General features: G+C 39.0%; 1 protein-coding gene across 1 annotated transcript; it reads left to right on the plus strand.

The window, feature by feature from the left end:
- Positions 1–25172: 25172 nt before the first annotated feature.
- Positions 25173–98672, plus strand: ADGRL4 (adhesion G protein-coupled receptor L4). Its single transcript, XM_032118166.1, has 16 exons — positions 25173–25785; positions 27206–27355; positions 62838–62990; positions 68952–69107; positions 69613–69683; positions 71354–71521; positions 71611–71794; positions 74041–74157; positions 75252–75445; positions 76707–76874; positions 78389–78592; positions 79597–79817; positions 79912–79978; positions 94684–94775; positions 96345–96513; positions 96957–98672. Exons 1-16 carry the CDS (start codon positions 25665–25667, stop codon positions 97017–97019), a joined length of 2298 nt encoding a protein of 765 aa, XP_031974057.1. The 5' UTR covers positions 25173–25664; the 3' UTR covers positions 97020–98672.
- Positions 98673–129450: the final 30778 nt, after the last annotated feature.

Raw genomic sequence — 129450 nt, forward strand, 5'->3', positions numbered from 1 at the left:
GTTTTCTAAAGAATTAGTACATCAAAAGCTTAGAAAATATATACAAATTGCTTTTTTTGATTTTGGGGGTTGTTTTAAAAAGGACTCTTGCAAAGTGTCAATCAAGATCTGTATTTGATCTCTCTATTTTTCTAAAGGCATGGTTAATTCTTTGGTAGAGTGGTTTGAAAGGTTTGACATTTAAACTTCTAACAGTCTGGCAGGTGATTGTGTAAAGAGGCAGCTGAATTTGGTGCTGAATTTTGTGCATGATCTGTACTGGTACAGGGAGGGGAGGAGAGGCTGCACCTCCTTCCTTCCACCGCTCCTGTGGGCAAAGCTCATTGCAGTCACATAGCAATCCACCACACCGCGCTGTAGCTCTGGGGAGAATTGGCCCGGAACCTCAAACCATTATTTGCAACTTGACTATTCACAGCTGGAATAGCTATGGGTTTGTTATTTGTAAAACATCCATGAATTTCACCACAAGCCTTTCTAGCAATACAGAAGCATCTGTGAGTCAAACTGTTCCCCAGCTGTTCGCTCCCTACGCGCGGCTGCTCCGGCTCTGCAGCCGGTTCATGCCGATGGTTCCACCGCGCTCCCGGAGCGCTCCTGCCGCACGCCCCCGCTCGCTCCGCAAATTCCCAGCGGGAAGGAGACTCTTGCTTCTTCCAATAAAAAATTCTTGCCAATGGTTTGACTCCTTGCCGGTGTTTGCTGGCAGCTATTGATGTTTAAGTGTCAGCCATTGTCTCAGTCTAGTCTTTGCAAGCCACTCAGAAGCACACAAGGTGATTTTCTGTCTTAAAAAGAAGAAGAAAAAGAAAAAAAAAAACCTGTTTCCATTAGGAAAGAGGGAAATGAAAAGAGGCTGTGGAGAATTGAATGAATATCCAACAAATGTTTTTCGAAGCTTATCTTCAAATGAGCAAATCAGCTCTGAAGTCCTTAATAAATGGTGTTATCAATAAACCTCAGAAATTACAATTTCTTTTTACAATGTGGATATATTTTAGTTTTTATTTAAAAGCTTTTACTGATAACTAAATCATAGTAATCGGTTACTTATTTTTAAGAAACACATCACAATTACAGATTGGTGAAAACTGTTTGAAGCTTTATTTAGTTGGTTCACTGTTAGACAAGGGCAATGGAAAAAAAGATCAGAGACAAACCAGTGACTTCACACTTGAAGAGAATTCCTTGACTTTTCAAGAGTACCTATTGTTATTTTAAATTACTAGCACAGGATATCTGAAGACTGTCATGTTCAGATAGACTTAAGAACTTTTCTAGCTTTCATTGGAGTCTGCCTAAGATCAAATCTGACCATGAATGTTTTAGGTTTCATCCTGCAAGACACAGGGAAGTGCTTTTATTTAGAAAACTTAAACAAAATTAATTAGTCTGTTCTGTTGATCAGAGAAATATGTGGTCTTCCTCTTTGTGATGGAGAAGTTCTAGTTCCTCCATGCACTGGAACAGAAACCTGTAATTTTATGATGAGAACTGCCAGGCCTGAAGTGTAATAGGTTCTTACTGGCTTTAAGGGATTTTATATTTGATGATGTCATCATTTCCTTTACTCGCAAGAGATCTGCAGATTTTTTCCAAGGCAGGAAGTCACATCCTAAATGTTAGTTCATGATTTAAAATACATTAAACTTCTCAGGTGGCAGTGACAGTGTAAAAGCAATTAGTGAATTAAAAGCTGGGATTGTTCTTTCATATTTTTTTAATCTTGTTTTTTTAGAGGTAATTTTGTCATGGGAGGTAGCAGAATTCTCTTGCTATTCTTCTGTCTCCCTGGGCAGGAGGTAGAAAGCTGAGATAACACATACACCATGTCTGACACAGCCTTTGAAAAGAGCCATCAAATGCTGGCAACATGCACCCTCTGTGAGACATATTTGCCTGGAAACTGAAGTAAAATGGATTGATATTTGCCCAAACACTTAGCTAGGAAAGAGCTTTTTGCTCTGTTGTACAGAGAAACTGTGCCACTGATGTGAAGAGTTAGAATTTCCCGCATTAACATGTGTGACTTTCTTCTCTTTTCATACGTGACCAAACGTATAATTTTTTTTTTTACTAATAGTAGTAGTAGTATTATGTTCTTATTTGGGGGGGACAAGTTTACAAAAATACTATGTTATTCACTTTACTGTGGGCAGTGATCATCAAGTTCTCATTGAGGGAGCCTTCACACAGTCTTCAGTGATTACACTGCATGTATTGGTTCTCTACTTCTTAAGATACATACTAAGTATCTTTTCTGTGAATGTTTGGTATCAGCAGGAAGCACCACTGCTTTAAAAAAAAATTAAAATCCACTGTGTCACAGTTTTGGAACTCTGTTCTTGGTGATAGCATATGACCCAAGAAAAGGCTTTAGTCCTTAAAATTCAGAGAGAAGAAAATGACCAGCTGAGTAAACCTGCCATGGTTTCATTTTAGTTTTAAATTTAAAAACAAACAAATAAGTCAAACAGAAACCCTCAGTCAGTGTTTGTTGTTTTATTCTAGTTTTGCTGTAATTTGTCTTTGGTATTAGGATACCTAGATTGATTAGATCATCTCAGATCATTTAACAGTGAAGGGGATCTATTTATTTATTTTGAAGTGGTCATTTACTTCCTTTTTTTTCTGTTCTTCAGATTTGTGTTCTGACCTTCCTCAGCTAAAGGTGTTGGATGCTTTCTCTTAAGTTCTCTGAGGAATTTTTTTATATTAGTTTTTGTATCAAAGGCAATGCCAGAGAATTCAAATCACTTTTATTTCAAAGACTTTTAACCTAACTAAAACATTACATTAGGTACATGAGAACACATGGCATTCATGTGTTTGTCCCTCCCCTCCTCCCTCCCCAGGTAATATTTCTGTTATACTGATATAAATGAAGATACACTGTAAACATATAAAGATATATTTTTTGTACCATTGTCTCACAATGCACTTTAATGTATAGATTTAGCAGAGAAAATGGGAACAAAATAGCTGGGTGGTCATCATTCTTTCTGCCATTAGCAGAGTACCTTTGCACAGGTCTCAAACACAACTGCCTCACCCCCCAGCTTGGGTGCTGCAGCCCCATGCACACCCTGCTGCTGGACCAGCTCCGAGTGCTGCAATGGTTTTCCCAGGGCAAAGCCCTCTCCAGGCTCAGCTAACAACCATTAATGACTGTGCACAGCTGTGTGACTGCAGCTCTTGTCTTAAGAAAATGTCTGGGAAAAGTTTTTCATTTTTCTCAATGAATCAGTGATCATTTTTGTTCCCTCCATTTAGAAAATGAGGATTAAGAGGAACATCATACCACAGTAATTATTAGACAAAAACAATGGATATTAAGCCATTGTTTGTGCATTAGCAAATTTTCCCCAGGTAGGCTCTATCATTTCAAGACATTTTGTTTTGTGTTGTTCTTCTTTTTTTTATCTAATCACCTCTAAAATTATGAACACTCCAAGAATAAAACATCCTGAATAGTAAAGCAGTTTGAAATATTCATAACTAAGAATGCAACTGGTAATGCTCATAAACAAAGTTGTTTGGAGACCCCTTTATTAATTTTTAATTTATTTTCAGTCAATTCCTTATTACTTCCAAATTCCTGTAGGGGATTCTGTTAATTAGTCATGTGTAAAATATTCATTAAAAACAGCTTCCTATTTTCTTCTTTTATTGCAAATTTACATTTCTAATCTTATAACCAAAATAAATGCCATTGGGTAGAGAGACCACATTAATTTTGATCAAACCGTTGAAACAGAAACCCAGAGAACAAAAGATATGGTAATAAAATCATAGTTATATTGTGCTTTCAACTCACTAGAACAGGTATGCATATTTTAAACTGGTGTCTTCTTCAGATGTAAACAACAGATATTTTAGATTATTTTAGGAATTCTTGTTAGGGGAGAAAAAAACATCAAAAAGCAAATGGGAAATCACAGTCTTCCACTGGCACTTTCCATGGGCACTTACCTTTCTGAATTTGATAAAGGTACTGTTTTTGAAATCTGGCCTCAAAATGGAAGGAAAAACATTTTCAAACAAATTGAAGTTTTTCTTCAATCTCACTTTTTATCTAATGATTAAATAGAGGAAATGTGCTCTTGTAATTTAGTTGGATCTCAGAGGTCTGAAATCAATTTTTCTTCTGATATATAGTCACTGCCTGGCAACTGCATCCCTCTGGACCTCAATTCTCTCCATGTAAACCCTGACTCATATTTCTGGCCTTGTGAGTTCTTAGGTCTTATACTCAACTTTAAATATGTGATGAGTGGAAAGGTTTGATTACTGTTAGCAGTAGGAGTTAAACCTGTGCACAAATGTTTCTGGGTCTTTGTGCTCTGTTCCAATGGGTAGGAAAAGGAGATGTTTGTCTTTAAACTGTATCAAGAAATGTGAACTCCACCGTGTTTGAACCATGATCTTGTAATATTGTGTTTCTATTACATTATTGCATTTACATTATGGTATGCTATGATATAGATCCCTTTTGTGGAAGTAAGGCTAAACCAATATTTCTTCTTTTTCCCATCTACTTTGGTGTCTGTCAGCATAAGCATAGAGGAATAATTCCAACAAACCTGTGAGCATCGATAAATGTTCTGTGTGCAGATCAGAAGCCAAGCCCATAGCCTGGCATAGATGTCCATAAAATCAGGGACTATTATTTCCTCTCAATGGGGCACATCTCCCACTGATATAAGGCATATGGTTAATTTACTAAAATAAAGCCAACTTGGTTTCTTTCTCTTTTGTTGTCAGGATGTCTGACATTCCAAAAAAAATGTTAGTATTTTTCTTCATTTTCCTGGCAAACAGACACTAAAAAAGCAGGGAAAAATACTCTGGAAACAGTACCTACTGTTGAGAAGAAAACTCTGTGAGATAAATAATGGCAAAATATTGTCCAAAGTCACTGTCTTGACTCTTTAATCTCTTTTCTACACTAAACACAGAGAGGCTGATGCAGTTTCCTGCCAGGAAGTGGACTCAGGAAAAAGTAAAAACACATCCTGCTAGAGGTGTGGGAATACAAAATTTTGTATATATAAAGGAAAAATCAAGAAAACATTGAACAACAAAGATTATTATTCCAGTTCCAGCAGATCTGGACTGGAACTGAAATGACTGATTTCTGAATGAGCATACTGAGGCAAATCAGCATAACTGCTACTGCCAGCATTTCTGGGTTTGAAATCTTTCTTCCCCCATGAAACCAATCCAGTGGTAAGAAAGTAGGGCTGATACAGAGCGTTCATAAGGTGATCAGTGTCTCTCGAGCTGTTATCCATTCTTCTACAAGTATCCTGAACACCTGAAAGGTGACTAGTGTGGGAAATAGAAAGACAAATAGTCCAGAGGCTGTTCCCTCCCTGTGGAGAAGCAGCTAAGTCTCAGTGCAGCACTAAATATGCCAGGGCTGTTGAACCTTCCCCCTACCCAACTACAAATTAATTATTTCAATCTCCAAGTAGTAATGTACTTTCCTCTTCGCTAAATCCTAGCCTGGGCAATAAAGTGGAGGACAAAGAATAAGGCTGTGTGGAATGGTGCTGCTGGCATGCAAAGTGGAGCCTTTGTAAGACTGTTGTGGAGAAGGAGGCTCAATGGCATCTGGACTAGGGAAATCTGCATTTCATGTTAAATTTCCATTTCATGAACCACTTCTCCCATGTGATGTCATTCACAAAAAATCTACTGGACATAGAATGCATATTTTGTGGTATTCTAAATGTAATTGAGGCCATTTAGAATTGCTTTGAAGCTTCTTTCTGAATTGGGAATGCTGCTGACCTGAATTCTCTGCTCAGTACCACACACAGTCTGTCACACTCCTGGAAGCAGTGAGGAACTGCAAGCGCTTCTGCTTGGTGGTGTTTTGTACTCAGCTCAAGCTGAGAACACATTACTATGCAAGAAGCATAGCTTATGTCCTTCTGTACTGATCCCAGGAGGAAACTGGCTTTTCAATGGCCATTTCATGTGTATTCTTTCCCTTCTTTATTCACTGCTTTTCCCCCATCACTATATTTGTAATCATTTTCTAAGTAACACTTAAAAAATTGTTTTATAAACTGTGACTCACCATCTCTTCCATTCCTTGACATAACAGTTCATAACTGCTGCTCCATCAATACCCAGGGTCCCTCTCAGATGCTTTTAATGTATAAAACAGTAACTCTAAGGAAATATTTATTGCTGCTCCCAATTCCAGCAATAGATTTGACCAAGACCAAATTAATCACTGCTTTAAAATCACTAGAGATTATGTAGTACGTTGCTGGCTGAGCTGAACCATGACTCCACCTGATAATACTCTATCTGAAAACTAATCACTATCCACCATATCATCATCTTGAGCCAGAAATTCATCTCCATTATCTCAGTGGCTCTTCTGATTGCAACTAGATCAAAACATCTTGCTGCAGTCCAGATTAATTTTACCTCATTCTTTTTTGCTCAATTCAGTATGTGGAAAAAGTCGATCTGTAATGTTAGCCTGAGTTCAGCAAACACAAGCTGATTCTGCTGAGATGCTTTCCACTCCATCAGTTCTCATAAATTAATTCCTCTGTGATCCTTTCAAGTTCTTCACCTGGAACAAAAGCCAGGTTAAAAGTTTACATGTCCCGGTCACTCATTATTTCCTCTCTGTTTAAACTCAAGAGCTACATTTTGTTTCACTTTTGGGTGGTGGAGCCTGATCTGCCCCCTGCTATCGTCTCTGCTAGTTGCTTGTCCCCAAGTAGCAAACCCCTTCAGATCCTGAAATCTCCTTTGGTTAACTTAAATATATGTTTACATTCCCTTCACTGAAGATCAGTTTTATCTTTTTCCTTTGTTTTCTTCGATTTTGCATCCAATACTTCTTTGCTTCTGATTAATTCCTATTATAAGTGTGAAGAGAAGTGTTTACACAGTAGTTTTGCCATGCCTAAGTCCTTGGTGATAGTTTCTCCTTCTCTGTTATCCAAAAATCTTACCCAGTCTTTTGTTTTTCTTTCCCCTGAACATTTTTGAAAATTCTGTTCTTTTTTCTTTAATATTAGAGCACAGGAGTTCATCATATTTTGAAGCATGTCATTTTCCTCCTTCAGTTCTTGACTGCTAGCAGGTATTTTAGGCGTTGTGGGGGCATTTTTAATCATGCTCTCTCTCTAAGAAGTCTTATGCAAATCTGTTCTGTACTTAATACTCTTCTGTTCTGAAGGAGAAGCTTTTTAATGTTTCAGTTGAAATTCTTCAAATACAAAATCTACAATACAAAAATGTTAAATAATAAAAAGTGTGACTTTACATCTCAGCAAAAGTTTTAACAAGGGACTTCCATAGGTCTAAATGAAATAATTAAGAAAGGAGCCATGAAGTATATTATTCCTTTGGCAAAGTTGCAAAGTACATCTCTTTGGAGACATTGTGTACGTATTTGCACAGAAACCGAGACAAGTTCCAATTAGGCTCACATTTTGATTCCTTTGCCCTTTTAATCTGGTCAGCCAGTACAGGGAAAATTTGGTAGGGTTGAGAGCAAGAATGGCTGTTTTAATTCTCTGTTTGGGGTTTGGTGAAGATTTTCTATTTTTCAGTGTTTTCTCTGTATTGATGTTTCCTTTTACCTACCTCTTTATTTATTCTTGATTTCATACTAGTGTGCTAGGAGGATAATTGTGCTGGGAATTTTATACAAAACACATGTTAATTTTTTCAAGGATATTGTGCATATGCTGTAGGCTATAATTGTTTTGGAAGATTGCACTGAATTAGAAAGAGTACTTCGATTCAAAATGAGACAATATTGTGCCCTCTAGGACTCTCAAGATGTATATTTAGATCCTGCCTTGACAAAGACTTTGTACATAACCTTGGCATGTCCCCTCATCTCTCTGTTCTTCATGTTTCCAGCTACCCAGCCAAGACAGAAACACCCCCCACCTCTCATATCTTTGGGATAGACTGTAGCATGCTTTGGTGTTTTGCACAATTTTTTCCCCAGAACAATCATTTTGATTTTAGTGGGATATCTTCAGTGCATGAAAGCTCTGCCAAGGGCATTTTTTTTTTTCTAGCACTGGGCCTCATCAGATGCTTAAGAGGTTTATAAAGCTTTATCCAAAATAATTTTAGTGCTATATGACATATGCTCTCTCCAAGAAAACATTAAATAAATTTGTAACTAATGTGTCTTAATTAAAAGCTTTAATTTAATGATGTTACACTCTGAAATGAAAACTATCCAACAATTTTCTTATGAAAAGGCATAAATTTTGAGCTTTTCCCGTGTAAGCTTGAATCCTTTCCCTTAGCTCATAACATCACTGTCCAGTTGTTTTCTTTCACAAGTGTATATCCCTGTCATGAGAAGGCATGTTATTTCTATCCAAAGTGCTTAATATACCATATTGTAAAAACTTTCCCAAAAGAATCAATCTTCAGCCTTAAAGGTTATTTCACTTTAGTGTGCAATATACCCCAATTTCTGCTGTTTGATCTGTTTGAGCCAGGGAGTTGGTAAGATTATACATGGTTTGTACTGCATGGATTTTTAATGTTTCACACATTAGCTTTTAAAAATTGCCTTCATATTCCCTGTATTGATTTTTGTGGCTCCCAACATACAGCACCCGCTGAGTGGCTTTGCCAAACTCTCCTGATGAAAAGATGATATAGGAATCCTCAGCAGGGGCAAAGACAACCATAGATTAAAAAACCTAGCATCCAGTTGACCATTTTTCTTAAGCCTCATTGTAAGTTTTTTCTATTTTTTTTTCTTCTTTTTAGATGGCATGCACACTATAACTGCCTAAGGGCACACTTATTATAGACTGTATTTTAAAGCTGATTAAAAATAAATTCTCCATGCCTGTCTGAAACTTATTCCACAGAGAATCTTGTTTCATATCGGACGAGTAAAAGGATCTGTTGCTTATGTTCACCTTTTACCTCAGCCCACATTTAAAAACTGATATCAAGTTTCCATTACACTTTATTATCCAGTCTTTCTACTTTTATCAGAGAAAGCATTATAATGACTGTGACTTTGAAAACTTTTATAATTAATGTGCGCATATGTACATATATATTTATATATTATTATATTTTATTTATACTCCATACAAAAATTAGGCTATCAAGTCTGACAGAAAGATCTCGGTACCATAATAAACAGACCTCTCTTCACAATCATTCTGCAGCACACAGGACTTGGCAAACTGTCAGATGGCAGGATGAAGAGGTAAAGCGCAGAATCTGCAAATTCTGGCTGTGCACATGGGAATAGGTTCTGGGCTTTCCAAGAACTTGTGGAGAAAATGAAACTTGGCAGGATCAATTCGGAAATTCATTTCATCTGTTTTCATTTTACACTGTCCGTCATCTAGTTTTTGATCACTAAATGAAAAAGAAAAATGAAGTTCTGCCATATGCATTCTATAAATTTCAATTTAGCTATCAGGTGTCACACCTGCCACAATTTTGCTTTTTGCTGCGTTTCAGACAACAGACATAATCATTTGTTTGTGTTACCGATGTTGGTTCAGGAAAGTTTATTTATGGTGGTATTTGCAGTAAATCTGCTCATTTCCAACCATTGCTGTATAAAACTACCACTTGAAATATAGACAGTTATGTCAGCCTGTATAGGAAACATATTGTACAGTGTTAATTAAAGGGCATGATTTGTGATCTCTGCTCCTCCACTGAAATGCCCTGAACCCTGAAACTGGCTGCTATGACATTTTGAACAAAGCCACACTCTACAAGTTTCAGGCCCATTTCCTCTGCACGGGGAGGAGTGGTTCACATCTCCTGCGTCTGGTCTGTCTGTCTGCACCAAGCATGCATTGCCCTGCAAGGACAGGCGGCAGCCAGGTTTGCTGCCCTCCAGGGGACTCCTTTTCCCTGACCCCACAGGGTTTGTTTGGGTGAGGTCAGTGATGGGCTCTTGGGTGCGGCCATTCCAAATTTCATGTTGCTGCAGTTGCTCTGCAGAAACGTTGGCTGGAGCCTTCCCCACATCATCCCTCTCAGGTGCCACAGCCCCACCATGGCTTCAGGCTCTGCTCCCTGTGATGCTGCCCACACCCACCCCACACCCACAAAGCCTCAATGCACCTGCATTGTAGCAAGTCACTCACTTTTTATTTAATATATCCAAACTTGACTGTTCATACCTTAGAAGGAGGACTCTGTGCAGGGTAAATTTATTCTGTTATTAGCCAGCAGGATTAATAGCAGCAAGTTATCTCTGCATGAGCTGTCTAATATATTTGTGCTGGAACTTCTTGACCAGTTGTGGTTGCTTTTTTTCTATAGAAAAACATAAAAACTAAAGTTGAAAAATTCATAAATAAATTAATCTCCTTGCCAAGTATCAGGAGAAAGCTAGGGGCAGGTCAAATTTTGTTGGAAAACACTGATTGGGTGGCAATGAATTTTTCCTTGGCTCCATTTCAATTTCTCTGAATTGTTAGGGTCAAGAAGAGATTGATGGAAATTTAAATAAAAACTGAAATAGAAGTTAAAGTGCTTTGCTCTGATTCAATATCTTGATATTCCAGTATTCCAAATTGAAAGGATTTTCTACTTGAAGATTTTTTTCTTTACCATTTTAATTTTTAAACTGCTATCTTATGTTTTCAGGTAGTTCATGCTTTCTCATTCTGACTCAGGTGGTTTGGAATTGTTTCGGGCTTTTTGGAATTGCTGGAAAATCAGAAAAGGTTCAAATGGTTCTACACAGAGTAGAAACATAAGCCTATTGATTTAACTTTTTTATTTCCTCTTTTCATATTCTCTTCTTTAAAGAATAAATATATGAGCCATAATGTGAGATCAGGTATGCAATGCAAAATGCAAGATCTATTAAATATTATTCCAGTAATAAAACACGAGCCATATAGCTGTCTTATTAATGAAACAGTGTGTTACCATGTGTCATGATGTACACTTGAGTATTGTTATGTTGGACTGTAGGACCATGAAGTTTTTGTTTTTTGGGTTTTTTTTTAAGTTTGGGTATAGGAGGGAAGATTAACAAAAGCATTCTAGTTCAGCTTTAATTTATACCATAATTTTTAATGACATTTCACTGCAGGGTTTTATACTTTCCCTTGGATAGGTAAGGAATATAAAAACCCTCAGTTAACTACAGTAATTTTGCAAAGTTCCAATTTATGTTCTGATAAATTTTGATCCAGGATTTCAGAAAAATAGAATGCACATTGAGGAAATAAGACAGAGGATTCATAGGGTGACAGTGAATATCTGTAGGGTGACTTACTGGATATATAATTTTGAAACTAACCTACTTGAGTTATAATGAGAAAGCAGCTGTGGGGGAAGTTGGCACATTAAGCTTGAGCATACTGATAAGCAGAGGGGACGACACCCTCCTCACACACATACACCCATACATTCTGTCATACTCATCAAAAGGGGAGCACACCTCTCAGTGCAGGATTTATAAATCTGTTAGCTTCTTAGAGCAGAAATTCGGGAAAATGGCGATGAAATTAAAACAGCAATTAGCCTAAGGGAGTGGCATTTTTTTTCTTATTCCTTCTCTAATTTCCTGGTATTTTACAGCCTGTGTTTATTACAATTTATTGTAATTTCTTTCATAGAGCAATGGCAGACCTCTACATGTCGCTGGTATTGAGTGACTGTCAGGCCCAGTGCTGCTGCTGCCCAGCTCTGCAGCCTTGGCAGCTCAGCTGTGCCGGCAGCGCCAGCGCCCCACAGACAGGCACATTCCTGCTCACCTTGTGAGTCACAGGAAATCTGCTCAAGTGTAAAAATATACAGTGTGTTATACCTGCACCTCTAAGGAAGCTGGGGCACCATATAGCTATTAATAAAACTGTTGGGAGTCAAGTATATCAGAGCATGTTTCTCTGGCTTTTTTAGAAACTGACAGATTTAATCAATTAAACTCCAATGCTCTATTCATAGCTCAGGTTTTTTATGGTACAAAGATTTGCATTCCAATTAGTGCTTGCAAGAAGTTTTCATGTTAACCTGATCAGTAGTATTTTCCCCTCCCTGGTGTCTATCTTATTCCATTGAGACTGCAGCGATGTGTCAGACAGAGCATCTCTGTTACCTTCTGATTGAACAAAACTCTCTTAGGGTTCCTTTGAAATCTTGAGGGCTTGTCACTTGAGGCATTATTTTTTTAAGCATGAACAAATCTTGTCAGCCTAAGCTGAGAAATCAGCTGTATTTTATCAGTACTTTGGGATCAAACTTCATGTTCAGTATTCAGCACTGGGTGCTGTGTGTGAGACAAAACTAGAGGTTACACTATGCTTTAGAAAGACCACCTCTGGTGACAGGGGGATCAGTTTATTACTGTTTCCAGAACACGTTTACAAAAAAAATAACTCAGGTACTTTTGCTAGTGTGCTCTATAATGTGCTTAATATCTTTCAACACTTGCTTATTTATGTAGGCATATTATGTTGAATTAGCTACAGCTTCTTTGACTTAAAGTGCCTTGAATCTACACACAACTTTTTAAAGAGAATTAATTGGCATCATAGGTCTCTTGTAATTAATCCTCCTTAAGACTGAGGTAATGCTGCTTTGCAGCAGGTCTATCACTTACCCAATTACTCACTGATTGCTGTGCACTCTAGTCTTCCATCTGGACATCTGGAGAGCTCTGGGACTCAAATAGATGCTTGTTCAGTCCCATCTGGAAGGGTGTCACAAAAGCAAATATCTACAAGATGTTGTTGGAGTAAATAAAACTGAGATGGTAATTCCTGCTCCTAGTCCATGTGCCAAGTCAAAGGAAAAATATTCTGTGGTAGTGACTGAAGACAAGATAGGACCAAGCCTCAGTCAGTGCTCCAACACCTTCCTGTGATCTTGGAAAACAGAGAGCACTTTGGCAAGGTGTTCTATCACTGTACACTTCCAGTGTGCTTACCAACATGCTGGAAAGTTTCTCAAAAATTGTTGTAGCCAAACAGGAACCCAAGAAAAGGTGACCAATTCCCAAGATACCATAATGAGAGAGAAGCATCCTTTCTACATAAATGCTGAGATCTGACCAGGAGGAAACTTTCCACAGTGATCATAAGCTATATGACCTTGCAGACAAGTGAGAGCTCTTCATGCACATCATTTCTGTGTCTGTGTTGTGATGTTTGTAAATGTCAGGGCTGGAATTTCACTTCCAAGACTGAGCTGTGAATCAGTGCTATAGTGCAGAGAGAGAGCACTGGGGCTGAAACTCTGCATTGATGGGCTAGTGTTTGAAGTAGGAGCACTTCTTGAGAAATTGTAATAATTTTAAAACATTCTTTATACTGAGGGTGCAAAGTGAGATGTGTAGGAGTAGGTGTCACGAAGGACAGCTCATGGCAAAACAGAGAGTCTGTTTTAGCATACTCATTTCAAGACAGGTGTTGTGCATTGTCCAGGTCTTCCTCCATTTCTGAGGAAGTCATTTCTCACCCAGGGGCAGCACAACATATTACAGACCTAGGCAAATGTCCTTAATGTCTGTAGGGGACATCCATGATACCCAGTACATTCCCCAGTTGTTGCTGCTGCTTTTCAAGCTTTTCCTTTTTCAGTATTTTAGGCAAGAAGGGTATTAAACTATAAGGAGATAAAGGTTTTCATGTGGATATTCTGTACCTTCTAATGAGCAACAAACAGCTTAGTGGGATCATCACCTTCTCCAGCATAAAATTCTTCAGCGGTGCTTTTCCTCCCAGGAATTCATCTTACTAGACATTGACAGCTTGCCAAGGAAAGCAGCAACGTTGCAGTTTCTGAAGGTACTTGCAGAGAGAGGCCTCCAAAGAAAAAATGAAAAAACAAAAGACAAAAAACAAAAGCAAAAACAAAAACACAAACAAACAAAACCCAAACCCAAAACTACCAAAAACACAACAAACCGCGCATTGCTTTTTAGTTCATCCTCCAGAGCTCTTCCTTCTGAAATCACAATGTTGCTCCTCCAAAGCTACAAAGCCAAATCCATCTGACTGCATGAGTGCCAGTACAAGACATTATCTTGTTTATATTAAAGACTGCTGTAAGTGAGCAGTGTGTCTTCCAGGCTGCTCTCATGGCAGTTTAAAAATGGAGCTGGCAAAACACAGCTGAGTTATGGGAAAAGCATCATGGCAGTTTAACACAGTCAGTCTCAGGCCTACTGCCAGTTGTAGGAGGCATCTCATAAAGCACGGTGAGAAAAATCACAAAGCTGACATGCAAAAGTTTGCACTGGGTTCCTAGCCAAAATTGCCAGCTATGAAGTCAAAAAAACAGTATCTGTAAATGAAATGGTTAACATGGGAATTTCTGTAAATCAGCTCTAGGAAGTGGAGTGGAAGCCCCACTTCCATTTAACATAGTCTAGCACTGACTTCTTTGCCTCGTTCTAAAATTCCCATGTAGGCAAACCCAACATGCTAAAAAAATACCAAGATAGCTTAAAGTTTAGAAGGCATTATTTTTATGTAGAGTAGCTTAAATCAGTTTCTTTTGGCCTTCTATACCTTACACCAGAGGGCAAGAAATAACAAAAAATTGTTATTTCATCTAGTGTCTTGAACACACAGATAAATATATATTTTAAATATATGCTTAAAACATTTTTTTCTTACAATGTAGATCATTGTGAGAACCCTGAGAAAAGAATAAATTACAAGCATGCATAACAACCACATGTCAGTTTAAAAACCATGCAATAGTCAAGCATGAAGGGGGGAATTAAAGGATTATATGTAGAAGAAGTAACTCTAAAATTGACATTATTCTAGGTTTAAGTCCCACCATTATAATTGTTTTTAGTGGTGTTTTTATATGCCATTGAGTAATAGTTTGTCCACACCCTGGCTTTTATCTAAGGAACTGCTTGCACAGCGATTGTGCTGATAATAACCTCTAATACAGCTGTGGTCACTTAATTAAACGATTTGGAAGCTTATTTTAGGTGACATTTAAAATTGAAATTTCAAGTACGTTATTCTATCATGTTCTCTCTTGGTATTGTTCAGTAAAATACTGTATTCAAGGAAATCCATGAAATTACAATTCAAAGACTGTGATAAGAGTGGATTATTTTTGTACCATTTTTAGCTCTCATTACAATTTTTGTTGCAAGACTAAGTCTACAGATCGAGTATAAAGTATATCAAGCTTTAAATTCAGTGATAAGTCATTGTTAGGACAGAGAATTTTGTGATAACACAGGCAGTAGATTAATCCACTCTGATGACAGGCTTGCTAGTCTATGAGGAACGGAACACAGAGCAAGATTTATCCATTGCATTGACAAGGACAGTGAGGGGAATGGGAAATGGAACAAAATTAGTCCATTTGCATGACAGCCTAAGACTATAATCATATGGTTCCACTCAAATCCTACAGTAATGGAACATAAAGAAAAAAGCATGAACAAGGCACATCATTTTAAACTATATTGTACTCATCAACCTTTCCAGTGTCTGCAGAAAACATAATCAGGGAAGAAAAATTAATTTCATTCTGCTAAATTGCACTGTAAATACAGATGGGATACAACAGAATTGTTCAAACTTATTCATGTGGCTTTCATACGTTTGGATAAATGCTTTCTGCTCTGTATTCACTAAGATGAGACTATCAGACTAAATCCCCAGCTTGCATAAAGCAGCATAGTTCCCTTGACTTCAGTGAACTCAAAATCTCAAAATCTCCAAGGAAACCCTCTTCTTGATAGGGAGGCTTCAAAAATACTGAAATAAAAGATAGTTCAAGATACCTAGGGGAGAATTTTTTAAAATGAAGATTGACAAACAATGTGAAATATAGAATAGCAAATGTATATGTTCATCTTCCACAACCCTGTAGCTCTCTGAAACACACTGAAACTTCTCACGGTCATCTATTTATGCAACCAGATGTTTCTAGGATCATGGCTTTGAGGCTGTAGGAAAGGGCTTTGTGAGCTGAAGTCCAGCATATCATCATTTGAACTAATTAAAGCAACTGTGACGAGTGTAAGGGTTATAACATATCTACTATATAATGCATGTAGCATAAATCTATAGTTGGTTTATTCTTTAAGAAATTAAACTGCAAACTAAAGCATAGGCACCAAGTAATTATGATGTCATTACTGGAAAGCTCTTAAATGCTTTGGCTGAAGGTCAAAGTCACAATTACATTAATTTAGTCATGAACCTTTGCACTTTCTCATCTAAACAATGGAATCTCATTTTAATTTCCTTTCTTTTTCCACTTTAAATACAGGCATTTCTGTGAAGGAAGTTGCATATGACTATCTGCACGTCTCCTTTCCTGCAATCTTATGAAAAAAGCTGTATCATATGGTGGAATCAGCACTGACTGTGCCACATACATACAGCAGCAGTGTGTTTTGAAAATATTTTAAATATTTAATCTGAAAACATCTGATTTAGTAAGCAAAGACTTCAGTGTATTGGTGAAAGCAGTTCATGAATAGACTTATCGTATTCCAGTTCTTTTAAAGAACAACTCCTATAGCCATGCATGAGCAAAATTTCCACTAAATTTAGCTTGCAGGCAGGAGTTTATTCAGGAAATGCCTGCCACACCTGGGTGTTCACACACAGAACTGCATATGACTAAGACAAACACATATTTCTTGCTCTTTAAGTACTGCAAACTATTCCATCCTGGTTTTGTCATTATACTAATGCGTGGAGCAGACCTTCAAACAGTTTAGGCTAATCACCCAAAAGGCCAAATTGTCCACTGTGAGTGTGTGTGTGTGACACTGTGTTCACGTGAAGCTAAATGTGGAACATGGATTTGAATTTACTGAAGAGGCTCTTTTCCTTATATGTACATTTAACAGAGTATTGATACCATTTTAAAAGAATAAGGAATAAAGGATGGGGACAATCAAATTAAACTGCTCACCAGATACCTCCATTCTACCTTCTCTTGGCATTTGGCAGAAAAATCAATTTAACCACTTGGTTACAACATTTCTCATGCACTGTGTCACAGTACTGTAGATTCCCTGCCTCATTCACAAGCCTTGCTTCTGTTTCTCTCTTTTTAGCATCTACATGGATTCCAAAGATAACCTTGATCTAGGTTAGCGCTGCTGTGCAACCCATAACAGAATTTCTAACAGACTGGATGGGTTCTTAACTGCTATTATAAAAATAGCTCATTGTTTTATGGTCTTGATTTATGATACATCTCATTATGTTGTTTCAGAAATGCACAGGGTAATGTTTAAAAAGGAACTGTGCTTGATGCAAGCAGTGCAACCTCTGCTGTACGGGTGAGGGAGGCTCTTGCTTCTTGAAATGGTGAAGGTGGCCAGGGACCCACGAGGGGTGGTGACCTGCCCAAAGCTTTGTCTGGGTGTGCAGCTGCAGAGCAGAGCAGGGCCCATGGCCAGCAGCCTGCACATGGCTCAGCTGACCATGGCCAGGCAGGACCAATGCTGGCAGCGAGTCCATGATGCCCTACCAGACAGGACTGGACCAGGATGCCAGGATGCATGGAATAGCCAATCCATAAGCCGAACTAGCTGAAAATATGGTCAGGAGCCCATGCAGATGGCAACAGAAGGCTGGTCGGGTCCGCAGGTCTTTGCTTGTAGTTGGGTGAATGCCAGTGCAGATGTTGGAGGGGATGTGTCAGAAATGCAGTTCTCTCCTCATTTGCCTTGTGTCAGATTGTCTCTTCATGAGAAAGGGATAGGTCTTTCAAAATATACTCTTAGCTTCTGGGATTCTGTCCCCTCTCCAGAGATATCTCCTCTACTCCTGAAACATGAGTTTTGTCTAGAAATATGCAGGTGGAGATTTTTGGAGGGATTATTTGCATATGGGAATAAAATGTGAATCTTCTGTATGCATTCACACTAGTAAAGCTTTAGCACTCAGTTGTTTGCAAAAAGTGAACAAGGGCTAGTCATGAATGCTGTGGAAATGGAATTTGCTTTTAACTTCAAATGAATATTCATGAATAATTTCCTCCGCTATTTGCTCACCAGTCATATTTAATGATATGGGAAATTGAATGAATAACAAGGTGCTGAAATTTGCTGACAATACACAATTATCTAAGTTAATATAAACCAAGGAGCAAAGTAAGGAATTTCAGGAGGAGCTAGTAAAACCTGAGTGACTGACTAACAAGATACCAGATGAAGTTCACTGCAGACAGGTACAAGATAATGAGCACTGTAAGAAATCATTTAAACTATTTATATGTATTGATGGGGTCTGAATTAGCTCTAACCTCTGGGTTAGGATGGATGCACAATCCAGCAGCAGTGAGGAAGGAAAAGTGCTGTAAGCCAGGGGGGAGGGTAAGTCCAGATCAGAAATATCTCTTCAGTCTTACTGCAGCCATGAGCAGGGTTCATGTAAAATAGAAATAGTGACCTCTAGATGTGTATGAAGAATTCCAAGCTAAGAAAAAAATAATAATGGCTATGATTATTTATAATTATTTATTTATAATTAATTTCTCATTTTGGGGAGGAAATTACATCAATTTAAGCTAAAAGGCAACTCTGAAAGGACAGAGACAAACAACTCCAGATGAAATGGCAGGCACATGTGAGAAAGGGTCTGAAGGATGCAAGTTAAACTTGCAAGTTTACTTTCAAAGTCAAGAGAGCATCAAGAGCACCAGTGTGCTCAAAATATGCGATTCTGTGAGGGGCCTATTTTGAGTTTCTTCAAGACATGCCACGATCCAATGCCTAGCACGAGAGAACAGACAGAGAGGTTTAGCAATGAGTTATTAGGCTTATATTAAGGTGTTAACCATTTCCGCATACTTCAGGCTTTAATTTTAAACTGCTTCAACAGGACTTGCCAGTGCTCAGCCATCAGTGCCCCAACACCAGAGAAATGTGACCTTGTACCATGAGTGAGGGAGAACATGGCTCTAAGCCACTGGCTCAAACAAAAAAGTCTGAACTTTTCCATTGCTGTTACTAACCCTCTGCTGTGAGTACTGGGGTCCAGAGAAAGCCCTTTCTGGAGTCAGTTCACATGAAGAACATACCTAACCAAGTGACTGGTAAGACAGAAAAGCAGGGTTGCCTGAGGACCTGTTCCTCCTGTTCATGCTCTCTCTCAAAGCATTATCTATGCTGTCATTGAATGGAGAGGCTTCACTTACACTCTGTGTGCTACAGCCAACTTTTCTCCAAACATTACAACTTCCCAGCAAATTCCCATGTTCCTGAAGGCTTCAAGGAAGGAGATGATACCACAGAGAAGGACTGTTACAGAATAATTGTTTTATTGGCCCATGCACCACAGAGTACTTTCTGCCTAGGAAGGGGTAATGCAAAAAGTCAGTGATTATATGATTGTTGTTTGTAATGCAGATGTTTGGGTTTGACTTAAAGCACTCTTGGCAGCTCATAGGATGAACTTTTCACTCTCAGTCCTAAATGATCATTCATTATTTTCCTCTTCTGAGTATTATTTCATCTCCTGTCATGGTCCTCAAGCATTTTTCCTTCTGCAAGGGTTCTCAGATAGGAAATGCACAAATTCTTGAGGAGTCACTGGGAGAAAGGATGAAGGGATGCAGCTGGAGTAAAGTGGTAAGGAAGGAAAGAGGGCAGGGGGAAGAGGGTCCTGGCCTTGGCAGGACTGGGAGAAGTGAGGCAGAACATGACAGCAGCAGAGCGCCAGAAATTTTATGAGCTGTTATCCAGGACATCTGTAGCTGTGAGGGACTGAGAGGATGGAAAAGAGCATCTTCTTTCCAGTATTGAGAATACCTCATTTTGACCACAGTCCTGTCCATCCCTGTGGCCAGATCTAGCTGGCCACACCTCCTCCTCCGGTCCCTTTGACCCTCATTTCTGCAAGATACAACCCCAAGGCACACCAAGGTTCCTGGGAAGTGCAGGACCAAATCCTGATATCCTCTTTTAGACTCTAGTCATTCTTCAATAGACATGGAGGTTAATTGGTAAGGACCCAAACCCGTGTCATAATTTAAACATTTTTCAGAGTGTTACATGAAGAGAAAAAATTCAATGTGTCTTTTGTGGGATATCGCTCTGCTGGGAGATTGACTGTAGTGTTTTGAGGGTAAACACCTGGACAGATCAGGACAGGGACTGCCAGTCTAGGACTCTGTGGTAGGCAAACGAGAAGTGTCAGAACTCTTCTCCAATGTGAAAAACACAAAGATGTAATTGTGGGCCTGTAGGACCCAGTCTGGTTTCCCGCTGGTTAAGATGTTATCCCTGTAAGAGCCCTTCACTTCTGATGCTCTGTTATAAAATGAGTTTGTTAAAAGAAACTGGTAGTCTGGCATTTCATTGGTGTAATTATTCATGGAGTTCACTCTACCCCTCCTGCAGAGATGTGACTATTGTTACAATTTCACTGTAGCATGACCAGGAGAACACAAACAGACATGGAAACTGAATTACTTTATCCATTTTAGCTGTGGGGATCTTTATACTCAATGTGTATATCTCTGCTGTATTTTAGCAGATGCAGAAACAGAGCCCAATTTCAGGGCAGTTAATCTGGCTTTCAGAAACAATGTATTCACTTTAAATTCCCTTATTTCATGACTTCATCCAAGGTGAAACAAAAAGAAGAAAGGAACTGGCTCTGAGCACTGAAATGTGCCATTTCCTTCAGATGGACCTAGCTACGCAGATTTAGGAGGATGTGTGCATGCATATGTTTATGTGAGTTTGTGTGTTTATTGCTTCAGAATTGCCTAGAGTTACATCATCCCAAGAGATCTATTCAGCCCTGTATGCTCAGATGGAATATGATGTTTGCACATAAAATGATAAGGATTTGTAAAGCACTCAGACAGGAAGGTGAGGTGAGACAGTTATAAAACAGATGCTGACACTACTTTTGAGCTGGAGTCCTCTGAGATAGGCTGCCCTGTGATTGACTAGTCTGTGTTTGACAAATACTTTCCATGGATTTTTTTTATTTGAAAATAATTTTAACCAATAATGGAAATTCATTATTTTGCTCTGACATTTAAGTACATTTTCAATTGTATCCAGATTTAAGTGACTAGAAGAAAAAACCCTATAATTGTTTAGTGACAAGGATAAATGAAACATTTCTGAAGTATTATAAAGACCATCTAAATTCTTGAAGTGATAGGACTTGACTTGAAACCAATAAATAAATTTGATATAAAAAAAACACAGCAAGCATGAGAGGAAAAGCTTTATGCAATGCATTTGTGCATCTTCTGTCTGTTTTACATCATAGTTTTCTTTTGGCAGAAAACTTGATGACTGAAGAGAACAGTCATTTGTCAAAAAAAAAGCAAAGACTGAAAGATCATGATCATAATTTTATTATTGGCATTAAATATTTATTATCCCAATTCAGTAACTGATACATGTATGTGCTTATGTGATAGAGATAAATATGTGTGTGCATGCACATGCCTTTGGCTGTTCTGCACATACAGAGTGGATTATACCACAGCACACTGTGATGGGTGAGATACTGGCATTTGAGGGTGCTGAAAATACACAGAACACACCACCAAGGAGGCTGAAGATGTATAAACCCTATCTGGAGCATTCAGGATGTCTCAATCTGATACACCCTCTCACCATCTCCTTTAGGATGACCTGTTGTGGTCTGAAAGTGGGGCCAGCAACCTACGGCAAACTGCAAATTTGGTGAGATTCTTTCTTGTGTATTCAGCTAGCAGTCCAAATTTGATCACATCAAACTAATCAATATCTTTAATACAGTAGATCATGCTTCTGCTCATTTAAGAAAACACTCCCAATACTAGTACTGTTCAGTTTTTGCTCCTTTGTTGGCACTATAGGCAGTTTCTGGAATGAAAGCAGTGCTCTGTATTTATCTATATTTATCTTTTGAAAGCTACCTAAGACTGAGCTCTAGGAAGCCATCAGCTGTGCATATTAGTTTCATAACATTGTTTGCACAATCAACATCCCAATTACCTTTAAAAAATGAATAAATATGTTTTTTCATGATGCAAAGCTTGGAAAATATCCAATAATTTATAAAAGCAGGCTGATGTCTTCCTATCAGGTCACCAGCAAAAAAACAAACTTGAGAATTCTACAGTCGCACATAAGATGTTGTAATCACAGTGATCAATAATCAGAAATGTGGGGTTTGAAGTCAAGCATGTTAACCTGTGTTATTCATTTACTTATATCCATTTACTTATGCCTTCTTAACTCAATCTTGCAAAGATAAATGAGCTCATTTATAAAATGAGCAGCACATTTAAGTATAGAACTGGGGCTTTGCTCTCCATATATAAGAATGGAAAGACTGCCTTTTGAAATATTTCCACAAACTATTTATTTTTACTGTTTCTTAATGAGGGATTCTGCAGTACTGACATTCCACATCCTGGTCCCCATTTTACTTAGTTTAGACATATTCTCCACTCTCTCAGGAATATGCACATTTGTGCATATCCCTCCTCCCTGCCTATAAAGACGGGCACCCATCAATACTTCAGTTTTGTGACGCCTCAATATTTTTTTCTCAGCATTTTTTGAAATTTTTGACAGCACAAATTTGAAAGTGTCTGCTTTTTCATGTGTTCACCCGCTCATCTCCACTTGTTTAACTCCCATCCCTGTATGCCAATAGATATTATCAGTAAATCCTCCTGGTTTAATCTCCAAAATGTTTCAGAAATCTCTTCGTTCCTCTTCATTCTCCCCATAAAATCTTTGTCAAGTCCATCCTTCTTCACATCCATTCCTATTGCGACCTTGCTGTCTTCAGCCTCTAAATGACACTCACATTAGCCAGTTTTTAAAGTAGTGTAATGCAAAAGTAATCCACTGCTCCCAGTATTGAGATCTCATTAAGATATTCCTAAATCCCTCTTCTTCACTGTCTCCCTATTGCCTTCTAAATCTGATCGAAGCTGCTCTTATCACCCAGAGTTGCTCTTCACCTAGCCTACCTTCTCCTGTCCTTGCTCTGTTCTTCCACATCTTTCTTCCTTATGTGCTCCCTCCTCACCCATTGCCAGTCACAGTGTAAACCACTTGCCAATTAGACCTGTGCACTGCCTTCCATGTCATCCATTATACCTGTGAGTGCAGTGAGCAGTTCAACAACACCATTCCAGATGGAAAATATCCTGATGTGATTGGCATAGACCCCTTTATAAGTTTGAATCAATGACTAGTGAAAAGGTGTTATTGAGTGCTTTTCTAAAAAAAGAAAAGGAGGCATTTGTCTTCCAATAGTAAGATTATGCTGTTTCTTTCTGAGTCATGCACAATTTTTTCTGTGTCCTTAGGCCTTGAATCAGAAAAGGAATTAAAGTTGTTACGATAAATTTACTTTCACTGAGGTTGCGAAATTGCTCTCCAACCAGCCTATCTGGACACCACTCGCAGAAAGCTGATGTTTAGACAAATTTGAAATATATATCTCTGACGTTTAAAAAATATGTTTCCTGCTCTTAAGACCTGAATCTTAGGTTGTAACTTCTTGCTTTCTTGCTTAATGTTAAAATCTTTTTGTGGCTTTTGTCGAGGCGGACATAAAAGCACACGCTAGTTGTAATCCATAGTCAAGAGAGGTAGAAAGATTTTTTATTTTCTCTACTCCTATACCTCTTCACAATGACTGTGGCCTAATTGAGATTGGCTGCTTAGCAAACAATGACAAGGATGTCTAAGAAACAATGACCACTCAAGCAGTAAAACAATCAGCTCTGCAAGCAAAAGTATAGTTGCTACATATTATCCACAAGTTCTTCCTTGTGCACTCTTCATGTCCCATAACAAGAACATCCTCCCCTTGTGTCAAGAACATCTTCTCTTGTTGATTATCTTGGCTTCCTCTGTGGGTTTTACTGAAGCTGCAAAATGTCACTGTAACATTCTCACAGGTAAATTCTGACTGGTTTCGGGTCTGACTCTGTGAGACCCCCCAGACCAGCTGTCAGTCTCATCATCTTTTATCTTGATTTTGGGGAGTAAAAAGACATATTTTCTGCATTATAGGTTTTCAGCCCCTATTAGTCCACTGAAGTTTAGCAGCAGGATCTGTAAGTTAGTACACACCAGCTGAGCTTACAGTACAGCACATGCCAGCACAAGGACAGGATGTGCGGATCAAAGTTGTCCTTAGGTCAGCTGATTTTCTGTTCCTCTGTGTCTCCATGCATTAGATTACGGGAAAACGTAACAAAACAAACTGATTCCTGGTCCCTTCCTCTCTTACCCTTTAAGTTCTCCCCCCATCACAAAGTCAAACAGAAGGGAAAAAGGTCTTCCTACACCTGGACCCTTTGTTCATTATTCTGCAGTTCATCAGAAATTAACATCCGGTTCCTGGAGCTTCCTCTCTCTTTGCCAAGGTGCTCCAGAGGTACTTTGTGCCAACCAGACACCTACGTGCTACTTCTACATGCCTCACACCTCCCTGGCTTGAGTAGATTAACCCACTGAACTTCAGCCAGCAGTGATCATGAGGCTGGAAAATGGTGGTGAGCAAATAGATACTAAAAAGTTTACAAAAAAATGTTGCCACATCTAGAGATAATTCCCAAGAGCAGACTGACGCTTTCCCATCACCAAAATCCCAGCCTCAAAACTTTTTAGTCAGACATGATATGTTTTGTCACAGTGACATTCCACAGCCTCATGTGTTTTACTTACCTTAGAGGGATTCTCCACTCTCTCAGCAGCATGGCTGTTTGTGCATGTCCCTCAGCTTGCATCTATAAGGACAGGCACATTTCATTGTTTGTTTTACAATGCTTCAACATGAGAGTCACCACCTCCAGGAAGCTGGGAAAAGACTGTAGGCACATTGTCCATGGCAAGATTAGAGAAAATATTGCCATATCAAGCATGATATAAGTACATGCTGAAGTGTCATTAGGATGTCTTAATGAGAACAAAACTGCTCTCATGTCAAGCACAAAGACATGCCAAAGGCTATATTGAATATGTCCTATTATGCAACCCATGAACTCATAGAAATTTGGTCTCCTTCAGTTCCCGAGTTTCCTGCCTCTTTCCTCCCTGTCTATGTCTTTGTTTTCCTCACAAAGCCGAGTTCAGAGATTTCCTGTACCTCCCTCACATTCCATTAACCTTAAAGCAACATTGCTTGACTGTAGTAAAGATCCATCTCAAAACTGAAGACAGCAGTAAGAGCAACAGAAGTTAGCCAAGACTGATTCCAAACAAAGAGTCTCAGGGCTAACATATACTCATGTCAGCAGGAAAAAGGTGGAAGGAAACATGTAGACCGTTACCTCTGAGCTCATAAACACTGAGCAAGTTACTATTCTCCTCCACCTCCTCCTCACCCTCCCTCATCTGCTCCACCTGCTCCATTCTGCTGCTGCTGCTCCTGTACTGCCAGCAGGCTGCAGTCACCCCTTCCAGCTGCACCCTCCCCCTGCCCCAGCCACTTCCCAAACAGCTCCATGCTCCTCTAACCTCCTCACCCCTCTGATATCCTCTGCAAGACGCAGCCTCTTGCTTCCCTTTTACTTTCTCATTGTTTTCCCATTTGCCAGAAGACCAGGTCCTCAGCCTCTCCTGACTCTTCCTGTCCTACCTGTGAGCCTCAGGAACTTTTGGAAGCGTAAGGCTTGGGACGAAGGGCAGTGTCAGGGCTGCCCCTGCACCAGGACACCACTTTCCTGATAGGCATATGTGCGTATTTTGCACACGGTCAGATATTTTAAAGCGGGAAGGTTTTTCTGGGACACAGGGGCTCTGCACCAGGCACGGCACAGCAACAGCATCACCAATGAAACTGCTTCCATTCCTAGGTAGGTGAAATCTCTGTCTCTGGGGAGCGTGTGGCAGGTGAGAATGGAGTGGGATCTGGCAAGGAGAAATTATTATATCGGGGATGGTTGAAAGCTGCTGGATACACAGGACTGGAAGTCCCTGTAGCTTTGATCAGTTCTGCTACTGGATTTGGTAATTGTATGGTTAGTACCATCCCACAGCCAAACCCCAAAACACCTGTCTATCTCACTGTGGCTTTTGTACTGAAAAAGACAGGAACTTTGTGGGTTTCTGTGCATTTGGTTTTGGGTTTTTTTTCCTTATCTCTCTCCATCTGCTTGGGAAATTTTCGGATTTCACATGCTGAAAACAGTAAAATGACAACAGAATCCCACAGGTTTCTGTTTTAATCCCTGTGGAAGAAGATCTCTCTTCTCAGAAACATAGAGAAAATGTAAAATTTGTTGACCACTAAGTTGACTTGGATTATACATAATTATTTTAAAATTGTCTGTAATTTTCAGTCTTTTGAATTTTTCATGAAGTCTTAATTTGTCCAAGAGAACAGCATCTCAGTGAGATTTCATGAGGCTATGAAACTGTAACATTAGGCTAGCAAATATCCAGAATAACATTTAGGTAGGGAAAAGCAGAACTGCAGGGGAAGATAGCATTCAGTAGGATCTCTGTGTTCTGCAACTTTCACTATGTTCTGCTAAAAATTTATAAACTACAAAGTAAAAAACTTACTTTCCCTTCTGAGTTAAATGCCTCATATCTTATCTGTTGGGTGTGTGTGATAGTACGGTGATCTGTAAGCTTTCTCAAAATAAGAGATTCCTTTTTTTCTTTGTATTGAAAACCATATACATTCATACAATGGGAAAGTAGTTATGGTATTTTAAGAGATTAAATTTAAGTAATTTGCCACACCATAAATAACTTTTGAATTGCGCTGTCATAATGCTGTAAATATGTGATATTTCATCTTGATCTACCAGACCATGCCTATGTGTTAGCTACAGAAGTATGGGAGTGTTTATAAAAATAAAAAGTCTGCTATGGGGAACCCTCTTTGGTATTTTTCCCTCGGAGGTGTAGGGCAGTTTGGATTATGCTCAATACATAATTCAGAGTGCAAATAAATGCTTGTGCTTTACTGGAAACTACTAGAGAGCTTTGAAAGCCAACCAAATGTTTCCCCTAGATCACTGAGTAACTTCTAAGCTGTTTACCAATTTTATACTGGTTAAGAACACACTAGAGTTCTTTATCTACCGTGTCTGGTGTTTTATCACAGAAACCCCTGTAGCTGGTGGCTCTTCCCTATCATGCAGTACAGCTGAGTCTGTGATGTTAAGTTTACTGGAATACACCCATTTTGTGGAAACCTTTGGCTCAGAGCTCAGAATAAAGTTTTTAGACAATGAAAATAAGTCTGATTTTCCTTTGTTTCAGTTCTTATTTCCAGTTTGCTGGACTATGGCTGCACTTCTCCAAGCTGCAACATGACGTGCCACAAAGACGCCAGGTGTGAAGTTCAGGGTGGGACAACAGGCTGCTATTGTTCCCAAGGATACACAGGAAATGGCATAACAGTGTGTAAAGGTAAACAGATTTTACCTATATGTTTTTTTGTTATATGCTCGCTTGGAAAACTTACTCAAGAGCCCACTAGTTCAAGGATTAAACTTTATGTCACAACAGTGTCGTACACTAACATGCTTTCAAAGACAAAAACGTTACCATTTTCTGAGAAATTGTCCCATTTACTCTCAGCCTAGTGTTTTGATACAGCATGCTATGCATCTCAGTTGTGTATGACCTGTTTTCCAGCTTTCCTTTTCCATGAGAGTTGATAATGCATCTTTGCTGATTTACCTTCAGCAATTTCCCCTGTGACTCAGGATTTCTGAAGCTTACGGCTGTTGTGGTGGCTACTGCACAGCCCTCAGCTCCCTGCCCCACACACACAGCACTTGGCCACTCTTCCCAGCAGCTGATCACCATCAAATAACAGCTCCTGGACTGCTCTAGAAAACCAAGGAGGTGTGTATGCCGCAGAGACATGCCAGTGTTGATTTTTCTACTACAGCTTCTTGCAAGAGAAATATGCCAGAAATCCTATTAAGGGATCTGCTTTTGGATGACTCTATCTTTCATCCAAAGAAAAGGATGTTTTTCCTGCCTTCATTTTTGAGTTTTCTTCTACTATGAATGTCTCTAATACTTATTTTCACTGTTAGGTATGGTTATGTCCAGCTGCAGATAGGCTAAAATTCATATGAATCTTGTCAGTTTTCAGTACCCTGAGAAGTAGTTATGAGTAGCAACCATCTACCAGGTCAGTTTTTGTGTTTCAAGCGTTTTGGGAAATTTAGCAGTTACTGCTTAGCAGGAACATTTTGGTTTGGTATGAGTACAGGAAAGCAGCCAACAGGTATTTTGGATTTTTATAGCTCATTTGCCATGCTGTGCTTGGAAGTATGTTTAGGAAAATTTAGAAATGCAAAGGCATTTTTCTAAGAAACATGTCTACCCTTTTATGAGCTGGTAATGTTTAAACAGAAGTATAGATAGCTAAAATAATAAAAAATAAATCGAAAAATCATAGAATAATTTATTTTGGAAGAGACTTCTGGAGGTCATCTCATCCAGCTCCCCTCTCAGAGCAGATTAAACTTAGAGCAGGTGTCTTAGAGCTTTGGCCAGCTGAGTTTTGAGTATCTCCAAGGATGAAACCTGCACATCTCTGGGCCATTGTTTCAGTTTCTGACCACCATAATTGTGAAAACATTTTTTCTGATGTCTGGTTGAGGTTTTTTGTTTGCAGCTTGTAAATGTTCCTTCCCATGTGCACTTACCACATTTCTAATAATAGCTTAGCTTCATCTCCTCCATAAGCCCTCGTGACTTCCCATTAGATAGTGTAGGCAGCATTATTATTTGCCCTTTGCCTTCCCTTCTAAAGTCTGAACAAACATTGTTCTGTCAGTTTCTTATTTGCATCAAGTTTGATGTAGTTTCTAAACATATTTCTTGAATTTAGTGTTATCTTTGCCCTGATAGGTTAATCATTATTTGTCTATCAAGCTGTTCAAAAGAAATTAAGAAATGGCCTTCACAACACTGGTTTTGCTCTTGCACTAGTTCAGTTTTAGTACCATGAAAAAGTCAGCTGATTTGAACGATAAGTGCACATCATGTTTGCAGAGTCAAGGGCCTACATTTGTGAATAATGCAGAGAAAGAAGAAAACCAAGTCAATTTTAGCAATACTACCTGGAATAAATCAAACTAGCATTTACTTACCTAGTATCATCTGGCACCCACTACATTGTCTGTACTGGTCTAGAAAGTCTTTGATCATGAATCATCAATGAAATTTGCAGTAAATATACCTGGTTTTCTCACTGCCATGACTGATGTTCTTAAATCCCTCCATTATATATGTACCCATTATAATGTTATTAAATCCAAATTTGTGAGCACAGATTTATCTTACCTTCCATGCTTTTTTTTCCTCATACAGTACCTTTTCTTACTTTCTCTTTTATCTGTATTTTCTTACAGAAATCTACATTCAAATTTCATAAAAACATTTATTGAGCACTTAAAGAAAATTCAGTGCAGTGAAATATGCATTCACAAATCTTGTTAATCCATTAATTTTTTATTAAGAATTATACCCAGTGTTTGAAAACTCAGTCTTTAAAATAAAATTTCCAATGTCAGTCCAGGCGAACAAGATACTAGATGTATTTGTGGCGCTTTGCAGTTAAGTGGCAATGGTTTGAAGCAAGCCTCATGTCAGGAGACCAACATTTTCTCTGGTAAAATACCTCAACAGCCACAAAAGTCACTTACCCTCCAGCAAAGCAGCAAAGTTTATATCAGAACTGTGTGGCTGCTGGCCCTGAAAGAGAGACAATGTTTCTCTAGGGCAGCATGTAACACGGTGCATTATTAATATTGTGCAGTAGTTCTCTAATGGCATAAAAAAGTAACCAGAATTTTAATTGGGTAGGTTCTATAAAGGATTAGAAATATAGGCTACACCCTATCATAAATAGTTTAAAGCTGTGAAAACGTAAAGCAAAGCCTCAGTTGTTTAATGATGTATGAGATCTTGCTGTTCTGTGTGGCGAAAGCAGCAGGTGTATCTGCTGTTCTAGAGATAGCTACCCATTTTTATTCAGTTAATAATCTTGGGCTTTTACAATGATAGTGCAGTCACCTTCAAAGGAGATCATCAATTATGTGCTAATACAGGCATTTTCTAAAGAGCCTATATAGTGCATTGTGTTTACATATTTGCCCTTTTAGTTATTTAGCTGGGTTGTCAGAGTCATAATTGCTGCCAAAAACATTAGTAATTTTGCATAACTTAGATCCAGCTTCTTCATTGTGCTTATCCTGGTAGACAATTAAAGCAGAACAGTCATTGTTTTGAGACTTTATTCTGAAACAAGCAATTCAAATTCTTTCTCCTTATAAACGTGTTGAACAGAAAGTGTTGGTTTTCAGGTTAGTCCTCTTAAACTTTCATAGCTGAGAAACTCTTCATTTTTATTTATAGCTACATTCTTACAGTTTTTGAAAGGTTTACATTTGTTTCTCTATTTTCACTTGCTTGTAACACCTCTTAAATACTTGTAAAAGTTATTTCTTTGCTAGCCCTGTCTTTTCAATGTGACACACTTAGACATTTTCCCTTGGGTTTTCTGTGCTGCAAAAGGCAATAATGCCCTCTTACATTTATTTCCTAGCACCATTATTGATGAATCATGAATCACTGATGTCAACATACCTTAGGAATGGGGTTTGTTAGTTTTGACTTTGCTCCCTTTGCCAGCTGGCTAAGTGACTGCAGAGAGCTCAAGATTATTGGATTTGCTGTGTATAGATAAAAACACATAGATATGAATTTAATTTCCTGGTGTCAAAGTCATGGCTTTTAAAATAATTATCCTCTTACAATCTTTCCCACAAGATTTCAACCACTTTAAATTAGGTCATGTTTTGGACTTTCTGAAGGCATACTTTGGCCACTCTAACAAAAAGCTAATCCTCTTCATAATCTCATTGTCTTCAGCAAGAATATGTGCAGGAATGCACATAGTCAGGAGAATAACTGATTGTGGTATCTGGCCTCTTTTATATATTGGAATTATAGCCTACATAGCAATAAATTCCCTCTGTACAGGATCTTCCAGAAAGCCATAAATGAGTCACCTTGTCAAGCTTTACACCTCTGAGGTACAAAATACTATCCCAGTCTTTTTACATTTTCTTTTGTATTTATATTCCTTGCTTTATGTAGTATTAGATGAGAGAGAATGACCTCTGATAGCACATCTATTTGCTTTTTAGGACTGTTCTTGGGCAGATGTGTATTCTGTACGTAATGCATGAGGCTTTAGCTTGACAATACCACACACCTAATTGAAGTAACATGGGCTAAAGCTCTTGGCATAAAAAATAAAGATATACCCAGAAACAACTGATTTATAGACAAGTTAACTTCCTCTCATGCAAAAATGCCACAGATTTTTTACAGATAAATAGAATATATTTGCCATAGTTGTAAATGCATTTCTTTATATAAAAAGAGTTGGACATATAAATTAGGTGTTGTTCATAATTCCAGCTTTCTTCCAAAAGAAAATTAAAGGAAACAAACAAAATTTCAGATCCTTTAGAAAAGATAGGGGTAGAAGTAAAACTTCATAGAAGCCAATATTTTATTTTTAAAACAAAGGGGAAAATGAGTTGGCATCAGTGATGCTTTCCTAAGCAGCTCTGCTGTTTCAATGCTGGCTGCTTCTTGATTGCTGACTGCCAATTTGCTGCTTTGCTGGCACACTGCAGGAAATTAAAGTAAACAGTGTGATCACAGTGTTTACTTTAACTTTGTAAAATACGGAAGGAAAATGAAGCAGTGCTGTTTGTTCCAGGAGGGTAGGCAGGCAAGCAGGAAAAGCCTGAACACAATATCCCTCCCAGATATCCCTACACAATATTCCCTTGTAAATGTCACTTGCAAATTACACTGCAAGATTAATCAGTCTTACTTGTAAAATAGTTACAGCTCTTCCAGAAATATTGAGCGGGGTCTTAGGCTGTCAGGGAAACTTTCTGTTGGAGTAAGGCAGTAGCTCTGTTTCTGAAGTGCAGTGTGGGAGGATTTATCATTGTACAGAGGTAAAAAATACCTCAGTGCAAAGTGGTGTTTTGTATCAAAATACAAAATCCCTGTTAGAACGCAGGGCAATTTGTATAAATCCAGCTGAATCAAATTGAAAGCATGCTCAATATCTGAACAAAAACATATTTTCTTGTTTTATGGAGGATCAGACAACCAACTCTCTGGCTTTTGCCAGCTATAAAAAGGAGTTTTCCTGTAAGACCTCAGTTCCTTGTTCTAACGTGATATTGCTGAGTCCCACCATTGACTTTTATTGCAGTCACTGAATTTGTTTGGATTCACTGGTGTCACTGTTACCATCCTGCAGCACCCAATTTGTGTATTGTTTTGAGGGATTTTTGCTTTCAAATTAAAATGACCCTGTAAAGCCACTGTGTATAATCATTTTATTCTACCCAGAAGTGCTCTTCAATAGAAAATTATCTAATTCAAGTGCTGGTTCACTAAAAGAGAATTTTTTTTTTTTTTTTGGTTACCAGCAGGCATACATCACTGGATGTCACTTCTGTGTTTACCAAATAGTCTGAAATCACTGATATGGAAGATCCAATCCACACACTTCCTAAATTTATTTCACCGCTATCAGTTACCACAAGCTATAAAAAGGCAAATTGCAGCTGCTCTAACATAGCACAGCAGGAGAAAGATATGCCTTAGCCAAATGCTAATAACAGGGCTCAACTCAGCGTGTGACAGCTTGGAAAACTTGGAATGTGCTATACAGGGGGCCAAAGATGACCACTAATTCCCAGCCCTTCTGACATACTCCTTACCATTTTTCCTTTCCCCTTCTCCTCCTGCATCTCCTAATCTCTGCTGCTTTGCCTCTATATTCTGCTGGAGCTTTTACATGGTTTCGGGGTGGAGCGTGGTAAAAACAGTGTGGGCTGTGTGAAAGAGCAGGAGTCACCTTTGAATTCAGAATTCCTACTGCAGGTTTAGGTGTCTGGCATTTTGGTTATCCCAAGATTTGTTAGGAGGCACCTCCCTGTTTGTTGCATATTTAGGTATTATATTTAACTAAGCCTGTGGCCTCAGGGTTCCTCTTCAGGGGACAGAATGTTTTCTTCCCTTATGTCTTCTTTGGTGATAATGTAGCTGGATGTTTTTTCACTTCTCTTGAAGTGCAGAGATTGACTGCTGAGCTGTGAGATATTACCCAGCTGAGTTATCTCAATTTCACATTCCAGATTAAAACTGTAGGCAAATCATGGAATTGAAATTCTGGACAAATTAACTGGGAGGATTTGATTTGCTGGTGCGTGACAGTCCACTTGCCTAGGAAAGTGCTGGTGTTAATGTTAACTCAGCAGGTTCCTGGCCATTTGGGGACCTACAGCTTTATGTATGGCTTTTGCCTTTTCATGTGCAAGATGTCACACTTTTCTTGGAATTTGGGAAGGGCTTGATGTCTGTGATGTCTGTAGGTTGCAGGGGACTAACCAGCTGCTGTATGGTTGCCTTCCAGCCACAAAGGATGGAGTTATGTTTATGTTCCTGAAAATAGCCATACCCTTGGCTAATAGCATTAGTCAAAACAGCTTCTGTAGCCTTGAATTTACTTTTGATAGCTACTATTTAAATTATATTTTAGTTGAATTTTTTTGAGAGTAGTTCAGGCCTTTGAAAGGGGAGCATGTGTTACAACAGTGCCTGGTGATGCATGAGAACATGAGTCAGAAAGAAAGCAGTGCAGGATGTCTGCAGTCATACAACCCTGTTGAATAAGGCATGGTGGAGGGTGTCTCACTCCAATTGTCTTACCTCTGTACATGGCTGAGTCCAAGACATTTTGACTCAAAACATTTTTTTGCATCCAAAGTGTCAAATCCGGTTTTCTCTCTCATATGAAAAAATCCCTCCCTGTTTCCCACCCAAATGAGAGAGGATCTTCAGAGGGTTAGCTCTTCTCCCTACTGCCAGAAAACACAGTTCACCTGGGCCGAAGACACAGCCCACAATAACCATTTGTAAGATTGACACTAACTTTAAGAAGCCTTAGACAAAGTCCATTTCAGGGACTTTTTAGATAGACTCATTACATCCACAGATTGGAACCAAAAAAAAAAAGACCCCTCTATTTTTTTCATGTCTTTTGTTTACATTTTCTTGAAATGGTACTTTGAGCATGACTAAAATGCAGTAATGCATTTTTGAGAGGACCAGAAAGAAACACAACTTCCTTTTGTTATATCTTTAATCGTATCCAGACTCTCTTTTCAATTAGTCCTGTTAGTATCTAAAAAGAGTTTTTAAAATGTGTGTAGATGATGTGGTAGAAAAAAGTTATTTATCTCTCTCAAAAATTTACCCAAACTTTTAGACTGATTGTCTGCACTTGGATGGTTTCTTACTTGTTTAATTCAAAGTGTGTTTTAACCCTTGCCAAATAATGCTAATTTCCTTTCTTGAGAAAATACTCCTTTCATCCTGCTTTATGTACTAGGAATCAATATGTTACAAGTTTAGAGGATGTGGGAAAATTCATTTAAGGAGCTTTAAACTTATTATGTCAGAGTTTGCTTACTCTCTGTTTACCAGAGATATGATTCCCTTCCTGTGTCTCTAACATCTGAAGTAGTCCCAGGAGATCCAACAGTAACAATATGTTCTTCTCACTTGCTGGTTTGAAGTAAAAGGATGAAAAGTATTTCCTGAACATGTCTACTCATACATGTATATTAAATACACAAGGCCATGTACACAGGGAGCTGTGTATAGGTAGGCATGTGAATAAAAAGCAGACTTTTCTATGAAAAAAATGTAAGGCAATCTCAAAATTGTCAGTTTTACTCATTCTGTGGTTGTATAGACAAAATTAGCTTTTGCTAAGGAAAGACCAGGACTTATTGTAAAGAAATTGCTTCCATGCATTCCATTTCCTTGAGACTTCTCAATCCAGACTTGCCCATGGTAGGGGCTGCTGCAGCCATCAGGCTCTGAGCTGCCTTTGGGGCTATGAAGTCAGTGTCACCCACAGAAGAAGGGATGTATCATCAGGAATTACACACATAAAAGATTATGTCATTTCTGCACAGCTATGCTGATTTACGTATAATATCCCACTAATCTTGTACACTCATTTAACTTTTTTCTCTCTGACTCTATACTGAACTCATAGAGTTCAATTGCAGAAAAGTGTTCCGCTTAGGATTTTGGGGGTTTTGCCTTTTTTTAAATTGTTGGGTTTTATTTTCTTCTGCCAGAACATACCGGTCGGGAGTGGTGAAGTTGTATGTAACCACATTTGAAATTTGTAATTTATCCAGGATGATATGCTGGTGCACAATTTTTCTGTGTATGACTGTGAAAAATTGCCGACTGAGCTGTTGGCAGACAGAATATCAAACCCAGCTCAGCCCTGTGTGTATGAAAGAGTTTAAGAAGGTAATTGACACTTTGGGCCTCTATTTGCCAAAGAAAGAGATAATGACGTTCTCCAAGAAGATTAGAATCTAACCAAACATTGTGCTCTAAATATAGAGCACAAAGACAGGTGATGTTTGTGAAAATGCTGCTGGGCTGCAGGAGAAGGAGGGGGATGAAGGACTTCAATTTTGTACTGTATATTTTTTAGGTACACAGATTTAATTTAGAGATTGTGGCTTGAAAATGAAATTTACAGTATGTGTGTTTTTTGGTGATAAGAAATTGATTTTGTGACCTTGGTACACACTAATTGAAATATCTGGCACTGTGTTTTGCTGAGGTTAAAGAAAGCCATACATGCCTGGAACCACATTCTTCTTTCACCTTGAACTGTGCGGTTAATCACAGCCCCAATCACAGGCAGGAAGGAAGCTGCAGTTCCACTGGGGTACAAGGAAGCTGAATAATCTCTGCTCATTGTCTAAGGGATAGCTTGTTGTGTGATTACTTCTGGCTGGGTTTAGGAGATTCACAATTGCTTTAAAATTGAGAATTCTGGTGGAATTAACATTCAAGGAGCACCAGAGGCCAGAGCCTCACCAGCTGCGGTACCACAGCCAGAGCAGACACACTGAGGCGCAGGGGGTTCTCCTTCCACCTGCCCATCACAAACCTGGCTGCTCCTTTAGGGCTGAGACAGCTCTGTCCTGTGCTCTTTGCCACTGTGCCAGGATGGGAAACAGGGGAAAGCTTCTCTGGCTGTGCTCTGCTGTGTGCTGTTCCAGCAGCAGGGACCGCTCTGCCCCCGGACTGCTCCTCCTGTGTATCCTCCTGCTCAAAAGGCAGGTTGCAGCATTAAGGAACAGCAGCGATGTCCCAAGGGACTCCACTGGTGGAGTTTTAATATGTCTGCTTCATTTAACTGGGTTTCTGTCTTAGCTTGGACATGTACAGCTGTGACACTCTGAGGTTGTCTATAAACTAGTCTGGCAGGGTGTCCCTTTATTTTGCTTACTACTTAATGTTACACATTTGCTAGGTTGGCACAGGACCTTGTTTTTCAAAAGGGAAAATGAAAGCTCCTGAAAAGCCTTGACAATAAACGGTTATTTGTTCAGAACAGCCAAGTCTAATCTTTGTTTATGTTACTAGGCTCCGTGTAATGTTGTTGCAATAAAGAAAAATAGTTCTTCAGGATATGCACCAGCTTTTATGTTTTATTTGTGATGAAAGCTATGCACATAGGCAGCAATCTACATAAGTTACAGTGAGGGAGAGCATAAGCCTGGGTGGTGACTTGCATGTTTATATATTTACATTTTATTTGCAGCAAAGTGTCTGAATCTCAATTTTAAAAAATGTGAAATTAGTCTGAGGTATTGCAGGTTTCATTCCCAGAATTTTACCAGTGGAAGACTAAGAGAAAAGGTGAGTTCATCCTGCACTAGGAGACCACTGCTTCTCTCCTGCCCCATCTGTGCAGATGAGCTGTGGGTCCATTCCCACAACCATTGTCCTGTCTTCTCATGTTCAGTCCCCAGCTGGGACAGAGTACAGTAATCTTCACTGCCCTCCAACATTATAGTGGGTTTTGGGTATCCCCAAAGCTCAAAAGGGCTGAGGGTAACACAGCTTTGTTTCACAGTTTGCATCGGGAGTGTCATGGGGGGCAGGGAGCTATGGCAGCAATAATCTATGCATCACATGACAGTCTTCATCACTGATCCCTGTAACATCAGAGGCCCTAAAGACATGCCAGAGAAACTTCAGGATGTTGGCATGGACTGAAAGAGAAGTTCAGCTAAGCTCTGCAGGCCGAAATAGGAACTCTGAGTCCTGCATTTGTTCCTTGTGGTGATGGGAAAGGAGTAGGTGGAAAATTGTATTATGATGAAGGCTTTGCCTTACTTTTTCTCTTGAATAAATCATTTTCATGGGTAGTATTGATCCTGAGGAAGCTCTACCTTTCCGAAATCAGCCTGTAAGGAGTTCAGAAGGGAGCGGAAGCTGGAGGTATTCAGACGAACAGTTTCAGGCCTTTTGTTCCTATCCAAAGTGTTCCATTATTTAGAGCTATGATGAAGCATGCATCAATTCATAAATATGACCACTGTGCAATACAAAAATATCAGTATTTCTCTCCCATTGTGTAAGGGATATCTGGTGCATACAGAAAGACTTTCGTCTCCTTAGCTACCACAGAGAAAATGGGAAAGGCAAATAGCCTTCAAAAGTGACTTGAAAACAGAGATGAGAAGTTTCTAAAACTTAACACAGCTTTTCATCTGAGCAGATCAAAATAGAAACTGTGCAGGGTTACAGTTGTAAACGATGCAGAACTACAATTTGGTTCTTTTTCAGTGTTGTCATGCAAATCTTGGTATGGTGATTCCGTAACTCTTTCATCATACTCAGCTCCATGGTTAAGACCTAGGAAACTCTTAGTAAAGCTGTCTTTAGAAAATGAGGTCACTTCAGGGATGTATTATATGACACCACTGGTCTCACAGAAGTCAAATATTTAGTCCTAGGTGTGTCAGGACACAGCAGTGGGGTACACAAGTGTTGAGCTCCATTGGTATCATTTTGCACACAAGGCCTGAGATTTAAGTGGATGTCAAAGGAGAGACTGGGATAATATTTACACAGCTGTAGACTGCAGAAAAAAAGAACTGCTAACTGAACTTTTTGTATTTCCTCTTGAATAAACAGGTAGTATGTTAATACCACCAAATGCTTCTTGTTTGAGTGGAGGGATGTGCTAAAAAACCTCTGGGCTTTATTCTCTGTTCTCAGAGAAAGATAGTGCAGCTTCATTAGCTCCAAACTGCTCTTGAAACTCAAGTTTTGGTCTTAGACTGATGACCATTAAGAAAACTTTTAGCCTGGCAATGGCATGTTACCCTCAAGGAATGCCATGCAGACAGCAACATTCCATTTTGAGCTTGATATTCAAGCTAGTAAGGAGTCTGTGCCGCAATATGGACATCTGGCTTCGAGTGCTGCAAGAGAAATCCAAGAGCACAGCTATTGCTGCTTTCACTGGCAGCATGGTAAAAATAGACCTGCTGCCTGTGTTCTTGCAGCAGCAAGCAGTGGCAAGAGCACAGATGAGTACAGTAAGGTATTTTATTATAGTTTCCTGCAGAAGGGGTGATGCTGATGACATTCCTCCAGCAGGGAGGTAGGTGACTTACATTTGGGTCTTGCTAGTCACAATGGCTGTAGGACACAAAGCCACAGTTAGGGATGGATTTTCCAAAGAAATATATGTTGAGCACTTTTGAACTGTCTGGCTCTATCGGAGGTGCCTAAAGGAGGACTGGGTTGTTTCAAAAGAATACTCCCAGCTGTGGATGCCAAGCAATTGAAAATCTGTCCCTGAAGTGCCTTTTATTTTCTTATCATCTGATGGCAGTTTGGGCTTTTGATTGATTTATTTCTTTATTTTTAACTGTAAAGACCTTTTAATTAGGGAGAGGAGCTATGTGAATGAGCTGGAGCTGCTGGTGGTAGCAGCTCCTTGCCATTAGAGATTGGGTCATTAAATAAGTAGATAATATCCTCCTTATTGAGAAGATTTAGAAAATCATAAGGACTTTGCATTATTACAGTGCTTAGCATTCACAAATGGACTAAAAAACCCCATAATGGCAATTTTCATTAGCTGCAATGCATGTGGAGGCTTCTTTTCTTTCTTTGAACAGCCAAGCACTAAACAATTCCTAAATCCCTCCTTGTTACTTATGTTTTCTTCTTGGTGGTTAAAAACCCCATAAAGCAGAAACTGAAGACTTGCTATTAAAATACTTGCTGACAGCTCCATTCAAAACATCCTTTCAAATAGTGCTATATCACATTGTGATTCATCTGCTATTCTGATAGAGTTGCTTTAACTAGTACCTTCCTTCTTAGTTAGGGCCCATCTCTTTTTACTGGAAAATTCTTCCTTTAAACACTTTACTGACTCTCTGCTGTAAACAAGCCTCTTTTTGGTGCAGCACTGTTTGTGCTGCAGAACACATGTAACCCCTAAAAAACACGGTGACAGGCTTATTGGGGATGAAAAAGGACAAAACAATAAGAGAAAGAAACCCTTTTTCCCCTCCTCACCTGTGTTGTATGGGTGTGAGCACCCTGTGCAATTAGCACAAGTCAGGGTTTCTGGCTCAGCATCGTGTCCCCACATCCCTGTGTCCCCAGGAGGGCACACGGCCCTGCAGGGCTGCCACATCTCCTGGCACTGCCTCTGCCAGGGCCAGACCCTGCAAAGCAGCACCCCTGCAGCACCAGTATGCAGCCTCCACCAGCTGAAGACCAAACCCAGGAGCATCCTGGGGATAAGTGGTCCCCAGTGAAGCGGGGTGAATTTCACTGTTGAAGTTAGAATTATTTACAGTCACTTTAACAGGACAACAGCTGCTCTTTACCTAGAGATGAGCCAAGAGGACTGAAAGAATTTGGATCTGAATTGCAGATGGATGGATTTCAATTTGATTCAAGTAGCTGGACTGCACGATTCTGTACTGTAAGCTCTCAAAGTCAGAGCTTGAGAGAAAAATCATTAATTTGGAAGCTGATACCCTGAAAGACTTTTATGAAGCAATATATTTTCATAGCAGACACAGATCAATTTAAAAGTAGTAATCAAGAGCCATGTGCTACGTGTTCACAGACAAAAAATGTAGGGAATCCAGCCAGAGCCAGACACTTAACATTCAGAGCATTCAGACTAGCACTGAAGATATTGCCTCTATGGAAAATAGTAGGGTTCAGAATTAAAGTATTGTGAATTTGTGAGATAATCACAATGCTGTGCAGATATAAAGATGCTGCTGGATTGCTGCCAGAAACTAGCTCAACGTAACTTTTCTAGGCAAATTTGGGTTTAACTTCTGTAGAAACTTTGGAGCAAGGAAGAATCTCTGCAAATAGTCCACTGAAAAGATGTGTTAAACTCTCGAGACGAGAGAAAATTATAATATAACAGGACCCATTAAAAAAACTTTTTATCATATTTGAAAGGCCTTCTCTAAATTCAAAGTTACTACACAAGCTTTCACCAAATGAGATTTAGGCCCAGGGATTTTTCCCTTGCCAGTCCTAAGAATTTTTAGGTGTAACATTCCATTAAAAAATAAAACATCCACACATTAGTGCTTTGTGTCACACAAGTAATTGCATTGTACAAAATCAAAAATTTATATTTACTTGGATAGTACTACAACTAAACTCCTCCTGGAAATTTTTAACCTTGCTTCCTAAGTAGTCTCTTTGGCAATACTTACAGGAAAAAAATAGTAGCCACTAGCAGTAGTAGGTATTTCAAAAGGTGGATTAAAATGATCTCTTATCAGATTTTCAAACATTCAGGATTTGTACTTGGAGCCAGGCATGGTTTTCACTCCTCTGCTGAAATCATCCTCTGTCATGACTTAACGCAATCTGAAGAGACTTTCGTGTGTGTTACATACACTTTCTTAGGTTGATTTGGCTCCAGTTTACCATGTCAGTCGTTACCAGTCAGGAAGTAAAGTAGGGAATAACATCATCTTTAATGGACACCTTTGTTTTAGCTGACATGTTAAGGCTTTTTGTGTGTCATGGTTTAACTCCAGCCAGTGACCCAGCCCCACACAGCTGCTGCTTTGCTTTCCCCAGTGGGGTGGGGGAGAGAATCAGAAAAGTAAAAGTACAGCAAAAGCTGTGCACACAAGAAAAGAAAAACAGGGCTTTCATTCACCACTGCCATGAGCAGGCAGGTATTCAGCCATTCCAGGACAGCAGGGCTTCATCATCTGTAACTAGTGAAAACAAAAGCCATCACTCAGAATGGCCCTTCTTCCTCCTTCTTCCTCCAGCTGTATGTGCTGAGCAAGACACAATCTGTTATGGAAAAGTATGATGTAGTTAAGCACTCTGCACATATTGCCATTAAACTAGATAAGGACAGTGGCATATTTTCATGGGTGTTTCCATGGCACACAGAGCACAGTGCTTGGAAAAAACCTTATTTTTCATGAGGAGCCTGGTCTAGTGAAAGGTACCCCTGCTCATCGCTGAGCTGTTCAAACTAGATCCTTATGGTCCCTTCAAATCCGAACCATTCTCTGATGGTTCTATGATTCTGTAACATAAGACCTATTGGGCACATGCAGAATTTATTTTTGCTTTTATATCTCTAGACAGATTCCATTTAGGTGTATTGTTTTGCTTGTGGAGAGTGAAATTCCTAAAAGGGCTTATTGCTTCTGTCAATTTTTATTACTTCTGTTCTCATCATGTTGATAGTACATTCAAAGAAGTCATGAAAAGAAAATGGTGAGATTTTTACCACTGGTTTCTCCCCAGAAAAGAGACATTATAAATTGATATGAGACACATGGCTTTGTATTACATTGCTACATGCCACTTTGTAGTATGAAACTACACAAAATCTTAGAAAACCCCAAACATTGAAATTTATTGAGACTAGAAAATGAGATATCTGGGATCTTTGGGAGAAATATTATAATTAATAATTACCTCCTAGCTGATTTTAATGTTATTTCTCTGCTTCAGCCTTTGACAGACCAGAGGCAAACTGATTTTGGCTGGGCTGTCAGTGGCCTCCCATTATTATGAGTTGGGAAATAAAACCCCTCCTCACATATTTGTATAGGTGAGTCTGGTCACAGACTCTTCCTGTTCCCATCCTCTCTGCTTTCCCTCTATAGAATAACCCTGTCCTAATTGATATGAAAAGCATCTAGTAATTTAGTATCACCCATTAATTTAATTCTCAGAATGGTCATCTCTTTTTCCAGGGCATCAATAAATATGTTAAATGAAACTGGGCTTAAAAGGAGCTCCTGGGGAACCCCAACTGGATACCCCTTCACAGCTCAGTGGAGTGCAGTTTGTCATGACCCACTATCCTTTGTTTACATTCCTGCAGCCAGTTTGCACTCCCCATGACAGCAGTCTTATCCAAGACATTATAAGATATTTTTCTAATAAGATTTTGTGAGCCACTGTATCAAATGCTATGCTACATCCCAGATATGTCATGTTCTCAGCCATTGCTGAGGTTCACAGCTAAGGTTTTCAGGCAAAGGGGGTGGTAAATCCCAACTCATACTTCAGCAATGGTAATTTCATATGGGCAGTGCCACCTGAAAATGAGGAAAGCCAGAGAGATGGGACTAGCTACAATTTAGGAGATGCAGTCAGAAGGAAAGGACAGAAAGATATGGTGTAGCTGATAGCAGGGGGAGGTCTGAACAGAAGAAAGGAGAAGGGCAAGCCAAAGAGAGTCTCAAAACTGAGAATCAACTTGATAGGGGAATTCTGGACCTGTCAACTCTAAAGGAGGATCTCTAAGCTGTCATTAATTCAGTGTTTTTGTTTGATTCTCTTCAAACCAGGAGCCATGCCTTACTCTCTTTCATAGTGATTCTTCTGATGCTGCTGTTTGCATCACATGCCACTTGTGGATTTGGGAAACAATTTGAAAAGTATCCAGCAATTCTCTGCATGAATTCAGATGGAGGCATCCTTTGTGTGCATTGTGCAGTTTGTATCTGTAGGACATCTCATGCCATCGAGGCCATGTGGATTGGTGGGGACAGGAGGTTTTGCTCTCATAGCCCCATGTTTGGGGCTTGTCCCTTACTCAAAACAGAAATACATGGACAGACCTAGCACTGGCTTTACCAAGAGCTATTCCTGCCTGAGAATGGCAAGATCACACTGAGGATCAAATCCTCTTTCTGAAGGGATTACACTTCCTGCCAAATATGTGACATGGTTCAGTTTCAAGCACATACAAAATATATCTCCATCAAGACAGACATTTAACAGTGGCTTAGTATCCAGGACTGTCATGGGAGACAGCTCTCAGCATCCAGTCTAACAGGATCTTCTGGCCAATGTCTGCAAGACCTTGGGCTCTACCTCTCTTAAATAATTTATAGAGATAGTAGCTAATTAAGCTTTTGTATTAATTTATATGTACTGCACAAATGTGGATAAGAAGAGTTAAATTTTTGGGGGAGATGACTTCTGAGAAGCCACTTCAAAAGACACTAGTTTTCCTTCCTGTCAATTCTTGTTACTGCTTGCAAATCTTCACTCTCTTTGTGTCACTTACCCATGTTCATCCTTGGACTTTAAAATGCATTCATCAAAGAGATAACAGGTTTCATTTTGTACATCACAAGGATTATCCTGTGAAAACAATGCTACTGACAATATGTGATGGCTGATTTTTAAGGAATGTGCGGCAACTTTGTGCATATTACAAAAATTTCAGTCCAGCTCCTGGAAAAAAAAAGAAGCAGTATAATCTTGCTCTAGAGATTCCTGTTTCTGGCAGTGCTGGGTGCCTGTTCTGAGAGCTCCCAAAAGTCATACTTCCTGTGCTGGGACAATCAGAGGCAGATGTTGTTATTTCCACTCTGGAAACTAACTGCTAATATCATTAATACCCTGCTCAGAATACTCACTTAGGAAAGTATGGGTAGTAGTTTAATGAGATTTTTTTCCTTATGAAAATATGCAAAAACAAAAGAAGAAAGAAAAAAAAAATATAAGGATGTTTTAAACCAGATATGGCAGCCTTTAAAATTTTGCACCACCTTCTTACTCTCAAAATAAAGAATGTGTAAAGCAGACTAACTTGAGGTGTGTTGGCATGTCTATGTGATCCCAAGATCCAATCCATACTTCAGGATTGCACTGATTGGAAAAATGCTCTCATGAATAAAATAATGCAGGATAAAGTGTTGTTTATGATTTCTTTTCTCAGCAGATTAGCTATGTACATCTTGTAACACAGGCTGGCTCTGTGGAACATCAAACACTTCAAGAAACCTGTTAAAAAATGAATTACGTTATCCAGCCAAAGCAATATCAGAAACGTCCCAGAGTCTACACTACCTTAATGTTGATTTAAAATCATATATTCATATTACCTTTTTATGTCTAGTAAAGCAATGTGATGGAGCCTTTCTTTTGCCAAAGTTGTATTATCTCATTTCTCTGAGTTAGGTAAACTGTAATGTGTCTGCTTTACAGATGGGTAAACTTAGCATAAAGAGAGGGAAGGCACTGTTTTGAGTCAAGAAAGCCTAAATGTAAGCACTTTCATCTATATTGGTCAGCCATAGTGGCAGTGGCTCCTAAAATGAGCCTCTTTCCATTCATTCATTTATATGACAGATTATTTTACTTTAAACAGTTCTTGGATAAAATACGTTAGGCATCCCTAGGGCAGGAACGTGAAATCAAGACTGGCACAGGAGACATTAACTGCCCAGCTGGAGAGATGCACTCCTGTGCTCAGGGTGATTGAACTGCTCTTGCCAACTGAAGTAGCCTCAATAGGAGGGATTGGGTGAAGTTCTGCCTGAAGCTGGGTGATTGGGGTGTTTTTCAGGACTAGGGGAGGGCAGGTTTGTTTAGGACTGCCTCGAAACTCCTTCATGCTAAAACACAGTCACTGAAGAGCACATTGCCACTACCTACATGTCTCTTCTTTTCTTCTTCCTGTGTTTCAATAGAAGTGACTGCAGCTGTGTTGATCATAGCACAAGCTCCCATAGGTGTTTATAGGACCTCAACCCCTTGTCAAAGAGCTCCCAGTGGAACTGAGGCATCATTACAAAATAAAGACTGACCCCCCTTATTGTTGGCAGGGTCAAGACAGTCCTGAGCATATCAAGAAGCACAACACAGGCATTTGTCAAAGTTCTTTTGGTGCCAAAATCGTTTTTTCAAGTTGTGATTAAAGAAGTAGTCACAGGGAAAGGAATTAGAGTACCCCAGTCAGTAGCCAGTCTTTTCCAGCCAGCATTTTGAGAAATGTTGTATAAATTATAGTATAGTATAAATTATAGGCATGTAAATTACAACTAGTATTATGAAACATTGGACCTGCTGGGGGTTTTAGCCTGCATATATGGAATAGTCAACATACTGTTTCCATCATTTTAATAACCTATATGGAGCAGGTGGCTGATGCAGTTAATGCTGGCATCATTTTTCTTTCCCTATGTGATGACAGTTCTGTCATTTCATTTTGACTATTTAAGGCTATTAGGAAGCATTTTTAGGCAATCATCTAGCATAGTTATTTTCAAGCATGCCTAAAGCATATAGGGTGTCACCACCTTTCCCACTGCATATTTCTAAATAAGTATATAATATATTCTGTGTTAATCTATGAAAAAACTATGGACAAGATCACCAGCTGTGATAAACTGCCTTGCTTCATTTAGTTAGATGGAGTTATACTCTTTTGTTCCAGATGGAGATCAAGTCCAACATTGTACAATTGCAGATTTCAAAGCAGTGAAATATTTCTAAGATCATTGAAATATATATTTTGCATTTCAAAGATAAAATACCAATATGTCATCAAACCATTTAATTTTCTTCCAAGTCTGAAAGTAAATTGACGAGAGATCAGCAATTGGCAGGAAAACAAATGAAACATATTGAAAGAGCCAATTTGGTGGTGTCGAGGGAGGCAGATGTGTCAGTTTTACATCTGCTTGAGCAAAGTCCTTGTTGTTGTTTTTCTCCCTCCACCTTTCAAAAAATATTTCATTACCTAAAGGTTTCATTATTAGATAATTGAATAATCCTTGATAAGTGGCCAAGTAGCACTCTGTTCATTTAAGAGCCCCTTTCATTGCCATGCTGTGACTCAGGCAGTTGCAGTTCATTTGTGGAAGTTTCTGATTTTTTTTCTCAGAACTCATCACACCTGACACACACGAGATTTCAATTGCAGGTGAGCAGTTTCCTGAGCCCCAATATTCCAGATACCAATCTACTACCTCTTTCCTGAACTAGTTATTAAATGAGAAGGAAGTGGAAACAGCACTGAGATTTCCACTGACAGTCTGTTTCAGGGTATAGGCAGAAAGCATGGCAGGGAGCAGCAGCAGCAGCAGCAGCAAAAGGAACAAAAAAAGCAGGAAGGGTAAGTGCTTCCATGTTTTTAAATACAGACAGCAAGGTGGGACCCTTAGACTGTTATTTTCTCTGTGAAGCAGGTAGACAGACATGAGCTAAGCCTGTCAGTAGGTGTTAGTCAGAGCTGCAAGTTTGAAGTGTGTCAGAAGCTGTTTGAAGAAATATGTACGGATAATGAAATGAATGATTCCCTGCCACTGACTTTTGCTCGACTATTTTCTGGTCTCTGCCTTCTTTATTGTTAGTTTATAATTTGTTACATTCTTTTGAGGAGGCTTTCAAAAATGCATCAACAAAAAAAGGAGGCATTATTTAACTCAATATTTTATTAATTTTCAAGAGACCTGATAGGTGGTATGCCCAGGGTGTGTCTGCAAAATTGAAAAACCAAATTTCATGAGACAAATGGTAGGACCACTGGATTTGTAGAACCTTTTTGTAGAACCAAGTTATGTATCTGTGAATCAGACCTCATGTATGCATTATCCTACAAAACAGGAAAGTGGAACCATGAAAATACTTTACTTTCTTTTACGTAGATTAAAATTTCTGTTGCCAGGAGCTGATGATACTTTTAAGTATTAGAGTTGTTAATGTGATTTCAGGAGCTAAAGCTTTAAGTAAAAAAAAAAATACTGACTATTGTAAAAGTACATACTGGAGGCATTTCTAAAGACTGAGCACTTTGGCCTTGAGGTGCCCATTCATGCATAAAAATAACAAGAAATTCTGCTCAAAACAGACTATCACAACCCTCTTTTTGTCTGCAATTTTGACCTTGAATTCTACATTAGAACATTTTTTTCCATAGGAGAAGGAACTTTTCTTTAGAGTAGGGTTTAATCTGCTTGAGAAGGTTACTACAGGGAGGGCATCTGTTGACTGGGCTAGAGGACCTCACCTCTGTGTCTGCAGATCATCTCCAGTGCTCAACAAGGGAAACAACAGTACAGGGCTTAGAGACAAGCATGGGCAACGTGTAACTTCTCTGCAATATCAAAAGGGTATTCAAGGTTAAACCTCCCAGCCACTCAAATCCATGACAGAATTTCTTTTTTAGCTCTTCTTTTTAATGGGGTAATAAGGTACATTTCTAACTATGCAACTTAATCTTGTACCATCCTTCGCTCAAAGTAAAAACATTCTGGAGAGCAGTGTTTGAAAGGAAGTTTCAGTTTGTTTCATTTCTTAAGATTCATTATGTGGTTTAGGCTTACCCAAACAAGATCAAGGTGCCAAATGAGTTCATATTGCTATCAAAGCAAATGTGACCTTTAAGGGTTTGAGCTTGTTTTGTTTAAATCAAAACAGACAAGGTAAATGAAAGGATTTTGTAGGTGGGGAACTGAGACAAAGGTAGGCTAAGTGATTCCACAGGCTTCCACAGGCTTCCACCCACAGTCTATAGGAAAGTCAATAAATTAAAATGAAATCTGTAAGTCTCTTAAGGTCACACAATCAAGGGCGCAACCAGCTCACAACCTCCGGTTGTGGAGGTGGCTTCAGGAGGATGTATGGAGGTTGAAAATATGGAAAGGAGACTGCTGTGTGAAGGAAGTAATGTACCTTTTGCATCTGGGAATTACTTAGGGGCTGGAGGTTGGGGAGGTGGAGGCATAGCAGGGAGAGGTGTCATTATGTCAGGGCTGCTGGACTGAGCATCAGTGGAAATGCCTCGACTCCCTAGTGGCGCATGACATGTGTGGAATTATGAAGCTCAACAGAGATGCTGGTATTTGCCAGAACAGTTTACACCAGCTTACTTTGCTCTTTGTTATCAGGGGCAACCCCTTGCTGAGTAGCCACCAAAGACGAGATTTCCCGATGGGTTAATGACTTTTAATTTTGCTGTTCCTTTTATCATTCCAACAACATCCCCCATCACAAAGCGGTGTACTAGAGCCCTGCTGGCGTAAAAGATGTGGACAGTATTTGTCATGCAGTCCACTGGAGAGTCCAGAGCACTTCCCTGTGCTTAGTATAGATGGGAAGTCTTCAGTAGCAGTAGGAAAATGTTGAATTATTAAATTATGTCTACAGCACTTCATATAATTTTTGCCCAAGTGGTAGTACAGCGAGATAAGCCTGGTGTCGACAAGCAGACTTTTCCACCTTCAGAGTTTGGTTAACAGGCTGGCTATTTTAAAATTCAAGAAAAGTCCACTCTCTCAGGAAGAATTTAAATAGAAAATTAAATGGGTTTGCATATTGCTCTGCATGTCAGATTCTTTAGCTAGCCTTCAAAGTCTGCATGATCTAACCAAGCATGTGGAAGCAAGATACATATTTCTGAGTGCTATAATTGTTGTTATTGTGAAAAATTATTAAAGGTAAGCAGTTACCCCAAATGTTATTTTAATTCACTAAATATTCTGTGGATTAATAATACTGTATGTGGAATGGCTGAAATCATTTTTGGGTGGCTTCTCAGCTGGCTGCTTTCAGAGGCAATTCACTCTCTGGTGATCTTTCCTTCCTCAAGGAAAACTATTTAGACATGAGATGACTCCACAATTATGTCTTGGCTAGAAATTACTGTGGCAGAAACTCTGTTTGCTCTTCCCATTCCTTTCTGATAAAGTGCCATTAGTGCATCCCTTGGCTCACTCTGTGAGATGTTTGTGGGCAGGGGTGTTGTGAGGGAACATAAGCTGCTACCACAGCCATTCTCTAAACATGCAGTTGGAAACGACAGCTCTGCGCTGGTGACAGAAAACATCAAAGCAACAAAACATGCTGTTTTATCTGATGGGGGTAACAATATCTCGGTTAATAAAATGGCTGTCATCCCTGTCTATTGTATAGATAAGGAAGCTGAGGACTTTGGGATGCTCTTTGTTGGTATGCCAAGTTGCAATTATCCTATGACAGAGCCCTTCTGGGCTATGATTGATGAAACATTTTGAGGGGGAAAGCACCTCAATAAGTGAATTTCATTGGATTTGATGATGACATTGCTTGCACAATGGCTGGCAAAAACAAAAACATTTTGAGTGGAACTAGGAAAATGTGGCCTTATTTAATCTGCCTGAGATGTCCTTGCCACATTCATTTATTTGTATTTTATGTTGGATGTAAACAAGTCTAATTCTGAAGTTCTTATGTTGACCTTTTCTGGCATTGAGATCAAAGTACTGTCTGCAATAAAGATGAGAAGACTTTAAAGACTTTGGTGGCTTGTCAGAGTAGGGTACGTTTAAACATAAAATATCACAACACAGCAGCCGTTGGCTAAAACAGGCACCAAATGAAGTTCTAAAGAAATTTGTTGCTCCTCAAAAAACCCATCGTTATCTTGCAGTTTAACGGCCTAAAAGTGGGGCCTGCTTAGAAAACAGTTTTTCCTTCTTGCCTGAGCCTTAATTCACAGCGTGACTCTGCCAGTTGTCTCTAGCAGCTGTAACATGGATGTCACCAGTTAAGAGGAAAAGCATGCCCTTTCTTTACTCAAATTCCTACCTAGATTTTAGGACTCCTCTGAACAATAGTCAGCCCTCTGTAAAATATCAGCCTTCCCAAAGCATGGCATGCTGTCCAATCCCCAGCATGCCCTTTTCCCTGGCTCCAGCTGTTCTGTATCCCAGATCTTTCAGTGAGTCTCTGGAAGAGGTCCTGGAGGTTAACTTTACAGTGGCTGATCTGGAGCCAAGGCAGCTGGTGTAAGAATTTGAACTCTAATACATTATTTTCTTATATAACAGCTTGACCATTTGAAAATAAATGTCTTTTTAAAAACTGCTTTTTGTGTCCATAGTCTGAATTTAGATTTGAGGTATAAACCTACTCCAAGTGAAATGTTTAATGCTTACAATAACATAAAATTTGCAAAAATTCCAAGCACCGAGAACCTTTCCCAGCAAATTGAAACTGGGATTTTCAGTACTTTGACTGTGCTAGGACTTTTGGAGCAAAATTGAGGATATCCTATAGAACTGCCTGTGCTGGTGCATTCACATACGGGTGCAGAGGACCAAAGGCAATGACTTCTTTTGATGAATAAAACATTTGATAGATTATATAACAGTTTTCCTGGACTAAAAACAAAGTAACCATCTTTACTGCAGCTTGCAGCACTGTGCCACATTTCTAATAGATGGCCCAATTTTCAGGAATACTTAACATGCTGTAGAAATCTACCCAATGCTTCCACAAGTTCAGTCGATTCGGTAATTGAAATATTTATCTTGATTATTTTTGCTTGAACTTAGTTTTAGGCACTTACTTTAACGGGTTTATTTCAATATGTAAAGGGAAGGTTCTTTTCGTATTTTTGAGTTATTTTCTTGGCTAGCAAGTTTTTAGCCTCTCCAACTGAGAATTTTGCAGCTGCATAATACTCAATGAACAATACTAGTGAAAGTTTCTGCAGTGCCTCCCTCTCGGATGGAGCCTCAGCATGGCAGTCTGTGGAAATCTGTTGTGTTCTACATGCATTTATTCAGCACCTTTCCTTTTGTGTCATCTTAGTATGTAAATTATACCCCTCACCTTACTCAGTGGCAGCAGTGTTTTCTCTGTGCTTTGTAACTGGGACTTTGTCTCCGACTGTCTGCTGTGCTGACAGAGTGCAGCGCTGGATAAACCAAGTCAAGCGACAGCGAGCAGTGGTGTGGCTGTGCTGCAATGGCGCGGCTAACAGAGACTGGATTTCAGGGGCTAATTAACCTGGCTAGACAGTGGCATTACTGTAGCATCACTGCCTGCAGTAGGACACACCTCTGGGCTCTTGAAGCCCTTCAGTGTGGCATACAGCTTATCTCCTGTTGCCAAAAGATACACAGCATTTATGCAACACATTCACACCCTCCCGCCTGTCTGTATTCCCAGACACAAAATGCACGTAACAACACTTTATGTGGGAGGTTGTATTATGGCAGACAAAAGTGTTTTCATCTCTGACTTGTGCCACATTTCAACTTTATTCCGTGGTATAAGTATTACTTCTGTCCAAACTAGATATGTTTTTAATGGAACGTTGTATTTTTGCCTACTAAGTGTTTTGTTTCTTTGGGATAACAAAGTCCTTAACCCCTATTTCTTAGAATAAAAACCTTCACTAGAAAATGACAAATTTATGCAGACAACAGTGATTATGAATAAACAGAATATTTCAACCTAGGATGTATTAACTAATGAAGAGTAGGGTTGTTGGTGTAGTCAGCAAGGGAAAAGCCGCTTTAGATTGATTTAGGATGCTATGCACTCCCCTCACACTCAAAATTCATTAAGAGACCTGAGTAGGTTAACTCATTCTGCTGTTTGACATGAAACTAAAGTTTTACAGAAAAAAGGGTCCGGAAAGAGCTACCCAGACTATTTGGCATGAGGAGACTATGGGTTCCATCACTTCAAAGCTGTAAGTTTCAGGAGGGAGAGATGAAAGAGGAAATTTGGCCTTAAGACTAGTCTGGTTTTTGGAAGAGTTTGCTGCAGAAAGGAGGAGGGTTAGATGCTTTTCAAATTAACAAATTCCACTAAGATGATATTTGGCTAATATATGGTAAATCTATTATAATCATCCAAAAACCTGCAACCTTTCAACTGAGCCAAGCAGCACCACAGACCTAACTTCTGAGTTTTATAACCTCCCGTTCCACTTGCATCATTACATTTAGCTTTAATTCACATCAGAAGATAAAAAAAGGGGGGGCAGTGGGGAGTACACAACATCAAAACCTGTATGATTTTATAGTGATCCCCTGGGGTCAGTCTCTGAGAATATCACTGTCAGTAGTTAAGAGGTTTTCACCATGGAGTTAAATACTTGCAGCATTGACAGTAGCTGGAAATACTTCAGTGGTTATTGTTGTAGTCGTTAGTCCAGCTGAAATAATGCTGGCATGTTTTCCCTCTGGGTAGAATTCCTCAGCCTAATTGTCTCCTCCTTGCCAGACCATATTTGATATCTTCAGGTTTGGAGACTGGATGTTTTCCAGCAATTAATGGCTTTTCTCTGTTATAGATTGAAATTATTTCCTTTTGTGATTTAGTCTATTATCCAGAAGTGAAGCTATTGAATTCCAGAACATTTAAATGGGATAACTCACAAATAGGGCTAATATAAAAAGCATAGTCATCAAGCCACATGAAAGCTGTGTGGGACACTGTAGAAGATGGATATTTCACATGTAATTTTTTACTTTAAAAATAAAATAAATAAATCCATTCTTTACTATTGCGGTATCTTCTTCTAATGACTTAACCTTAGTATTAGCTTAGAGCAGTATAGGTTCAAGTGTCTCATAGGGCAGGATTATTAGGTCACCTCATCTAACCTCCTGAAGTGTACTGGCAATCAAATTTCATTGAGATACTTCTGTCTTTAGTACTGTAACTTGGGTTTGACAAAAGTACATAGTGATCTCTGTGTCTCTGATGCCCAGACCAGACTCCTTAAGGTACTTTGTCCACTCAGAGCATAATTAGCCTGTGGTTTCAGAAATCAATGAACACTGTTCCACAATGGAAAAAAAAAAAAATAGCTTCTGTAGTCACCGTTTTATGGCCTTCCATGTTATTTGAGCTATTACTTCTCTCAAAGAAATTTTACCACATCTTTTATTGTATTTTTCTTTTTAGATCCAAAATGGAACATACTACACATCTCAAAAGCAAGAAATGTTTTTAATACTGTTTCAGATATGTTACAAGAAATTATCTGCAATAAATTTGTCCTTTGGAAAATAATGTAACACAAATGACACCTGGGCTTCATAAAGTACTACCTGTTTTTAAGCAGCAGATTCAAAAGCATAAAGTGGAACTTTTAGCTGAACACCGAGGAGCCCAGTTGTTCTTTCTACATGTCTAGCTGTCCTTGTAGCCCAAATAAAGTCTTCATGCTACGGTTCTCGAATTAGGATTTAACAAAAACCTTCTCAGTAAAATTCAGTTCTTTTCTCTTCCAAAAATGTTGGTAAAATGGTAAATGTAAACTGACAGAGTTTATCTCCCCAGGACCAGGAAGGTAATCTGGAAATGTGAGATGCAGGAATTCGTGTTCACCCCAACCTCCAGCTTTGTGTTTCACTTGATGTTAGATGGGCCATTGTTGAGGAAGCTAGAGTGATCTCTGCCTATGACTGATACCCTCGTGTAACTGTCCATAGGAGACATCCATCTAGTAGCTTTTGGGATTTAGATGTGAACAGAGTAATCCTGATATGGTTATACTGTCTTTCTTTAAATGCATTTAACATCTGTTGCGTGCAGATCGGATAGATCATAAGATTTGGTGCATGGTAATGTACAACATCTTTGCAGCTACTGGAGAGCTATGTCCTCTACAAGAGTGTTTATGGTTCTGATGTATCATGCAAAAAATTGTGTCATACTGTTTATGTGTTTCAGAAAGTTCTGTAACAGAGTTTTGAGAAATTAGTGTTGGAAATAACAAGAACCAGGTGCATTGGTAATTTAACAACTTTGAGACTTATTTTTGTTAATACTAGTATGCAGTGGCTGCTGGAGTATTGGACATATATGTGTACACAGAATAAATAAACACATATTATTTATATGAACTGAAGAAAGATAATGTAATCAAGACTGCACTCGCACATTCTGATACATCGACTTTCATGGGTGGTGCTGATTCTATGCCATCATTATAGGAAATGGAAAATGCAATGGGAAATCTGCAAGAAATTACAATGCAAATATTGTCTGGCTGTAGTTTGTTTGGAGTTTGGTTGGATTTCTGGTTTTGTTTGTTAGTTCTTTTAATGCAGTTTTATTTGCAGTGCTGAAACAGAACTTCTACCTGGGCTTCCATTTAGTTCCACAGAGGGGGCATAGCTATATGCTGGCAAATCCCTCTTAGTAGGGGGCTGCTGTGTGCTGCTCACTTTCCTTTAAGCAAAAATATTTTGATTGTGCATGTGCTGTTTTACTCTTCAGTTAAATGACGATTTTCAGTGAAAACAAGCAAATTAGCAACAAAAATGAAAGCTAGATTGGAAATCATGTAATTTAATAACAGTGAAGTTTCTAAAACACTTCTGCTAGTAGTGTTCAGAAAAACATTGACACCTGCACACTGCCAGCAGTTCAAATCCAGCATATCCCCATTCAGCTGCATTTCACCTTGTGTTAATTCCTTGTTTTTGAAGGAGAAAAACCAAGAAATTAATGACATGTCTCAATTGCATTTTGTCTAATCCTGAAGCAGCAAGCTTGACACAGGGTGTCTGCCAGGATGTTGAGGTTGGGTTCTGTAATTAGATCAGTGTGGGGTGAGGAAAGGAAGAGCAACGTGATCTTTATTCTTGACTTCTGCTCTTGGCAGGTTTTGCCCCTTTGCTCCTATAACAGCAAAGGTGTAGGTTAATGGGAGTCACTCCTTGGGCATTCATGTGTTTGAGGTCAGGCTCTTTTATGGAAACAGACTTTTCACACACACGAGCATGTTCACTTGGAAATAAATGCAGAAACAGTCCTGGTACTTCTGAGCCTGCCACAAGGAGCAATGGAGCAAGTCAGCTAGGGGAAAGCCTGCTTCAGAACTAGATACAAACCTGAGCTTGTCCTTCACTTCAAACACACCTGTCTGCCCACTCCAGGGAGGAATTCAGCAACCGGGTCTTAACTTCTGGCTCCCAAACATATAATATGAACCACCCCAAACAAATGACAGTCAAGGAATCCCATCAGCTCCAATTAAAAGTACCTTTAACAACTAGCTCTGTGCTTCAGCAGTTATTTCATGAATCATTGCAGAGCTCCACATACTTACTCATTTTTGTCCATCACTGTGTGCCACCTGTGCAATGAGCTCACACGCCTTGCAGTGTCACTGACATTAAATATTTGATACTGGCTTTGTGCTTTGCACTGGCTCCCAGGGCAGCACAGTTGCATCTGGGTTCTGCTTCCAGCCCCAGCTGCCTGGCACAGAGGGAACACAGTGCTGCTGCTTCCATATGACATTCCAGACCCCAGGATGTAGTTGTGTGTGACTGAAGGATGACATAGAACAGCACCATTTCTTATCATAGCCTTTGCTGCATGTTTGTAGTGAGTTTGATAAAGCTCATCAGATAATGCTCGGTTTTCCCCTACCTCAGTCAAGCTGCATTGTCTCTCACTTACACCTTCTCCACATCTTGCTCACCCATACCATGATGGCCCCACTCTGGATTTCATATATAACATGTAAAGTGCTGATGCATTTCCTGGTTGTGTTTTCTGAATAAATATCTTCCTTTTCTTGTTTTGAAATTTAGGAAAGTGTTGCCTGGAAGCCTTTCTTCCCCCTTAATCAGACTGTTTCCTAAGCTGTTTTCCTTCTGTCTAATCTCTTGCATGGGACCAAAATGTTTAGATTTGAATGGCGACATCTCACTCATTCACATCCTCTCAGATGGGAGCATTGCGTTGTTTGAGTTCACAGTATAGCCAACCAGGAGCTGCATGTGACTGGTACTGAAATTTGGATGATTTTTTATCCACTCCTATTCAGTATCTATTAGCTAATTTTCCAAATAATTCACCTAGTCACAACTTCTCACCTCAAAAGGCAGTCTTGGAACTCCAACAGACCATCTTCAGCCTGTTTTGGGGTTTTTTCCTGCCGTACTATCTCTGACATTACTCTGCTACAATCTCTCTCCTTCTTTAGCTTTGCATTTTAACAGCTCAGCTGGTAAATTAATGCCATGTTCTTGGGAGAAAGGCAGAAGGGGATCCTGGAGTGCTCCAGATACAGGGAGGTCATGGTCTGCTACCCTGAAAAGTGAGTGGAAGCTTCTCGTCCGTTGTGCCTGAACTGCCACTTGGGCTGGGCTCTACACCCACACGCTGACAGGCACCTGGGACTCTGCTCTCCACAGTCAGGGGTTGCCTGACCAGCTCTGAGGATTACCTGCCGCAGAAAGGGTGAATCTTCATAGCACTCCCAGGTCTTCCCCTCATGACCTGGTCAGGGAAGGGGTGTTAGTCAAATAATAAATCACTACTTTTTGGTTTAGGCACCCAAACTGATGCTCTCCACTTGCAGCACTGAAGCTTTCTTGCTGAGTTGCTGTTGGTCAAGGCAGCAATAAGGTCTCTTCTGGGACAGTGGTGGGGGGGTGTTGATGCACTGCACATAGACCTCTGTTCTCCAGAGGTGCAGGGGAGGCAGTGATGGGGAAAAGGTGGGACAAGAGCACTCAATATTTTTTCCCTCCTTCAATTATTTATTCTCCCCTTTTACTTTTGTTTCACTAATTTAAGCACCTTGTTCCTTTTTATTCTCAAATTCTTGCACATGCCTCTCTGGGTAAATGGTTCGTTGCCAGTCAAGGACTAGTAACTTTAATGATATATACCCCACCACAACCCCGTTCTTCACATATGAGTGATCACAAATTATATATTTCCTTTTTCTGATATTTCACAAGTGTTGAAAAGGCAGGACATTCTGTGTGGCTAAACAAATGACAATTTCATCACTGGCTCTTACCCGATAATAAATGCTGTTCATGTTTAATTTATAATGTCTGGAAATATCAGCAAGAGATGAGGGAAACAGTTTAGATAATATATTAACCTCTCCAAACCTTTTCAGTTCTCTGAAACTCAACCTGAGGGTGACTTTAATATGTAGGAAACTTTCCTTTCCTTCTTCTTTTAGACTGTTCTGTCGTGTTCCTTAAACTGAGACCAAGAGAATTTTTCTTTTGTGAGGCCCTTTAGTTCCTCCAGACATGAAAGAAATGCTGATCTGAAATCATCTCTGCATATACAGATAGCCTGTAAAGAATGTGAGAGAGAGTATTTGTATGCTGTGCTAAGACTTTATAGGAGACCAGCTAATTGCAGAGCCACCAAGTTAAAACCAGTTAAAAATTCCTGCCAAGCTACAAAAACAGCCTGAGAAGGCATTGTGAAAAGCTCTTGAAGAGGGTAGGGAAATGTGAAATTTTAACAAAGCAGAGTTTGCAGTGGCAAGATTTCCTATGCAGCAACTGCATGGTTCCCTGCCCAGGTGTAGGACAAAGATGAATCAGGCCCATTATGAAAGCAATTCATATTTAAATGAGATTTCCAGCCCAGTTTCTACAGTGTCGAGTGGTTATTCTAAGCATCTGCTCTTTCATGCTGATTTAGACCAAGCTCGAATGCTGAATCTTTGGAGAATCATAAACAAATTGTGTTAAATTGCCATTAACAGAAACAAATCACAAGAAAGGAAAGGCAAGGTTGTTAATGGTATCGCTGTTCTTAGCTCAGGCTTTGATGGCAGTAGATGCAGTCCTGCAGCACAGAAATAATGTATGTAAGATCACCCACTGCTCTGAGACCTCCAGACAAGCTAAGCACAGCAGGGTGAGTAGCACTGGAATTTGTTTTACAGGAAGCCTTTCATTTCCTTGCTTTTGAGGGGTTAAGTGAGGCACTTCAAGCCCTGCTTTCCCATGAGGGTTACACTAGGGAAGGGTAGTTTTCGTTTCCCCAGGGGCTCCATAGCAGCTCTAGCAGAAGAGGCTACTGTCAGAAGAGAACAGCTGGATGCAATGAATCAATGTATTCCCCAGCCGCCCCGGCTGCATTTCCTTCCTACCCACTGCTCCCCACCTCTAAGACTGCTCTGTCCGAGAAATAAAGTGTCCATCTTGACAGATGGGTATGCCCCAGAGGCCTCCAACTTTGGTTTCCACAGACAGGCCTGGATTGGGGCAAAATTAACTGTTGATATTTTAATTGTATTAACTTTATTTCATACGGGGAATGCACTAAATAGGATGTGCATATATTACACACAGTGTAGGGTAAGAGATGCTTGTAGTCCTTAGTAACATCAGGCTTCATTAAACTTATGAAAATCACACTATTGGGCCTATGCTTGTTCCAGTGTGCTTTTGGGAAAACTTAGGTTATCAAATTCAAGCTCTGGTTAGGAGTCTTTAATTCAATAAAATTCTTCTATTCTCTTCACTTCTACAAAAATCTCATTTTGCACGGATTGGGGAGGACTGAAAGTGCACAAATCATTCTGTTTAACTTTGGGGACTTCCACCTCGTTTGTTTGTTACTTGAAGTGAAGGGAGGAACAATTTATTTCAAAATTTGTAAGAAGGAAAACAAGAAAAACTTCTGTGTGTTTGTGAATCAATATGACACCCCAAAACTAGCTCTTCATATTATATGTCATCATAATATCAAAAGTCTATCACGGAGATGTGCCATGAAAATGCAATGAAATTAATGCAATGAAAGTCTTTCATAGCTGTTTGATAAATCCACTACCATAAGACTTTTCCTTGTGACATTTTTCATGTAAAATACACAAACAGCATTACAAAAATCTTCTATCCAAAACTGATAACTCAAAGAACTTTCCAGTGCTTGTCACAAAAATAACAAATTTTGTAATTTTGTAGCTCTTTTCCAATTGTAGGTTATAATTTCATAACCACACATTATTAAAATACCATAAATGACTTGGTAAATCTTGCACTTTAATAGGGATACGGAACACAACAAAAGAAATGTTCCAGGTTGGTTTTCTTCCCCCTATAGTCTTATCAGATTCCTCTATCTTCCAACTGCATCATGGCCCTAAAGTCCACAAATCATTCTTCCTGTCTGTGTTGTGTTTTAAAGTTTCTAAAAGAATTGAATTCTCTCTATACAAAAATGTACTCATATTAATGAGCACAAGTGTTTTAATAGAGTATTATCTCAAATCAAGCTCAAATTATTAGCTCAAATCAAAATGGAGCTCTATTGGGGTATATGTTTTCCGCTTTTTTTCTTTTTTTTTTGCTTTTGAAAATCCTTAATACATTCTCAAGAGACTAGTAGAGGTATGATTACATGTGGCTTCTAGTTGATTCTATCTAACCATAATGACATTTATGTACAGTAAAATACATGCTAGCTGTAATTTTAAGGTAAAAATGGAAAATGGATTTTATTATACTGTACCATATAAACACCCTATCAGTATTCAGGTACACATTCCTATATCCTCCACATATCTTTGAGTTACTTAACACAAATTTCCTTGGAAATTATTTATAACCTTCCTTACATTTTGGTTGGTAATGACGAGATTTTAGAGCAAACCAAATCATAGAACTGCTGTGTAAAAAATAACTAACCAAAAATGGAAGGCAACCCAAAAAAAACAACCAAGCCTACCATCCCAAACAACCTGCTCCCCACTGGCATTTCTCAAGATAGTGAAGCTGTTCAGGAAATGCCTTGTGTATCAAGGAGTCTTGAATGTAGCATTACTATTTAGCCATGATAATTAACCTTGTCATTTGGCCAGTCCTGTCTCTAAAGTCTCCAAATTTTTCATAATTTACTAGAGACAAAAAATCTTTAAAGAAGTGTTTATTCCCAACATAGTGCCTGCAGCGTTCATTGAGTATCTATGCAGCATTGAACGCACATGCTGTAATTAAATTAGGTAGCAACAAAGCAGGTGGATTATATGAGTGCTGTCATTTAAAGTATCCTTTCTGCATAGGCAGAAAATTTTGTTAAAAAAACAACATTTTTTCATCTATAAATCCCATTGTTTTTTTCCTGACATCCTTTAAATCACAAATTCAATGATATTATAAATCATGTAAAATTTGGAATATTACTTTAAGCCCCTGGGCTTCTCATTGGAGTGCTGTCTGAACAAAAAATTCAGGTTGTTTACACAGAGAACTCGATAATATTTTTGCCATCATTTTTTATCTTGTAGGATATTTTGTGTAAAAAAATACCTTTAGATAAACTGTACATGAAAATCCTTTCTGTTTTTTTTCAAACCTCTTCTCTCGCCTTTCTCATTAACCTAGTAGTTTTCCATAGCCTACTTACGTCAGTAACTTTTTCATCATTAATTTCAATGGAAGCAGGATGTGGTCCAGTAAATTATCCCCCAGCATGGTCTGCTCAGTATTACATTAGACCATGGGAATAGTGAAAAGAAACTCCATATGAATTTAACCCTTTAAAATATTCATTCTTGTGTTTCCAATGTAAGTTACTGCTGCTTTTCAAAGTTCAAAATTTTTCTCTAATGATCTGAAAGATCCCTCAATAAGCAAGCTCACTAAGGCCATATAGTCACCGTTAAATCCCTTGCAGACATCACAAATATTGAGGAAAAACACTAATAATCCAGTGAAGTTATTTTAGCATAATTGTAGAGAATTTATTGATAACCACTGTATGAGTCATTTTAATATTGTTTATAAATCCTTTGGACCACCTGAAAAAGGTAATATTGTTGGATATCGAGGACTATAGCTGAACTCCTAGAAAAAAATCCCAAAGTTCTTGCATGTAGCCTTTAGACTCCTTAGCTCTGTTATTCCTCTGCTTTAAATCAAGTCGTGCCATCATCAGTGACCTTCTACTTCTCATCTTCCAAGACTACTATCCCATGAGCTTTCCAAAGTCAACACATACTCTTTTCTAGAATCTGTAATATTTTCCCAAGACCAAATTTACTTTACAACTGTAATAGGGTAGTCCACTCTTTTTTCATTGTCATTAAATGCTAGAGTCTGGGAGCAAATTTGGGTTACAAAGGAGTCAGACACACACAAATTACATTAGAAGTGGACCTTGTGATCAAGATTTGCTAAGTTTTCTGGGACCTGGTCTCTGCGATGCTACGTGACAAACCAGATTTTTCATATTCTCATGCTTTTGAACTTGGATCAACACCACACTTTTTCCTCCCTATCATAATTCCACTTAGGCTAATTAGGTTTTACTTTGGCATTCTTTAAGATCCAAAGCATACACATTCTCTGCTGTATTCTCATGAATACCAAAGCTGTAGAATAAATATTGTTGACGTGAGTTGGCAAAGTGCTTTTATACTTGGATTCCTCATTAAATTACAATAAATTTTAGTTTTAATGAGCATAATCCATTTTATAGTGTTGACCCAAATTCCCCCGAGGAAAAATGCAGCTCTGAATTGATATTTGCATGTTTGAGTCAACTGAGTCACATTCAAAATCATGTCAGAATTCAAATCTAAAAAGTATCCTGTTCAAGTTATGCTGGGGCTTGTGACTCAGTTATATTCCAGAAATGTATTCCTACAAGGCTTTATGGCTCTTGCTGTACTTTAATCTTGTCACTGCCCCAGCTTACGTGACACTTTCCTTATCTGCACCCTATCTCTGTAAACAGCTTATGAGAACACTGGCCATCAGGAGGCAGGAGCACCTTTCTAAAGCTCATCCTTGGCTGTCTTTTCTGAAATCATATTTCTTCTCCCTGTCATGCTCCTTAATCATTTCTCTTCCGCAATAAATTGTTATTTCTCTCCCTGTTAGAATTCTTTCCTGTCATTCATCATGTTAGGAGTACATTTTGCTTGAGAACAGGAACAAAATCCCGGTACACTTCAGGAAGTCTTTAACTCTTTTCCTTTCTCATGATGCAGAAAATGGAGAATTCCACTCAGAGTCTCCTTCTTTGGGAGACTTTCATTGATTTCTTTGTTTCAAAGTTTTGAGGTACTTTAAAAGAAATGGGCTATTTGAAAGATGGATTTATCAGTGTTGTGAGTTTCTCTCAGTTTGATAAGTAGTGTGCCTGGATAAGAAAGCTTTTGAAATTTTTTTCAAGTTTGATCTGAAATTTATTATTTAATAAACAACAGAAACCTTGAAGATTTTGAAGAGGAAATGGTTTTATTGAGTCATTGCAGGACATCAACTGTGCAGTTCAAAGCACGAGCTTATGATTTTGTTTGACCTTTGATTAAGACAGCTGGATCCCCATGCCCATAATGACAGCACATGCTGAGGCTCTGCAGAGATTACATAGTCTCAAACTTGTGTATGTCATTCCTTTTCACTGTATCATTGGAGGCCTGGGATTAGCCCTGCAAAATTGTTTGTGTGAATTTCCAGGTACAAAAATGATGACTTGCAGAGCAATTGCTGAAAAGTAAGGCTCAAGGCATGAATCTTTCTGATCTCTTTGTCAAGATCTTTGAGATAACTAAGAAAAAACAATATGCTTGAAAACTCAGGCCAGTCATTAGGATGAATTTGCAAATTTTTTTTCCCAGTAATGCTGAGAAATACCACATTATGTCTTTAAAAACAGGCCATAAAAAATGTGCATTTAGCTATAGTGGTTCTGCTTTGATGTTAGAGAATGAAAGGGGTGATGTCTTTATATCCTTTTGACCTCCGTTTTTTATAATTCTGAATTCCCAGACACATCCTCAGAGTGACTTTCCACCTGTAGATTTTTGGATAGGAAAAATCTGTTATTTATTACAACCATGGCAGAACAAGAACATGCGTTTGTCTCAATCCTTTATTCCAAGTGTATATCCAATTAAACCATTCATTTCAGTATCCCACTGATTCTCTCACTTGTTGATTCACACAGGACGAGGACAGAGTGCTGCTGAACACCTGATTACATCCTTGGCAATGGGAAAACTATATGGACAAACACCAAGAGTGCCAGCTCAGCATTCCAAACTTATGCAAGTGAAATACCAGAGCCAAATTAAGCTTATACGATACTGTTTTCTTCAATCGTCAAATGTAAATATATTTCTCCATAATTTATGTCTTGGCAGATGATAATGAGTGTGAAAATGCTACTCAGCCTTGTGGAGAGCATGCCAATTGCACAAACACAGAGGGAAGTTATTACTGCACGTGTATGCCTGGTTTCAAACCCAGCAATGGTCAACAAATTTTTGTTCCTAATGATGGAACCTCCTGCGTGGGTAAGTTATTACTGTCTGCCAGATATCTTTACATTGTCACTCTTTTCCTATTGCTTCTCTTAATTATAGAAATCCAGCAAAATGCATTCATAATTGTGAAGTTTGGAGTCTGGGTATAAAATTCCTACAATTTGGACTGAACAAGCTTACTTAATGTTCCAGCTCAGGCCCACACTTCTCCCTGACAACAGAGCAGCTGCCATTGCTTTCAGTAACACTTCAACCTTGACTCTGCTTGCAATACATTTAAACCCACATGTCACAGATTTACACAATAAATATATATTTAAGGCAACATTGGAAATCACCAATTCACCCACTTATGCCACTTTTTCACTGATCTGTGAGCAAGGTGGTGATGTTCTCAAAAAAAATGGCAAAATAGTCTGCAGTCAGATCTGGATCAACAAAATTCTCTTTACATTTGACCTAGTGTACTTCAAATATCTTTAGTTTTGAAACTTGGTTGGGATATTTTGGTAATTTTTCAAGTCTTATCAAAAACAATGAGCAAGATCAGTGGTTCTCCTACCCCCTGTGCCATTCATCAGCCTCTGTTTCTGAACATGTTCAAGATTACAGGGGAGGAAAAGTTCTCTGGAAAAATGTTATTTCTGAACAACCATGCAATCCTTTAGGATTTCCTCTGAATGGAAGAACTTTAACTATTTCTCTTTTTTTCAAACTCCTGGTAATTTTCTCTGTATGTTGCAAAAGTCCTCAGGGAATGGGAAAATGAAAAATAAATCTATTGCCCTCTACACCTTTATGCTGACTGTGTCTCATTCTAGGTATGTCTCCTGTGAGTCTGTGAGTGCTGACAACCTTTCTTCTTACTGCTCTTAATATCAGCAGAGTGGTTGCATATTAAGCCAGAAAGTGATCTAATCGACATTTCTTGCCCATTGCTCATATCCATCTAAAAGTGCTCTGCTTTATCCAGCTGCTATGAATCATTCTTAAATTAGCTGGGATGGAGACAGTTAGCACATTGAGCTGTAAATATTCGCACCATTTCTGCTCCAGGTTTTGATTTTTACGTTATGATATTTCCTCAGCTTCAGAAGTTTGTCTTCAAAGTTATTTCTCCGACTGCTTTTGTGTCACTTTAACTTCTTATCATTAGCTTGATAATTTCTCTTTTTTTTCCCTCTTTACTGGGCATATTGATCTTTTTTTATCCTCTACTAGGGTTTAGTTTAGTACTTCTTTTTGAAAATCCACATGGAGGAGCCAAGAGCTTTCAAAACTCACACTGAAATAAAAAAATTACCTGTGGGCACCTTTTCTCATTAAACAAGTGTACCAATTACTTTACCAAGATGTGAGTCCTAAAGACAACCTTTTGATCCACAATTAATTTTTGGCTTTATCCATCGGGGAAACTATAATAGGGTATTTTGTACCCAATGGACCTGCTGCTGAGGGTAGCAGATATGACTTGCACAAAGGCAGCTGAGAGTTGTGTATTCAGGGTGACAGCTGAAGCAAATGCCAACATTTCATCATAAATACAGTGCAAGTTATTTAGTACAAATCACAGGACAGAACTACCAGGCACCCATCCTACACAAGTTTATAGGACCCCACAATATATTTTCAGATTCTGCAAAGTCTTAAATCTTCTTTTTAATGTATGTATCTATGTACATCGCAGTAACTTTAAAAAAACAATGTTTGAATTTTGGAGAGTATGCCATTATGAACCCTTTGTGTTTATTCCCTCAAACCTATCTGGATTTTCCAGTAGTGCAAGTGTGGTACACAACTCTGTGTGTGAGAGTCCCTTTCAAAGTCCATGCACATACATGCATGTTCTCTTTTTGGAAACTACAGTAAGCTCCCAAGCAAAAAGTGATAATGTTCCTCAAGGCAGTAGATTAAAAGAAAGCTTGGGACAATGGCTTTGAGAAAGGTTGGTTCACCCTTAATCCAGTCAGAATGCTGAGTTTTGAGTTGCGGGTCAAAAGTATTTCACGCATGTTATCAGGTAGAATTGGTGAAGAGCTGACAAAGAAACATGCAGACAGAGAAGGAACTGGAGGGAAGGAAGGGAAAAAGAGGAGAATAGAAGGATAAAGGAAATGGAGAAGAAAAAATAGGAATGCAGAAATGTTACATTTCTGAAGACATTTTTCTGCTGTCCTGAAAGCGAGTTATTAAAATCTATTGTTTGATTTGTGCAAAAGCCATACTTTTCCCTAGACTTCACATTTTATTGAATGTTCAGCTGCAGATAAAGAACTGAAATATAAACCTACTTTTTTCACCCCAGTCAACAGAGTAAAAACGTGAAAATGGCCATCTGTGAAATGAAAGTGACATCCACGCCACTCTGCCTTTTCTGGGAACATGCTATTAGTTCTCTTCAGGTATTTCTGAGAGCACTGGGAAGGCACCCATTCTCCATCTCATCCTTTGCGGTGACAAGGGAGCTGTACAGTGGATGGAATCTGGCGTTGGGCCACATCGCTAACTTTTCTTTTACCTTTGCCATTCATAGCCTTTTTCATTTCTACTTTGTGTGTGCTGCTGCCTTCCACAGTATGGAGACACGGGGAGGGAACATCTAGTCCTTTGCAATTGGACTTTTCAATCACTTGCAAGCTACTAATAAGCAGAAGGTATAATGTAGACATCAAGCTGTCTTGACTGGCTGGTGAAGAATCAAAGCGATGTAGGTACAATCCTGTAATTGGCAAGACTGAACATAATAACTGTTCTCAGTACTTTTAATTTAATTGGAATTTCCTTGCCTGCTGCAGTAAATGAGGAGTGACAAAGCACAGAAATAAAATAAAAGGTTATAAATCTATTTTCACACTAGCCTAAGTGGTGTTGTACATACTATTTTTCTGATCGCACCTTTTATAAAAGCATCAAAGTTCAGCTCCAGGATTTGTTTTGAATATTTACTGAAGGGCCAGAGATTTTTTTACAGAGGTATGGCAAATGCTCATCTGTTTAAAAAGCTGCTGTTCCTCAACCTTTGCTCAGGAATGCTGTCTGTGAAGACTGCTCACACAAGCCTTGGCACCCCACTCCTGTTCCCACAGCACATCGAGTAGGAGAGTTTGGGACCTCGCCCCAAAGCTCCACTAAAATTGGATTGCTGAAAGCACTAGCAAGCTGTTGTCCATGTGTGGTCCAAGAATTGCATATTTGGTTAAAAAGGCATAGCTACAAAATATAAAGAAACAAAAGCCTACAGCTACTGCACACAGCATTTCAAAGCAGGAACTTAAAAGCTGCATCCTTGCAACTGTCACAAACTGTTGGCTGCCCCTGAAAATCTCATTGATTTAAAAGGGATAGGAAGCTGATTAGTACCTTGCAAGATCAGGCATATTGCCTTTTAATTTTGTTATCCAGGAGTTGTTTTTTTCTTCTGGAAACAGTAAATTAAATAGGCGTTATATGGACTCATTCCATATGGACAACTCAACTGCAGAAAATCTATTTGCATATACTCAACAGGGTGTCTCTATCAGACTTTAAATAGCAGTTCTGCTGCCAGAGATGTGCCAAAATACTTGAATTTCTGCTGTTGTTTTGGATAATCCTGTCTTCTCATTAAAATCTCCATTACACTTAATATCTGATATAATTACAAAAGGAATTTGCATGACTGCCCAATAATAACAAAGGAATGATTTACTGATCTAAAAGTCTATGATAAGAAAAATGGCATTACAATTTTGAAATACTTGTATCAGTAAACCATATGGAAACCTGATGCCTAGTAACAGTATTCTGAAAAGCATTCAAATATTATTTTTTTTGTTTATAGGTTATTGTAAGTTTTGGCAAAGACTGTTGTCAATTCCTGGTGTTTTAGCACTCCATTACACGATGAATGGCTTGTTCAGATGTACATGTCTTCCATGTAGTTGACAAGGCCAAAGAAATCTTTGGTCTAAGGGTGATGTGTTTTCTTGTTAGACAAACTGGCTTTGTCGTGATTTTCACCCTTGCCACTTCAATTCAAAGTCTCTCATACAGAGTCACACAACAAGGCACTGACAGACACCCACTTGTTTCAAACAGCTTTATAATTTACTGATGTGAGAGGTTATTTAAATGCCAAGAGTAAGAACTTTAGCCTTATTTCTTTAAATGACAGCATTTAATTATGAGGTATCCTGTGTGCAGCACTACATCACACTATTTTCCTTCCCTTTTGGCAGGTTGGTTCATGTATAAGGTGGTTAGCTCCGTGACTATGAATACTGAGGTCACAGAAACCATACAAATACCGATAATGCAGAACTCAGTTCCTTAAAGAGACACATCTGGGTCATTAAATATGGAAATAAACTATTGCCCTAATGCAGACAATCATAATTTAACCTTCTGCTTTAAACTTCCATGCTGGCACCAAGCCATTCAAACACATTGCTTTCTTGGTGGCTCTTCCTGCAGAACAGCGGTGGGTGTGCTGGGGAAGGCAAATGCACCTCCAGCCCCACATCTCCTTCCTGTCTGTGTAGGAGTCTGAACAGCTTTTCTGTTGGAGCTTTTGAACCTCAGGCTTAAAACACAGCCTATCAGAGCTGATGGCTCATTGAGAAAAATAGATATATGAGTGAGGTGGGACTTCAGCCTTGAATCCCAGGGAGACCTCTGTCCAAATAGACACATGGCCCCCCAGGTATCCTTCAGGTATTTTTTTGAGTTCCCTCGATATATCTATATACATGCAGTATAGCTTTCCATTTTTTAATAATGACCTTATTTCACAGGCATTATTGATCCTTTTTGTGCTCCTTTTTGAAAAGCACCAAGATTCTTGTATCAAAAGCAGAGTGCAAAACTAGTTCCTATATGCTAATAGTGTATTTCCAGCCACCCCATATCTGCTTTCTGTTTGTTCTTAACACCCATCTGGCTGAGAGGAGGCTTCCTATCAATTCCGATAGCTCTTCTCATCCACTGATCAATTAATCACTGTTCTTTTTTCCACCAATTTCTTTCCAAAATTAAGCATCATACCAGTTCTTGACAGGAGTTGTTATCCTCTCTCCTCCATTCCCTCTGCCATCTTTCCTTTCCTTCAGGTTGGTTCTCAGGCTGTTACTTTAAACCTGCTCATGTACCACTTCATTTTTCAGATATGCCTGTCCCAAAGCTGTTCACTTTTTTCTCCTTTCCAGCACTTCACAGTCCATTACTTCATTCTCCAGAATTATTTGGTATACTTCCCAGTTTGCTTTCTCCACTGAGTTATTTGATCTTTATCCTTAGCCAACCAAATAATGCAAAATAATCTGTACTTTAGCCAGGGAGTTAGTACCCAGCTCTCCTAAATTAATCAATTCATGGATTCCCTTACTGGAACTCATTGGTTTTACTTTTGGACTGTGCCCCACCCAGTTACTGAACTTGTCTACCTAATGGCAATTTATTTAGAAGCACAAAAGACATTTTAGGCAAATGTAATTTAAATGTGGATTTAAAAAAAAAGGTTATGCCAAGCACTTTAAAGGGCACAGAGTTTAATTCTTAGATTAACAAGATGGACAGATTGAGTTTTGCAGCATCTTTTTTAAAGCTGCAATTTAAAAGACAAGTCTGTAGGTTGTTTTTTTCTTTTTCTAACTGAGCTGAGAAAATCTATTTAGTCTAATCTCTGAAAAATAGATTTCAGATGATTTGCATCATGCCAACCATTTTGTTATGATAGAATTAATATGGTTTTAAAACACAAGCAATGTAGTATTATATAGTAATAAAAGTGGTGGTATAAAAATATGATCAATTATGATTTAGCCTTCTAATCCCTAAGCATTATAATTGGCAGGGGTTTTGCCATTAAGATTGCAGGTCTATTTTTTGCTTTTTTTTATTATATGAGATTTTATTATGAAACTGCTTGTAGTGTGTGGGGCTATTATCAACAAAGCAGCAAGGTGTTAGTCTGTAAATACTTAATAAAAATTCAATTTCTCACGATATTTGCAGATGTAGATGAGTGCAGCAATGAAGGAACTCTTGCCTGTGGAGATCATGCAAAATGTGAAAACGTGGATGGAGGCTTTAACTGCTCCTGTAAGGAAGGTTATCAACCATCCACAGGAAAATTGCAGTTTAAGCCAAATGATGGCACTTCCTGCCAAGGTACATGATATTATAAAGGTTTATGTGTTATTATAGAGATATATCTTCTGAGAAACCCACCAGTGCCTATTTATCTTCAGTTAGGATAATCAGCAAGACATGAAAAAGAGGCAAGGCTGTGGCATCTACAATTCCTGAGAATAGAATAATTTTGTAAATATATTTTTGTTAAACAGTGTGATGAAATCCATTTGAAATAATGATTACCCCCTCATAGTTGTCAGATCTGTTCTCCTCTCTGTAAATTCAAGCTGTCTCTACTCCACCTGTGGAAGTCCCATAAAAGGGACCAAGCTCTCCACCTGAATAAAACAGCTCATTCAATGCTATAACCTTGACCAAGATAAAGCCTTTGAAGTTTGGCAACGGTGTGCTGTGATTTATGTGCATAAATTCAGAATGCTGGGGGTTTGGAGAATGACCTAGACAAGAGATTTTGCTATTAGTATATATTGAATATTGATTGAACTGCAATGTAGAATTAGTTTCCTTTTTATTTCTACAGAAAATCCAAAGGCCAAGTGCGAGTTATTCAGAGACTGTATAGCTGAACATATTAATAGAACTTTAGCCAGAGTAAGTAACATTGGTTTGTAGATTAATTTTCAAACCCTTTAATTGTTTCTCTTTGAAACTGCTATTTCAATTATAATAGTTCTTAAACAGCTTTTAACAAAGGCTTGAAGCATACAATTGAACTTAAGCATGTTTACAGAAGTCATTTTAATAATTTCAAATTATTTGAACTGGATTGTATGTTCTAATCATGATAATAACTTGCTGGGAATCTACGTGTTCTCTTTCCAGCAAAGTGAGTCATGATGCATGAAAAATTCAGAAGTGTGGTAATCACTCAGATGTTTCTGTAATTTCTGGAGTTACACACTGCTGCATTTACTGATGTGCAATTATTTGCTTGTTCAGAAGGAAAGGCAGTAAGATAGCTTACAAAAGTAATGTCAACAAGTGACTAAATAGAAAACGGAGCCATAACATCTTGGTACGCTGGTTTATTTACTCCTCAAAGGAGAGTGTGTAAAGTGATACAGGATTTATAGAAACAAATACTCTGGACTCCGTTTTTTTTCACCAGAAACAGAGATTCCTGAAGAAAATTACAAATATGTTAATGAATGCACTATTCATTATTCTACATCTACGGTATTGTCTAATTTTAAAGGATAAATGAAGCACAAGCATAAATAAATTAAAAGCAATTGCATATGTTTGCCTCTGATATTAAGCAGTTTGATTGTTACTAGATCAAAATTTAAAGAATCCTATTAACCTAGTGTTATATATACATTGTGTTAACATACTTTTTATGTTTACCTGCAATGTAATACATTGTATCAAATATAATACCTGCTTATCACACTTAGGTGCAAATGTTACAGTAGAATCTTAGAGTGAGATTTTTTTAAATATGTACTCAAACTAAAATTAAAAAGTCAAAATACTTTCATGTAAATAACTGTCAGACTTTTAGCCTGTTTTCCAGTTCTATTCAGTTACAGTCAAAGACAAAGTAAGCCCCATAAAAGCTGTTCAACAGTAGAGAGTAGAGATCATACAAAATCAAATGTTGGGTGTTTTCTTAATTAGATTTCAATATTGTGAAGCAAGAATTCTTTTCTTGTTCAGCCATGAGACTGAAATGTGGAAGCTCAATCTTCATGTCAGCCTCTCCTGCCTATATTTTTAAACTAGCTGTTTTATGTAAGTGCATTTAGCAGTTTATAAGCTGAAGCACTGAAGGAGAAATAGGCAGTACAGTTCACTCAACTACATGCTTTATAATTTGCATTTGAGAAAAAACAACTTAAAAATATACAAATACTTCCCATCTGTTCCCACCTCTTCAGATAAAATTTAAAAGAGAAGTCAATAGATTAATACAGAAGCAGAATAATCATATCACTGAAACTTAATTAGTTTTGTGGAATATTTACTAGTTCACTTTGGATCATCAGGATAAATAAAACTGAGCTGCTGTAGGGAAAAAATGCGTAATGATAGCACATGACTTCTTTTAATTATGGTTGCTTGTTAAGGTTATACTAGACATGTTTAACATCAATACTTTATAGGTCAACCAGTTGATTGAGTAGGGGTGTTTATGCACAAGTGTCTTATAAACCAGTATGTTAATTAGCAGAAATCAGTGGTTTGTATTGGATTGATTTTCACCTGCAGAAATATGTCTTTACTTGTTTCATTAAGATATGAGTTCTGGCATTTTTCAGATTAGTCATTTAAAAACACCTCTGGAGAAGTTGCAAGAAATTAATAAAAATACTTTGGGGCCACTTTTACCTGTAGAAGTTGTTTCATATGTTGAAGCACTGTCCTATTCATCGTGGAATGCCATGAGTGACTCTGACAATGAAGCCCTTCAAAACACCACCATTAACGTGAGTGGATCAAGCCTTGGAGTTGTGGTGTTTATCCTTATTCCAAAGATAGCATATGACTCTTCTCAAGCACGTGCTTTTACTTACAGGTCTTGGTCAACACTGTGAACAATTTTTTACAAAAAGACAAAATTACAGTCTGGGAAGCTTTACCTGTAGATAACCAAAGGCAGAGCCTGACTAAGCTGCTGCACGCTGCAGAGCAGGCGACACTTGTCATGTCACAGAGCTTCAAAAAGACAACCCAGCTGGATGCTAATGCAAGTGACATAGGTAAGATAAAGAATATTAATCTAAGATATACTTTAGATGTGGATTAAACTGAGGAATTTTTCAGCACAATTATGAAGATTAGAAATGGTGTTATGTGAAAAACACAGGTGTTAATTTGTATGATTTTCATAACTAACACCTGACTTTCAGTGTAGGTATCATAATTTTCAGAGACTAAACACTTGAGTCTAGAGCACAAAAATAAATTGAAAGTCTGTGGGAACTTGTTTTCAGATTCTCTTTAAATCTCTCATTATGGCCATACTCACACAATCTGGATTCACTTTATAAGCACAAAATTATCCTATTCATCTTATGTGCATAAAAAACACCAGTGGAACAAAATATGGACTTGCTCTCTACAGATTTTTTTTTATCTCTTTTAGATTCAGTGAAGTTATTATAAATGAACTTGGAATAAGAATTGTTCCTAGTGAATTCAGTCTTGAGTGGCTTTAACTCAACAGGAATTTCTCATTTTAAGAGGAATTCCCCAGGAGGACAATTGGTTAGTCTCAGCTGTCCCATTTTGCTCTCCTACCTTCTCCCTGTGTCCTGGTGTCTTCCCACTAATACCTGCTGATTTTACTGTGGTAATAACAGTTTTACTATTCCTTCACTGAGAGTAGAGTAAGGCTAACATCAGCCACTTTTGAAAATCCCAATAAAGCATGGCTGATTCCTTTGTCAATGGCCACCCTTTCATCTTTATTTTTCTAAATGTCCCCAAACTGCATGTGATCTGATTTCTTATTTTAGATTTAGTACAGTCCTTCAGTATTGCACCCTGGCTTGTTGTTTCATATGATGACGTGATGTGATAGATTCCTACTGTGGTCTCAAGGCAGGTCAAACTTCCTGTTCTTCCCCCACCTTTCTTAAAGTAAATTAGACAGAGTGACGGAAAAGTAGGGAGGGATTTGTTCTATGACCTAGACTCTGCAGGATCACTTATGTTATTGCAGAGCACCTCCGGGTCTGCAGCAGGTCCAGAGCAGTGCCAGGTGCTGGCTGTAAAGCCCCTGTGCCCCACTCCTCATACGTCCCTTGCTTGAAAGCAGAGGCTCTCATGGCCACAGAGCTGAGGCCATGAAAGTCAAGAAGAGAGGATTTGGGTGCAGTCTCCAGTGGAACTGCAGATATCAGTCACCAAGGTGACAGAAAAAGCTGATAAAGAGAACAGGGAGGAATTCCTATGTTGAAAGGTTAATGATTATCTTCCTTGGTTTTGTTCTAAAATGGTAAACTGTACGAGCTCATTTCCAGATTGGACCCAAACACTAACATTTTTTGTTATTGTTTCTCAGCATGAATAAATTTTTCACAGGTCTCACATGTGCCACACACAACTATTTTGGGACAAGACCTACAACATCATCCCTCTCTCTCTACTGCTTCTTTTGGTGCAAGCTCTTGAACTATGAGCTTTTCAGAACTCTAGCCAAAGAAAACTATTTCTTATGCCCTGACAAATATTTTCTGACAGCTGGTCTATTGAATAGCTTATATTATTTTTGTGTGCTGTGCTATAAGCAATGCAGATGGTCTAGCTTAGTGATATTCCTCCATCAGTCAAGTTTTACATTTGTTTGCTCTTGTTTTGTTTTGTTTTTTTAAAAAGGCCTGATTGACTTATTTTTGTTCCCATCCTGGGTGATTGAAACTCAGCACTGTAATGAAGCAAGTAAAGAGCTCAATAGACTCTAATGTAGTTTTTGTCCTAAGGGGTGATGCTTGTTTGTTTGCTTTTTGACAAGACACATCATTAGTTCATAGTGCAATGTATATTTGGTAGTGTGGATAGATAACCATAAAATATATACTTTTCAAAAATTGGCTTTTATCAAATGTTACTATTCAGTGGAGAATTTTATGCTTTTCTTTTTATAATTGTGATTTGTTGCCCCTTTCAGAAATACATTTTTAATAAAGCAATAGCTCTTCCCAAAGTAAACTACATTGTTTTTCCCAGTACCTAATTTAAGGCAAGGTAAATAAGAGACTATATTTTTCATGGAAAGAGTAGAAAGTATGAAAGCAAAATGTATGCATGAAAATAACAAAACATAGACATTTAAACAAACATGTTATATTAATGACATCTTTCTTGAAATATTTTGCCTGATGGTAGAGTCTTAAAATTCACAGTAATTATGCAATCCAATAGCACATTTATTAACCCCATTCTAAATTGTGGTAGGCCATAATGGAGCTGCGATTTGTACAGTATTTTTCTTCTTTTACAGCACTCAAGGTTTTTGCTTTTGATTCACATCACATGAAACACATCCACCCTCATGTATACACAAGGGGAGATTACATAAAGATCTCTCCGAAGAAGAGAAGGGAACCTCATCCAAATGGTAAGAAACAAAGGTTGGAGAGTAGGTGGGTTAGTAAACACCTTGGATAGACTTGTACCCACTAGAACACAGCCAAACGTGAAGTTTATCAAGGCTGAATTTCCACACTGCTAACTACAAAGGATCAAGGTATTTTATCACCCTTTCCCCTTTATTGTCCCAAGACTGATATTTGTAACATATCCGGCGGCACAGTGAGTATCCAATGAGTTTTCACATTGGATATTGGTACCACAGACCTGAGCTTTATCCTTTTCTAAGACACAGGTCTGCTTTATGACTTTGGACTGGCCCTTTCAACCCTTTGTGCTACTTCAAAAACTGGCGCATCTTTTCCATTCAGAGAGTAGCTCACTGGGGCAAGAACATGAAATCTTTAGTACCAAATCTTTAGTACCAAAACCAGGACCCAAATGTACCTGAGAGTGCTACAGAAAGGACTTAAAGTACTGTCATCACTAAGTAGAGACATGTGTATAAACAGCTCTGGAATTAAACCACATAATTTAATAAACATGGAAAAGATTTTTTAAATCCTCACCTTCCATCTAGTCTGTATCTCACCACCTATCAGTATCTAAAAATTTGGTTTATTTTGGTACCAGGGAGAAAGTCACTACATTTTTAAGATCAGCACTGTATCCTAAAATACCTTTTTCTTTTTCCCTACTTGTATTCCATCCTGGGTCTGCTGTAATGGAAATCAAAGCAAGCCAGGTACTTCAGAAAGGCCCAGTATTTACTTCAGGTCTGACACATTTTACTTTATGACTTGACACCACGTGTGTAACCAGTTGCAGAACAGCAGCAAGCATATATTGTTCTAGGAAAAATATATATGTAAATATCTAATTAATATTGCCAGTGCGAACACACATTTTTATTTCTAATTCCAGTTACATTATTTTAAATAAAGCTATATTTCATTGTCTCTAAAACATTTTTTATAAGTATTCCACAAAGATTCCATCTGCTTTGCATATTTTATACAATAGCAGCAATAATGTCTATTGTTTATTGTTTCCTTAATGTCTTCAATTTTGTTCTCCCATAAAAACCCCCAAACTCCTAACCATGGCCTGTTTGATTGATAGGCACTGTTGCAGTTGTCTTTCTGCGGTACAGCAATATCGGTTCTCTTCTTTCATCGCCCAAAAACCGCTCCTCCAATGATCCTTCAGAGCAGAGGCAGACAGTAAGCTCAGCAGTTATAGCCGTTGCAATTAGCTCAAATCCACCTACACTCTATGAGCTTGAGAAAATAACATTTACCCTAAAGTATGCCAAGGTAAGGGGGTTTTTTATTATCAACTTCAAGTAAAACAAAACCTTAGCTAATCATTTTATGTGATGTAAGCATACCTGCAGCATATGATAAACTAAGACATAATTCTGTTGTTTGCTGATGTGAGGTTACCATTTATTACTCTAATAAGATTAATCTCAAATGTGACATCTTAAGTGCAATATACTAAATATGATACAGAGGAAAATTGCTGTGGGACTAAAACAAGGGCAATAATGCCATCTTTGCTGGGTTGTAGCATGGATAAAATGTAGATGCCTGAACCAGAGCATATTACAGGATCTTGATTGTTTTGTACTTAGGTGGGGATTTTTCTGGAAGTTTATCAGACAGTTAAGCATATATACTGGGAAGAGAAGAAATGCTTCAAGGTTAATGTGAAAAGGTGACCTGGAATTAGGGGATAATAGCAGAACCTATAGTTTTGAAGCTTTGTTATTTCTGAAATCTGAACACATTTATTTAAAACTGAGGTTTACTTCCAGCAAATACAGATTTTTGCTGGCTACACTCATATGTAGACAATCACCTTACTTGGCACAAAGAATCATCAGAAACACAACAAGAAAGCAGCTCTGTAGAGAGGTGAGCAATGGGACAAGGTTCTAACCTGGGTTACATAGCTTTTAAATTTGTTACTTCCTTTCTGAGTTAGAAATCACCTTTATATAAATTTCGATATATTTAAGAAGCCTATAGTACAGTGGAGACTTAATCTTTGACTAGATTTAGTAAGCATTAACTGTACTAAATAATACTAACAGTCTTACTCTTCACTGTTGTGTAGCAGGTGATATAGCAGGTGTGATATGACCTTGGCTTTATCCCAGATTGCTTTGTAAAATGCACAGAATAAGTCTCAGTTTTTGAACTGCTCATTTGGAATGGATAAGCAATGTGGCTGTAACCTTGGAGTCTATTCCATGTTCAGCAGGTGCAAGTGTATATATAACAATGTTTTCAATAGGTAAAAATTCCAACATCTTTGCAAGTGCCAAAAGGGTTCAGTAATCTGATTAGACTACATGTTTGGTGGGGTTTTAGCTGTGTGGATAAATTGCTTCCATCCTCAGCCATGTTTTAATTGCTTGGAAAAGGCCTTGCAGAATGTGTTTTTCATTTCTCAACCTTCCAAAGATAACAAGCAATTTTTAATGAATTGCGCAGTCTAGCGTAAGAAAGGTCTCTTGATGGGAAATATCCTGCCTTTTGCCATCAGTAAAACATCTTGTTTCTGTTCCAGACTGCAGATAAAGACATTAAATGTGCATTTTGGAACTACTCAGACACAATGAATGGCAACTGGGCTACAGAAGGCTGTGAGCTGACACATTCCAACTCCACTCATATCTCATGCAAATGTAATCATCTGACTCATTTTGCTGTTTTGATGTCCTCAGGTGGCTCTGTTGTAAGTGCTATTTTAATTTAGTGTTTTACCTGATACTTTCTTCTGTTTTCATTCCTTATGTTCCTATTTTAGTGCAAACTACACGCATTACCCTCCTTTAGGTTGTCCTGGTTTTGTTCAGCAAACACACAATTTATTGTGCACAAAGCAAACAAAATTCCTCCCATATGTGTTTGAATTTCCTTATGTCCTTTCTGCAGTATTACAGAGCAGTGATGCAGCAAAGTATCTTGTTCCAAAAACACAGTCTGTTGTGCTTATTTTTGGAGCATTGCTTTTCATTTTAAATCTCACTTTAAGACTGCTGTGGGATTTATCTGCCATTCATTGGTGGTCGGTAAACATATGGCCCTGAATTTCTGTCTCACAATACTTTGCCACCCATTTGTCTAACCTTGGCATCTAAAAATCTGCTTTAAATTCTCTCTGGAGAGTTTGAAGCAGCATAATCAATCTGAAGTTTATGACTATTAAACATGGACACTCACGACCAGCACAAAATTGGGAGAATGGACATTCAATTTATGTCCTTCTTATATTAAGAAGTCCCACAGATTTCCAGGGTCTCAGTGGGGATCTGCAGGAGCTCAGGTCCTGCCTCAGGAGGCAGCTTTATAAGGTATCAGAACTGACAGCAAGCAGAATATTAGCATGAATATACTGTATTGAGACAGTTCTCTCACACTGTGAATTTCACGCTGATAGAGGCTGTTTCCTGGTTGCTAAATAGCATCCTAAGTCTTCAGTTCAAATTTAAAACCTTTGCAGGTACTTATATAGTTATTTTGAAAAGAAAGGCTGGGAGATGAATAATCTCTTATCCTTTATTTAGTAAAAAAATACTTAGATACATTTTATGGTCAGCTGAATACTATCCTTTTGCTGATGTACAGTCATCTATTTCAGAGTTACTTTGTTCAAATAGCAAACAGCAAAAGAAATTGTATTCTTACACAGAAAATATTCACATCCGGTATTGAAATATCTTGTGTTTCTTTGAAGAAAGTTCATGTTACATATCTGGAATAGCATTTGCTTGAAGTGATTGTTATTTCAGAGTCTTGTTTTGATCATGTTGCAAATTCAGTAAGACAGTTATTCAGTTTTGCTTATCTAAGTCACTGCTGTGATAAGTCCTTTTATATTAGAAAATGTTCATGTCATATTAATATATGTCCTACTGCCAGTGTATTTGTCATTCACTAAAATAATCTGATTTTGAAAATCTCATTAGGAGATACTGATGTTAATAAAAAGTTTTGTTAAGACATATCAGAAAATGCAGGAGCAGGAATATATAGAGTTTATTACTAATTTCCCCTAGAATTATATCTGTCTCACAAAAACCCAATACTTTTTAGATTATCCAAAGTGTACATTTCTAGTGAAACTCTACAAACATTTTTGATTAATATTTTGTCTAAAAGAAGAAAAGAGCTGTATTATAGAATGAGGTTTTTCTTGAGAAGGTACAAAGCTGTTCTTTTAAATACTATATTATAATTTTCCCCCAGGGTGTTACAAATTATAGCATTCTTACAAGAATCACTCAGCTAGGAATAATTATTTCGTTGATTTGCCTCTCCATGTGCATTTTCACATTCTGGTTCTTCAGTGAAATTCAAAGCACTAGAACAACAATTCACAAAAACCTCTGCTGCAGCCTTTTCCTGGCGGAACTTATTTTTCTGATTGGAATTAATATGAACAATAATAAGGTGGGTAGCTTTCACTTGTGTCTTGATTTTGTATTGCAAAGTAAATATGCAGTGTAAGATATGATCTTCCTTCTACTCCCCACATATCCTACCTACAATAGTGACCCTGACTTCCCAGTACAGTTAGAGGAAATACAAAATGGTCGTTTAAAGAAGCAGGGCCTTCGTCTGAGCTGGTGTGTATTGACTTTGCTCCATGGGTTTCATTTAAAATTTGTCACCTTTATCAAGACTGTGATCCCAATGTGTTTAGCATTTTCACTTCTCAAATCCCTTAGGAAGCTGTACAAAGCCACATTGGTGGCTCCCAGGGTAACAGTTTTCCCTAAAATCCAGGCCAGAGCTGCTATCTCAAGCTGACATCTGAGATGCTGAGCTGCTAGCTGCAGGACTACATTGCTTCCTGTATGTGAGGTCTTCACCTGTCCCTTTTGCTTTTCAGAAAGCTAAGCTTGCAAATTTTGCATCTCAGATTAGTTTTAGGAAATAAAATTATGCATAAATTATCAAAATAGCCTACTATAATAGCTGAATAGGATTTAAAATCACTTGAAAAAGTATGAGCTGCTCTCCCTGAGGTAGCACTCCAGTACTGACAGATTGAAAAATATCATTTTGCAAACACTTTGTATAACAAAAGCTATTTCAAAAATGATTCCTCATGATGCCTAATTACAATGTTATCAAAAACATAAAAATGTAGATCAAGCATGTAGACTACTCAGCTATAACAATAGGACCAACTTTGTCAAACCATTTATACAGTTTTTCTGGGAAGACACACACCAATTTTAAAAGTTGAATGTAGTCTATTTTACCATTTGCTACAGAAAGCACTAATGAATGAATGTGCAAATGAGTGCTGTTAACTAACATTACAGCTAGGCTGAATCACCACTTGAGAGTCACTCGGTTGCTGTGCATGTACTGTTATATTATAATATATATAGACGAAGGCCTATTAATAGAATTATGACTACTGCTTTCTCTGCTTGAATTTCTAGCTCTTCTGTTCAATTACTGCTGGACTACTCCATTATTTCCTTCTAGCTGCTTTTGCATGGATGTGCATTGAAGGTATTCACCTCTACCTTATAGTTGTGGGAGTCATCTACAACAAGGGTTTCTTGCACAAGAATTTCTATGTCTTTGGCTATGTCAGCCCAGCTGTGGTCGTTGGAATCTCTGCTGCACTGGGATACAAGTACTATGGCACCACAGAAGTGTAAGTCACTCTTTCTGTGTCCAAATCATAGTACAGAAGGAGACAGTAATTGAAAAAGCACATTTCAAGGCATTTTCTGCTGTTTAATTTTCAGATGTTGGCTCAGCACTAAGAATAACTTTATATGGAGTTTTATAGGACCAGCATGTCTAATAATTCTTGTAAGTATAATTTTAATTTTTTATTGTAGTACATAAAGCCAATAATAAAAGGTGTTTAATAATCACCCACCCACTGCCAGCATAGCTGTGAGTGCTAATTATAGGGCAGAATCGACTAATTTAGACCTTTTTATAGTACCTCTAAATTATTTATATGCTGTACATCTAAATACTTTACTAGTCTGAAAAATGAATGTTTGACAAAAAAAGTTCAATATACTATCAGAGGGGTTTTTTCTTACTCCCCTTCTTTTATCCCAATGGTTTGAGAAATTCTGTGAAGCATTTCTGGTTTTTACAAAGCATCTCTGTATGTCACTGGCATCTCAGCATGGCTCAGCAGGAGGTGTACACAGACACCATCCTAGCAGACAGATAATCTGGTTTTTCAAATGTTGTGTGACTTAATCTCTTATCAGTGATCGGTCATCTTTGTAAGATTAGACTGTCATCTTTGTGGTTTTATCATTCGCATGTACCCTGTCATCATCAAAGCCATTTTAAACTAAATTGCGACGTCAGAGAAAAGAACCCGCTATTTCACATGGGCAGACAAGTCAAGTATTGATAGCCCTATTTCAGCTGTGAAGAGGGCCTTTTTAATTCTTATTGGAAGTGGTTTCAAACCACAAATTTGGCAGGTATTATATGTTCAATGCTGAATCGAAATGGTTTTGGTGTCTCAAGAGCATTTCTAAGTGCTATAAAGTTTAAGGAACCATTCTAGCTGTAATGGGGCTTTATTGTGTATGACTGTGTTGACAGTGATAGCTGGAGCTAACAGAAGGAGAAGGTGCAATAGTGAGGCCTCACAACATCTATGGTCAAGTCAGTTACAACTGTGTTGCTTTTTAAGCTGTTTGGTAATGATGTGAGGATTTGTAAAAAAGAAGTGGAAGATCGTAACACATAAAACTTGGTAGTGGAACAGTTTTATTTCAAGGCATTATCCATTTCAAAACTTAATAAACTATCAGGTATAATTCTGGTCAAATTCCACCCCAAAATCCTGCTGCATATTGGGTACAGCTGGAAACAACCTGCCAGATAGGTGATGCCTCCCATCTCACCCTTCTTGTGAGCACAGCAGATTTTGAGAAGCAAAGCACCATGACCTCCCTTCACGCAGTGCTTCTGGGGTCAGATAGCCCTGGTGTCTGACAGGTTACCAAGATGGAACAAAATCATGGGGAGACATCATCCTTTACTAGGAAATTCTTACAATTCTTAGGTATAAGTTTACAATTTCCTATTTCCTCTTTGGACCTTATCTCTTTCTTTCATGGAGGCAGCACAGCTGGGGTTTTGTTGTTGTTTCTCTCATACCTGTTCCTCATCTGCCTTCAAGTAAAGATTTATGCACAGTGGTGTATCTCTACACTGTTAGCACATGAAAATCTCATTATCAAAACACACAAAATGCTCCAAGTGTAGGTATCTGTGACCTTGTTTTCAGCTCCAGCTGAGCTGTACCTAATGGGGATCTCAGGTACACAGCGCGGAGGCAGAGCAGGTCTGCAGTGGCTTTGCTGTAAATCTGGCTGGCTGCAGAAGCAAATCCTGCAAGCTGGGCTCTGAGGCCTGTAGACATTCTTTGAGCACTCCAGATCTTCCATCATTCCCTGCAAATTAAAAGGAAAAAAGGGAGGTGCTAGAAGTTGATCCAGGCCTGCGTGCCAGGGCAGCCCTCCTACAGATGAGGAGAGCAGCCAGCGAGTTTCTTTTCCTCTCACTCATTTGCCTAAGTGAAGCCATGCCAAAGACCTGTAGCTGGACAGCAAAGAACCCCGTGGTTGTTCAGCTACTTTTTGTGTGTTATAGGAATATTTTGTGCTAACTTGTTTTCACAGTATTCACATACCTTTATTTAGTGTCTCTTCATAATCATGCTCCACTAGACCGGGGGGCAAAGACAACCCACTGTCAGCAAGGTGCTTCAGCTGCTCCAGGGTTTTTTTGAGGGTTTGGACAGCTTGCTTTGATGAAGTGATAGCAAACTGAAGCATGAACTGCAAGAGGGTTTTCTAAGGGTGCAGGGAGCTAAGTAATTTGCTTATGCTCTATCTAGATAATAAAGGGAAATACGGAAAGCCTATGAAAATAGGCACTGACACTAGAAGATGAAGTTGGTGTCAGATGTCTTCACCGTGGAAGGCACATTGGTGGTGGTAATTCTGTTTCCATTGTCCAACCTTCCTCTTGAGAGCAGTGCATGGGCTCCAACATGACAAAGATTAAACTCTTTCCAAAGTAGTGCCACCCAGGAAGTCCTTTTAATTGCAGGAGCCAATCTTTTCCCAATATTTCCATTCTGCCGACAGCTAATTAAAGAGAAAGAGGGGGAAAAATGCTAATTAAGGACTCTGACGAGGAAATGTCACTTTTGTTCTGGAATAACCAGATAGGGCACTACAACCCTCATACTGAAAGGTGAAAAATCTGGCAGCTTCAAGTTTACCTTTAATCCTGAGCTTCATCTACAAATAGCATTGAATTTGCAGGTTTTCAAAGATAGTCTGGAGAGTGTGGATAGCAATTCTCTGGAGGGCTACTCACCACAAAATTCTTGCACAAAAGCATTAAAATTATTGTCATGACAAATGCCCATGTACCCAATGGTGTTTTCCATTTCTGTGAGTGGGGGCCCAGGAGATTTGTGGTTTGGATTATACTGTAATCTGCCTTTGAGACAGCATGTAAATGATGAGAACAGAACCATTCCTGTACCAGTGGGTTATCTGTCTCAGGGCACATTGTTTCAAACGTGCTCTTGGGCTGTAAATCTGCAGTAATAATGAAGCATAGGGAGCTCAAATGTTTATCAGGAGTACAAATTAAGTTCTCCTCTGATTGCCTAAGCAGAAACACTGCTTCTGAAGGTGTTTGCTTATTAAAATTAAGGTTCTATTAGAAGTCTTAAGTGCAAAGCAATGGCCTTATTGATCCCATCTAAAAATTATTATTATTATTATTATATTGGTGACTGTACATGAAAAGAAGTGGGTCAGAAGCTCTTTAGATGGACTTAGCCAAGAAAGAGCATTTTAAACCTTTAAAAAGCAGGCTGCAAACTGAAGATAATTTCTACAACTTATTTCTTCCTCCTAATATTTGTAATCTTTAGAACCACAACCATTTTAACTAAAACTATGCAGTAGATTAGATCAAAGCATACAAGTATGGAGAAATTATTTATAACAAGTATTTAAACTTTTTAATAGAAAAGTGAGTTTATCTCAAGCTTTAAGGGACAAACATTAACACACACCGCAACCCAAGCCTGATTGAGGCAAAGACAAATATAAACCCCAGAGATAAAAGTATGAAAAAGGGGGGGGGGGGGGGGGGGGGGGGGGGGGGGGGAGGGGGGGGAGAGAAGAGAATAAAAAGAAGCCCTAGAAGGCTTTCTTTTCTATTGTAATACAGTCTTAAAATAATAATCTCCCTGTAATAAGTGTGCAGAATGGAAATGACTATTTGCCGCGGGGGTGACGTGGCTGCAGTTTTGATTAGCATGTAATGTCAGTCAATAACAAACTCCTTCCCATTGAGGAGGATCTCAGCATGGCTTTCCCCACCTCTGGCATCATAGCTTTTTGAGTGGGAGCTGACCTATGTAAGGGCTTTATTCTGCATCCCTGGTGTTTTTGGAAACTTCACCTTTTAAATTCTGTGGACACAGCACAAGTCCTTCCACTTGTACCTATTTTGAGGGCCAGCTGTATATTAGTTATCCAAGTGGGAGTAGAAATGATGTCTGGAAGGGTTAGCCAAAGGCTATTAACACTGTAGTTATAAAAATGTACGAGACATTAAAAGGAAAATTTGGAAAATAATCACTGCTACTCCAAGTGCAGCTATAGCCAACCCCTCTAATATACCTGTCTCCCACAATGTTCTCCCATCAAATCTATTCAGCTGAGCTTTGTGCAGCAAGTTCAAAGTCACCCCTGAAAACATGATTTGTACCTTTACAGTATCGACAGAGTCATGCAAACTTGACTGTTGTACCTACTGCCACTGCCACAATAAATTGGCACACCTCTGTGAGGAACCAGGACTCAGAAGTGTGACGTGTTGTAACTTTAATAGGTGCAATTTGCCATTTGACAGTATAAATCTATCAGTATCATTTGTTGAGATCACCTCCGTAATAACAAAATACAGACTTGCTCTTTGACTTTGGAACATTTCCAAAATTGAACATCATCCAGATAATCCTCTCTGTGTCTTTTATCCAAACATCCTAGTGCCATGCAGTGAGAAGGTAGCTCCTGTATGCTATTCCTTGTTTTACTCTTCTAATGAATGTTTTTAGGGACATCGAAGGTTTCTGGCTTGGCTTCAAGTTCCAGTTTCTTGAAACAATTGGTAATTGTAGTGTTTACAACTATAAAAATGGCTTAAACACAAACCCTGCAATTTTCAGAGCATTCTTGTGCACTTGACTTGGAACATACAAGCCAAGAATAATTCTTGGGAGCGGTGTCCCCAGAAAATCCAAGCCCTTTTTAAAAAATGTAATGGATAATCAACTGTAAAGCAAAAATATTCTAAGAACTTCAGTGATTGATTAACCATACTGTTTTGAACCTTTCTTGTGTAAATGAATGGGTAAATGAATAAAATATACAGATTGCAGTTGCAAAATACAAAAAAGTGACATATGAGTGATGAAAGCAGGCTAACAGTAGAGTAATGCTTTTCATTAAGGAACTGCCTGCATATTCATTAGAGCTAGTCGATTACTTAAAAAATACATTCATCAGATAATTTATTTGATGGATTTTACCATTATTTGTCAAATAATTTATTCAACAAAAAAAGGTAAAATTAATGGAGTAGTGCATTTATCAAATCTTAATGGACAGCTCTAATACTTATTCAGTTCTGTACATTTAGGTTGATTCAGGATTAGTAATACTGCTGCAATCAATGCAGAAAAATTTCTTGGCAAATCCATTACTCTGTTGTTTTCTCATATACACACAAATTTCATGTACTTCATCTAGGCTATTCAAACTGAACATCTTATAGAAAAAAAATTCAAACAATCTAAGATAAAGAACATGGTCTGACAGATCATTGTTACCATTTAAAAATAAAAATTAAAAAAAAAAAGAAAGAAAAAGGAAAAAGCAGTCCCTCTGAGGTGAGTCACATCACACTGGTGTCAAGTCCACTGCCTATTTGGGTTCCTCACTTTATTATCCCTGCTCTTCAGTGAAATGTTCAATGCATGTTCAGTATTCCTGACATTTCTTGATATTCTAAGAATTTTTATCAAAAAATTGCTTGACCTCTGACTTCTACCACAACAAAACATAACACCACCTCACTTTTTTTTTTGTGAATATTTATGCTTTGAAAAGCTCTGTGGGTTTTTTATAACTAAGCAAATGCTTAGTTATGCTTCTTAGATAGATGTGAAAGATATACTCTACCATCTACTGTATGTTTTTCAGAAAATAGCTGTTTTAAACAATTTTTACATCTACTGTTATTCCTCAGTCTGCCTTTTTAGTGGAAATAAATTCCTACAGGGACTAGAAATGCCTTTATTATTCTTTATTAAAGAGTAATAGTCCCCTTTTCATTAGCCCCTCTGTGGCTTCAGTTGAAGGTGTCTCCATGGCATTTCTTATGCCATAGTGGATAAAGTGGAGAGAATTAATTATATAGCAGCATTAAAGACTGAGTCTGCAACTTTGCTTGAAACAGATTAGTTCAAAGCACAGTGCTGTTCAGCAACAACAATACCTGCTGTGCTAAATAATAACTGAGTCACAAAATACTTGCCCTGTTCAGTGGACAGGATCAGCTTAAATCTCCAAGCCACAGCTTCCATATTGCCATACTCAGTGGATGTAATTTCTCAGCAAGACCAGAGCTTTCACATGAATTAAGGTTTTATCTTCCTTTTCTCTGCCATTAAAGCTCCAATTCTAAGGTCCCTGGAAATACTTTGAAAAAAGAGGGTGTGGCCATTAGTCTACAACGTGAAAATTGCTACATCCTATGTTATTGCAGAGTAACAAATTCATCACATAAGCCTGAAGGGTGCTTGAAGGATGTTCCAAATAAAAGTGGGGTTTTTTTAAAAAAAAACAACTTAGTAGTTCTGTAATAAAAAGTATATTAAGTTTTCCCTTTCAGTCACTGAAAGGACATTAGACTTGAAACTCAAGCATGTCCTCTGTCACCCAGAGTGAACCAAGCAGAAACAGCAGGTGAGGGAGTACAGGTGGATGTCAGGGGAAAGAGGGAGAACACCTGCATGTGCCAGCTGGCTGTGCAGATTTCCTGAGGTGTTCCACAGCTCAGTGCAGATTAATGTCTCACACATCCTCCTTCAATTCTAGGAAGATAAACAGTGCCCATTCTTTTAATGGATCCATGTATAATCAGCTTCTATGGATGGTTTTTTCAGGAAAGCCACACAACTGACTGAAATAGGTTGGGGTTTTTGTTTTTTATTTTTAGGGCTTTTTAATTGTTTAATATCTTCTTGGTGATTATGTACATTTCCTTGTTACAAGCACATTTACTATAAACATATATGCTTACCCTAAATTGTTCATTGAAAGGACAACATAGGTTTGCTTTAGGCAGTAAACATGGACTGATGATGTCTTTTGGACTTTCTTAGCAATTACGTAGTGACTTCATCCACATGACATATTTTCTCACTCGAATCAGATTTTCTTCCACTATTCTACTGCCCTTTTGATTCATCCCTGACAGCCATTTAGAGAAGCGAATTTAAATTCACAGTAGTAATTGCACAGGAATACTTTGCTTGGAAATCTCACTTGGTCACTGAAAGAAGCTTTTGTGGTTTTGAATAAATCACACCATGGGATTTTGCGACCATGTCCACAGCAGAATTGCGGATATTTCTGAAAAAGCAAAAAGCCAAATCCTCAAGAGGATTTGGCAAATTGTGGAAGGTATGGATATCTTTCTGCCAAGTATTCACGCCTCCAAAATGGCAAATACGGCTTGTTCTCAGACTTGACATCTCAGTCATGCTCCTGATACTTTCTCCTTCCAGGTAGCTCATCCATTCACTGAAGCTAGTTGTGCTAAAAGATAATACTCAACTATGTCACTCCTCTTTGCCATGCAAAACTCCTTCTGCAGGGCTCCTGTATAAGGCTCCAGATGCACCCTAAGAAAGGTTCCCATCTATGCAAAGAAACCATAGGACAGGAGCAAGGTGTAGTCTGAACTTTTTGATGCACCTTGAATCAGTTCACTAAACAGCCTGATTTACGTCACTCCTAACACACCTTCCCAAAAGCTTCTTGGAAAAGGAGAAGAGTAAACCTAGTAATTATTCACACTGCAAGCAGAATAGACCCCAGTCCTACCACTGGATCTAACTGGGCTAATAATTCTGGCTGAGGTCAGGTGCAGATCAATTGGTTCATTCTTCCTGCCCTTGGCTGCAGAACTGAGGGTGAATAATGTGTTTAGTTTTGCAATCCAGTAAGAAACACTGAATCCGTAAGTCTGCAAAGCTGTTTACCCTGATGAAAAGCATAGAAACCTCATTTATTTATTTATTTATTTACATCTTCTTTTAAGTGATATAAAGTGACATAAAGGAAACACTTAATTGAGTCTAAATCTATAGCTTGAAGTATGCAAAGGAAATCTTTGAAGTATTCATAAATAAAAAGCAATCCTATGTGAACATTTTTTATTTCCTGAGTCAGGATTTGAAATAAACCCATTTGGCTGTGTTTTAACTTTTAAAACAAGGGAAATCATTAAAGTCTTAGAACTATAAGATTCTACCCCTGAATAATGGAAAATATTTCCCAAAAATACAGCCTAAAGGGGGTTCATTAAGGTTTTTGTTCCATTTCCTACTCCCAGATAAGACTGCTGTTGTATACTTAAAGCATTCAAGAAGATATATTCACTGGGGACATGGTAATGAGATAAATCAGTCAGGAGACAAACCCTGACTGTTTGACTGCCAGCTTGTGTCCAATTTTATGCAATTAATATAGCATACATTTTCATTTTGAAGCTTAAACTGTTGTATTGTTAATAGCTTAATTCCGTTCTCCCCTGACTGAAATAATGATGACCCACTGAATGTTGTCATTTTACCCAGCCATTAGCCATCCAGCCAGAAAGACAGAAATGTATTGCTCTCTGTGGCAGAACTCAGACCATCACAAGCTCATTAATTCAAACGCTCATAATGAGGGTCATTGTACAGACTGATACAGATACAGCTGCTCTGAACTTCAGACATTTTTTGAAAGAGCCAAATTCAATATGATATATGTAAAAAATTCAAGTATATGCCTAAGAGAGCAGCAGGAGAAATTTTCTCATTCTTTTTTGTGAGATCTGACATCAGCATATAGATGGTTTCATCAATTATTGAGCCAGAGACTAAGAAAGGAAAAGGGAATGATTTGGGGGTTTCATTTTTGAAGTTTGAATGTAAAGTGCTCAGACTGAATCAGAACTAGTATGTCTGAGTCTTTAGAATTAGCTACCTCTTTCTTATACCTTCTCTTCTTTGTAACACTAGAGAGCCTTTAAAGGCTGGTATTTGAAATGTTTTAATAACTTTTGAAAGGCTGGGGTGTATCTTTTGCGCAAAGATATCCTACATGAAATTACCAATTCCTTTTTCATTCTATAAATAATGTGTATTGGAAATAGCCTCAAAACCTCAGTCTCGTATTAAACAATTACAGCAGTGTTTAAAAAACAAAACTGTCTTTAGATAATTCCTGGATGAGGAACTGGGGGGTGAGGGAAATCCAGGTCTCTCTGCTCCAGTGAATATTTAATTATTTATATGGCATGGAATAGATCCATCAGTAGCAGGGAATGGAGAGAATTCAGAGCCTGGAGAAACCAAGGGTCATAGCCTAGTCTGAATATTAAGGAAAACAGAAAACTGTGCCCCATGTCTCCAACATCCTATACAAATGCACAGTCCACGGGGATTTTCATTGTTCAGGAGTGTCCTTTCTGGTTTTATTCAGAAAAGCTATCCTAGTCAGGAAGCGTTTCCTGGTGAAAACATAGTCTAAAACAGTAAATGTCTTTTAGTGCTAATGAACTGACATTTTTCAAGAAAAAAAGTATTAGACAAAATTTTTTTGAATGCCCTGTCCTGATCCATTTCATTTCACCAGAAGTCCAGGTGCTAACTGAGCTACCGTCATGCAAGACACACCATTCCCCTCTGAGCTTTCAAGTGCTCTTTGTCTTGCTTTAAAAAAGGAAGCAGGGCAGGAGGAGAAGGAAAAAAGACGTCTTAGTTGTCAAATTTGACAGCTGTCAGCTATCTTGATGGGGCAAAATGATGATAGATCACTTCACTCAGTGTCTTACAATTTAATTGTAATTAATTATGAAAGAAATTACAGCTCTTCAATTTGAGTGCAAATATTTTTATTTGCAAGTTTTATTAAATTTTGTGTAGTTCATCCTATTCAGTGTTCAACTAACAATAACTATCATTCTGTATCTACACAGAGGGAGTTCCATGCAGTGTGAAGCACTAACATGATATTTACTTGAGGGCAGAACACTATGTTACTCTTCCAGTATGTCAAATGCGCACCTTTAAGACTGGAACTAAGGACCTATTTTAAATATAGCAATTGCTAGGCATTGTGCCATTAGCAGAACTCCAGCAGCCTGGAGCACTTAGGATTTTAGGACCTATATGCTCATTTTTATATTATTACTAACTTTCCAAAATACAGTTAACAATCAGCAGAGAAGTTTGTAATTTGCTTAGACAATAGATGAGATTGTTCCTCAGTGCTCTCTGCTGGGGCAGTCCCAGACCTGGGAGGAGTAGAAGCCAGAGCAGCAGTGTCTTGCTCTGCCCATGCCCAGCTTTCCTTCCTTGCAGAAGCACCTGTTCAGGTAACCATGGCAGTAGGGACAGAGAGGGGGGGATGCAAATCTGCAAACAGATTTCCAGAGCCAAGATGTAGGTGAAGGTAGGTTAACTCCACACACTGCTTTTCCCATCTTATTCTAAGACACATATGATTGGTTGAACAGACCTCCCCAGGCTAATTCCTTTGGCAAAGCCTCCTTATTGTTGACAAGATGATTAGGAGAGCACCAGGAAATTTCTTTGAATTCTCAATTACTTTTTCTCTCCTACAAGAGGAAATTATCAAGAGCAATGCTGTGGGTCAGATCTGGTCCTAGGACTTGTACCACTCCAGATAGCTCTGAACTCTTCCTTGTGTGCCTGCTGGACCTAACCCACCAACATCACAATTCTGAACATGGGAACTGTATCATGGAGATCCCCAAAACAGCTGCAGGGCAATTTCACTGTCCTGCTCTATACTACAGTGTGCATCCATGACACACCTAAGTGCTAATCTGCAGAGCAAAACCTGCACCAGTGTCCACTGTTGCCTGTGAATCCCTTGGGATTGCCATTCTCTGTGGTGTGTAGTAATAAAGCTTTGACAATCCTGGTGACAGTGGGAGTTTTACTATTTAACTGGAGTTCTGCATATGGGCTTAATGGGGCCAGAAGCCACTCCAAAACCTTAAATCCTTCTGACCCTTTTCATATGTGATCTCCCAGAGAGAGATGTACCAAACACTTACCATCCTTTCTCTAAACTCCTTCTCGGGTGTACAATAAAACCCAGCTCATGCAGATTTGTGTCTCCTCAGAGATTATCCAGAGTTATACAGCTACATAAATGTAGTTGCCCATATCTACAGAGTCCTGATTTCATGGCATCCTAATAATTGCTCTTATTCAATGTCTATTTCACAGAAATATATTTTAAGTTTTTCATTTGTTCATAAATATACCACAACATTTCAAGAATTTAAGAAGGCTAAAAATACTTTTACAAATATCTTTAAGGAGACTTGATTCCCTGAAGATGTTGTGAGTGGAGGCTTTTTCTGTATCAGTCCTTGACTTTGATTAACCACTTAAAAAAAAAAAAAAGGAATAGATTAATTATTAAAATTAGTCCTGTAGTGCACCTGAGCAATGATGAGTGAAACATGATTCCCACTGAATTGCAGAGGAGGCAGGGTTGAGGATGCTCAGCACTTCAGAGAATTGGGCTGGTGGGGAGAAAGTCAGAGGTTTCCTTTGTAAAATGGTGAGGACTGAGTGCACTGTTTGCCCAATAGCAGTTTGGGGTGGTTTGTTAAATAAATAAAATACAAAAAATTATTCAGTTCAGGGCTTGGAATCAATGCAATTCCCCTCTAGTCTATTAGACTTGCCGAGAAGCCCCTCTCAGGACATGCAGCAGTTTCTCTGACTGCTCAACCATGTAATAGCACTGAAAACAAAGGCACCAGAACTTGCTGTGTCACACTGTAACATCGTTATTCACTTGATAAAACTGTGGCCATGCCACAGCATTTCACGCTCCGGGTTTGCCCCAAGCTGCAGTGTAACTCTGCTCATTATTCAGGTAACTCGTCCCCAGGCTGGCCCTTCCCAGCCCTGTGCAGAGCCTGTCCTGAGCTCGGCTTCACAGCTGCCTGCACATCCTGCTCTGCTCCAGCTTGCTCCCTCTCCGGAGACAGCATGCCTTATGTTTGCCATTTCATTCTCATTCACCTTGCCTGTCACCTTAAGGCAGTCTTAATTATAATATCATTGAAGGTTTATTCAACAAGATCTTAAGACCGTGGTTTAATTACAAAAATGAAAACACATGATTACAACTAAAGCAAGAATAAAACAATATTTGGCTGTAAGTAGCTGTTGAAACTTTTTAGATGTTTCAGTGTCTCTCATCCAGAAGCCCCTCTGTTTGATCCAGGATTTCTTGTGTACATCTATATTTTAGATTACTTTTACAGCCTACCACCTCCATTTCTGCTCATTTGAAACTCAGTTTTGGATACAAATTCAAATGTCTTAAATGTTTGTATCTTTGGCCAGGCATTTTAAGTGATTGGACTTCCCATATCATTTGCTGGAACACATATGGCTCTTTGGGGATATCAGTTCTATTTCCTCTTTAGTCCTAATAAATCCAACTTATTAGTGTTCCTAACTCAGTCCTGCCATCCAACACGAACTTTTTACTTTCCGTTTCCCAGAAATAGCTGAGGCCATTGGTATGTTCATAGCAAAGAACATGCAGAGTATCAGGTTGAAGCAGAATGCATCAATTTTAGGATACCTTTTGGGATTCCTTTTGGATTACCATTTTTCTCCAAAGGCCACACTTGACACGTTGTTTACATTAGCTGTTTTTTTCTCCGGGATTTACCCATGAATTCATGCTGTTGTTTTCCTGCAAGTTTTGCTTCACTTCCATGTCTCAGGATAGTTACTAATACTTTGGTTTTATCCATTTCATCCCCCTCAAAGGACAAAATGCTGTTCCAGAGGCTTCCAGCTTTGGTTGAAGCATTATGTAAAGCCAGACTATGCACTTCTGCTTCACTATAGAAATTTTTTTATTAATGGAGTGCTTCAAAATGGGGCAAAGACTGACTTAAGATTTTATAAATCTTGGAAATGAGCAGGTGTTTCAGAAGTTAAGTTCACCCTCATTACCCTGTAACACTACCTCCTGTGAGGCTACCTGAGACATATTGTACAGTAATTGTGTTCTGGCAGCTGACTCTGAGAAGCCAGTGTTAACCTCTCCCGTTCCCCTGATACATACAGATTATTCCCATTAGAATGGGCTGCTGAATGAAAAGATCATAGTTAATGGGTATTACTTTAATGCAGAAGGCCAAATCCTATTATCCTGTGCAACGGACAGTGCAAATAGTATTTGTGTAAAGGAGCTCCACTGGGACAAGGAGAAATGGAGCCTGCTGCCCGCGCCATCCTTGCTCAGCAAAGCCTTGCCAGTTCTGCAGCTGTTATTGTGAGTAAGGGGGGGTTGGCCCATAGAGCTTCTCACAGAACCTATTTCTGGCAATAGGAAGGTGCTCACTGACATTAGTAATCCTACTGAGGGGCTGGCACAGAGGAAGGTTGGCTGCATGGTTTGTGCTGCCATCTCCAATGCAGTTTCTGAAGAAGTAGCAGTGTGCACTCCATGCTCACGGTACTTTGATCACATTTCCCGCTACCTTTTTCAAATTAATAAGTACATTAGCTGGGTTATGCAGATTAAAGTGTGTGCACAAACTTATTTGATATATTACTCACCAACAAATATAAGATAAAAAGTAAGTCTGCATATAATTATCCACAACTGCTGACTGACTTATAATTAACTTTGAAAAATTGCTGGTTTAGGAGATATCATAGATTACAATTTTAAATATAAGGAGCTTCAGAATAGCTCTCACGATCAGCACTAGTACAAGGTATTCAATGAAGGACTAATTCCCTAAACTGCTAATCAACTCTATCTCCTGTCCTTATCAAATTGTAAATATATTATGCTTCATTAAACTATGAGCATGTAGCTAATTAAAGCAGAGCCTGCTTTAATATCAGATACTCCCCCCTTGACACAACAAAAATGTTCTAAGGACATACCTAATGAGTGTTAACAAATGAAAATTATTCCTTTTCAAGTGATGCTGTGCTCCAACAGCTTTTGGTTTTCATTTCAGAGATTTTTGTTTTAGTTTGGTTTGGATTTTGTGTTTGGTTTGGTTTTTTTAAATAAAAAGAAGCAGGGGAAAAACCATACAGTCTTTCTGGAGAAACAGCTTGGGGAAGGCATTAATTCTATTCATTCTACAGCTGGAAGCCCACAGGAACTGACCAAGGGATCGCAACCAAAAGTTTACAAACAGTACCTCAATGACACAGAGCTAAAATTTAGTACATTCACTGACATTTTAAATAGATTCTGATGTTAAATGCTACAAAGTAAGAGAGCAACCATCCACATTTTTAAAGGAATGCAGTATAAATTTAAATGAAAGATCAGTGAAGCCTAGCCAAGCAAAGAGAGGATCAGAACCACAATTGAGCATCATTTGCAAAACTGCTTCTTTTAGTCACTTTTCTTCATTTCAAACTCAAATAAAGCAATGCAATTTTACAAAAATCAAGGAAAAAAATACCAAAATTATTCATCTGTGACGAAAAACCATAAATATAAGAGAGAATATGCAGCAAGGAGCCTTTCAACAGAAGCTAGATTTTTTTTAATTATTTGTGTAAGCCTCTAAGATTTTTGTGTCACTTGAAAGTCTTCACACCCCAAAGTCCTCATAATGAATGATGTTATTAATGTTATTCAGCAACAAAAGACACACGTTTCAAGATCAACATGATACAGTACAACAGAAAACCCATAGGGTACAGGGTTTTTCAGCAGTTTCTCCATTTCCCTTTCCATTTTTTTAATTCTTTCCCTTTCCCTTTCCTTTTCCTTTTCATTCCTTTCCTTTCCGTTCCTCCATCTCTACTTAGGAAAAATAATCTCAGCAGGAAATCGAAGAGATTTACCGATAAAATCAATAAACATTTGCAGACTGTTGGTAGTGATACTGTTGAGATAAAGTAGGGTTACATCCTTGTTTGATCAGTGTTTATTTCAGGGCTCATATTTTTTAATAGAAGTGAATCAGAACAGGGTGGGTTTTTTCCCCTCCTGGCACGGGATTCCCTAAGTTTCAGATACCCAGAAACTCTATCTGACTTGTTTCATTTAAATGTTTAACAGTTATTGGCATTCAAGAGTATCCTGGTTTGAACTAAAAGTTCCTTTCTTTGCTCCCCTCAGGTTAATTTGTTGGCTTTTGGAGTGATTATTTATAAAGTATTTCGACACACTGCAATGTTAAAGCCAGAAGTCAGTTGTTATGAAAATATAAGGTAAGTTTGCCATTCAATACAAATTCTACCTTCTGTAGGTTTAAATACCAACAGAGATGATAGTGACTATTCAAAAATAACTGTTTAATCTCCTGAGATTTGTACAAAAATAAAGATTTTTTTTTCTGTTATTACCCTTACCTATATTTAGACATAAATTTTGCAATCATTATTCCCATTGAGCAATACCTTGTATGCTGGGGTGTGTGTGAGAGGTGTACAAGGAAAACAAGTGGGCCATATCAACCAGAGGGTGAAGGCTGATGGCAAAGTTAAAGAAGAGATTGTCCTTTTTTCTTAAGTATTTTCCACAGCCTCTATGCAAGCCAAAACAGATTTCAAAACTTACTCCTGAAATGGGACCAAAATATTTGCCTTGAAGTAACAAGTAATTCAGTGATAAGAGATTGGAGGCATTCGTGTTGCTTGGGAAAAGTCTGCAGTAGGACGTTGTGTTTCTGTGGCACTGGGGGAATGGAGCGGATTCTCTCCAGGATTTCACTTTGCATGCTGCTATGATTTTTCCATCAACTCACTCTCTTTAAAACTGATTTATAGGGACCTTGAAAACCGTTTGTGCAGGAAAAGCTGAAGTGTACTACAGGGAACATTGAAAACAACTTACTGTTTGTGTTGCTTAGGAACACTCCTGCAGTTTCAATGCATTGAACTAGATTTATAGTCAGGATTTAGCAATTGTTTGATTGATTACTTTCTCTTATTCCTCACCTTTCATAGCTTCATGTGGTGACCTGTTTCTAATGAAGTTGAAAATTATTCATTTTCAGGGGAACAGTACTAAAAATTTCTGCTGTACAAAGGAAGTCCTGCAATGACTGAGCTGAGAATGAATAAGAAAGTAATCAGTGGCTTCATTTCCAAGACAACATGCTGTAATTTGCTCAAGCCTGTGTACAGTGCTCTACAGCATCTTGGAAAAAAAATTTTAGCCCATCAGTTCCTACAATTTTAGTGCATCAATATGCTGACCCAGGAACTATTTGAGAGTACTTGTGCTCTAAAAACAATTTCTTGGGGTTTTTTTAAGAGAAAGAATTTTAAAAGAATCTGATTTTACAACTGGCACCATCCTCTGCAGTGAACCTGAGAGGCAGCCTGGGAATCCTTTGATGTCATGCCCATGCACTGACCTAAGAGCATACTGAACATTTTTCTGGGTTATTTTTTTGAGGAAGATAAGGGGGAGGAGGAAAATTGGGGGAATGCTTCATAACAGACATATGTTTTTCCTTGGGGAATTACACTAACAGTAGATTTAAATCAAATCATATGGTGCTGCAGTACACTAGAGAAAACATATTTGAAGATTAAAGAAGCCAGTGTTTTAAGGCCCTCCAGTTTTACTCCTTTGCTCTTCCATAGTGATTATGTGAGTTTGTTCATGCTAAAGTGCTACAGCACACCCTGAAGAGCAGTCCTTGCATTTGCACTTCTCAGGCCTTTGCAGCTCTGAAAAACTTTCCAATGCAGCATTCACCACCCAAAGTGGAGAAGAAAGGGGAATAGCATGTGCCTGCATGTTGGTCACAACGTTTTCTTCCTGTCTAGATCCTGTGCCCGAGGTGCCCTTGCTCTCCTGTTTCTCCTTGGAGCTACCTGGATTTTCGGGGTCCTCCATGTGGTCCAGGGATCCGTGGTTACTGCCTATCTTTTTACAATCTTCAATGCCTTCCAGGGGATGTTCATCTTCATATTTCTTTGTGTATTGTCTAGGAAGGTAAGTGTCCTACTTCTTGTGGGAAATGACTCAGTCTCATGTCCCTACACAGTCAGGTGCCCAGCCCTGAAATTGAGATTTTGCCTTCAGTGGTGGCAGAACCACTTTCCAGCTTTTGTGTTCTCACATATTACCTCCAGTTTTGAAACTGAGGCATGAAACATGGAAAAATGGGTCTTTTTAACTGTAAAACTGGTTATAGTGTCATTAACCTGATGAAATAATACAATGTGTGTAATAAAATTTCCTTCCAGTCTTTTCAATTAGCAGCAAGATTCACCCACACTACCCTTGGATGATACTTTCTTCAGTGTTCTGTCCTAAAGAAAAATTCAGCCCCACCTTAAAACATCTAGTGATGGGAGCAGTACAAAATGAATTCAAATACATATAGATCTATCAATAAATCTATTTCATAAATACATTCAATCTTTTTATTTCAGATTCAGGAGGAGTATTACAGATTGTTCAAAAATGTTCCTTGCTGTTTCGGCTGCTTGAGATAAAGGGAACGAAAACACCCAAAAGCATCTCAGCAGAAGAAGGAAGCAACCTACATGCTATTGTTATGGATAATACTGCAAAATATGGTATTGTGAAAGTATGAAATGACCCAGTGAGCAGGCATATCTCTTAGCTGAATTACTGGTTTTGTACATACATGTGCATTTGTGCAGAACATCTATTTTATTCTGTATAAAAACAGTATACAAAACAAACTGGATCACTGCAAAACAAATATTCATAAAGACAAGGGAAAGCAGCAAATTTCTAAAGAACCTCAAGACTTTGTGACTGAGGTTTTGTTTCTAATATTAAAAATATCTGCAGTTCTTGAAAGCAAGATACCAAGAACCAACTGGCACAGCAGATTTTATGAAGTGCTTTGCTAGTGGAAACATGTTCACCATCCTTTTGTAGTAATGAACTTCTTACATTAAGTTGTATGTGACCATCTGCAGGGAATGGGTTCCATTAAAGAGTCAATAGATAAAGATCTGCTTCAGCCTAGTCTTTTGAAAACATTTCTTTTAATTTAAAGTAGATTAAAAAAGGGATTTGTTTAATATTATTCTCTTATCACTCTGAAATATATATTTGTATATTAATCAATCCTTTATTTTTATAACTTCTAAAGAATTGTTTAGATCTAAAGAGCTGAGGTCAGATCTGATACAAGAATGGTGGGACAGTCATTTTATTACTGAAAGATTATTTTGTGAATACTTTGAAACAGATCTGGTTCTTGTTTTATTTAATTGCCAAAAAGACTGAGATCTGCTTAACTGGCACTATGATTTTGGAGGCTGTGGGAAGAAGATGCTTTCACAGGTTTGTCACTTCATAGAGATACTTGGAATCCAGGCCTTGTAAAACCAAATTAAAATGATTGGAATCACCCACACAGAAGGATACAGATTTAAATTCAAGGTAATTTGCCTCTACATTGTGTAAAATTGCAATTACAACAGTTTTCTCTACTCTTGACTCTACTGAGTCAAGCTGTTGTCTTCCTCTGAGGCTCCTGGGTTTTAAATAATCCTGCACTTAACCTTAGGAGTATGTACAGAACTACTGAAATCAAAGGGAGGATCGAGGTGCAAGTTTGGCAGAGCATAAACACATTGCATCAACCATTCCACCTATGGCATCTGACTTATTTGAAAAGTATGCTTTAATTTCACCCTTTTAGCACCTAAATTGTGTGAAGTGCTGAGCAATCTCCTGTCCATGTTGCTTTCTCAGGAAGTGTCTAGGATCTCAGATGAAGCCCAGTATTTTTACCAGTGAGACACTGTAAATATGTAGTTGTTAATAAATCCCACTGTTATGTTGTCTGTTAAAATAAAGCACTATTCTGAGTTTTATTTATATTACAGGAAATCTGGTTTTAGTAATGGTCAACTTTGGTTTTTATCTTTTTTCCATGTACACAAGGTTTTCATTGTATGCACTGCAATGACAGGCTTCATTAAGTATATTCCATGGCTCTGTCAAGTTTTTTGAAAAAAGAGGAGTCTATTTTTCAAAAAAATACTAAAGAAATCTCCTGATCTTTTGAATGTAAAATATGTGAATAAACTGGAGTGCTTTGCTTCCACATTTTGACATTTCCATTCATTTAAATAAATACAGTGGTAAAAGTTCTCATTGTTACATATCATTTGCCCTCAATTATTTGCTGTATTTCCTTTGCTGTTGTATATTTTGTTCTAAGGTTGGGACATGCAGATACATATTACTTAAAAGAGTATTTTTAGAAGGATATCTACCAGCCCATCATTTTTAATCTCCTGCAGAACTGTAACCTATAGTAAGCTGATCTGGACAAAGCATCTCTAGTAACTATATAATGACTTCAGCATGCTCAGGGAGATTGAAAAAATTTCCTTGGAAAGAAAATATATCATAAATGTTTAGCTTACAATAGTCTTTGTAATGAAAGAACATCTTTTATAGGAATACTGCTCTACTGTCTCTGGGTCAGATCTTCATTGAAACTCTGTTTTCCTTACATGCAAGGATGAGTTTTCATCTTTTAAAACAGCACATAAAGAGCAGAAATTTTTTTTTAGATTCCCTGCCTCAGACCCTGAAGGATATTGCAATTGTCCTTCCTAGTGCATGCAGATGTACTGACAAGAAATTAAAGCGTTTATTTGTCACAGCCCTTAGTTACACAAGCCCCAACCCAGCAGAGTGAGGAGAGACATTGGACGTAAATTGAAAAAGAGAGGTTTCAGCAAGATGTGAGGAAAAACCTTTTCACTATGAGGACAGTCAAGTATTGGAAAGGGTTGCCCAGAGATCTTGTGTGGTTGTGTCAAAATCTTTGGAGGTTTTTAAGACTGGATAAAGTTCTCAGCAACCTGATCTCATACCTGACCCTGCCTTGAGCAGGAAGGTGGATGAGATGACCCTCTGAGATCCCTTCCATCCTTGATTGTTCCAGGACTCTATGGTATCAAATCAGAAAAATAATAATCAGGCATTAGTTACAATTTTGTTATGCAAACTTGCACTCAAGCGCTATGCAAACTGTTTTTCCAAAAGTAAATTAATGTAATCTAATTATCAGATAAACTAGCTGACTGGTTTGAAAACTAAGAATTCTGTTCAACACTTTTTAAGATTACACACTTTTTGGAGGTATATGACATGTCCAGTGGGGCCAACAGGAAAAATAAAAAAGTAAAAACATCAGGGATTGACCAGCGAGATAAAAAGCAAAATGTTATGGTTTCATTCTGAAAGTAAATGCCCGATGAAGAAATTTTTTCCATTAAACCAAACAGAAACACGTGTTCAGTGTTGCATTTCAAGGTGTACTTCAGAATACAACAAATAAGGTAAAGACTCATCTATTCTGAAATAAATATTCCCTCAAAGAATTAGAGTTGTATTTCAAAGAAACTGCAATATTATCACCATAGCCTTTGGGAGGTTCAGTCTGCTGAAGCTGTGCTAATAAACAGATCATCTGTTTACCTATGGAATGAAGCAGGTAGTCATTTAAAACAAGATAAATACAGTGCAAATTTATCTCAGACTTTTCTCTAGCCTCCCGTTGTCACAGACCTTCAACTCAGAACATGGTGATGCTCTGAAGCCAGGAATTCGGAGACTTGTGCACCTTGTTGACCACACATATAAAACAACTCTGCATATGATTATGTGAAGCAGAACAAATATTTTAAGGGCTGATTCCTCCAGCTGCTACACCTACAGCATCACTTTTCTCATCAATAATATCACTTTTTATATCTTTATCATAATAGTTCCTTAAAGCCCAGTTCATAATCACACTCTTGCCATGTGCCAGTTAATCCCAGGAGAAGCCCTACCTCCTTCTTTGAAATCTGTGGAGATGAGATAAAAAAGTCAAAACCCATGAAGAAAATTAAAACTTTCTTTCCTCTGGGAAAAGAGGTGGTAGGAGGAGGGCCCGGCCAACAACCTGCTCCAGCCTGTGTCACTCTCTTCCCTTTGTTCTCATACATTCAGTGCTGTGCTGTGAGATTACAGGAGTGACGATGCCACCTCACCAAAGTCACCCCCCATGCAATTTTTATATAAAATTAAGCCTTTAAGATGGATGCAGACTTGAAAACAGCTGATCATCAATGCACTGATAGTCCATTTAAACACAACCAAATTGTCAAGTGCAAACGTGCTGAAGCATTTTCACAAGTTGCCTGGCTCCCTGCCAGCTCAGCCCTCACGGCCATTGCTGTGGGCAGCCTGTCCACGGAGATGCAGTCACAGAAGGACAGGACTGCTGTTTTTAAACCCTGTATTTCCATGACAACCTGCCTGAACAACCTTAAGGAGAGGCAAGAGCCCTTGACATATCCAGACGTTGCCAGGAGTCAGATCTATGGCCACACATGGAACCTGGAGGCCCTGGAACTGCTGTTTCAAAACAAGCTGCAAGATGTGACTCATATGAAGTACAATAATTCCATCAGCTTTACTGCTACACAGCAATATTGACAGCAGCAATCCTACGGGGTCAGAAGAACAGAAAGTATGAAAAAAAATCCATACCCAACAAAAAGTAACAGTAAAACTGACTGTTGAGAATGAACTCTTTTTTTCCAAGTGGAACAAAAAAAAAATGCTTAAAAAGCACACTGAAATTAAGATGAAACATAAACATAAATTATGACTGATTCTATTTATGATAACAATTACGTTTTGTAGAGGCCTTATTTTACATCTTCCCAATGCAGGGTTGCACTTTTCCCAGAATTCCTTTTCCAGAACTATCCCTTTAAAATTGGAAGAAGCTTTACTTCTACAGATGTTGTTTTACAGCTTTTTGGTTTTTTCTTGTCTTGCTGGTAAGTACTTAAATTTTATTGTATTTACTCTTCTGGATTCCCAAGGAAAAATTGTATTTTCATCAAATTTCATAACATAGGGGAGCTCCTCTGTTTCCCGAAGCATTGCCAAATATTCTAATTAAAACTAGCTCCAAGACTGACCATCAGTCTTCAGTGCAGTGCAATAGGCACCTCCCTCCAATGTAAGCCTTTGTATTTATTGTAACTATTTATATAAATGCTGCAGTCAGCTCTGAATCCCCATAAACCTAACGCCATTTAAATTAATTTTGTAAGACTTTTGTGAGACACTGCTGAATAATTTTGCTGTATCCAAGTTGATTATAAACTGTTCTTCTTTATAATAACTAAGTTTGAAAACCATGTTTTTAAGAGACAATCCAGTTTACTTTGTTAAAATCAGTTCTATTTTAATCTGAGCAGGGACATTTTCCTCCTATGCCTGGCCCACCATTATTTAGTCTAATGGATTGAGTTACAGGCAACAATCTTCAAAATCCCTTTCCTCTCTCTCTTTGAATGTTTCTGCACTATGCAGACTTCTGGCATCACCTTGGCTTCTGTTGGGTTTCATAAATAATTGTTGATGATACAGTAAATTTGTTTTCTCTCCCTTGTGTTTAAATCCCAGTCTTACAAACACTCATGTATTTGCTCAGTTTTATGCACGACTAAGTCTTTGGCGTTAATGAGGCTGCTCATGTGCATAAAGTTAAGCATATGTGCAAGTGTTGTATGATCAGGGTCTTAGGATGCCAATTTGCAGTAATAACAGATTTGCATAAACTCACGATCCCAAGCACTGGGCTTCCTGCTCATTATCAGTAGTGGAATTCATTTAGCTGTTTTTCATTCCATGATGTTTATGAACCTTTTCTTTCTTTTTTTTTTTTTTTTAGTGAACTTCAAGTTGCTTTTCTTACCACTCCTCAGCCATTTTTAATTTTGTCTGTCACTTAATATATGTGGGCTTTTTCCCTCCACTTACAAATACCCACCTTAGGTGTGTTAGTATGAGCTCATTTATGCTCAAGATGAAAGATTGGGTCACATTCCTTAAGCTGAAAATATGCTCCTCACTGTGTAAGAGAGCTGCAGAAATACCAATTGCAAATACCCAGGTAGGACTCATCAAAATCCTGTGCACAAGTCATGGCTTCTGTTGTCAAGGGGTTAGGCCCTAAATGAGTTGAGTAGCAGCTGTAACCCATTTAATATAGATGCCAGCTAAGGGAGAGGCAGCTTGTACTCCTCTCTGGCAGGTGGGTCGCATTGAAGCAGAAAAAAGACAAGTATATCCTCACTGAAATTACAAGGCCTGTCCTACTGAAGGATAATCTCTCTTCTGATGCTCAGCTCTGCTTTGTCTTCATCACAATTGACACTTAATACCTATAATACAACTCCTAAAGACTCTGGGGTTTGATGCCTTGTTCTCAGAAGCAGTGGTGCATACACTCTCTGTCCAAATGAATGGGGCAGGACCAGGTGTCCATCCTCCCCTGGCAGGTACTGATGAGGACACGCCTACCCAGAGACCTTCCCTCTGGAATGCACCCAGCACCCACAGCTGACCTTCAGTTGCCTTCCAGTCTAAGCCACCAGCACAGCTGAGAAGGCTGGAGTGTGATATTTGGTTTTGGAGTGAGCAAGGGATATCAGTGCTGCAATAGGAAAACAAGGGTAAAAACAGTGATATTTGGTGAGTAGCAAAACAAAGGCATGAATGCATCCTAACCCTAATATATAAGGTTTTCAAAGCCAGGAAAAAAAGATGAAAGAATAATTTCTGGGACAAAATTGATAGTTGAGAGCTATCATTTAGAGAACATCACAGTTCCCTCCATGAATAATTGTATTTGCCAAAAGGAAAGGGGAATAGTGCTGGGGGAGAGGAGGTGTTAGCACTCAAAGGAGGCTCAGGGTCTGGGGGCAACACAGGTTATGTATTATTGGGAAAATGAGAGTAGTATCAAACGGTAATTTTGCAAGGATGTCTTCTCTGAAGCTAAAAATGTGAAAAAAAAAAGAAACTGATTCTTGGAGAAACTTTGAACTATATCCTATATGTAACCTTTTTAATGAATGACTTGTATGCAACATTTCTAGACTAAAAATATTACACATTACTGAATCAGACAGCATAATCTTGCAGGAACATCACGAAGACGTTTACAGTAAGAGAGAAAAAGGGAAAGACCCTGTGGTTCTGCATGGCTTTCATGAGACCACGTGAGCCTGTGAGATCTGCTTATACTGTTGCACGGCGTGAATGGTCTTGTTTAGTTGTTTTTTCTCCTTTAAAACTACTGTTTTCTTCAGAAAGACATTGTGTGCATGGAATACATGTTCTGTGAGCTACAAATGAGTAGCATCCCTCTGGATCTGGCAACCTTAGGCTGCATCCATCGTTGGATCGTTGTATGTCTGTGCAGAAAGGATGGACAGAAACGTGCTCTCTGGTCATGCACAGGGTACGATAGTTACATAAAACCATGTTTTAAAGTAAGCTATCCTTTCAAGTGGTCAGTGTTATCTTAACTACTTGAATGACCAAAAAGTTAGATTCTCTTTACTATATACCCTCTACTTCAAGCCTATTCACAAATATTTCTATGTTTTGCATTGGTTTTGGTCTGAGAGGAGGCCTGAAGTAGCCACAATACTAATGGAGGATGGTACAAGTGACAAGTCTCTTCTATGCACAAAAGACGCTGGTGAAGAGCTGTGTGTGATGACAATGAAGCAATAATCTCTTCTCCAAGCCCTGTATAGTGCCAGTGCAGGCTGACCTCAGAGGCTTTACCTGTCAGGTTCTGCATACAAGTGGTATGGGCTGGTTGACAAAGCAAATGTCCTATCCAGGAGTGCAGCCACGTTTCAGGTCTCTCCTTTCTATATCAGGAAAAGAAGGGAGTTTGTAACAAAGGCATGCTTCAGAGGTGGTTCTCAAGTGTGCTGCATGGAGAGGATGAAAAATTCTGTCCACTTTCAAGACAAAAGCAGTGGCTAAGATGTGTTCTGGTTCAGGTTACTTTAGATGCCTGTTGTAATAATTGTACTGGAATAGGAGGGCTGATTCCAGGAAAGAATCAGTGCCTGGCTCTGGCTGGGGCTGTGCCATCAGGACAGAGGGAAGCCTGTGGGATGCAGCTCAGGGGACAGTGCTGCCAGGCCTGTTCCCAGTGAGCAGTGAGGCACCGTGCTGTGGGGCTCTGGGGGAGCTGCAAAAGCCAAGAGGGAGGCTCCCAGGAAAAGCTGCGCTGGAACTCTGTGACAAAGTGGAGGGGGGAAAGGAAAGTAGTGTTGGTAATAAAGCCTCGTGTTCAGCATTACATGAGGGCGTGTTTTCTGTGATCTGTACCCTGGCACGGTTAAGAGTGCTTCTGTGGGTTCCTAGGATTTCACAATTCTTTACTTCAGGGACCCTACATTTCAAATTGTAACTCCCACATCTGTCACTAATGAGGACAGCAAAACTTTGGAGATTTCTGAAAGCCAGCTGGAGCCACAGAGAGCAGTATCTCTGGAGGCCAGCCCAGGAGGAAGGTATTAACCCTCTTAGTGCTGGTGGAGAAGAAGGAAAGCCATGTAATGGTACTAAATAAATGAGTCTCTGTGTGTCTCAAAGTCTTAACTGCAATTATTTTCAGTACAGCATGCTTTCTTTACCAGCCCAGGGCCCTTGAACACACAGTCACAAGGAGAGTGCACAAAGAGGCTTCGCTGTCTCTTTGCAGCTGCTGCAGAGTGGAGGGTCTGGAGCACAGGTCTGCCAGGGCCAGAAACGGCAGCAAGGAGCATCCCATTGTGTCCTGTCTTTTGCCAGGCAGGAACTCCCCTTTCTTAAACAGCTTTGTTCCCCTACCAGGGGATGCTCTCTGAGGGTGCAACTGATTGTAGTTTCCAAGTTCTGGCTTGACTCTTGCAGACGCTATTCCTGTAACAGACAAGCCTGCTACTCAGCCACGTATTTGTTTAAACGGGTTCAAAAGTTCTCAGCTTCCTGACAGCTTTTTTTTCTGCCTTTGTTTTATACCAATCAGTTAATTTGCTAACATCACCCTCCATATCTTCTGATCTTAGGCAAGCTGGCTGGGTTTACTGGTGCTTTATCGCCACATTACAGCCAGCAGTGAGGAATGCAGGTCAGAAGGGAAATAAGAAGGGACGGCTCTTTTGAAATGGGGAGGAACAAGGTCAGGGTTGTGGGGCAAACAGGAGAGGGTGGAAGTGTAGAAAAGGGATGTACTTTAAAAACAAACTCATGCTGCACTAATCCGACTGCTATTCAGCTTTATCCCCCTCTGCTTATACATTGCTAGAAATCTCTTTTTATCTTTGCCTCTTTTTCTTATTTTATTATAAAGTCTTCACAAAACCACCTATTTTTCTTATACATTTTATAAAATGCTCTGAGTATTTCACAACACACTTTTATTAACTTCTGATCAAAAAGTCTGTTTCAAACGAAAACATTAGAACTGATCAGAAATGGGAACATTTTTCACAAAAGATGATGGTTTTTGTTTTGAGAACACTTTACTTTTTAGTCAGAATTTTTGTCCTAGCCAACAAAGAGCTTTTTTATCTCTTTTCCAGTTACTCCAGATTTACAAGAGTGAGAATGAAAACAGACTGCAATTTTAGTCCTCATTACAAAAGGAACAGAGATTTAGAAGAAAAAGATTCATTGAGCAGTTATATTAAAATAAAATTGTGCTGTTTGGCTTTGGTAGCTTTGTGCTTGTTTATATCAGTGCAATGATCAGAGACACTTATATTTTGTTTTTTCCACTGCTCTGCATGTCCTTGGTGAACAGGACAGTCCTGCTTTATCTCTCACAATGTTCTTCCAGGTCATGGTTGAGCACAGAGGCATGACCACGAGGAAACTTGCCTTTACTTCTGCCAATCACATACCAGTCGATAAAGAGAAATCCATTTTCTTTCTACCTAGCACTAAAGTGAGAGAAGAAAGAAAGGTTCTCTCTTCTTTTTTCCTTTTTTTTTGTGTGTGTGTGTGTGTGTGTGTGTGCAGCAAAGCAAACAAAAGCTTAAAGTAAACTTTTTCAAATAACTCTTTTTCCTGGCAGAACTTTCTCTGCCTTCTGCTGGCTGAAGGGCATTGTAATTCATGCAATAAAAGGGGAAAAGATCTGCTGCTAGAGATTGTTTACTTTAAACTCCTGTTTGTTTTGCCTCCACTCTGGGAAAGAATGCAATATTCCTATGAAGCTCTGTTAATTTTTTTTTCTTCCTTTGACTGACTTGAGCACTGGAGAAAGCACCCGATCAACAAACAGGAAACCAAAGGACTTTCCATCCCTGTAGGACAGAGACAGCATGAACTGTTGCACTGCAAGCTGCTTTTAACCGATCCTCTTTGTGAGTGAATGGATGTTACCTGGTAATAACCCATATATTTGGGTCAAAATTTTCAAACCAGTCTCCTAAGCTCAAGCACCCCACTGAAATCTGTGGTGGAGCTACTAAACCACTTCAGATAATAATTTTTAAGTAAAATAAGGTACATAAGCACCAAACTGTGGGTGTAATTAGCAGGTCACCATTGGTGGAAATACTGTCAGTTTGAAAGCTGGGTTTCAGGTCCGGTTTCCAGGCTGACAGACCAGACGTGCAGATCTAGGAGCTGCTCCTCACACAGGAGCAGATGTCCATCAGAGGCCAAAGTCCCACGGTGGTTGCAGACCTCTAGCATTGGTTTGAGGTGCCTCATCCCTTTGTGGGCAGCAGCTCACAAGTTGCCCACCCTAAAGCAAACAGAAACTGAGTTTCCCTTTCCCCTTGTCACTTGCTGTGGACTCTGTGTGTGGGTGTTTTCTTTCCTCCTTACTGAAAGACGTTGAGGCTGAGAACATGGAAAGGGTCATGTGGATAAAATGCTCAGTCCAGAGTGATGTTTTTCAGGGTGGTGTGGTATCTGATACATTGTATTTTTTTCTCATATATACCAACTAGTTTAGAAAAAGAGGAGCACAGGGTTAGTCTGTCTTTTTAACACAAATGTGAATACCAGGAAGGCAATTGCTGGCATTGTGTGCTAGATCCAGCATTTCTGGGAGATGTAACCTACATCCAGTTGCATAATAACAGAGAAAGGGTTGTTTTTATATTCATAGCCAGCTGCAATGGTGACACTGATCCACTTATCCTGAAGTGCCTAGCAACTGGGAGCAGTGGGTCCGGGTAGTATATGCTCCAGCTCCTGTTAGGGTTCAAATCTACATCTCTGACTTTTTGGGAGTGTTTGCCAGAAACCTGCCCATGAGCTGCTACTCAGCACAGTAGGGGTATGTTTTCCTGACAAATGTCAGCTGCTGAAGCAAGAAATCGTGGGCCCAAGAGGGGCCCGAATGTCTCTCCCTTTGGAAGTGCCTGAGACAGTAGGTGGAAGCCAGTGCTCTGACAGCTCCTTCCAAAACTTCCCCCACCCCACCCCCACCTCCTCATTTATCACTGCTACGAGTGAGCAGGAAAAGAGCAGGAAGAGCAACCGAACAAAAATAGCCCTGAGACTGGAGACCAGGAGTCAGGGCTCCTTCTTGCTGCTTTCTCATCTGTGCAGCTTTACTGACGGTAAGGTGCTCTGGCTTTCTTACCCACAAAGATGTGTCAGGGAAGGGACAAGCAATTCTTCTGCTTCCCTTTCTCTTTCTGCTAGAAGGGTAAAGTTGACACTATGATGTTTTTGAGGCACTCTGTGCTCATGGTCAGAGGTGTTCACTGGCCTCCCCCCTCAAACAGTGCCAGGCAGGGGACTTGAGTGTCACTCAGTCACACATCCCCATCTACCTGCTCCTCTCTGTGCAAATGCATGCCTGCACAGCTTGGATTCAGGCAGGGAGATACCTGGGGTTGCAAGAAGAATGTTGAGAGCAGATTTGGTGGTCTTACCACCCATATTAGCAGTTGGTCTTTAAAAATCTTGATTTGCCTAAAGCTTCTGTAAGATCTGACCCTAAAAATTGATCTAGAAAGTGTCAGATTTATTTCAGCAATATGGGCTCCATCCCCAGGATGTTCAGGAACATAGATCTTCAGAGCCAGAAAGGATTAAAAATTTCAACTCCTGTGTAATGAAAAACTAAGAACCTTATCCAAAAATGTCTGCCTCGAGCTTGCAGCTTGTGACAAGATATTGCAAGACTCTTAAAATTCCAGGATCTCAAGAACTCTTGCCCGTTCAGCCTCTTTCTCTTTCTCCAGTCTGCCGCAGTTCTTGAATAAAAAGCTCCTGAAAATATGTATGTAAATGCAGGGCATTTTACAACATGCTTGCAAGGCAGGCAAACGGGTCAGGCCTTCGAGGAAGCATGAATAGGTTAGGATTATAATTCATTGTAATGTCATGGCAAGATGCAGTTTCAAAGGCCTAAGTTCTCCAATTTTAGTCAATAAAAAATTTAAAGGGACAAAAACCCAATTTGCTTTATAATCAATAAAATGTACAACTTCTTTATCTTTTTCGAAGAGGCTGTCAGTTGCAGTCAACCATTGTCAACAGGCTGTTTGATCTATCAGTAAAACAAATCATTACAAGGAACACAGCACTGCTGCTGTGGCTTTTGTGGTGTTTTTAATGAGGACTGGCAATACTTCTATTTCATTACAAGATTTGAAAGTGAATTTGTTGGAGACACACCCAGGCTTAAGGTATGAGCGTGAGGTTTAAAAATAATTAACTCTGCTGTTCCAAATAACTTGATAGATTAAGGATTCGTTCACAATAAAGCAATTCCCTGTCTCTATGATTGGTATTTAAATCTGGGATGGCATTAAGTGCTGGTCTGCTTCAGCCTAACCTTGGGACTGCACAGGATTAGAGGGCACGCATGACTGCTCTCGCATGGGGTAGCTGAGAGGAATGAAGTGTCTGAGCACTGAACAAAATGAGAAAGAAAAGAGGAGAAAATGCGACTGAATGGGAGGGGCTGAGGGGCTGTTTGGCAGTTGTTTCACACCACGGTTGTGGCCATGCCTGTACACAGTGGCCCTGGAGCTCATGCTGTCACCCAGCACCATCGCATCCCTGAGGTGTGTAAGCTGGACATTCCTGGAAAGGGGACCCTTCCCTGCCATGCATGTATTGCTGCCTCAGGCCCTCCACAGCTGTCCTCTGTGTTTCTCTGTTCTCCTCCCTGTAGGTGCTGGGTCATATAATAAGGTGGTGAAGGTAAGATAGGGCAGGCTGAAGCCATGGACATGGCTTCTTTAGACATGTTTCCCCATTAGGATCTCCCCCAACTCCATGGCATCCCTCCTATGGCACCATGGCTACTCACCACATACAGCTGCTGACACAGGAGGGTCAGGACAGGATTTCCTTCCTTTCAGACCTGAGGGAAAATGTGCAGCCTTGAGAGAAGGGATACCTTGGGATTAAAACAGATCTGAGGTTGAGATGATAAATGTGGGACAAAAGCTCCTGTGAAAGGCACCTTCCTAATTCGAAGGTAATGCTAATGGAAGTCATACCCTTAGGTCACATAATTCCTGAAATAATCTACAGAGTAGCCCAGTAAGTCAAGGAGAACTGATTTGAAGCTTCTCCTCCACCTCAGACTGCTTTTTTAGGCACTTAACTCATAAGAAAAAAATTTCATCCACCTGGCAACATGCAGGGGGCTGGGAACAGCAGCACCTCTGACGAGTCTCGCCTGTAGTCTTTGCTTTGGGGTGGGAGTGCACCCCAAACAGAACAGATGACTCTGCCCCCAGGAAAAGGGATGTCCTGGGAAGTGACTGTGGACAGTCAGCAATGCCCTGGCCACATCTTCCTGAATAGCCAGGTTTGGGATCCCCCTCTGAAGCCTTCAGAAGCTGCTTGAAGCTGGATGGCACCCAGAATCGTCAACAAGCTGAGTAGCCTCTCACAGTCCTGCTGTGAGCTGATTATCACATCTAACAAAATAATGTGCTGGAACAAATAACACTTCAGGCTCTGTTGTTTCAGGTGAAACTCAGTCCTACTAAGTATAAATTTATAGTAAGAGCCACAGCACTATGAGTTTCCCAACAGTCAGATTTAATTCAAATGCATAATTCAGGCCCTTACGGGGACGCTCTCATCTTTGTATGCTGGAATTTGGGGATTTACACACATAATTCCCATTAACACGAGTAGGAGTTACAGTATGCATATATATATTCCCCTCTCGATGCAGGCATTTCCTCCTGGGGATAATAACCGTGCTTTAAATTCCCCTTCCGTGAGGGTTTGCAGTGATGCCGCATATGCTCAGCCGTGAGCCTCCGCTCCCTCCGGGAAGGGCGCACCCGCCTCGGGCTGTCCCCGGCAGCGTGGCGTGACCTCCCCCCCAACACGGCCGGCTCGCCCGCGGGACACTCCCGACAGATGCTGCTGTCGGCGATTTAAGCCCAGAAGGCGCCGCTCCGCCCCGTCCCGGCGCTGCAGAGCGCGTCCGCCCGCGCCCCGTCCCTGCGCCCCGAGGCGCGGAGCCCGAGTGCCACCTGCCGGGGACCGCCGCAGCTGGAAACCGCTGGCACAGCTGGGCGCGGGGACCCGGCGGAAAACCGAGACCGAGGGCCGTAATGGGGCTGGAGCAATGGAAGAGGGGTAGCATCGGGAGGATGCTTGATGGGAGAGGAAGAAGAATTCCCTCTAATTCCAGGCAGAGTTCATGCGCGTGGAAAAAAACTGGGAATAGGTTTTTTTGGAGTAGTTAGCTGAAAGAAAATGAGAGCTGACCTTATTCTGTTTCCTGACAATTTTTTTTTTGCAGTCATTAAGAGCACTGCTGCAAAACCTCTACAAGGCACTTCACTTAAAAAGGATTTAACCTGATGTTTAAACAAGCTGCCCAATCAAGGCCTGGAGCATCCCAGAATATCCTCTCTGGAAGTGTACTCATTACACTCTGTTGCATTTGTAATGTTTTGCAAATGCCTGCTTGTCTAACGAGATCTACTCACATAAAATGAATCTGTAGCATAACTGTGGTGGGGAAGAAAGGCCATAAATATTGTACCGTGCCTGACCAAAATATATTCATTGTGTTCTGTTCCCTTTTTGGTAAGTTTGAAGTTGACTCTGTTGAATTTAATAGGCTGATGCCCTTACAAAGCATGCGTGACAGATAAACTGGATTATGCAGAGGTTGACGGGGCAGTTGCTTTTGAGAGAGTTTTTGGGGTTGTTTTTTGATGCTGAAAGCTTCAGTGATATTCAGTGCACTGGTAGCTGCAGTGCTCCTCTCACAGGCCCACTTTGCTGTCAGAGCAGGCTGGTCCCAGCTTGCACAGCATGGAAGAGCTGAAGGCAGAGTCTCACTGATCCAGACAGCCCTGCGTTGTGCGTAAAGCTGAGATGATGACATAACCTTTGTAGCACTCTGATTGCTGAACTAGTCTTAGCCACAGCTCTTTCATGAACTCAGAAATATAATTCTGTTGTGTGTATGGATTACTAATAAGAATTTACCATAACTCCGTATGTAAAAGGCATGACCCAAATTTATCTGGCAACAGAATGTGGAATGCCCATATCACCTTTTTTAATAGTTGTGCTTTAACCTAAACAGAACCGTAAAGCTACAACCATTTTGTCAGGTTTTTCTGGCACCTTTGAAGATCTGTTCTCATAGAACTACCAAGTGGTACATGGAAAAGATGTGTCCCCATGTGCAGACACACCCCGCCCCAGAATTCACCCCTTCTTCATACACTAGGCTTCACTTCTTCATGAAAGCTAAAAATTTGGCTTTCTGTATAATTCTCTATCTGCAAACAGAAAATCTTTGTTAATAAATCTCTTCTATATGCTATGAAATGCTGGAAGATCTCACAGCTCATTGCAATTATGTGTATTTTAGATCAGAGAAGTGATGGCTTATACTTAGAGGCTCTGCAGAGAGTGTTGCATGTTATGCTAGCAACACAGCTTTGGCCACAGGCCCTGATCCAAAGCCAGTTGCAATCAAACGGTCAAAGGTCATGTCTCCACAACAGAAAGAAGTTGTAATTGTAGCTTGCCCCAGGATTACCCTTGGTAGTTTAAGCCTGCCAGCCTGAGAAGTAATAACACAAGCAAATGTGTAGCTGAGAGCTACCAGAATACAAAGGTCTCTAATGTGGGTTGGTGGTGCCTCCTGGAGCCCATCTCCCTACACTTGCAGAAACAGTTCAGGTCTGTGACCAGTGCCGGCCACCAGCGCACCCTGGCACCTCCACCCCCACGTGGCAGCCCTGGTCACAGGGACATCAGGACCTCCTGCCACCACCCTGCTTCCAGGACACTGTGGCCAGGACCCACCTCCTCCCTGCCCCAGCTTCCACTGCAATCCCCTGTGAATCACACAAGGCCATGAGTGCCAGAACAGGTGTACCAACTGCCCTTTGCCTCCAGATCAGGATAAGGTTGTCCACATACTAGCAGGGTAGCTGCTGAAATGTGATGATTGGTGCCAGCTGCCATTAGAGGGGAAAAAGTCTAATCTCCATAGGCTGGGGGAGGGTCAGAGCTTGAGAATGTGAATGAATTTTCAGAAAAAGACAAAGCAGGTCCTTAAAAAGTATTTTAAAATGTATTATTCATATAAAGATATATGTGTAATATATATAGATGTCTCTATAAATATTTTGCAGAATTTGAATGATTTTTTTAATGTCCATAATTTAGGGTTCCAAGTCATTATTTCAAACACACCTAGTTTTAACAGGATGGGATGTCTTTTTCCAATGGTGAGAAGTAGAAAAAAAAAGTTGGTGAGCTACACTCTTCCCATTCCAGTGTCCAAACTTTTCCTCTTGAAAGAAAGTTTCTTACTACCATATCTCTAAGTAGTTGATGTTCAGAGTGTATTTTATTGCAATATATTAAGAAAATGGCCATGGATCTTTATATCATTATGCAAAAGCAAGGGGATCTCATACTTCTACTTTAAAAATGCAGAAAAATCATATATTTCTGCAGTATCTGCCTTAGAAATGGTTTGCTATGAACAAAGTCACTGACTATTTTAGCTCAATATCTATTAATGCTGATGGGTCACCCTGAAATTTAGGAGAGTGATGGGAAGGAAAGAAAACAAAGGTAGAAGAAAAGAAAGGGAAAGAAGCTTTGCATTGCTGCCCTTTCTTGAAAGCAGACATTCAGCAGATCACTTTGACCTGTCTGCTGTCTACCTGTCAAAATGATTATTTGTTCTTTCACAGTGCCTAGAACAACTGCAGGGTAAGGGTTTGTTTACTCTTTTGCATCATATTGAAATCATTTACTTTTATAATTGTGGACAGCTGGAAAAGGAGTTAGGGAATAAGATAGGGACAAAAATTAAGAGGACTGGCAAGAAGGTGAAGGATTTTAAGACAGGGCACCAACCAATTTTAATGCTTGAGATGACATAACAAAACTCTTATTGAACACCAAAGACCAACATACAACTTCTGTAGCTGAAAAGCGAATGACAGTTTTAATCAAATATCTTTCTCTCACTAGAATAGTAATAAACATGAGCAGATATGTTTATCTTTTACCCACACCTTTTTCAGAATCAAAAAACGTAGAGCAAGGAAAGTTACTATCATCTGTCCTTGATGTAAAACATGTATCTATTAAGTAAACTTCTGAAAAGCTCATTTAAATGCTCTGGTCTCTGCTCTTAGCCATTGTGTGTGTTCAGCCCCATGTAAACCCTTGCAAAGCAAAACAAGAGCTCCTTTGCAAAGCCTCCTCTCCATTTCCCAGAGTTGGTTTTTTCTAAAGCCATTGTTTTTTCTCCTGCATATAATATCATTGGTTTTATCTTGTTGCACTGTTTCTTAGCAGATGTTTTAAGAACAATAACAAAACACTTAGGAATAATAACTCCCCTATCTCACGTTGGCACTGCTGTTCTTACTCACAAAGCCACACATACTGTCTGTAACTAGAATACAATACCTTAGAATGAACTTCAGAAAATAGCAGGTATTTATATTTTGTCAGTGTTGTCACCGGGGGCATTGGGTCTTTTTTGGTCCAAGTGGGAATAGCTCTGTATTAGCCTTAGTAGCAATTTGTTTCAGAAGATTTCCAATTATTCATGGAAATTTTTCCACGTTGTGCTTAGTGATACACTCAGTACAGAGGAATCTCCTTTTGTTTTGAAACTGCTGTTTGCACTTTTGTTTGATTTGCCCCAGTTTTCTTACTAGAATACAAAGTGAGCCATTGTTTCCGATTGGTACCTAATCTGTCCATAATTACAAAATAGTCAGGTTGGTTAATGGTTTTGTTTTTTACTGGAAAAACAAAATTCCCCCATAATATCCTTACAATTAGAATGCCAAGAGAACTTTTTTTCACAATTTTCTATGCCAGTATAGATAGAGCTGAGATATATGCTTATATTTGAACAGTTGTCTATAATGCTTCTTTAGTTTAATCAGAATTACCTGCTCACAAGGGTCCAGCATCAGAGAGTGCAATACTAACTTACGCCAAATTAATCTTTCAAGATTTTTTATAAGTGTTCATTGATATTTAGGTTGATTTTCCTTTTCCTCCCCTTAGAAGAGAGGACTTTGCAGCTCCTATGCATACAATGCTGCTTGTCTGTAGTCTCCTCCTTAGAGCTTCTGACATGTTCCAATTTCTGGTTGGGCCCTTTAAAAAGGATCACAAAAGTCTGTGAAACTATTTCATTTTCTTTATTCACAGAGCAGGTATATGAGAACACTAAAGCTATATGCCCTTATTGATTGGGGTTTAATGAAATCAGAGTAGAAACTCATGTACCAGCTGATTTTCAGACAGCCACTACCACAGAGCAATTCACTGATGGATGTCACCAAACAGGAGGTCACACCACAGCATATGCACTTGGTTGTGCTGTGCAGTGACTTCATTTGTATTCAGCAGGGACAGTGAAGCATGGGGCTGCCTCTGGAGGGAACAGTCAATTCTGCAAACATTTATGACACTGCAGACTGGTCCAGGGAAGTTTACCTTGCCCTTGTCTTTGTAAAATGTTTTGTCGATCAAGGTTTTCTGGTCAGAGCTTTCCAGGAGTCTCAGCACAACCAGTTCAAGGAGCAAAGGGGTGGAGGGACATTAGAGAGAGTCTTTATAGCGTGTCTGGTGGAATATTTTTCAGAAAAGCCACTGTAGCAGGACTTGGGATTTCTGATCCCATTTTCCAGGGATTGCTTTGGACAAACAAGAAAACTTTAGCTTTTCTGTGTCTTTCCACATCTTAAGAACAGGATGCAGATCTTCTCTCTCCACCATGTAAGGTCACCTCATTAATTCTTCCTGGTGTGCGTGGGACCCTGATTGTAACTTGGGTCTATAGATATAATTTTATATCATGTTGAATAATGAACATGTAAATAAACTCTTATTGAATGTTTGTCTGAATAAATTGCATGAGGACAGGAAAGGAAAGGTAGATTCATGTCTGAACTGCAGCTTTGGTAGAGGGGAAATCTAAGCCGTGGTTTCCCACAACCCAGATTTTTTTCCTGCTCCATTTTGTGAAAGGTGCCAACATTATTTGTTCTTCTCTTTCTTCTATTTTAGTAGTGCTGCTTAAATGCCTATCAGTCAATCCCTTTATTTTCAAGCACTTATTTTATTTTCTAAGATCTCAGAGAATACCTCAAATCAAAGCTTAAAAAATAATTCAGATAAAACAAACATTTTTATTTAATCCCAGGCAATATTTGTTTCAATTGTGGATAATTCTAGGGAAAAAAAATTAGGTTCAGGTGAACATCCAACTTGTTGGGGACTTTTAAGAAATTTCATTGGTGAATCAGAAAAATGAGCTCTTTTCACGACTCTTTTCTTAGATCTTTATTCATACAACCTACAGGTCTGTCATTCATTTCTCTGCCTCTTTCCTTTTTTTTTCTTTTTTTGTACTTCTTCATCTTCTCCAGGATCATTTGTGAGAAGAGTCATCTCAGGTTTGCATTTTCATATGTATTGCTTGTTATCTTACAATCTGCAAGCAAATAGTCTTTTGTATCTCCTCTATCCCACTGAGGTCAAATGTTAAAGAAATGAGGCCACAGCAGCTTCTCTTAAATATAGTTTCAATGGCAAAGGGGGATCTAACTATTTGCCTTTTCATTTATTGTTTTCCTGAGGAAATAAAGAAACCGTTTGTTAAGTTTCACTGGGTTTTGGTCACAAAAAATGGCTTTTTTTAATGAAAGACATTCAGATTTTGTTGGTTGGTTGGTTGGTGAGTTTTTCATAAGCCAGCAATATTTTTGTTGTTGTTGTACAAAGTGTTATAACCAGACACACCGAGTACCATGATGAAACTGAGATAGAAATAAGTGTGTCCAGAGAGCCCAGGGGGTTCACTCAAGCCATTCCTGGGTGAAGCCTGCTCTTGTCCAACCTGGGGTGTGCAGAGCTGTGTGTGGGTACAGGTTGCTGCATACAGAGACAAGAAAATTGGCTGGAGAGGAACCAAAACAGGAAAAGGCACATGCATATCCATGCTTATGTGGAGAATCGGAGACAAAATAAAAGCTGGTAAAGAAGGAAAATGTCCTTAAGGACAGGTGGCTTTCAAGAGAGGAGTCAGCAGCAGTGAGGAGAAGGACATGCCGGTGAGAAGTTTCATTAGTGATTGAGGGCCAGCCAGGACAACAGAGTTTGATGAGTTTTCCTCCACAACAGCTCTGGCTTCACAAGTTAGGCTGAAGTCCACATTCACAGCTTTCGTTTTCTCCCTATGAATCTTGTGGGCACACAGTTACCCTGAGTCTGGGCATTTGGATGTCTGCCTGACCAGCGCTGTGTGCTTATTTCTCATGTGGGAATAGAAGCACAGGGTTTGCTCATGGAAAGAAGTGAATGAACTCATTTGCAGGTGCAAACTTAATATATTCTTAAAGTGCTGGCCTCTTTGCCTTTCCCAGTTCATTTTTATAGGGCTGGACTGGGGTTGGTTTTTTTTTGGTTGGGTTATTTAACAAAAATAGTCCAAAATGTTTCCTAACAGAAATCTCTTTAATCTCCCAGAATCTTTTTAACTGGACTGGCCCAATGCTTAACAGTGATAGAGAAAAGAGGAGTGCAGAGAAGAAAGGTGCACAGGATCATTAGACCATTGGCATTTGGTTCTGAACTTCAGAGTAAATGTCTATATTCTTTCTGGTAACATAACTTTCCAATCATGTAAAGTACAGCACGCCAGAAAACTTTGCAGCAGTTAATTCATTTCTGTGGAGTTCCCTACTGCCAAAAGTCAAGGGAGCAAACAAGAACATAGTGTAAGCCACAGTTCACATGGCTGTGCTATAGACCACAGAGACAGCTGATTGATGCAGTGTGAGTTTACCCTCCAGGATACAGCTGAGGTTATTGGTGGGACAAGGAACTGAAGATTGTGTTGCAGCTATTGGCTTCATTCATGAATTGTTAATGTAGAAGAATAAAAGAATTCACTCAAGGCAATCAATTTCCCTTTAAAAATACAACAATTCACCCCAAAAGAGTGAAAGAAGGCTTAAGTGATAAATTGCAGGAATATTGCTTTCACATTTGACACCCATTAGACCTGTTTTATATTGGGAAAGTAGCATCATTAAGCAAAGTAGACAGTGCTTTACAACTATTAGCTTATGAAAAGATACAGCTACTACATAAAGATAACTGTTATTAAATAAGAACATTTTGCAAAACCTTTAAAGAATAAGAAGCGAGAAGAGTTGTCTTTGGTAGTATAAGTCTTTTCCTACATGCTTTCACCAAAAAAAAAAAGGCAGAACAATTGGAGCTATTTGAGTTGAGAGGCACTTAATGGGAAGCTAGATTCCCTTAGCAATAAATACAAGTGCAGGTATAAACTAAAGGAAGTTTCTGTCATCCTCCAAAAACACTAGAGTGAAGTAATCACTGTGTGCTGAAATCCCCCCAAGGAGTGGTAGCAACTACTGCTCCTCCCCAGGGGAGCCATGGAGCAGATGTAGGGTGGTCAGCATCCATTCCTCCAGGGTTCAGAGCCCTAAAAAGTGCCTCCTTCATCGTTGCCAGCCTTTCAGACATAAGCTGAAACCATTCACCAGCAACTTACATCCCATAGTCCTTTTCCAACACAGATTATAAACACTCACTCAATCTTATAATACACTATCTTGTAAGCTGTTAAACAAAAATATGTGACTGAGTTTCAAAAACCCTGCCAAACAAACTTTCCTCCTAATGTCCAGAAACTGCTGTCCTTTCTGTCTCCATGTCTAATTTGAGGCAGATAAAACCAACTTCTCACTGTGTTTTAACCATCTGTAACATGTCTTCCCACCACATTATACCCCAAATGTCCCTTAGAGAAGCAAGAATATAACACTGATAGAGAGGGGGCAGTTCATTTTCTAATTTATGCCATCTCTCTTCAGAACAAAAAGCATACATATCTTCTGAAACCATTAGTCCTCATCCCATGTGCCAGGTTATGTCCTAGAAGCAATTCACAGTGATACTGCAGATGGAGGGATTTTTGAAAGGAAAGGATGAGAGAAGTAAGATGGCGAGGTCTGCATGAAGCATCAAGCACAGGAACAAGGTGATGGGAATTCAAAGCAAGGGTTAGTTTTTGCCCTGAATGTTGGCTAGATAAAAGAGAGCCTTAGAGCTCTCATCCTTGATTGCTTATGCTCTCTCCACGCTTCCTGAACTCTGGATACTTCTGTACATACCAAGTTGGTTTTTTTCCCTTAATAATTAGCCCTATATTTGGGTTATTTTTGAGGTGAAAGCAACATTTTCTAATTCCCTGAGAACTTTCTGTTCTAGCTAGTGCCAGATGGTAAAGTGGAAAGCACTTGGGATAAGCCCTTCACCATCTGCAGATCAGAATATCTCCACCAGTTCATTTTCTTCCATCAGCTCCTCCTCCTTTCTGTTTTCCCTCACATCTCTGGTTCATTTTCTTCTTTGATCTTTATCAGCAAGCAGGAGCTGTCTGCCCCCAACACAGCTAAGTGCAGAAGAAAATCTGTGTACCCAATCTCACATCTGAGATAAGCTCCAGCAACTAGGGGAGGTTGGGAAGAGACAGAAATATTTGGTTTTGTTATTGATCAGTATTTCTAATATAGGAATACTTCAGCCTCTCAGTCAAAGATAGATATTTCTTTGAGGTAGATGCTGAATCTTCACCTAGTGAGAGATTTTCCCTGCCTTAAAATGTTTATAGTCCAACAAGCATGACATACTACCCACATTTCGTATTAACTGTGATTTGCTCCAAGACCGACATGGATCCATAAATTGAAACCAGTTCTTCTCAGGCTTTATCTACTGCCTCAACCGCAAAACCAAGTTTTCTGACTCCTGCAGGCCATTTTGCAATGGGAACTCAGAAGTATTTCACAGTTTCTTTTTCTTAGTAGCTGTAAACTGGGTCTCACTGAAGTCAAAAGTGTTGTTTCATTCTAGCAATGTTTGTAGCTTGGCTGTGTTTTGCTATGTTTGAATCAAAGCTTATATACCACTCTAACTTTTCTGTGCTAAATAAGAATGCCATTTTTCATCAGTACCAAACTATTAAAAATGTTTAAAAAATTAGGTCCAGAAATGCACTTCTCCTTAAACTGTGCTGCACCAAGTAACTCCAATATATTTTGTTTGCCTTATCTTCAAATCTGCATCAGAAAATTTTAGGCTGGAGATCAGGAAAAAGTTCACCTAGAGGGTGGTCAGGCACTGGAGCAGCTCCCCAGGGCAGTGGTCCCAGCACCAGCCTGACAGTTCAAGAAACTTTTGGACAATGGTCTCGGGAACATGGGGTTACTCTTGGGGATGGTGCTGTGCAGGGCCAGGAGTGGGACTCTATGATCCTTGAGGGTACCTTCCAACACAGCTTATTCAGTGATTCTGTGATGTCACTCTTTTGCATGAAGCTTTGCATTAGAGCTTCTGGGTAATCAGGAAAGGTGCTGCTTGGACCTTCAGATACCTCTCATATGCATATCCAAGTGATCCAAACTGTACCTCTGTATACTACAATTACTCTGTTCTACCCCATATATTTCATTCTGGCCTCAAGCAAATGAACAGCTCATTTCCCCCAACCAAGCATTTGTATTGTTGTGCTGTAAATCTGAACTCATACCTTCATCATTTTCTTCTACATCTTGCCCAAGTTTTATTCAAGTTATGCCTCGTTCTCTACTTTCCACATCAAGGGCATATATTATACTTGCAGTTCCATGTGATTGACAGCAAGGATGCTATTATGCACTAAGCAATCTGAAAAAGTAGGTCGCATAAATTTTCAGAGTGTAGTTTGCTGAAAACCTGTGGAGATTTACATATAGCATATTGTATGGATTTGTTCTGAGCATCCTTTGTCCGTGTTGTGCTTTAGAATGATGTGGTGGATGGGAATGTTCTTCTAGCCAAACACCCTTCATACTTTCTATAGGATTGTCCTGATGCCAGAGCTAGTGTGCCTTGAAATTTGAACATGAGCTGGGGAGTATAAATGGCATAAAGTGATTTGAGGGCCAAGAATATAATAAAGATTTTGGAAACAAATACAAAAAGCCTACAGGAAAAAAGAGATTTCTGACTTAATTTATGCAAATTTTTGTCAAATATAATTAAATGGAAGAGAAAACTCTCATCTCATCCTCTAATACTTCTGTAGCTCTCACAGTGCATCCATGTGAGCAGTATAGAGGGCCAAACTGAAACTCAGCCTAACACCACTGATGTAACTCTGAATTATCAAGTTAGATAGAGGAAACATTGTGCAGAAATCTAAAAAAGTGTGTTGCTGAGGCCCCCAGTTAGGTACCATAATGGTTTCTTTTGGCCTGTGAACCTTTGAAACGATCATTTTGCTTTTTAAAGACTCTTAAACATCTAGAGGTCATTGCATTGGGTTACAATTGCAGGTATAAAATGACCAGTAACAAACCAAACACATTTCTTTTCACTTTTCTGAAACATGCTTCTTATGCTGCAGACGCTGCTTCTCTCACTCATTATAGTGAGATCCCTTATTGCCCAGCATTGTACTAACTCTGTCTGGTCTATTGTATTGTGATGACACTCCTTTGCCCATTGTATTAGGTTAGCACCTCCTTGGCTATAATAAGTATGAAAAAAAAATTCAAGGTTTGGCTTGTCAAATGGAACTTTTCAGTGACTTATTAAAAGAACCCCTGCGGTATTACAAAATGCAGGTTTTCTGTCATCTAACCAAAAGATGCCTTTAGAAACCTTCATTTTTTATGTGTGTAAAGACAATTTCTTCTAGTGAAACTCTTTGATTCTTCCCTGAATGAAATCAAGTGTTTTAAAACTTTTTGAGTTGCCCCGAAGGCTCACTTCTATACTATGGAACGTGAAAGTCTGTGAACCACTCACATAATCATCACATAGACACTTTGCAGTGTGCTCCTGGCAGCAGCCATTCATTACATACTGCAGACTTTCATAAAAAAAAACAAAAAAAAAAAACCAAAAAAAAAACACCAACCAAAAAAAAATGAAGAAAATCAGGGAGAAGAAAACTGTGAAATGTGTCTTTCTTCATCATAAGAATTGAGGGAAAGCAAAGCTGGAGAGAAAGCAGTTGTCAGAGATTGCTAATGAGGTTATGATAAATTGTTGCTGGAGAGATCTTACCTAATGAAATAGAGTGAGAAACAGAAATGTGAGGGGAGATGGCATTCCTGTTAACCTCCTTCAAGCAGATACACCTCAAGTAGTGTTGTCTCTGGTACTTTACAAGCAAACAGTAATGTATTTGAAGGAGTGGAGCTCATAAGTCAGAATTCTACTCTCTGTCCTTACACCCCTGCAAAGAGCATCTTCCTCCCACTGCAACACATGAATTACCACGAGCAAATGAATCAGGTCTTTGGACTCTCTTCTTATATATTTGCTATTTCTCACTTTCTGTTTACCCCTTGTGCTATAATGCTGAGGTGAAGTTGGGGTTTTTTGCCTTTTGGCATCCCTGTGGCAGCTATTAACATCCATGGTAATCAACACAGCACACACACAAGGAAGGCAACTCTGCTTTGGCCTTTCTGGGGTTCTTTGGTTGGGTTTTTGGGTCTGGTTTTGAGGGGGTTTGGGGTTTTTTTTGCTTATTCATTTGTTAGCGATGCCTGTGGTGAGCACAAGTCATTTGTGAGCAGGCTGGGAAGACAGAGTTCCCACATCTTGTGTGAGCTCAAAAAGGAGGGAAGGGAAGTGGCAAGGTCAGTGTCCAACTCTGTAACAACAAAATAGTCAGAGCACCACAAAAGGAGGCAGCAACACCTAAAGGATGACTTAAATGGAACTCCCCTTCCACTCTCTGGATATCCAACAGGAGCACCTATCTCTCTCTAGTTTTATTCAGTTTTCCTTGAAGCCCCCATGAAGCAATGTATATTAGTGAGAGGTTTAGAGAACTGCAAAATCGGCTGCTTAAGAGAGAAAAAAGCTGTCTGAGGAATACTGTTGGTCTCATTTGACTTTGAGTTTGAGACAGAGTCACTGTGTATAGAGTGCGACAAAGCAAGAGACAAGCTAAAAATGGTGGCAGATGTTAAAATACATTTTCTAGATAAGAAAGAAAAGCTAACTGGAAAAAACAGAATATATAAAATTCAGGGGTCTTCCAGAAGTGCAAGACTAAGAAAAAGAAAATATCTGACGCTCTCTTATATTGTTCTGAAGGATCTGTGAAGGGGTCAAAGAGAAAAATAAAGGGAGTTTTCTGGTTCCTTTTTTTCTGCATTGTACACTTGCTCCTGGCTTCAGATAAGAGACTGAAGTAGACATCTTTTCCCAGCCTTCTAATCTGAAGTATATTAAATGGACTTCAAAATGGAAAAGTAGAATTTTCTATATATCTCTATCTTTTTTATTGTGTAGCTTCAAATTTTTCTCATTTGCTTCCAGAGTAATTTTTACTGTGTATTTATCTAAACTGTTTAAAGCCTCTCTATTGTCTTTCATATTCAAGGGCAAATCCAAATCGTTTTTCCCCAAGACAGAGAGACAAAAATAAACTACTTAATACTGAGGTAATAACATGGACAAAATGTCACCTGTGTCTTTCAGTTTAAATCCCTTTTTACCTCATGCTATTTTGATCCACCTATTGAGGAGACCTAAGAGTCTCTCTGCAAAAACAATAGGTTTCCAATTAAGTATCATTAGTGAGACAAAACTACCTGCTTTGGGTTAAAGATCTTATAAGGCTCCAGAGCAAAATGAGTGACAGTGAGGGTGAAGTGCTCTGATGAGAAATCGAACAACTCCTTCCCTGAGAAGTCCATCGTCCCTTCCCGCTCTCCAGATCAATCTGAAGCTGCTGTCAGCATCTTGTGTGTCTCATGCTTTTTAGCACCATACACTCCTCTTATATCTTGGGGTCAGGGAATGCCCTCATGAAAAAACTGGCTGCTTCTCTGAAGTTGCACTTCCATAGAGTTGTCACAAATCTTCTCCTCACACCTTTTTCCACCTTTCGCCACCTTTCATGGCAGGCAGCTCAAGCCTATTTCAGAATTATTCTTCCCGCTGCTTCTGAAGAAGCACATTGCCTCCTTTTGGCTTTGGTTGTGGTCCTTGCACCTTATTTCTCATAGCTGGAGGTTCATCAGCTCAGTCCAGGTCCATTTTAAAGGATCTGTCCACAGGTCTAACTGTTCTTACAAGAGAAAATTCACCCATTAAATGGCAATGAACTCTTATTTGCTGTAACTTCAGGATGGAAAGGCAGACAGTTTCAAACCCATTGCTAAACTGCTCCTTGGAGTCAGAGAACTGTATCTAGAAATGCCTATAATGGTCTTCATTTCAATGTGCTTTGAACCCCCTGCTCCAATAATCTTCAATGATAAGGTTGGCTCACATATCTGTGGTTCCATGTGTGCTATAGAGAGTTCTATAATTTTAGAGCCTATTAACCACTAACTTACAAGTCTATGGTACTTTTATTTTGTGAATGCTTTGTGAGGCTTAGACTGATAGCCTATTTTCTTGGTTTGCCTTTTTTTCTTGTTTGCCAGGTGACTGGCCTGGCTTTTCAAAGTGTACTGTGAGATTTGTTTCTTTTCTTTGCTTCATTAAGACAGAACATTTGTTACCCTCTCTTCAGACATTGCCTAAGTCTGGGTACATGCACTGTTGTCACTCCCTTTTATCTTTTTCTATACATTTCCCAGCACGTTGAGTGAGTGGAAATTTAGGGAGGGAGCTGCTGATGTGCTTTCATGGAGAGAGTATTTTCTTTTACAGATGTATGTCTCATATTTTAATTTTCCTTTGTTGATACCAGCAGTTACTTTTATGCCTGGAAGACAAGCCGTTCCCACACTCCTCCATAGTTTCTCCTAGCAACATTTCTTCGTAGATTGGTTGGTGAGGAGAGCTGAAAGGTTATAGGGTTGCTACCATCCAGAAAGACACTGAATTATTTAGTATCACCACTTCTACCTAAAATGATAGCATCTTTAACTCCAAGTTCAACAGTGGCGTTGCCATCATCTTCTGAAGCACTCTGTTGCTAGAGAAAGCCCAGGAGCCGTCTAGAGAGGCTAAACATGGACAGATTTGAAAAAATCTGTAATGCTTATAAGTAATAGTTACACTAAGAAAGATAGTTGAGCTTTATAAACACGAAAATCTTGTGTTAAGTGTCTTGGCTGTGTTAATAGGCAGTTCTGCTGTGACTCTGTGTGAGGTGGCAGCCACTGGCACCTGCACTGAAGAGTAAAAGCCTGTGGTGGCTGGACCAAGAACACAAGTGGTATACAATGTTTGTAAAACTAATCTGGAGTTAAAAAAATATATATGCTTAAATGCACATATTTATTACACCTGATAGTGGTATATGCTGCATATATTTAGAAGTGCACAAGTACAGAATGGAGTGGAAAATAAACATTCACTTCTGAAAACTCACAGACATATGAATCCAAATAGTTTTATTTGCTGTAGGAAAGATCTTAAATCAATCTTTAAATCAAGAGGAAGACAAATTTCCATTCACTTGTGTCACAGTGTCCAGAAATTCTGGGAAAATGAATAGGAATGCTTGAATCATTTACTAGATAGTACTTATGGTTCTTTGTATTTTTCAGTATAAATCCTCAATTAGAGGGTTTATGCACTAATAATCAGTTCCAGGGAACTTAGTTGGCTCTTAGAAAGTCTCTAGAAAAACAAGTAGTATCAACCAACATTTTCCTGTGTTGAAAACTGTAAAATACTAAATACACAGCTGGAGTAAACTGACCCAATTCCATTTAATTGGAGCTACATCAATTTATTCCAGAAGAAATTCAGCCAGTGAATGAACGAATAAATTTTCAGAGGGGAAAGGAAAGCCAACAAGACAAAACCGCAGAAAATATCCATGGGATCTCTCTGGCTTCATTCTATTGCCTTCTCTGAAGAATTAAAAAATTGATAATTATGTCCAATTTAAGTTTTGAGAAATATTGTTTGTTGATCAGTGCAGTTCTTGAAAATTTAATTCAAAAGTTTCTTTCTCAGTCATTTGTCTTTGAAAACCAAGAAAACAACAATGTTCCTAGTGTTTTCTCCAAAGATGAGCATAACAAAATTAATTTAGGTATTATTATAAAAAAAATAATTGAACAGTTTTAAAATTGGATGGTTTCTGAAATAAAGTCTCATGGAACATTTTTAATGTTCTGAGACATACCTATGCTAGAGCAGACTTTCAAGCCCTATTCATACTGAGAACTATTTTATTCCTTGACTGTTTGCACTGAAGTTACAGTGAATTCTCAAAGAGCAAATTAGTGTCAGCATACACTAGATATAGCTCCAGTTAAACACCATGAACAGATACCATTAACTTCAGTGCAGGGTAGAGAGAGTAGAGAGCAGGGGCCTGCCTTTAACTTTTTCCTATATTCATATTTAAAAGTCTTGAAAATAGAATTTGAGTAGTTACACATCAGGGCTGCACGTTCCACACTGGAGAAGAGCGTTTTAGTGATGTATGTTCTTCTTGGGGGAAAAGACAGTCTTTATTATAAGTGTTAGAATTGTTCCCCATCAAATGGTTAAGAGACTTTCTGCATGATGGGAGAAAATGCAGTTGTGTGTGTAAGACAGCAAGCCTGGATCTGCACTCAGATCCCACTTCCCCTGGATATACAAATTTGTTCAGCCTTCACTCTTTATACTAGGGGGATTAAATTAAATCTTCATGGTTTTAGCCAAAGGTGTGTTCAAGAGTTAGTTTGTCCTCTGATTTTTATGGGCAATGTTGAACCATAGTGCTGCAGTCCTTGATAAGCAGATATGAATATCAGTGCTCCATTTAATATTTTAAACTCTAACTGTCATATACAGAAAATATTACGATGATTAATACCTATTGTTGTGGGAATAACCATGTAACAACTTTCTTTTAAAGTGATGAAACATGATGCTCAATTTATTACTGAACTAGCTTTCACACTAACTTAAAAACAAAATGTGGTCCTATTTGTATATGAATAGGCCTTTTATACTTTAGAAGTCATAGTCATTCATTAAATACTGGTAGATGATTTTGCCTTTTTTACCTTTTGTTGTGAGGGTAAAGTCAATGCCTGTTGTTTGAACTGGCTGGGTATTATCTGCTCCTTCCTCAGGAATAATACACTGCTTATCTTATCTGACCCATGACCTAATGTCACAGTGACCCAGTGCTCTGACACTAAGGTATCACACACCTCATATATTCTGTACTGAGGGTAAGTTCATACTGACCTTCCTCCTGACACCATAAATCTATCTGTTACTCTGACTCTAGAAAGGGATGATCCAGACCTGTCCTGTTCTTGCAGTGGTTCTGTGATGTAACAGAATAAGTTACATAGATGAAGGTCCATGAAACAAACAAATAATCATCATTATACATAATATAAGTAGCAATGCTGAGAAATCATTATATATTTTTATAACTCCACACTTTGAAAAAAAAACAATAAGCCCAATTCCTTTTTTGGGAGAATCTGAAGTTTTGCAATGTAATACACTTGGACTGTTGTAAAGAAAAAAGCCTTGGGAATTTTCTTCTTTTTAAAATTCTTCCACCACTGACTTGGGCATTGTTCCTCCAGGGACAGAAAGGCATCCTGATGCAATATGACAGAGGATCATGGGTCGTTTTCTGAAGTAGCAGCTGTTTTGTGTGTTCACAGTGCTTCCTGAAAAAGGGTTGGGATGCTGAGTCCGCTAAACCAGGTGTGTTCCCTCTTCCTGCTTTCAATCCTGAGGCACATGGGGTGGTCTGGGTTCTCCTCACCTCCCTGCAGCAGTGCCCACACTTTATACAGTCATAGTTCATCAAAATAAACATTAGACAAGTATTCTCCCCTTCAGATAAGTTAGCAGCCATGACAGCTGTAGCCAAGCATGCAATCACCAGCAGTACCTCAGCCTACAGAAAAAGGCCTAATCAGTGCAGGGCACAGAGCTCTCCATGTCCTATCTGTGGTGTCACCATTTCATCCCCAAACTGACTGAGCTGGAGTCATGACACAGCTAAATTTCAGGGCTGCCTGGTTTCCTGTCAGCACCAACGCCACAGGAGCTAATCACTCTGTGACCGTGAAGTCTAAGGGTTAAGATAAACTTATTAGTTATCTTCTAGTGCAATGGAATTACATAGTAAACACCAGTCCTCAAATATGAAGTGACTCAAATCTCAGACGCAAGTTGTCTAACATTTAACCCTACTGAATGACTTGGGAAATAGTATGTCCTCAAAGGGAAGGGGAAATCCTGAAGCCCCTGAAAACAGTATGCTGGCTGATGAGCCAATGATTATAGCTGTGGTGGTGGACTGTAAGGCTTCAGAATGTGTTTTCCATATCTGAATACAAATAAAACCCTTTGAGCTTCTTAGTAAAACTAAGTTGTGTCAAAACAATCTGTTTTCAGATTGAGAATGTCAGATTCCACACTCCTCTTCTTAATTTCATTCTTTTATCTGGAAATGACAGGCAATGCACACGACACATTAGGAAGAGTCCCACCAACTACTTCACAAAATGCACAAAGATGTGGCTTTATCTTAACAGCATATAATAGCAAAAATAAAATTTATATACAGCTATTCTATAAATCTAGACCAACAGTATCTTTCAAAACATGCATACACCAAAAGCTAGACAATATATAAATAGCATTCCTACCTGTTTTAGGTTTCAAACCTTGTATCCAATTCCCACAGTTATCACTCCATTGGTGGTGTGCCAACATCAAACTGGGATAACATTCAAAAAAAACCAAAAAGTACCTTTTAAAGCAATCTAATGTTTAAAAAATCCCTTTGTGAATGTACTAGAATAAGCATACGGCAATTTAGCCCAACCTAGAACACATTCTTATTCATTAGACAATGTCTCTGGAGAGAATATCAAACATTATCTTGGAGGCTATGCCACACTTACAGATGCTGAATGTTTTGAGCAAAACATTCAAGGAGTGAATGTTAAATATGAAATAGGTGTGAAGCTTTCTTTTAAAAATCTTTTGAAATGAGGAAAACTGAAGGCTAAAAATCACTTTGCTTAGCCAACTGATTGTATCTATTTTATCCTGCTACGGTTGCTTGGGAGCTGTTTGGCTAATCTCTGCTTTGTAGTTAGGCTATCCATTAGCAGGATGGAAATGGCATCACTGCACCATAATTCAGCAATGTGAATACAGAACAAGGAGAGTGCAGAGCTATCTGTGGCAGTACAGCAGCAGGTAATAAGACTCTGTTACTCAAGCAGAATGTGTTATGTAAAGACAATTGCTGTGTAAAAGCAATAGCTCTAATCAGGTTAATTAGGCTGTATTCATGTTTCATCTATGGTGCAAGTGCCCTGTAAATTCAAAGCAGTCTACCTCCTCTTACTGCACTCCTTATACAGCCATCACATTCTCCACAACACTCAACACCATATATTTTCTTCTTAAAAAGAAAAAAATCCGAAGATATTCCCCATTGCTTTTTAACAATTCCTTTTCTACATTGTTTATGCCTAAAAGAAGAAAAAAGGAAAAGACACTGGTTATGTATAAAGCCTATGCCCACATTAAATTGCCTTCCTCTGCAACCAAATTAGGCACTTGGAA

The sequence above is a fragment of the Corvus moneduloides genome, chromosome 9, assembly GCF_009650955.1.
Source record: "Corvus moneduloides isolate bCorMon1 chromosome 9, bCorMon1.pri, whole genome shotgun sequence".
Taxonomy (NCBI): Eukaryota; Metazoa; Chordata; class Aves; order Passeriformes; family Corvidae; genus Corvus; species Corvus moneduloides.

Bases quoted from the DNA above. Each gene is read 5' to 3' on its own strand.
- ADGRL4 (XM_032118166.1), top strand. From the start codon at position 25,665: ATGTGCGTATTTTGCACACGGTCAGATATTTTAAAGCGGGAAGGTTTT. The intron at 62,991-68,951 runs GTAAGTTATTAC...CGATATTTGCAG, and splicing joins TGATGGAACCTCCTGCGTGG to ATGTAGATGAGTGCAGCAAT. The intron at 69,684-71,353 runs GTAAGTAACATT...GGCATTTTTCAG, and splicing joins TTAATAGAACTTTAGCCAGA to ATTAGTCATTTAAAAACACC.